The sequence below is a fragment of the Dipodomys spectabilis genome, unplaced genomic scaffold (assembly GCF_019054845.1).
Source record: "Dipodomys spectabilis isolate Male_0828 unplaced genomic scaffold, ASM1905484v1 ptg000051l, whole genome shotgun sequence".
Classification (NCBI taxonomy): domain Eukaryota; kingdom Metazoa; phylum Chordata; class Mammalia; order Rodentia; family Heteromyidae; genus Dipodomys; species Dipodomys spectabilis.
The window spans coordinates 5441743-5585921 of record NW_024870728.1 but is presented as its reverse complement, the minus strand read 5'-3'; the positions used below and the strand labels follow the sequence as shown (position 1 = coordinate 5585921).

Sequence of the window (144179 nt, the reverse complement as noted above, 5' to 3'; positions counted from 1 at the left end):
ACAAATGCTTGCTGCTATCCTGGGTGGCACAGACCAAGGTCCAGAAAGACGTGGGAAAACTGAATAGCCCTTAAGTCATGATTGAGAAAGAGGCACCTATTTTGAGCTTTTTCAAATTTCAGTTTGTCTTTTTGACCTTTCTGTTTGACATTAGTGTATACCTTGGTAGGGGTAAAGAGTCATAACCACACTCTATCTGTGAGGAAATTTTCCAGTGAAACAAATACATCTGGGCCTTATTGCATGCATGGGTGTTATTGCATACATGATCTTAAAGAAATATACTAGCAAACGTTGTCATTTTAAAAGTCGTGCTTCAACCATGGAGAGAAAGATCTAGAGCTGTCTCTTTGAAATTAGGGATTGTTCCCTGCTTGCTATCATGTCTCCAAATTATGTGCCTGGCACATAAATATTACCTCTATGATATCAGCTCACAGTTCTCAGAAGCATTTGATTCATGGTTATCTCCACCATAACTCTTCCTCCTACTGTTCAATCTTGTGAAGAAGAAAGTTCTGGCTTGGGTATCCTACAGTAAACAAGCAGCCCAGATGATCTAGTCACCATCAAGTTGTAGGCTCTGTCTTGTGTAACCTGGCATTGTGTTGGGGTCATAGGTTACATCAGCAACTGGCAGAAGGTTTTAGCAGTGGGGGTCGGGAGTACATGTGGAGGGGGAAGGGAAGAGAGTTCTATTAGAAATGCAGAGGTAAAACCTGCATAGGATAACCTATTGGAGAAAAGACCAAATCTCACAGGTTCATATAAGCCAAAACAAGTATTGCTTCGTGTTCTGCTCTCCTAGGTTAGCTCTGCTGCCAGATCAGCTGAGTACATGAGATAACTTAGCACAGTGCCAGGAAGTAACACTATAACACGACCCTCCCTTCTCCCCCCCCCCAACCCCCCATGGTTCAGTCTGTTTCCCCTTGCTGGGCCCGGGGACTTGAGAAATCCAAAAAGGCTGTACGCAGCTGGCAGGCACAATCCTGTTAGGGCCTCTGCTAACTTGGTTCTCATTCTCAGCTTCTCCTAAGAGAACTAGAGAGTACATTTTACATGGTGCAAAGCTGAAATTAGACATAGAAACTAGAGCTCAGATAATGTCACTGATACCGCAATATTTCAAAGTAGAGCTGAAACTATACTTTTTCAAAAGTATAACCCAGGCCGATGGGAGTCCACACCATAAAGAGGGCCTTACACAAGCCTCAGCATCACACATGAATCGATCAGTTCTCAATCAATATGTTCTTCTCATCCCTTCCTAAAGGCACCAAACAAGACCTTAGGCTCCCTTTGGGTTGGAGAGGCCCAGGGAATCTGATGGGAGGGAAGTCCTTTGAGAACTGAAAAGTGTAAGGCTATTTATCAACCATTATGGAAATAGTAGGTTAGATCACATGAATGACTGATATTTAACCATGAGGATCTTACCAAACACTTATTTCACAGGATCTCTCCTAACACCTCACTTTCAATAACTTGCTCACCCATATCAGGTCATACATCCCAAAGAAGAAACATAGATTTACGCCTCCTCGAAAATAGGCAAAGCCTTAGTCTTTAGTTATACGCATGGGGTACAAGTAGATACAATCTGGAAGGACTCGGGTTCACTTTATTCCTAGGCCACCATCTACTTTAGATCCTAAGTCAAAATTGTTAGGGCTGGGGTCTCAATCAGTGGCATGCCTTCTGCCCACATTCCATTCAGAATCATAATATTTATCAAGCATGCTCCAGAGTCCCGACAGAATTAACTCACCACATTCTCATATAACCACACAGGGTAGGTCCCATCATCACCCCTGTGTGCTTTATGAATGCCAAGACTGAGGCCAAGAAATATGTTCTTTTCCGAAGTCCCTGGGAAGCCGCAGCCGACGTTGACTCTGCGCTCGAGCTGTCTGTCTCCTGAGCCTATGCACTCGCGGGAGTCAGAGTTCTCCAGAGAAACTGAACTGAAAGGATACACATAGATTTCTCATGAAGGAGATTTCTCATGAAGGATTGGTTCATTGGATTGTGGAGGTGGAGAAGTCCCACAGTCTGTTGTTTGCCTCCTGGAGACTAGGAAAAATAGTGGCTTCCACCCAAGCCAAACCAGAGGAGTCAGTGGTTTAAGTCCTGTTCGAAGCCCAAAGACCACAGAGCAGAAGCACCAGTGTCTCAGGGCAGTGGAAGATGCATGTCCCAGCTCCAACAGAGACAAAAACTTTCCCCTCCTCCACCTTTTTATTATAATCCAAATCTGAACAAGACTGAATGACACCCATCCATACTGGGGAAGGCCCTCCTGACTCAATCTATAGATACAAATGTCAGTTTCTTCCAGAAACACCTCCACATATAGACCTAGAAATAATGTTTAAGCAGCTCTCTGGCCATAGCTTAATCGCAGTCCAGGCCACACATACAGTGAACCATCTCTGCATTTTAGCAACAACCTCCAGCTGCCTGGAAATCCAATGGGAAGTCAACATAGGAGGCAAACCACAAAGATGCTTGGAGAGCAACATGGAAGCTTTATTACCCATGAAAGCTGACTCAGCACATGGCTGAGTGCTGTCACAAAACATTGCAAGCATCCTTTCCTGACAGAGACAGATCAGTGCACATAATCGCTGGCCCTACAGGACCATTCAGTGCATGTGCTCTGGAGGGGATGGCCAAGAAGCGGGAGGGTCTTCATGATGCAGGCAGGCTAGATGGAATGCTGGGAAAGGCTGCACTGCGTCCCTGCCCAAAGTTACCAGTTACAGACTGTAAGAAGAAGTAAGGAAAGCCAGTCCAGGGATCATTGACAAGAAATCCCTTGAGAGAACTAACACGGCTGTGACATTGGACAGGAGGAAATTATTTCTTTATCATCACAAGCTGAACTCTGTAGCTGAAACTTCTCATTCAGTTATGAAAGGCACTGAGAATCTAGATTCCCATGAACAGGACTTGTGACTATCAGCAATAGAGCTCACGTGATCCCACGCTGCACACTGGAATACATCATTACTTCAAAATTATGGAAGTTCAGACCTGCTGACTCATCTTGTATTTATTTAGTGCAAGAAGAAATACAGATTAAAATAGGCTTTCTATAAAGAATGATAGGATGAAGAGAAATAATAGAAAATATAGAGAAACCCAGAACCAATGACTCCATCTGTAATCCTGTTAGCAAGCTGAGATTGAGAGAATCATGGTTTGAAAAAGCAGAAAAGTAAGCAAGACCCCTCTCAGCTAAGAGCCAGGCTAGGTATGGTGGCCTGTGCTTGTCTTCCTAGGTAGACTATTATCGCACTAGCTTCATGGTAGAGTGCTTGACTAATATGCACTAATATGCCCTGGATTTGATTTCTCAGTACCACATACATAGAAAAAGCTAGAACTGGAGCTGTGGCTCAAGTGGTAGAACACTAGCCTTGAGCAAAATAAGCTCAGGGACAGTGCACAGACCCTGGGTTCAAGCCCTGGAACTGGGGGGGAAAAATCATCATCAAAAAAGGGCTGGAGGCATGGATCAGTAGTAAAGTACCTAAGTTCAAACCACAGTACAATTTTAAAAGAAAAAGAAAAATTGGAAGAGGGAAATGAAGGAGGATGAAGAAGAGGAAAAGGAAGAAAGAAAGAAAGAAAGAAAGAAAGAAAGAAAGAAAGAAAGAAAGAAAGAAAGAAAGAAAGAAAGAAAGAAAGAAAGAAAGAAAGAAAGAAAGAAAGAAAGGAAGAAAGGAAGAAAGGAAGAAAGGAAGAAAGGAAGGAAGGAAGAAAGGAAGGAAGGAAGAAAGGAAGGAAGGAAGGAAGGAAAGAAGGAAGGAAGGAAGGAAGGAAGGAAAGAAAGAAAGAAAGAAAGATGAGATCTTGTGCTAACTTCTTCTTGGGCTCACCTCAGACCACCATCCTCCTACCCTGGCCTTCCAAGTAAGTAGCTGGGATTACAGTTATGCACCATCACTCCAAGCTTCACTAGATAGATAGATAGGTAGAGAGAGAGAGAGAGAGAGAGGATAGAGATAGATAGATAGATAGATAGATAGAGAGAGAGAGAGAGAGAGAGAGAGAGAGGATAGAGATAGATAGATAGATAGATAGATAGATAGATAGATAGATAGATAGATAGATAGATAGATAAATAGATAGATGATAGATAGATAGATAGATATGTTTTGCTCAGACTTGTCCTGAAAATATTGTAGAGCTTATTAAAACAATGTGCCTTGTAGTATCACTGTACTATGACTAGTTCTGGGGACTTCTAACTGCCCGTGATGTTCTGGATTTCCCGTCCAAGCTTAAGTGCAGCCACACGTGCAAGGCAAAGCCTCTTCCAGAAAAAGCTCAGAGGCAGCTGCTGCCGAAGGTGAGGATGATTCACCTCCAAGTGACAAAAAGGCAGTTGAAATTCTCCCTCTATTTTTGTTTCTTTTGAACGCTCTACCCCATGGTTTAACCTCTGTTTTCACTGTGTTTAATTCCGGTGCCCTGCATCTTGTATATACATTTTTTCTAATTTGGGGAGGGTAAGGGAAATAACAAAATGCTGAAATAAGGATACAGGTTGACCCATTGTAACAATGAGATGTACAAGACACTGTTGAAAGCAAACTTTACAACTTGGTAGGGGGAAGGGTGGAATTGGAGAGGTGGGGAGGGAAGGGATGGTAGGGGGAAAACAAAGGAGGAGGTAACAAGGCTCCATAGGAAATTCTTCCTCTAGACACTACGCTTCTGTTTGAACCACATGTTTATAGGAGGGAACGTCCTCCTTCATCCTTTGATTCCTGTGTCTTGTCTGTAGCTGGCCCAACTTGGGCAGCAGTCTTGGTAGAAAGGTACCATGGCCTTGCCCTGACTCTAAAGCACCAAGCAGAGTCTGTAGTGTCTTCCTGTTACACGATTTCCTATTGGACAAACAGGTAGTTGAGAAAAAGCGAGAGTGGAAAAAATATGAAACACGATTTGATGCTAAACTAGGCTGAAGTGTACACTTAGGGGTTACTGGTCTACTAGCTCTTTGGGGCCTGCCTCCCCTCTCTCTATCTCTATCTCTATCTCCTTCCTCTCCCTCTCTTCTCCCCTTTCCTCCCTCTCCCCTGTCTCCTCTCTTCCTTCTGTCTTTTCTCTCTCTTTTTCCATTTGAGTAAAGCCCAGATATTTGTTCCTAAGATGTTTCTCAATCATTATGACATCCAATTTACTTTGCTCATTTGTATAGCTATTTCGAAAGCCTTCTGAATTTGATTATCTCTCTCTCTCTCCTGAAACTCTGCTTTGAGGGAAAAAAATTATATGTCTATGTAAATGGATTTCCTTCCCTTTCTCTGCCAAACATAAGCAAGGAGTACGTGATCACTGGCAAGTGTGCTGTTGTACTAGAGTAACAGACACGCCGCCCGTGGGAACAGTCTTATCCAGGCACTCTGCAAGGAGCACTGTTTATCTACTCGGCCTCCTTAGAGGATCTGAATCTCCTATGAACTTATCGGTGGATTCCTCCTGGTGCAAATACACATGTGAAAAAAATATACCTGAACAAGATCTTTAACCTAAGAGTTTATAAAGCATTCTCAAAAAGTGGCAAAAATCCATACTATGAAATAAAAAAGTTGAGATTAATATAATTCTGTAACACACACACACACACACACACACACACACACACACACACACGAACAGCTGCCAGTACCACACACAGAAAACCAACTGCAAATGTAATCTTCTGGAGTTTCCACCTGTCCATTCTCACGAGAGAACTGGTCAAAATTAATAGCCAAGTGGGGCTTTTGCTCTCGTAGACTAAGTTCTGCCCAGTGGAGACCCATGTCTAGGAGTTGTAAATCTAGATGCACTGGTGGGCTGTTTCTCTGTAGCAGCACATTTACTAATAGTTGTAAATGATTCACTATCTGTAGCTGCTTTATGTGACTGTTCTAAGTACACAGTTTTCACCAGTCCCAGCACTACTGAAGCTGATTTCATTCAGTGCTTTCTGAGACACTGGCTGTTTACAGTTGCTGGTTGCGTTGCAAGGTACTTCATATATCAGCTTCTACACAGAACTATGGCTCTGCCTTCATGTATCAGCTTTGGTGAAGGGGCTGGGGTGTTTGGGGTGTTCTAACTCCCTGGTTGTATCTGGACTGAAAGAGGTATCCCAGACATGTCAAGTTCATGGGACCATTTGTTGGTCTGTTGGGTTGGCTGGTTGGTTTTGCAAGCTAGGCAAGTACACCAACCTCTGAGTTCTCTCTCCAGTCCTTATGTAAGTCCTGATAATCCCTGAGCAGCCCTTGAAATGTGTTCAAGTGGACAATGCTCAAAGCTTTAAATCCGAAGTCCTTTGTCCCTATAGGTTCATAGGCAAAACCAAGCATTCTTAACCATAAGCGCATGACACAGAGCCGATGAGCTATAGGTGTGCTGGATATAATTCATTACTGAAATTACAAATTGATTGACTTTATTAGTAAGTCAAAACCAGTTTCTGGCTATTCTCAAGTCAGAGACATCTGACCCCCGCCCCCTTTCCTTTTTGAGGGAGAAAGGTTGTGGGCATGTGTTCTGAAAATATAAGGTAGCCTGTGGCCTGGTTTGTCTGTCGCACCAGCTTCTAATTCTTGTGATGAAAGCAGTTGTTCCTGTCAATCTCTCCCATTGGGTGTTTTTCAATAAAAATCTGACTGTGGCCAGAAAGTATGTAGTGTTAAAGGTAAACAAAGCCAGATGCTAGAAGAGAGGGAAGGGCAGATTTAAATCAGCACTGTACTACTGCACTGAACTTAAGCTAGATTTGTGCACAGATAACTGGGTATTTTAAAGGAAGAGACAGAGCGCAAGTGGGGCTCATTACAGACAGGGAAGTGAAAAATTCCCCCAAGCAGGGGTTACTCCATGTAAAAGCCAGCTAGGTTGCTTCGCTGGCTCTTAGTAAAATTGGGCTCCTATGCTATCATCCTGGCTGGGAGGCAAGAATCCCAATTTCAGGTATTAACTGGAAATAGCAGTGGATGCTTCTGGCAGTCTTCAGTTTTGCCAGGTTTATGGGACAGGGTGGGGTGGGGGAGAGGGAGATGTCTAGAGTCATCCTAGGGTGTGGACTTGAACCATTGGAAACTTTGTGTTTGTGTCTTTTTGGTCCCAGGTGGGAGCCTATTTGAAGAAGAACTCTCAAGAGAACCTGGCTCGAGTTTGGTTAGGGAGAAAGTCTTAGTCTCACATAGCAATATCAAGTGGGGTAGAGCACTTGGAGAAAGTTGAAAATGCAGAAGCCATACTAATCAGGTTTGGAATCAATTCAGAAATATCCATTCCAAAGGCTCGCTAAAAATTGGCTGGTATCTGACCATGTCTGATCCACAAAAGCAATTTCATAGGCTTCCATTTATCTTGAATTAAAATAACCTGGAAAGTGACTGGCAAAAATCCCCCAATGCTACCACCAGAGGGGTATGCAGGGAAGGGAAGGAGGCAGCCTGTGATGGTTTTATTTTGTTTTGTTCCATTTTTAGCCAAGAAGACTGCAAACAATATATACAGTGCTATAAATACTCCCTTGTTTCAATCCATTTTGGGGATTGTGTATCCGGGACTAAGAGTGGAAACTCAACCTCAGCTTTGGATTTTTTATCACTTTACTGCATTCTCAGAATCTTAGCAAGTTTGTTCTAGGTCCTTGAGACCTAGAATGCTACAGTTGCAAAAAATTTCAATGGAATCATCTAACGTAGAGCAACCAATTATCCTTTTATGTGAATTTCTCTGATTGAGTTTCTCCATCAGTAACAGGGTACTATTATATACTAGGTAACCAGTAAAAAATAAAAAAAAAGTATCACTATAATCTGATGCCAAAATACAAAGAAAAAGATGATAGAAAGTGTGAACTAATTAGGAGAAGCATTCTATTCTTTTTAAAGTTTCTTTTTATTTTAATTTCTCATGCTAATCTTATTATCATTATTGCAAGGAAGGTATTAACCAAATACACATATAAGCTTTGTCACACTGGATACAAATGCAGAAAGTTGTATTTCCCTAATGTATTTGTCCATATTATGGAAACAGGTAATCGTCCATGCCAAGATCTTAACAAGCACTATCTTAAGACAAAGGTGTGATCATAAGGAGCTTAAATATGGGCAGCTTTGATCTTCCATGTTTAGTACTAAACAGCCTTTGAGCAGAAATTTCACCTCTTGTCTTTCAATTAAAATATTAAACGTACACATTGTAGAAATGACTTAAGCATTTAATCATGTGCACATCATTTAGAATCAGAGACTATGTTGGGAGATGTTCTGCCTGTTGGTACTTTCAAAGTATTCAATCTTTGATAAGAGAGAAACAAACATGTTAAATGGGGTGATCCTTGATTACTGACCCATAACCATACCTTATTTAGCAGCACAACAGAAACGATGTAGGTTACATTAGTTTGCTCAGGTTGTCACAACAAAAAACCACAGATGGAGTTGCATAAACAACATGAATTTATTCCACACATCACTGGAGGCTACAAGTCCAACATCAAGATTGAAAGCATATTTGGTTCGTGGTGAGGGCCATTTTCCTGGTTTCCCAACAACTGCCTTTTTGTTGTGTCCCAGAGAGAAAAGGAGGGACAGAAGGGGAAAGAGAGGTTGGAGAAGCAGAAGGAATGGAAGATGGGGCTATTATCTTTGTCTTCTTATAAAGTCTTTAATTCCATCATCATATCATGATACCAAAACTTCAAAATCTCCTCTAAACCTATTTATGTCCTAAAGACTCCTTCTCCAAACACCATCACACTGAAGGATAGTGTTTAAAAATAAATTTAAAAGCCAGGCACCCATGGCTCACACCCGTAATCCTAGCTACTCAGGAAGCTGAGATCTAAGAATTTCAGTTCAAAGCCAGCCCGAGCAGAAAAGTCCATGAGACTCTTATCTCCCTGTTAACCAGCAAAAAGCTGCATGTGGAGCTGTGGCTCAAGTGGTAGAGCATTAGTCTTGAGCAAAAAGAGCTCAGGGAAAGCACCAGATTTTAGTCCAGACCCCAAGACTGGTACAAAACAACAGCAACAAGAATTAATTTAGAGGCTAGATACAACTCAGTCTTTAACACAGGTAAATTAAAAATAAAAGCTCAACATTTTCAATCCATCTTAGAGAGAACATTTCTAGTCATCTTGTTGGTTATTTTGTTGCTGTTGTTTTTGTTTGTTGTCAGTTCAGGGGATGAATCTGGAACCTCTTCATGGTATGCAAGTATACAACAAACCATCGCTACATCTTCAGCTCTAGATACGTTAATCTAACAAATAATAGTGGTAACATTGATCAAAATGCATTGTATTATAAACTGACGCATTGACTTGAAGCCCCTTTGTACAACCACTTGAAAACAATCTTTTAAAAATTAACAAATAAGGGGTTGGAGGCAGGGCTCAGGTTGTAGAGTGCCAGCCAATGAGCCAAAGCAAGTGTCAGATACTGAGTTCCAGTTCCAGTCTCAAGCAAAAAAGAAAAGAAAGGAAGAAAGAGTGAAAGAGAGAAAGAAGGAAAGGATAACAAATAAAATAAAATATAGACATAGCCATTTTAAAACTAATATTCTGAAAATTCTGGACATCACAGGCTTCTTTATAAAACCATTGCTAGGTAGGCACTAAGAAATGTACATTATCTTTTTCTTGAAGTGTTTGTATTTTCTTTCTTTCTGCTTACTCTCTCCCAAATCCTTTAAAAAAAAAAAAAACAATTTGACATAGTATGTTAAAAATAGCCTTGTGCACTGTTCTTCCTTATAGAAATTACTGTCACACCCTACTTCCTAGGAAAATCTCATGTGAGTGTAGTAAGTGTGTTTGATCAAAGTTTCAGCTTGGATTATGCAACTTCTAGGAGGGGGACCATAGTTCTGATTACTTGTACATTCCTGTTCCTTCACCCTATGCCCTTTTGGAACTTATTTCTGCCCATACAGAATCTGAGTATGAAATGCTTCAGGTTACTATAGTTGGGCAGACTCTATTTTTAGTAGCAAACTGTTTCCCTGACATACATCCAGCTGCTCATTAACACAGAAAGCCTCCTCCTCTACAAAGCTGCAATTCTCCTCCCTTCCTTTTCAATGCCAATAGGCTTCCAAGGGAAAATACAAATACTGTTTATATTTAGTTTTCTATTCAGCTATGGCAAGCCTCTAGATCTAAAGGAAGTTATAAATAAACTGCAAAGGAAAATGCTGTCCTTTAATGAGTAGTTTAATACCATGCAGTACTGTCATATAAGGGAGCGAAAGGAGACTCTAGTCAGAGGTAAAATGGATTGAAATTTGACCTTCTGAAGAATTCGTCAATAGGTTTACATTATGTTTACATTGTACAGCTCTGACAAGCATGCTAACTGTTAACAGTGCTCTTTACATTTTTGTGGAGGGTTGGGGGCATGCCTCAAATGGAAGAGCACTTGCCTATGAAGTGTGATAGCTTGTGTTCCATCCCCACTACCACAAACCAAACAAAGACAAACAGACATATTACAAGTCAGATTATAGTAAAGACAGTTGCACATCCATGTTCATCACTGTACTATTGACAAGAGCCAAGTTCTGGAAACAAGCCAGATGCCCTACAATGGATGAGTGGATAAAAAAAAGTCACACACACAATACACACAAAATGGAATTGTACCCATCTACTAGACAGAATAATATTATACAATTTTACAAGGAACTGGATGGACCTAGGAAAAAAACTATACTAAGGGAAGAAACTCAGGCTCAGCGAGAGAAATGATGCATGTTTTCTCCCCTATGTGAAAGTTAGGTCCGAATTATGAACATATATGAAATGTGCAGGGTTGTATGCATATATACACAAACAAATTGGTTAAAAGATGATATACACACAGGAGAATTCCAGTGGTGCAACCCCTTTAAATAATCGAAGAACAGTTTAACAAAATGAATACCAGAAAGCTGAAAAATGTTTTATTGGATGGGGGGCGGGGGGGGGGGGTGGGTAGGAGAGGAGAAAGAGAGGAGGCAGACAAATGGAAAGAAGAAGGGTGAGCAAATACAGTCATTATATTCTCTATATATTACATGAAACTGTAACACAAGGTCAGGGATGAGATTGGAAAAGACAGGAGAGAACCACAGAAGAGCTGGCCTTGCTCAAGATGCACGGTGCTCATAATCTGACTCATTGAATTGAAACCTGTTTATATAACTACTTAATAAAAATACATAAGCAAACACATGCACGCATATACACACATATATAATACTGTAGAATGTAGAAGGACAGTAAAGGGGAGCAGGCACCCCAAAACACAGTGGGTTGTTTGAATAAATATGCCATCATGTTATATATTTACCCTTCCAGAACATTCTTCTCAAACCCATGGCACATCCTCCATGATGGGGTCTCGGTGAGAACTTGTCTGTTACCTCAACTGCTTCCTTTTCGCTAACGATGAGAGACAAAAAGAAGTCTTCTCGGCATTTGAAAGCCCTGGCTTGTTCAAACCTTGGCACCTGCCTCCCTGCCTCCATTTGTCTTGAGATCAATCCCATCTCACTCCTCGGCAGCAATCATTCATTTTCTGAGCTCTCTGGGCCTGGCACAGCAGGAACTCATCCAACTCTCAAGTTCAGCATTTCTTTTCATCCTTTTCCAAAGGCTCATCTTCACCACCGCCATGAGCAGCCCTGCCGTTTCTCAGCAGCTGGCTCAGCATAGTTCAGAGGATGTTACAACGAAAGGAGCAGAGCCTTTGACGGTCCTGAGGCTTCCCCTGTATCCTGATCCATTTCCTCTACTTTTACCTGACTGGAGGTGTAACTTGCTGAGCTATTTGGCCTCTAAGCTCTGGCTTGGTCATTGCAAGCATGTGTCAGGAAAATGGTATGAGATAATTAATGTAAATAATCTAGTAAGGTTCCATAGTAGGTAAGGAATACTCAGTAAGTAAGGACAGTCTTTATTCTGCCCCACCTCATCCTAAACCTTAATTCCTTCCATTTTTCTCTCTTTCAGCTTCTATGTGTTACTCATCCGTGCCCTGCCTCCTTCTCAGTCTTTCTCTTTCTCCCCTCTTTGCTCCACCCACAAACCAAAATATAGCTACTTAGTAATTCTAAGAGCAATGTTCTGCCCACAAACCACAAAACATCAACTTTGAAATGGAAATTTTTTCAGTGAAATATTGGACTAGGGTTAAGAAGTACAAGTAGTTTATGTATGCATGTATGTATGTATGTATGTGTGTGTATGTGTGTGTATATATGTATGTATGTATGTATATATTTTTGCTGGCTAAGCACAGAGGATTGAACTCTGGGCCTGGGCACTGTGCCTGAGTTCCTTTTGATCAAGGCTAGCACTCTACCACTTGAGCCACAGTGCAACTTTTGGCTTTTTCTGTGATTTAATTGGAGACAAGAGTTTCACAGACTTTCCTGCCTGGGCTGGCTTTGAACCATGATGCTCAGATCCTGGCTTCCTGAATAGCTAAGATTATAGGCCTGAGCCACCCGTGCTAGCCAAACATGTTTTTTAAATGCCCAGAATATTTTAAATACTCTCTTAGAATATCCCCAAATTCTCCCTCTATTTCTACATTTAATCTGATTTTCTTTGAACAGTCAACACTTAAAAACAAAACACTGCAACTGCAAATGGACTAAGGAAACCTGTTGGAATTTTTTCTAGGTGAAAAGGCTCATGGAATGCGATAAGTAAGATTGCTTGGGATACAGTACAAACATGTGTGGGGTTATAATAATGAAAATCTTCCCTTATGTGACTAATAATAAGCTTTATTAAATGTTTTTATGCTATTGTTAATACAGAATTGCTTGATTATTCTTAATTTGTAACTTTCATGTGTATTTTGGAAAGCAGTATTAGCTAATTAATTTCATTAGCTTTGAATGTGGGTTTTCATTACACCGAAGCATTTTCTAAATTTTTTAATTGGAAAATAAATAATATTTGAGCTCTATGATGGCAAAGGCTACCAAAGGTTTGCTTTGGAAGCATAAACATTTTCATTAAAGATCCTGCTCTAAATTCTAAGTAAAGTGGTTCACAGTCATTTGCGGAATGACTTGGCAGCAAGATAGAACCTGCCCTGATAAGAATTTTGTCATGCTTACCATCTCTCTTTCTGTCTCCCTTCTCTATCTGTCCCCTTTTTCTCCCCCTCCCCCCCCCACTTCCTCTCTCTCTTTCCTAAGATGTGGCTTGGAAGAGAATTAGTGTTCTGACACTGATCTAAGCACAAGAACACAGCATCCAGAAATGACAGACAAGAAGAAAGTAGCTGACAAGCTACATTACCACTTTTCATCAGAGCACATATTTAGCCTAGCAGTAATCATCAGTCCTTCTGTGGGGACACCTGTGATTTAGGATTATTTCTTTTCTTTCTTTTTTTTTCTTTTTTCTTTCCTTTCCTTTTCTGATCTTTTGTTTAACATAAGGCCTTATCACATTGAAGTAATAGGCCTTGTTTTTATGATCAGCATTAAAACTTAACGAGATGAACTAAAAAACCCATGGGTGAGGGAGGGCGTCAGGAGGGAAAAAAATGGGAGAAAAGAAGGGAAGAGGTAACACTGTTCAAAAAGACATGTACTTATTATCTGATTTATGTAACTGTAAACCCTCTCTACATCACCTTTACAATAAATTTTTTTTAAACTCCATGAGACAAAAAGAAATGGGAATCTCTGAAGTATTATATAATATATATATACATATATATATATATATATATATATATATATCCCTATCTCTGCAACTGCTTTTCTAGAACAGTGTTGTTTAATGTAAAAACCACCATTTGGATTATAATAAATAATCCATTTTTCAGTCCTATGGCTTGTGGCTAGCATATTCAGTAGAGTAAATAGAGTATTTTCTTCTTGGTAGGTAGAAAACTTTATTGAACAATGCTGCAGTGTGATATGGATTTTTTTTCATGGCAAAATAAGGCTGAAGCTGTGCACTATATGTCACAGGTCTACTTTTAGAGTGAGTTAGTGTGCTGGACCTCAATTCTAAAGAAGTCTTCTTCATCACATGACTTTCGAATGTCCTCGTATAGCAGAAGGAAGTCACTGCCTTACTCTTCAGACTTAGGACTGGTTGCTTCAGAAAGATGTCAAGTCATAGATTCAGACTTTTCTCTTTCACAATTCAGTAGGCAATAAGTGGCTGTCGGAGTCAACCTTTGTTCTAACCCTTGTTGTTAACAAGCAAATTGGGCAACAACAACCTAGTTACCATGTTCTCTGGGAATGCAACAGGGATTGTAAACATTGCAAAGATCCTATCCCAGTACTTGAAAGAAAGCTTTCCTAGCTTCCTGTATGGCATTTATGACACTTATAAAAATGGCTCTGGGCATTTCCAAGAATTTCTGTTCTTGGATTCCTTCCTCAGGAAAAGCAGATAAGAGAAAACTCTTTTCCCATAGTCATCTAGCTTTAAGCAAATAAATATTCTTCTGACATACCCTTGTATTTATTATTAAGACACTAATTTCTACCTTCTAAACTGCATCTATTTAATTTGGTATCTCAATAAGGTTTAATTAAATGTAGGCTGGGCTGCCTTCCACTTAACTCTGGCTATTAATTTTTTTTAAATGTTAAGATCAAAGTTCCTTCCTATAATTCCTTTAGATGCGTTGGGGAAAACACTGTTTATCTCTGTAAAGTTCAAATCTGCATTACTAAAAGTCAACCAAATCTGTTGTCTAACCGTGGAATCCTATAGAGCCGATTTGCTCAATCTTCAAATTCTATTCTCTACCCAGACTGCAATTTGGAAGTTGCTGAATGAATTCATAAGTACTACCATTTGCACTTTCACACCATGTTTAAAAGTTGCAGTATCAGATTTCACAGAACTGTGAAGAAATTGGCAACCACTTCAAAGCAATCCTGAAGTATCTATTACTTTATTAAGCAAGGATAATAATGAGCTACAAAGCAGCACCAACTAGCTGATGTTTTCCTGTTCTCCTGAAGTTTATTGCAAATAGCACAACCGCCATTTTCCTGCTTAAACATAAGTTAGTATGTCGCCTTTAAAATTATAGATCAGACAGCAGTCACAAATAAAGAGCTCAAATCACATAGCTAACTCACTTGCACTACTACAAATGTACACAGAAATAGCAACAGTCTACTGTAAAGTAATTTCTCTCTTGGTGCTTTGCCTGTAGCAGTATGCATTTTATTCTCCTACCCGCTCAAATCTGCCCCTTTCATATTGCTGCAGGTGTTGTGAGACCAAATTAGCCTAATGCAAGTCCTTACAGTAGTTCATTAGACACTTGGGTTCTTCCAATTAGTACTTGCCAACCCAACTAGAGATAGTATAAATACAAGTACTTTGTATTCAGTTCAAGAAAGATACAACCAGCTGGGTGCCAGTGGCTCACACCTGTAATCCTAGCTACTCAGGAGGCTGAGATCTGAGGATCCCAGTTCAAAGCCAGCCCAGGCAAGAAAGTCTATGAGACTCTTATCTCCAATTAAACACCAGAAAACTGGAAGTGGCACCCGTAACTTAAGTGGTAGAGCACTAGCACTGAGCTGAAGAGCTGAGGGACAGCACCCAGGCCCACAGTACAAGACCCATAACCGACAAAGAAAGAAAGAAAGAAAGATACAATCTAGTCTTCGATACAAGCCTAACTATACTAAGCAACAATTACAAATTTTGGATCAATTAAGTATAAATGTTGGTGAGATAGAATGCTGAGTTAGAGCAATATGAGTTCTAAGCCAGTAACTGTGGAACTCCACTATGGCTCACAGGCTGTAAGACTAGTGGACATTAAGTGCTAGGTGACGATTAAGCTGCCATTCCTGAAACTTGACCCCAGTCACTGGTAACAAGGCTTGTTCTGACCAAGTGATCCCCTGCACTTCGGATGTAGTTGTCAATGGCCAGTGAAACTTCATCCTTTCTGACAGTCCACACTTGGCTATACACGCAGAGGTTAGTAACTTTAAAGTCAGAGTTTTAAATATTATCCATTAGTTCTTTATCCTCTGTCAATCTTCAAGCTTGTCGAATGGAAATAATACATTCCAAATGTAAAAACTGATCATGATCATAATCCTCTCAGTGATTATAATTCTCCTACCAATGAAAATCCAACGGTGAAAGACTTGAAAAATGGTATCTACCCATTTACGAAGGAAAGTTTTGGAAATTACCTACAAATATAGCCAGTCATCTGAGTATTTGAGAGCTCAGGCATGAGCTCAAAATCTATTTAAGGAGTATGATTGGTGTGAGGAGCATAAGGGAACAGAAGAAATGGAATAGATAACCAGGGGTACCCATCCCTACTCACATGATAGAGTTACTGCCTGACTACGCCCTTTGATTAAGGTCAAAGCCAAAATTTAGCCAGGCACTGGTGGCTCACACCTGTAATCTCAAATACTCAGAAGCCTGAGTTCTGAGGATTGTGGTTCACAGATAGCTCATGCAGGAAAGTCAGTGAGACTTATCTTCAATTAATCAGCAAAAATCTGGAAGTCGAGTCCTGGCTTAAGCATGAAAGCTCAGGGAGAGAGTCCGGGCTCTGAGTTCAAGCCCCAGGACGAGCACACATAACACACAAAAGCCAAAGTTCAATATCTCCTCTACTTACCAATAAAGCTGATGTAATAACTACCAAAACTCAAATTGGGTATTACCAAAACTTAGAGTTGAAGAACTTCACTTACATTCTTCATCCTACATTGTTCTTAAATCATAGAACTTTACCCTCATAACTAACCTATTTGTGTTTCCAAAGAGGGAAATCTTGATAAATATAGACTCAGAGAAAGTATTTCCTGATGCAAAAGACCAGAAAAAGGAACTGAGAGAAAAGGAAAAGGCTTCCACAGTCACAATTGTGAAGAGTAACATATTAAGAAGTAGCACTGCCTGTTTTAACACAATCACTCATCAAAATACGCAATGGCTTTCCAAACCGTTACCTTGGAAGATGACCTTTGAAAATAAAACCTAACCTTGGAGTTGCCTTTAGCTCTAAAACATAAGCCCAGATGAATATCCAGACCATTGATATTTTTTCTTTTTTTATTAGCATAAATACTTTGTAGAAAGAAGTTTCATTGTGATATTTACTTACATACTTTGATCAAGTTCACTGCTTCTATATTGTTCTTTCTTGATCATTATGGAATTTCCATGTATATATAATGTTATATAATATTATTCATCTCCTTTTTCCCCCTCTCCTACTTGCTTGTCTTCCCACAACAGTCCTCCTCTTTTACAATTCTGTCCTATTTTTTTTTTTTAGGTCTACAGTCTGCTTATGAATAAAGACGTGATATTTGTCTTTCTGATTTGGAGTTATCTCTCACTTAGCATGATGATTTCCATTTTCCTGCAAACAAAATAATTTCATTTTTTGTTATGGCTGAGTATTACTCCATTGTATACATGTACCACATCTTCTTTATCTCATCATTAGTTGTTTGATACCTAGGCTGATCCCCTATCTTGGCTATTGTAAGTAACACTCTATAAAAGGAGGTATGCAGATAATCTTCTTGTATGTTGCCTGACATTCCTTTGGATAATTACCCCCAAGAGTGGCAGAGCAGAAACACAAGATAGTTCTACTCTAAGTTCCTGGAGGAATTTTCACACTGATTTCCATAATGGCAAGACTAATTTACACTCCTGCTACCAGCATGGGAGTGTTCCTTTTTGCCCAAAAGCCTCACCAGCATTTGTCATAGCTTTTTCTTCAGTGCTAGCTATGATGACTGTGATGACAGGAAATCGTATTGTAACGTTGATTTGCATTACCTTTAAGGCTGGAAAGTTTTACCATTTCTTCATGAATTGATTAGTCATCTGTGCTTCTACTTCTGAGAACTGTCTGCTCACCCATTTATAATAGGATTATTTGTTCTTTTGTTGCTGGGTTTTTTTCTTTAGCTCTTTGTATACTATGACTGTTAGTCCTTTATTTGTCAAATAGATGGTAAATATTCCCCCTCCCTCACCCCCTTTCTGAGGAGTGTCACTTGACTCTGAGAATCATTTCCTTTGATGTGCAGCAACTTTCTAATTTGATGCAGTGCCAATTATCAATTCTTGCTGTTATTGACTGGGGGTCCTACTTGTGAAGCGGTTACCTATGCCTACATCTCCCACTGTTTCCTTCCACGCTTTCATGGAGTGGTGTCCATGGGTTAGGTCTTAGATTAAGGCCTTTGGTCCACTTTGAGTTGACTTTAGTATGGGCCAGTCCACTCATTTAAAAACTGCATTGCAGCTGAGGCCTCATACAATATTGTCTGACTCCATCTGTAACTTCTTTAGCCAGTTTGACCCCAAACTACTGTTGCTTTGTCTCAAACAATAAAGAATATCAATAGCAAAGATGAGTCCCAAATGGTCATTTCAAAAGAGGTGGACAATATTGTTGGGAGTGGTTCCCAGCTCCTTCTGGGCATCTCCATGCTATAGCGGCATCTCTTCCAGTGCCGCAGGTTTGTACCGACATGGGGTGCTCTCAGCACTTCCTCTGCCTGATGAATTTCATCTCTTTCTTCTGCTCAAGATCAAATCCTGTATTTTCCAGAAACCTTTTCTGACCAGTCCAGCCTTACTCAACTCATTGCTAAGGTTGCTAAAATGTTTGTCACCTCCACCCCAGATTCAAATGTTGAAAATCTAACCAATATGATGGCACTAGGTATTGGAAGGTAGAGCTTTGGGGACATAATACAGATCATAAGGGGAGAAGTCTCATAAATGAGATCAATATCCTCATAAAGGGGACCCTAGCAAGCTCTCTATCCCTCTTAAAAAGTCCAGAAGGCATGATCGACTATCCAGAAAAAAATCTTCACCTAATCATGCTGGCACTATGATCTTGAACTTCTAGCCTCCAGACCTGTGTCAAGTAAATATCTATTACTTATAAGCCACTCAGCCTAGAACAATCCAAAGCGACCACAACAATGTTCATTCCCTTTTCCTACTTGACATATTAAGTCATGAGATACTGGTCTTCAAATCCTATATTATCTATCCTTTTTTGCATAGTTTCATATCTTGTTCCCCCTGTAAATTCTAAGATATTAGAAGATAAATATCTCCCTTGAACTTTTTTGTCCATATTATCCAACAATATACATACTAGGCATTAGCAAATATTAATATATTAATTGCAAGGTATTTCCTTTTCTCTTTAACTTTAATATTTTGCTGCTAGAATTTTTAGCCATATAAAAATGAAACTAAAATCTGTAGTCCACTAGATATATTTCCAATTTTGTGCATGATAAAAAGAAATACCCATCCACATTATGGTGATAAAACTTATTTTTACTTCCAGTCAACAAATACTTAATTGAGTAGCCTCTAAACAGTAGCCACTGTTTAAGAGACTAACAGTATGGCTAAGAATACAGTTAAGAATAGAGCTTACAGTTTTAGTGAGGGAAAGAGGCCAGAACTCAATTGTTCTTCGTAGTAACAAATATAAAGTAAACTACATACTACTCATATGGTGACTGGAACTAGAAAATAAGAAATAAAGCATGGAAGAGAATTTGGGGAGTATAAGGAACAGGGGTCCAGGCAAAGTATCTAACTTTTAAATAGGATGATGAGGATAGATCTCAGTAGAGAGTTGAAGCTTGAGAATCAGATAGCAAATCACATAATTATCCTAAGAGAACAGGATAGCAAATCATATGACACATGGAGAGCATTTGGGAGACTCAACGAATCAGAACTCCATATGACTAAGTGCACAAGCCCTTGGCATTTCAATGAATTTTCTTAGCCTAACAGTCCCTGTCTGCAACCCTCAAAGGGCTTCTATAGCCCCCGGTGCTGACTAACACCTAACTACTAATCACAGTATTACACAAATGCTTTATTCTATACATTCCTCCAGAGACTGCAAGTCGTTTGCAGCAGAGATTATCTCATCCATCAATATAAACCACATAGCATTTAACACATTTCTGAGCCAACAGTGAGAAATCAATAAATGTTTGTTGAAGACTGAATACATCTTCATTCAAGTAAAGAGTTCATCTCATCTAAATTTAAGACACAGTTTTGAGTAATTGGAGTCAAATGATGTTTGTATAAATACACTTAAGAACTAAATGTCTTATAAAAACTCAAGCAACGCTGGCTCTATCCCACCTCTTTTGGCACTTCTCTCTGGATAGTGGGGAACTCACCAAATATGGATTTAAAACAGAGTAGCACATTTGCTACTGCTCAATAAAGGAGGGACAACTAGTCCAAACAGAGATGGGGCAGGTTCCCAAAGGAAAGTTTTAAACCTATATGCAGAGAACTGATTTTGAGTTATTAACATAAGGAAGGGTAAAGGTCAAATCATCTATAGGTTCAAGGACAAATAAGGTGACTCCAGTCTTCTTGGAGCAACCATGGTAGCATAGAGATATGACTTCCTCGCTGATTTTTCAGTCAGGGGAAGGAATGATGAAAAATACCCATTTCTCCTAACACTGACCTATATACTGCATGAAAGAAAAATTCTCTTTCTTTTTTAAATTCATTCCCAGTTCTCCCTCATATGAGTAACAGCCTGTTATCCATGTCATTTGTCCAGAATAGCTGGAGAAAGAGGAACCATCCAGTGGCTTAAAGGCTCAAAGGATCCTGTTGTTGAGCTCACTGGCAACAAAGGCATAAGAAAGTTTCCTCCAATCAAGTAAAATCTATTGTAATTATAGTGTCTACAAAAGGCCCAACAGTCATTTGGTATCACTCATTCCCCAGTGGTGAGCATTCCATGTGTCTGTAAGAGCTTGGGGGGGGGGGGGTGTACACAGATCAAGGCCACATTTCCTTGGGCTGGCCCACTGCAATGAGGTCTTCCACTGGCTTCCAGCCAGAATGGATCCTGCTGTCTGGTCCTCTAGCTAATAACTGGCTGGGTCCAGTTGTTTTTCTTAACAGTAGGTAGCTCTCTGCCATCCCCAGAGGTGACAATGGTCCTATAAAAAAGCTGCTTACACCCTGTAAGCTCAGGCTCCATCTCCTTTCGCTGTGAATTCTCAGATTCATTTCATTTCCTCCTATGGTTGGACTCTTGGTCAGCTTGGGTCTGTAGACTGAGGAACTAGCCAGGTGGCTTTATCTCATTCCCTGTGTACTTCCTACTGCAGGTGCTACTTTCCAGGACTGTCCTTAGGGAGGGACTGTTGGCACTGAGGTCATGGGGTATCCGTTGCTGCCATCCCACATGTGTCCCTAGGCTACTGTTCATCAAGGAGGTGACAGGATCGATCATCCCACCATCCCAAAATAAACAGAAAGCAAACAAAATAAAGTGGATGTAACTCTAGTATCTGTGCAGCCATACAACCCTGTCATTCTTGAAGCCAAAGAACCATGTAGAAAGAATCAGCAATGTGTTTCTGGATGCTCTAGGCTCTAAGGGATAGACAGGGTATCAGAGGGAAAAGGATGTGCTGTACAGTTGAGTGGAAACAAGGTAGACATGGGCATAATCAAGTAAACTTATCATAAATAAAAAACTGAAAGGTAATCATGGCTGGTTCAAGAAAGCTGTTGAAATCTTGCAGTTGTCTATGAACATAAAGTTCTACAGTTACACTTTTAGGAAATAACCCTCAGAACAAATGATTTATAAATAGACCCCAAGTGGATCATAACCATTCTGTTCTTAGAAGGTTTCATTTGCACAAAGGAATGTCCTACATAAAAATGATATATTTTTCTATAATACATATTCATGTATTTATAGAAAAGTATTAGACAACACATCATAACCTAAGTAGAAATAGTCACTGAGTATTGAAATAGTTTTTTTTTGTTTCTACATTTATCACTATTTTAAAGTTATTTTCAAATTGTTTGAAGTCATAATTATGTAACAACAGCGTAGCCATTGCCGATGAATGATATATGCAACTAAACCACAAGTATCTGGAACTCTTGCTCTAAACATGTCTACTCTGTGTTTTTTTAGATAATAGCATTTTTATTTAAATACAGGTTCTCCATTCTACAAAGATCTGCACATTTCCTCACCTGGGGGCCAAAAATAGAGAGCCATAACCTGCCATGAACTCTTGCTTCTCAGGGATAAATGTGTTTAGGACTGATAAGTTAATGACTTGACAGATGAATATAAACTGTGTTTTGAGATATTACATAGTATCCATAAAATTGCTGCTATAATGCTATTTGTATACAAAGAAGATTGAGCATTTGTGAACATAATACACAGTCTCCCTCCAAATACGTATATATCCAATGAAGTGTAGCAACAATGCCAGCCAGTTACTAAACATTTTCTGAAACAGTCCTATCTCACCATTATAATGGTGAGAATGGAAATCTTAATCTAAACGTTCATTAATTCCTTTTATCCCTTCTAATGACTTTAACCAAAACGATATTTAGACAAGTACTTCCTTATCTCACATCCTTATTTTTGTTTCAGAATCCAAAGTCACCTCAAATATATTGTATACACAAATGCCATATATAAATAATAAATGACCATGGAGCAATATGCAAGTGTTCCTGGAATAACCTGAGCAGAAAGTCTTTTTTTGTTGTTGGTGGTGGTGGTTGTGGGGCTTGAACTCTGGGCCTGGGCACTGTCCCTCAGCTCTTCAGCTCAAGTCGAGCAGTCTACCTCTTGAGCCACAGCACCACTTCCAGTTTTCTGAGTAGTTTATTGGAGATAAGAGTCTCACGTACTTTCCTCCCCAGGCTGGCTTTGAACCGAGATCCTCAGATCTCAGCCTCCTGAGTAGCTAGGATTACAGACGAGAGCCACCAGCGTCTGGCTTTTATATTATTAATCCCAGATTATCAAATGGGCACAGTCACAACTAATTGTTGTGATGTCATTTGTCTGTGTATTTAAGTACACACACATTGAGCCAAGGATAGTGGCTCATACTTGTAATCCCAACACTGGGGAGACTGCGGGAGACAGACTGCTCCTAGGGGCAGCCTGGGATACATTGTGAATTCAATTCCAACCTGGGCTACTTAGGAACACACTGTTTCAAAAAAAAAAAAGTCGTAATTCAAAAACATGTTTAATGCCATTGCCAAATGATCACATTACTGAAAAATTAAAAGCCATATTATAAAACAGTGTTCTTAATGATCTCCAATTTAAAAAGTGTTATGCATTGTCAAATAACAACAGGTGGAGAGACACATGTCGGAAGGCCTAAACTTAGTATCTCTGACATTGTACGTGACAATCATTTCTATTTTAGGGTTGTTCTGCATCTATATATTCTTCACAACAAGCACGTAATAACATGCGGTGCTGTTATACTAAGAAACAAGCACAACAAATCAATTTGTCCAAAGAAAAACTGTACATCTGCCAATATAAGACAAAGAATACAGCAAGAGGAGGGAAATGGAGCCTGAATTCCAAGATCCTTTTCCCCTTGCCCAGTGTAGGGCAGGGTCACTCAGGGAATGGAATCTAAACCTACTTCCCGGAGAACACAACCCTCTTCCTACCAGCTGTCTTCTCTCAATCAAGGCTCTCCTAGCATCTGCTTTGAACACTGACCCCACAATGCCATGCTAAGCCTGCCTTGTTCACCTATCAGTCCATCTGGTCCTTGAGGCCGAACAACGCTGCTTTCCATTTAGCCTCCGACTTAAAGCAAAACCTGAACAGCCTCTTCTATTTCTTTCTTTTTCTTCCAAATCTTGTTCTGCAAATCTCTCGTTGAGAGGGCACAATAAGGAGTAACTGCACATTGTACAACCCTGGCAGCTGACGAACTTGCCATGGTAAATAGTCACGTGCCTTTCTTTCCTTGCTGTGGTTATTAGCATTGTACTGGAAGGTGAATTTTGGGTAGACATACCATTTAAATTTGTTATGCCTTGCTTACTAATCAAGAATTTGAGAGTTCTTTTGCTCTTTAAAGATATATTGACTGGGGCTGGGAAGGTGGCTCAGTGGTAGAGTGCTTGCCTTGCATGCATGAGGCCCTGGGTTTGATTCCTCGGCACCACATAAGCAGAAAAAGTTGGAAGTGGTGCTGTGGCTCAAGTGGTAGAGCACTAGCCTTGAGCTGAAGAGCTGAGGGTCAGCACCCAGGCCCAGAGTTCAGGCCCATGACTGGCAAAAAAAAAAAAAGATATATTGACTGACGCTGGGAAGGTGGCTCAGTGGTAGAATGCTTGCCTTGTATGCATGAGGCCCTGGCTTCGATTCCTCAGTGCCACATAAGCAGAAAAAGCTGGAGATGGTACTGTGGCTTAAGTGGTAGAGCGCTAGCCTTGAGCCGAAGAGCTGAGGGACAGCACCCGGGCCCAGAGTTCAGGCCCCACGACCCACCAAAAAAATAAAAGATATATTGACTGATTGTTTCCAAGTACTTCAGAATAAAATAGTCTAAAATAGTCTAAGGTAATATCCAGTTGAAGATATTACCTTAGCACCTGACTACTGGAATTACAGGCCTACACTGTTATGAAAAACACATGATTTTTGATGGCTGCATAGAAATGCTATCTTGGGAACATCCTCTGACATTAGAACCATACCCTTATTAGCATACTCATATTGCAACTAATTTTGATCTATGTAGAACATGTATGCATGTTCTCATGTATAAGACTTTTTAGCAAACCTCTCTTTTTTCTGTGGTAAGGTAGATGTATGACCTGTCATATTTCTCGGGCACTTGAAAACCTATGTCAAATTGCCTTCCAGGAAGTCTGCTAGTGTCCTAGCAGTCCATGGGACTACATCTACTTCCCAAGACATCACTAATAGGAAAATCACTGTAAAAGCACTCTGTAGCAAGTTGATGTCTAAATACCATGATCATATTGTGGTTTTAATGGCAATTCAAAATTATTGGCAAGAATAACCCTGACATTTATTCAGTTCCTGTGGTTTAATTTGCGAAGTTAAACTAAAATACAATTTTCTATTGTATGCATCCTCATTCATAAAATTGAACAAGGGATGGGCTGGGAAGGTGGCTCAGTGGTAGAGCGCTTGCCTTGCATGCCTGAGGTCCTGAGTTCAATTCCTCAGCACCACATAAGCAAAAAGCAAAAAGCCGAAAGTGGCTCAAGTGGTAGAGTGCTAGCCTTGAGCTGAAGAGCTGAGGGACAGCGCCCAGGCCCAGAGTTCAGGCCCCACGACTGGACCCAAAAAAAAAAAAATTGAACAAGGGAGCACACTTACTCCCACCCTCCCATTTTCTGCCATTTGCTTTTCCTCAGTGTCACCTTTCTATTAGCAAAACAGCAAACCAGTTGGCAAAAAGTGAGGAAGAGGACATCAAAGGGTTGGGAGAGGAGAAATGCAAGGACAAATGGAAAGTAACTTAGACGTCAACTTCTGTGTCCTTGAAAGAGAAAACTCAAGAAGAAGCAAGTGAATTCTTGCCAGAGAATATAGACACCTTGAAATGAAAAGAGGAACACAAATTCCAGAAATGAAGAGCACAGAATGCCTGGGAATTCCCAAGGCATCAGAACACCACATTCATTAGGAAACAGTCCCTCCTTCCCATATCTCTAAACCCTCAATGACGGGCTTCCTACAGCCTGGCCTTAGTTCTGTGGCACATATAATGAAAGAAACATTATTTAATATTTATTTTATACCACATTTTCTTGATCCGTTCATCTACTGAGAGGCATTTGGGTTGGTTGTATATCTTAGCTATGGTGAATAATACTGCAATAAACATAGTTGTGCTGGTAGCTTTAGTATGGTCTTGTTTGTGATCACTTGGGTAAATACCCAGAAGTGGGATTGCTGGGTCATAGGGGAGCTCTATGTGGAGTCTTTTGAGGAACCTCCATACTACTTTTCAAAGTGGTTGAACAAGTTTACACTCCCACCAACAATGCAGTAGGGTTCCCTTCTGTCCACATCCCCTCCAGCATCTGTTGTTATTAGAGTTCTTGATTATAGCCATTCTACCTGGGGTGAGGTGGAATCTTAGTGTTGTTTTGATTTGCATTTCTTTTGTGGCCAGAGAGGTTGAGCATTTCTTCATGTGTCTATTGGCCAACCTTCTTTCCTCTTCAGAGAAGTCTCCCTTTACGTCTTTATCCCACTTTTTAATGGGGTAGTTGTTTCTTTGAGGATTTGTTGTTGGGGATTTAATTTTTGAATTCTAAGTATATTTTAGATATGAGACCCTTGTCTGTTGTATGGCTAGTGAAGATCTTCTCCCAATCCGTGGGTTTTCTATTTGTAAAGAAATGGAAAGGCTTAGAAAAAATCATATTAAGTGAAGTAAGCCAGACCCAAAGAAACATAGGTCCCATTGTTTCCCTTATTTGCAATAATTAGTATACGTCTAGGATAATCTTAGCAGATGAGCAGAATCGCTCAATTGCTATGTACATAGGACCATATAAGATGATGCTAAGTGAAGTGAACTCCAAGACATGGATACAAGAGGTTTTTCTTTGTGTTGTTGTTTTTAATGTACTATGTGATCTTTTGTTTCTTTTATATGTTCTTCCCCCTATGGTATATCCTCTGTTGTCACTGTATTTGATTTTAGTGACCTGGTATTGTATATCTGTTTATTTGAATTAGCGAAGGGAAAGGGAACAACAGAATGGTGAGACAAAGGACAAAGAGGGAACCAATGCAGCAGCGATATACACAAGACAATGTGCTAGAAATGAGCTGTACAACGTTGGGGGGTGTCCTGGGGGAGGGAAAGTTGGAGAAAATTGAGGGAAGGGTAACAAGGTTGACAAGAAATGTACTCATTTCCTTGTTTATGTAACTGAAACCCCTCTGTACATCACCTTGAAAATAAAAAAATGAAAAAAATATTTATTTTACCATTTCTTTCTAAATGTTGTGTCCTGGATATTGTGTGATATTCTGTTTTATAACTCTCCAGACTTTTCCCACAGCATTGGTTCCTGCAACTGTCTCTGAAATGAGATAAATGATGGGCTCAAGACATTTCCTTCTGATGGCCAATAGACACATGAAGAAATGCTCAACCTCCCTAGCCATAAAAGAAATGCAAATCAAAACAACATTGAGATACCACCTCACCCCAGTTAGAATGGCAAAAATCAAGAACTCTAATAACAACAGATGCTGGAGGGGATGTGGACAGAAGGGAACCTTACTGCATTGTTGGTAGGAGTGTAAACTTGTTCAACCACTTTGGAAAGCAGTATGGAGGTTCCTCAAAAGACTTCACATAGAGCTCCCCTATGACCCAGCAATCCCACTTTTGGGCATTTACCCAAATGTTTACAAACAAGACCACACTAAAGCTACCAGCACAATTATGTTTATTGCAGCATTATTTACCATAGATAAGATATGGAACCAACCCAGATGCCCCTCAGTAGATGAATGGATCAAGAAAATGTGGTATATATACACAATGGAATTCTATGCCTCCATCAGAAAGAATGACATTGCCCCATTTGTGAGGAAATGGAAAGACTTGGAAAAAATTCTATTAAATGAAGTAAGCCAAGCCCAAAGAAACATAGGTCCCATGGTTTCCCTTATTTGCAATATCTAGTATATGTATGAGTCAAGCAGAAAAGGTCAGATAATGTGATGTTAGGAAAATGAACCCTTAGATATGTATTTAAATGTTTTTTTTTCTTTCATGCATTTGTTTCTAATGCATTTATAAGATTATTTCTTTGTTGCTTTGTATGTCCCTCCCCACAGTATAACCCCTGCTTTCACTATATTTGATGTCAGTATAATTTGTGGAGGAGAAGGGGAAAAACAAGTCGTTTAAGGATACAGGTGGACCCGTTGCAACAATGAGAAGTACAAGTTGTCATGTGGAAAACGAACTTTACAACTTTGGTTGGGGGGGGGCGGGGGAAGGCTGGGAAGGGATGTGAAGGGTAAACAAAGGAGGAGGCTGCAATACTTGATAAGAAATGTACTCATTATCTTGCCCATGTAATTGTAACCCCTCTGTACAGTATGTTCACAATAAAAATAAAATAAAAATAAAAAAAAGAAATGTTCTCATTACCTTGTTCATATGATTGTTACCCCTCTGTACAGTATTTTCACAATAAAAAACTTATTTTAAAAAAAAAGACATTTCCTTCTATACACAGATCTCTGGCACCACGTGGTTGGACCCATCAAGCCAATCTGTGTCCTAGGAGTTCCCATGTCTGGGCCTATTATTATGCTCAAACCCTCATGGATCGAGGGATTCCAGATGCCAGGCATGGTGCTGAGAACTTGATTCAGATGATTACATTCAGTCTCCCCAGCAACATCAGAAGTAGGGACCTACTGTTCTCAATGTACAGATAAGGAAATGAAGGATCTCACATGCTTTCTGATTTCCTGGGCATGACAGGGTCCAGATTCTCAGCCTCTCCCTCAAAGGAGCTTGGATTCTTAAATCTTTAGCTAATGTCTATACTTGACATCACCCGAAATTCATATCTATGCTGAACATTCCTTATCCAACATCATAAATGTTTTAAAATTCAAAACCTGCTGAACACTGACCAGATGCCTGAAGTGGAAAATACCACACTGTGAGACTTTTGTTTTCTGCTTAAGATTATTTTAAAATATTGTCTAAAATTGCCTGCAGTCCTTGTGCCTAATGTGTATACAAAGCATAATGAGTTTCACATTTAGGAAAATAAAATATCTTTTAGACCAAGAGGTCTCCTTATGCATATAGAAATATTACAAAATCCCCAATCTGGAACATTTCTAGTCTCAAAATTTTTAGATAAGGGCTACTTGGTCTTCCACTTACCACTCTCCCATTGATAGCATTCCTTTTCCTGGAGATCAAATCCTCAGGCAAATCCGAAGAAGGAGTTCACTAGTTGGTCCCATAAATGGACTCCAAATTGTAGAGAGAAAAACACATCCAAATGCAAGACTCTCGCCCAGGAACCTTTCCTGAGGATCCCAGGATGAGGCTTCCAGGTGGGGCTCCTGAGAGGCGATTCAGCTTGCATGGGTGAAGGAAGGCTAGAGAGAAGAGAAAGGAATCTCCTTACCTCTGCACAAACGTGGTCAAACATGGCCCCCACCAAAGACATCAGGCAGACTCAAGTTAAAAAAGTCTCGTAGCTGCTATGATGCAACTCTAGCCTGGTCCTCAACCTCTCCTTGGGCGTAAACTGGGCTTTTGGAAAATGAGATCCACCCTTGCAGCTTTCAAATCTTCCAACATATGGCACAGTGCTTATTCTCTGTGCCCTGAAGAAAGAATTACACCTGAACAGGAGCAGAGGTGCTAGGCGTGATGATGCTTCCTGTCCTTACAGATAACAGTTAGCTGAATAATGCCCCCACTGATAGCTAAGGATGTAATTGCTTGAACCTGTGGATGTTACCTAATATGACAAGAGACTGCAGATGTGATCTTAAGATTCTTCAAGGGGAAAGGTCATCAGGATTACCCAGGCAAGTCTTAAGTGCAAGCACCTGTGTCCTTGTATGAGCAAGGTAGAGGGATCTGACTGCAATAGTAGTGAGGACATGAAGTTGTTAAAATGCAAAGCTACTGGCTTTGCAGCTGAGGACATGTCCAAAGACGAGAAAGAGTCTAGAAGCTAGAAAGATCTTTTTTTTTCTTCCTATTGTTTCTGACATATTTATAATGTGCCATGTGACTTTTTGTTGCTTTGTATGTTCCTCCCCCACAATATAACCCCTATTTTCACTATATTTGATGTCGGTGCCTGCATCTTGTATATACGTTTTTCTAATTTGGGGAAGGGAAGGGAAAAAACAAAATGCTTAAGTAAGGATACAGGTAGACCCATTGTAACAATGAGATGTATAAAACACTATGTTGAAAACCAACTTTACAATTTCGGGGGTAGGGGGTAGTTGTGGAGGTGGGAGGGAAGGGATGGCAAGGGAAAAACAAAGAAGGAGGCAACAATGCTCAATGGGAAATGTACTCACTGCCTTGCTCATGTAACTGTAACCCCTCTGTACAGCATTTTTACAAAGAAAACGTACAAAAAAAAAGACAAGGGAAAAACAGATTCTTCACAGGGTGTTGGAGGAGACACAGCCCTAGTGACACTTCAATTTTGCAATTGAATACAGTCCGTCAGAACTGTTTAAAAATAAATAAACATATTGTTTTCAACCCAAAATTTGTTATAGCAGTCACAGGAATCTAATACACAGATATACCCACGAATGAATAATAGCAGGTAACATGTTTAATAACTAATTTTTCCATTTATTAGATAAGGAGCAAGCCTGATACTATCCGTTAACCCTGATATTTGTGACTAAATAACAAGCACATCCATTCTTCATTCGTTCAACTGGGCATGGGAAGGGTGAGTGCCACTGTAGTCACAGGCCACTGTCACTGCTGGAAACTCACTTTTCATTTCTTCGAACCCTTGGCTTGGAGCAAGTCAGTTCAAGGCAGGATCCACACATCCCAAAGATGACTTAGATCTGGTCTTCCTCAATGCATAATGAGACAAAAACTACGAATTCACCTCTCATTTTATTACGTTGGTCTCCAAACAGCTAGCCTGTCTACCTGCATCACCAACCCAAGTATGTGTGGGGAAGCTAACATGATAGTTTTTCAATTATGTCCACTTATCACAGGCAATATATAAAACTACTTGCACTCATTTTCAACAGAAGAGCAACAAAGCTGAAGAAATATAGGCTTTTCCTCTCTAACTCAACTCCAGTTGTTTGGGTCATGTTTATTTTGAGTAAGAGGCATGCAAAAATTGTTCAAGTCGTATGGTGAGTGATGGGCCACTTTGGATATTCTGGCAACCCTGGTTTGGTCCACGGCTACCCAGTCTTAGAATTAGGTGAGCTTGTCTCCTGACTCTCAGTATTATCTACAAAGTGAGGAGGCTGGATGTGCTTGGTGTGCATGCCCCTCAGAATCTTTTCACAGAATTCATTGGCTGCATTGTCAAAATACATAAACATCGTTGCTCAATGCATAACTTAGAAATAGTGCCTCAATTATCATGCATAAAGGTAATAAAAATTAGGTTTGCTTTTTATAAATAATCATGTGTAGAACAAACTTCCTTTTAAATTCTAAGTAGAGATTTTTTTCAGTGGTACAGGTGTTTGAACTAAGGGGCCAACATTTTCTAAGCAGGTAATCTACCACTGAGTCATGCCTCCAGCACCTTTTTGTGCTGGCTCCTTTTGAAAAAAAAATGTATTTTATTGTAAAGGTGATGTACAAAGAGAGGGATTACAGTTACATAGGTAAGGAAATGAGTACATTTCTTTTCTAACAGTGTACCTCCTCCCTCACTTTCTCCCACTTCCCCTCCCCCAGATTCCTCTCCCTCCCAAGTTGTAAGGTTCATTTCCAACAGAGTGTCTAGTGAGTATCACAGTTGCATTGGTTCACCCTTTATCCCATCCTTGCTGTGATTCCCCTTCCCTTCCCCAAATCAGACATGTGCTGGCTCTTTTTGAAATAGCACCTCACTCCCTGCTTGCACACATGCCTGGACTGTGATCCGCCTGTTTGAGGCTTCCTGTTGGTGGCTGGAATGACAGGTACAAACCACCACACCCAACCTCTTTCCCTTGAGATCTCAAGAAGATTTCCACAAGGACTGGCCTAGAACCACCATCTTTTCAGCCCCTTAGGTAGCTAAGCCTGGTGCCACCGTCCAACTTGAGATAACTATTCCTTGAAGGGACTATTTCAACAGAACAATAAAAATAATGCTAGCTGGTCCTATAACTGTCCACATTTGCCATAGGCTTATGATAACTTAACCAAATGGTTAACTGAGGACAGTGGGAACCTATATGCACTGTGTTGGATCCCTTGTTGAACTTTAATGAATCATATAAACTTTTAGAAGTTATCACAACCTATATTTGTCTTTCTTTACAGATTTCCTGTGATATGCATAAAATCTTTAAGATTAAGACACCCTGCAGAAAGTGCTGATCATTACCTGTTAAAGGAAGTAATTTATGCAGTTGCGTAGATGTCATAGGTGAGAACGTACTTGTCGGTGAATATTTTCTACAATCCTCAACCTGCTAAGAAAATGCATTGGCAGGAAATTGAGCTGCTAACATTGTGTGATTCCCTTTGCAAAGACGTCCACTTTCTCTTTTCTCCTTGAAGAGGAATGTGTTTTAGTTGCTGGAAGGCAGAGTGGAGGATTGGAAAGACCTCTCCCAGGAATCATGAGGATCAGAGCGATTCTGTGGGTTGGTACAAGGCTCAGCTTCCTTCCTCCTTCCTTGGAAGATTCTTTTCTCCCTGGATTCTACCCCCTCCCCCCCCTTCCCTTTCTTATGGCTGCTGTAAATTAACTGCCAGGAATTGCACATTTCAACATCTCCTGAAGAGATTCCTGTCTTCACTCAGCATGGCCAAGGGCTCCATAAAATTGGTTCACCAACAACCAACTAACTGTGAGGTTCTGAGCTAGCTGCTTCCTCACCCTATGCTTGGGATGAGATATTTTAACATGAGAACCTGTGAGATCCCCAGTTTCTCTTCCCTCATTGGCCTTCCTGATGTCCTTCTGGCCTTAGCAAGAAATGTCACAAATATTTTAAGCACTGTAAAATAGCTACTCAATTTTTAAAATTAAAACATTTGCATAGATGTTATAAATCATCCTTAGGTATTGGAAGTGATCCTTGTCTCTCTTAGGCATTAAATCATTTCTTTTATTTGACTTACTGGGGTATTTTTTTACTTAAAAGTATTATGAGTGATGTTTTTAAGGCAGTGCAAAACATTTAAATGCATTGGAGTTCTTTAACTAAAAACTAATTTTTCTAAGGAAAAATATTCACAAGTAAACATGTTATTCTCATGGATATAACTGGCATTAGGTATAAGTTAACAAAAATATTTTCACTCAAAATTGTCCTTGGTGAAGTTTAGGTGAATGACTAAGAGAAATAACCTTGCTGTGTTCCTGTTTTTTTCTTAAGTGAAGTCTTGGGTAAAATGAACTGTCAAGGAATAGAAGTGTTGGTAGGCTGCCATCAGAACTTATTGCTCTTTGAGATTCATGAAAGCACAGAGAGAAATTTTTAACTCAGCAGGTGTGAAGAGAAAGAGAAAGGAAATAATACTCAACAACTCTGTGATGGGAAAGCTGAAAAACAACGAAGATTGTGTGTTGAGTACTAGGCTCCCTATTTGTATAGATCCATTTCCTGATTGTTCCACTGTTGTAAACTTGAGCCAGTGAACTTCTGTAGGCCTCACTTTCTTCCTCTGTAAAATAGATTTTGTGAAAACATTTCCTAGGATTGTTGCAAAGATTACATGAGTTACTACAGGTTGAGTAAGCACCTTGCTCAATTCTTTGATGATAAAGACCAATAAATGTCAGCTTCATTATTTGTTAGTATTCTTCCAAAGTCCACAATGCTTGCAAAGGGTTTTCAAATTACTGAAAATCCATTGCTTACTGGAGTCAAATTTCTATTCTCTGGAGTTTTCAATGCAAACTGAGTTATGTTTTGATTCTGAAATATCCCCCAACGCTCATATATTTAACTAGAGAGGCTGGGTGGGGAATGGAGGAGATGGAGGAGTAGAAGGGGTGATGCTGATCAAGATGCATTGTACTCGCAATCTGGCATGTTGAATTGGAACACCTGTGTACGACTATTTAAACATAATACAATATTTTAAAAATATTAACAGAGGCCTAGTTGTCAGGTAACGGGGTTATCTGGGAGTGTTTGGATCATGAGGGTTCTGACTTAATTAATTGACCCACTGAAAGAGCTATAATTTGATAGAACTCTTGGGAGGTAGTAGAGGCTTAGTCGGTAGGGTCCAGTCAGAGGAGGTGACTTTGAAGAACTCTCTTGTCCGCAGCTCCTGTTCCTCTGTCTGCTCGTTGGCTACCAAGTGGTGACCAGCTTTCTTCTGCCAAGTTTGTCTCCTACCATGTTTCAGCCTTGTCACCAGCCATAGTAGTTGTGTACTTAACTTTAGAATAAGACTCCAAGCAAAGCAGATCAATATGGTTACCATTGTGGTCTTTGATCATAAATTCTAAGGATCTAATCCTACAATTCGGTTGAAAGAGACTGGAAAACTCCTAGTGTAGCTAATCCAGAATGAGGAAGAACTATTCAATAAGGGGACCAAATGAGTCTAAAATGAGAGCTATGCATGATAGAGCATCGGTAGGAAAAGGTAAAATCCCTGGATCTAGCCTGACTCTGGGAGCAGATGAAACACACTCTTTGACTTCTCTATGTTTCAGTTTTCTCCAAGTTTTTTATTTCCTCAAGTGATCGTTAATATCTATTTCAGATAATAAAACATCCTCTGAATAGTCCAAAACACATTCTTTGAAGTCTCTGTTTCATTTTTCTCATTTGGCAAATGGCAATTTTTATTTCCTCAAGTGATTGTTAATATCTATTTCAGATAAAACATCCTCTGAGGAAGTGGTGCCATGGATCAAGTGGTAAAACACTCACCTGAGCTGAAGAGCGCAGACAGCGCCCAAGCCCAGAGTTCAAGCCCCAAAACTGACAAAAAAAATCCTCTGACAACCACTCCAAAATGGTTCTAAATATTCACATATTTTCAGTTTAACACAACACTGTACCAGAAAGTAACACGTGAGAGATTATCACTTACAGTGACAATACGTATAATGAAATTAGCACAGAATTTTTAACCTCTCTTTTAAGTTCTTTCTTTTTCCTCAATAGGTAATATATTCATGCAATTCAAACTAAAAGACGTTCAAAATGTACCTTGTAAAAAGCTTTTCTTTGTCCATTCAGGTCCAGTTCTCCCCAGTCTATATCCAACACTCCATGACTTGATTTTATTACAATCCCTGTACATATTGTATACAAATTTATATATGTAAGCCAACACTGTTGTTCCCGATATAAAAAAAACCGCACCTAAAGTTTACTTATGTTACTTACAGTGAATCTGAATACAAAGTATTTTTTAACTTAAAGAATTCTAAATTCTAGAGTACTACTTTTTCCAGAATGGATTGATTCACATGCTTATTTTTAAAAATCATTCGTGTTTTCAGATTAATGTTAATTAATCATATTACTTTCAAGTGATAAAATATCTTCAAAGTATAACTCTTCTGTTGCATAATTTTAAAAGTCAACCATATTAAGATCTAATCTACATAAAATAAAAGATAGCCTTAAGTAACCAAACCACAGTCAAGATAACACACTCCTGAAATGTTTGTTATACTGCTTTCAGATTTTTCCAATGTTTCACTAAGGTAACTAATTGTTCATTATTATTGTATAATTATTTTGCCATGCCAGAAATGTGGAGTTTTTTTGTTTTTTTTGTTTTGTTTTTGCTTTTGCTTTTGTTTTGTTGGTCCTGGGGCTTGAACTCTAGGCCTAGGCACTGTCCCTGAGCTCTTCAGCTCAAGGCTAGCGCTCTACCACTTGAGTCACAGTGCCACTTCTGTTTTTTTGTTGGTTTATTGGAAATAAAAGTCTCACGGACTTTCCTGCCCAGTCTGGCTTTGAACTGGGATCCTCAGATCTCAGCCTCCTGAGTAGCTAGGATTACAGGTGTGAGCCACCAGTGAATGGCTCCAGAAACTTATTAGTCAATCATATGGAATATATTCTGTAGTATATGTTCTTTTCTTGTTAATATGATGTGTTTGAGATTCATCCATGTTTTTGCATGTATCAATAGTTTAAACCTCTTTAAGTTTATTATTCCATTATTAGACAGTCCATATGAATATACCATTACTGGGGAATGGTGTTATTTCATTATCGAGGCATGTCATGGCTTGGCTTTCCACCTACTGATAGATATTTGATTTGTTTCTAATATAAATGAATCTTCTGTGGATGTTTAAGTACAGGTATTCATGTTGTCCTACAAATTTGGAACTATAGAATTTTCATATATGTATTTACTATTTTTATTTTAATTTAATATTACATACTTCCCAAATCTATCAGTTTTTAGCTGTTTGAAATTTATTTTCTAAGGTAATACAAGTACTTTCTGATATTTCTAGTTTCTATCAATTCTAAGATCACTTTTTAAAAGTTTTTAGAAAATTGTCCAGCACAACCAAATCCTAACATTTATTTTTGTGGAATTATGTGGTCTACTTCCCTGATAGTCTTTTAAGGACCTCTATTATTTTGTGTTTGTTTTCCTATTATTGGTTTTCATTTTGTATATCTCTTTTTATACTTACTTTGGTTAGCTGATAGATTTGGTTTGTTTTGTTTTATTTTTTTGGAAGCAAAACTGTCTATGTTTTGTTGTGATGATTTTCTACTCTTTGTTTTTCTTTCCTTAATTGACATGTACTTTGTTTTCTGCTTTTCCCCTGCTTTCCTTTGCTTTGTTTTCTTCTCTTTGTCAATTAATTTGGATTTTTTTCTTACATATTATAAGTAGTATTTATATAGCTTTACTACACAGATTCCAATTTGCAATGTTTTCGTTTTCATTTTTTTAAACATTCTACACCCTTAGTATCATTATCCTCTTTGACTCAAAAATTACACTTTTATGAAATGTTTCATAAAACCACTTCTAGTGAGTAGTAGTTTTGGTTGGTGTGTGTTTCTAGTTTTTTCACTCACGACTATGAATGGCTTTTTCATAGATTCTATAGATGTTTTGTTTCAACTCAGTTTCTTTGAGTTGTAACATTTGGTATCATTTCCTGTATCCTCTGGACACTTGAGGAAGAATATGTAGCCTTGCCTTCAAGAGATAGAGCTCCGCACCAAGGTCTCATAGTATCTGCACAGTGTGAGTTCTAGGACCCCCATAGATTTCAAAATCTCTGAATGTTCAAGACCCTTAAACAGAATGGCATAGTGTTTCCATGTAATCCGCACACTTTATCTACACACATCCTTCCAAAATGTGCAATCCTAGTGCAATGAACATGTTAAGTAAATAGTTGTCAGAGTATATTGTTTAGTGAATAATGATAAGAATGTCTGCATCTGTTTAATACAGATGCATGTACCACAGGGGATGTATACTACATATGAACAAAGGGAAAAGTGAACAATCCTCAAATGACAATACTCAAAAGAGTGCAGGGGAGGGGCTGGGAAGGTGGCTCAATGGTAGAGCGCTTGCCTTGCATGCCTGAGGCCCTGGGGTCGATTCCTCAGCACCACATAAGCAAAAAAGAAAAAAGCCGGAAGTGGCGCTGTGGCTCAAATGGTAGAGCGCTGGCCTTGAGCTGAAGAGCTGAGGGACAGCGCCCAGGCCCAGAGTTCAGGCCCCACGACTGGACCCAAAAAAAGAGTTCAGGGGAGAGACTGAGGATCTGTGAGGCGACCAGAGGCTGGAGCAGAGTTTGTCTATCCATCATTTCATTCATGTACATTAGACACTGTGTCCAGCATGTGAAAAAGGCAAGTTTGACTGGAAGTTTTTCCCTCATATTTCCAATCAGTGATTGTCTAAATAGGAAGAGTATAGTAGTTAAGATCTGATATGTTTTAAATAATATTTTATAAACTTGATCTGTTACAGACTAAAAGAACACATAAACCCCTCCTAGAATATTTACAGTCTACGTTTTATATTACTGGATTTTTTTAATACATGCTGACCCTGTGATCTTTGGCATGTGTATTGTCCAAGCTGTTACATCCTCATTCACAACTGCACCCTCCCCAAGGCTAAGCCATGGTACAGTTATCAAGGCAACCAATAGATCAAAATGACCACAATCTGATTGCCTGCCCATACACCTTTCCTCACTCACCCAGGTTTCAGTTTGTTTACAATATTTATCATTATGCTTTAAAATACTTTTGGCTTTGCCAATTGATTTACCAGCTCTAAATTATCTATTCTATCACTTTGCCTAAGAAATCAAAAAAGTAGCATAGTTAAACTTCACCCATTACTTTAGACGGTACTATCACTTCCCTTCATCATGCTTTGCGACACTCCTGTGTGGATCTGTAACATTGCTTTTCATCTAAACGGACTCTCGCTCATGCCTGGCAGCCTTTTTGCTGTGTTTGATATCAAATTCCCAGCCCTCCTCCGCAGGACTTAGAGAGACCTTTGTCCCTGTCCTCCGAGAACCACTGCATAGCGCTTCCGAACTAAAATGAATATGGCCAATCTGGAGCCTTGAGACTCCGGCCTTTGGAGCCTTTGGGCTGGAAGCAGATGGTAGTTGCTTGGGAGGACAGGAATGCCCAGCCTCCTAGAAAGGACTCAGCCTGACAGCAGCAGAGCCAAGCAGAAGCACTGCCAGCAAGCACACAGGATGTGCCCCCAAAGACTCAACAGAATCAGGCAGAGCCTGTACAGGGGACAGAAGTCTGACTCGAGTCTGTGGGACCCTGAACCACGAAGACATGTGTTTACATAATCACGTGGTAAAGATGACTCCCAGGCCAGATACAGGGAACATTTAGACTATAACTGAAGCTAGAATTTGACTAGATGGTGACACATTTTTTTTGGTTGATGAAAGATGAATTTTGTTTGAATAGAAATGTGGGACTATCAGACTGTGTGTGTGTGTGTGTGTGTGTGTGTGTGTGTGTGTGTGTGTGTGTTTCTGACTCTAAGGAAAAGTGTACTTTTGTCCTTAAGAATTAAAATTAGCTGGGCAATTGTGGCTCACGCCTATAATCTTAACTATCCAGGACTTCTGAGGATCATGATTTGAAGCCAGCCCAGTCAGGAAAGTCCACAAGACTCTTATCTTCACTGAACTATTCAGAAAAAGCCAGAAATAACACTGTGTTTCAAGTTGTACAGCACAAGTCTTGTGCAAAAATAAAGCTCAGAGTTCATGCTCCAGGACTACCACCAAAAAAAAAAAAAAAAAAAAAAAGGAATGAAAGGTAGAACTAGGAAAAAAATAAAAGAAACTACCTGGTTTCACAACTACTACTTTTGCTCTGAAAAGAATTTGAACTCATCTGTTCTTTTTTTTTTTAGTTTAATTTTATTTTGTTGTAAAGGTTATGTACAGAGGAGGTAAAGTTACATAAGTCAGATAATGAGTACATTTCTTGTCAGACATTGTTACCCACTTCATTTTTCTCCTACTGTCCTTCTTCCCCCTCCAGTCCCCCCTCCCCCAAGTTGTAAAGTTCATTTCCAACCTAGTGTCTTGTGAGTATCACTGTTGCATGGCTTCACCCTTGGTCCTGGTTTCATAATTTTTGTTATTCCCCTTTCCTTCCCCAAATCTGGTAAACTTATATCCAAGATTCAGGGTACCAGAATCAAAAACAGTGATTACCAGGGATAAACCAAAGGTGGGAGTGGAAAAAAAAAAAAAAGAACTTGATACAGTACATTAAAACTTTCTTGCCTTTCTAACCATCTACAGAATTTGTTCACAAACACACACCCAAGACACACACACACACACACACACACACACACACACACACACCAGGGTAGCATTCAGGTATATTCTCTCAACATACACATACTGTGGTGTTTCTAGTTCCACTTCCAATGCTCAAATCCTTCCTTCCTCCTAGCACAGCCTAGAAAAAAGTCATCTTGTTGCTCACCCTTTCCTGCTGCCCTGGCCCAGAAGTTCCTTCGTTCTCCTTTGAACTCCCATGGTGCTTTCTCTATGTTTCCCATGCAGCTTATCTCCTTCTGTCTGTTGTTTATGTGACTCAACACCATGAAAAAAGGGAAAAAAACACTGCTGGCTTTAAATGCAGACCCGTCTGAGGATGAAGCCCAGGTCCCTCCTTCACCAAGTGGGTGGCCTTGGGAAAAACACCGGCTTCCAGAAAACTCCACTTGCTGTCTCAGTGAAATGTAAAATTATATTTTCTCTATCATGATAATTGTGAGAATTGGCAATAGTCGATATAAAACACAGTGCTTGGAAAAAATCAGAAAGTAAAAACCTCAAAATCTTTGTTCTTAGCATCATCCTTGATGATATTTCTGTGATTTCTTACGTCCTCTACTAAAGTATTTCTTTGTGCCTTCAACAGAGCTTCACTGAGGACCAGCTGCAGATCAGGCCAGGGGAACTATATGGAAACAAAGACAGATTTTTGCAGGATAAATGCTGAAAGTGAAGACGCAAACAAATGAAGATGGACCTAACTTCCAAGGAAGACAGAACTGTGAAGAAAGGGAAAGGTGACCTGCGGCGAAGGGTGTGGGAGGCTGGGGAGGTTTAGGGAAACGTCTCTGGGGAAGAGCATTTGGGCTGAGAGCAGAGGAGAGGAAGCTGTGAGGAATCTCTGAAGCCGGGGCCTTCTGCTGAGCAGGCTCCAGCTGGGTTGGTGCTATTCCCAGCAGACCTCTATGAGGGCCGGCTTCACTGGGCATACTCCATGTCATTCTATCTGTCATCGTGTCTACCTCCCAAAGAGATGTCACTCAGCAGCCATCCCAATGATTTTGTGACAGGGGGAAATAAAGTAAAGAAGACAGCAATGAGGGAAGAAAAGGAAGACAAGCCGGAAGGAAAGGGAAGAACAGAGGCACGGAGGGAATACCATAGCAAGACATCCAGACAGACCGGTCTGATGGTTTTCCCATTGTCAGGGACTTAATCCATATTGAGGCCAGCCATGGTGAGCAGGAGGTTTTCCCTTTTGCTGTAAACATGTGGTGTCCCACTGTCTCTTTCCTCCCCTGGCCCCATTTTTGGGGGGGGCGGGGATGGAGGGCTGGGGAGCAAGGAGGTCGTATAGAAGAATAACTCATCACTGCCTCTGGTACTTGTCACGGTCAGTTCCATGTCCCAGGCCGCAGATAACAACTGTCAGATGGTCTCACTGTGAAGCAAAAAGCTTCTCTAAAAACCAGGAGGCAGGCCAAGCTCTGGAGCAGCTGCAGCCTGGATGAAACACACGAGCCTGAAAAGCATTAGAAGTCCGTGTGCCACTGAATGAACGAAGCACCTCCAGAAAATGTAAGGGGTTAACTCCAGACACACGGTGTTCCTGACACCTTTACATAACTAGTAGGAAAATCCTCACACATCCTTGGTAAGAGGAGAGAAACAAAGTTGGTGTTCCCATAGGAAACCCCCAAATAACACCTTGGAAGGCTGGCCTAGTACAAAAATGGTGGGAAAGAGAAACCTAAGGAGGTAGAAGGTAAGGAGCAAGATGAGAGGGGCAGCGGACGGGCCTGTGAGACACAGCCAGCCTCAGGGACTCCAACTCCTGCCTTCCATAGGCCCTTCCCTTTATAGCATACGATTATTAACATGGGGCTTGGCAGGGTTTCTCTGGACACCTTCCTTCCAGTGGTTCAAAACCACGATGGTAGAACGAGAGCCTAAACCACAGTTCATTCTTAAATATTTTATAATAAAAATGTTGCTCTTCAGTCTGAAACTAATTTGAACTCAAGCCAAATGATGCAGAGGAGATTTGCTAATGGACCAACCTCTTCGAAAGAGTGCTGGAAAGCAGGGAGATGGTGGCTCACACTTGTAATCCTAGTCAATCAGGAGGCTGAGATCTGAGGATCACGGATCAAAGCCAGCCCAGGGCAGGAAAGTTCTGTGACATTCTTCTCCAATAAACCACTGAGAAACCCGAGGGGGAGCTATGGCTCAACGTGGTAGAGTGCTTGCCTTTAGAAAAAAAAGCTCAGTGACAGTGCCCGGGCTCTGAGTTCAGGCCTCAGGACTGACAATTAAAAAGAAAAGAAAAGAAAAGTGTTAGAACTTCAGAAAGAAGCAGTAGCGTTTAGATGAGCAAGAAGTGTGAGAGTGAGACCCAGGGACCATATATGCCTCCAACTTAAAGGTTACTAAGTCTGGCTTGGATGAGCATTTCTAGCTGCAACACCTGTCTCGAGGAGGTAATGTGGTAGTTGGAATGAAAAGCAGGAGCTGGCTTGTTTGTTATGCTTGACATCCAGTTTCCTCCTGGGGCCAGTTTCGTGCTCAGAAAGTTTCATGAGTACATTTCTGAGAAGCAGTGCCATGAATCTCAAGATCCCATCTACGGCTTCATTTCAAACTTTCCTTGAGTACACAATGTTTCTACCCGAAAGGCAGGGCTGAGGACTTCAAACAAAGAATCATTCCTCCTATTAAGGTCTTTTAGACTTCACAGTTAGAAAAGGTAGAGCGAACTGTAGGGTAGGAAGCAAGAGACTATGCTCAATCCTTGTAAGGGTGCTTAGAATTCAGTTCAAATCTGATGACGATGTCATACTGCTACCAGGTGGGGTGAAGCACTATTCCAAATGTTTTGCACCTGGTGGCAGGGCCAAATGCTAATCGAATTCTGCACAGTAAGTGTTATATCCCCTTCTACGGATGGCTAAACGGTTGCTCCAAGAAATTAAGCAATTTTCCCATGGTCTCATCTACTTCATGGAATTTCCAAGTTGGCCTACGACAGTCTAATTCCAATGCCAAAACTCTGTTCTAGAATAAAAGCTCTCTTTTTATTTTAATCTTTTAAAATTGTATTTAAGTAGCTATACACAGGGGTTTCAATTCAATGCATCAATCCAGGTGTACAATACATCTTTATCAATGTTACTCCTTCTATCATTCAAAATGTAGTTCTCTTTAACCAATCAACCCTCCCAGAGCAGAGGTGGGGGAAATAGATACTTGGCAGATTTCAATTTCATGGTCATCTGTGGTCAAGATCTTTTTCTTGTCCCAACATTTTTAGAGCCCTTGCACTTAATGGCCATCTTCTCACTTGAAATACAGTTTTTTTTCTTAGAAATTTTTTCCCCCAAATTTCTTGTAATCTCCAAAAAGATGTATTTTGGCTGAGGGTTTTATTGTATCATGAAGCCCATCTCTGTGGCTGGGATAGGAGAAGTAAAACACCCAATAGGCATTAGTAAAACAAGTAGGAGCTGTTCCTCAGCCAGAAGGAAATTCATCAATTCCTTCCCTGCTTTATCCTGCTTTAGTTCTTCCACTGCTAATGTAAGTAAGCAAGGTTCATCTCCAAGGAGATCAGAGCCAGGTGTCCTTGTACCTGTGGAAAACACACTCACCTCCCGAAGATGACTTCGGAGGTGTCAGAAGAGGGGTACGGACCCAGGTTGGGCTGGGGACTATCACCCCAATGGGGAATTCCACCCTACGCAATCGATGGTGGTACCAAGTGCAACTTCACTGAATTTATGCAGAAGTAAAATTGGTCAGAAAATCTAGAAGCCATTTTCATTTAGCAGATAGGCACATTTGATGTCATTTTCAAAGAAAAGTTATCTTTGTAATTACATACCTGGAAACAGAGAGCCCATCACCCTCACTTTCAAACCTCCTCATACCTATAAAGTGCTTAAATGTGGCCTGATTCAATCACTAAAACACTGGCACCTACCACATTCAGTTCCTTTTAACTAAAATGTATTTTCTTTCTTCTGGGCTAGGGTTCTCTTATGTATGCAAATGCTGTGGGAGCTAATGCATTACTTCATTATACTTCTGGGTGGAAAATAGCTTATCAGCTGTGTCTTCTCTGTTCCAGAAAGATCGAGTCCCGCGGAGGTCTTGGCAAGAAGGAAAACCCACCCTCCACCAATCTGTAGCATTAAAGGGGGGGAAAAAACTAGAATGGACTTTGCTGACCTATTTTTCCCTAGCTTTGGCCAGTCATTTATTCCATAAAATCTGCTAGGGAATATTAAAAATCATAATGTTGGATTATTGTAAGCAATCATCTCTTTGTAGTCACAGAACTTGTAGTGAATCCACTGGAATTCCTCTTTCCCAGGGGGGAATAAAACTGCACACAGCTACACCCATGAAAGGCAGTGCCTTTGATTTGGTGTGGGGAAGGGGGCTGGTATTGGCAAATTTCTGAGCCCAGGTTAAGATCAGATAACACTCATCTCTTATAAACATGGGGTGGAGGACCAGGGGAAAAAAAACTGCTTTGCTGAATCACACGGTGAGTTCACAGCAAGGCAGAGATGAAAGCTGAAGTTTTCGCACGGTCGTGCAAAGAAATATTTCCCATCCGATTCCCATCTGCCACACATTTCTGCAAAGAAAAATAGGAGAGTCACTCCACTCAGGAAGGAGTTTGTTTAGCTCAGCCAAACTGATTTTGTTTTTCAACAGATGAAGCAAACCAGATTTGGACTTTTGTTTTTTTCTTCCACATGTGGGGCATGGGATCCTGCTGACTTAGAAGAGTTAGTGTGTGGTGGGAATAAAAAGAGGATGTAAAATTCAATGAAGATTTTGAATTTAAACCAGAAACATAATACTGGTGTTTTTTTTAAAATGACTGTTTTAGATAAGCCATTAACATTTTTCCCCTTGAATTGTGTATGTTTATCACTATGGAGAGCCGGGCGCCGGTGGCTCACGCCTGTAATCCTAGCTACTCAGGAGGCTGAGATCTGAGGATCATGGTTCAAAGCCAGGCCAGGCAAGAAAGTCTGTGAGACTCTTATCTCCAATAAACCACCAGAAAACTGGAAGTGGTGCTGTGGCTTAAGTGGTAGAGAGCTCGCCTTGAGTTGAAGAGTTGAGGGACAGTGTCCAGGACCAGAGTTCAAGCCCCACAACTGACACACACACACACAAAAAAAATCACTATGGGTGGTGTGGGGTCACAGGGGATAGGGTGAGGGGTTTGTACGGATGGGTTGAGTGAGTTCTGTTGGGTTTTCTATGAAGAACAGGCACAAAACTACATTTAGCTCAGATGGGGTCTTGGGAGGGGAACCCCTTCATTAAGAATTGAGCTTTCATTAGAAAGAATAATATGTCATTTGCAAGGAAATGGATGGACCTAGGACAAATCATATTAAGGGAGGTAAGCCAAGCTCAGAGAGACAAATGGTGTGTGTTTTCTCTGATATGAAGAAGTTAGGTCCAAAATACACTGGGATATGATCAATTATGCAGGATTCTAGACATTCATGCACAGTGAGACCAAAAGAGAGTACTCTTAGGGGAGAAACACAAAGGCCCAATGCTTATATGGCTCTCTATATTTATATAAATATAAATATATACGTATATCAAAACAAACTCCAAGATATGGAAATGAGATCACTTTTTTGTTGTTGTTGTTGATGTTTCTGTTTTCTTTTCTTTACACATTGTTTATTCATACGTATATCTTTGGAAGCGGGGAAGGGGGGCACAGAACTCCAGGGTTAAAGATTGAAAAAGTGCAGTGGAGCTCACTGGATACTATGATGAGGGAGGAAGGGACTGGGATAGAGTGAGGGACGGGAAGACACTGTACCAAAAGGAGATTTACCCGTCACCTGACTCATGTAATTGTAATTCCTCTGTACGTCTCCTTTCTAAAATCAATAAATTTTAGAAGCAGAATTGAGCATTAACTAGATTGAGCTAGATGCCCTTGAAAGTACTAGAAAGGAAAGTTGGATCTGATGGCGAGAGGCTGAGAAGAGGTAAAAGGCTATGCCTAGAGTATTGAAACAGCCATGGAAGAAATTCCACATGTCATGAATGTGTACCAGGATTTCAAAGGATTGGGATTTTGTTTCATTCCCCATGTCTTTCAATGATTAAGGGAGCTGTTCTGGAATTCTGCTAACCATCTGGGTAACCTTCTACACCTTGGTCTGTTTAGTCGGCAAAATGGCATCCTGGTATGCATAAACCTTTGAGATGAAGGGAGATCCCATAACCCGGTCCATGACCAGGGACAGGCTCATAGCAAATGCTCAAATAAACGTGAGCTGGGGATGGTCTTGGATTGTCACTATATCTGGTCCAAAAAAGACCTCTAAACTCATAAGTGAGAATGACAACAGATTCCATCCAGCATTAAAATCCTATGATTTTGTAGAGTGCTTTTCTAGTCTTTGGGTGTGTTGCCCGACTGCTTGGCTCTGCTCATTCCAGCCTTTGGAAACTTTGTTAGCATCTTCTTTCAGTGAGGTACCTGTCTTCCCTTCTCCACCTAGCTGGACCCCCAGGTTGACTTCAACAAATCTCCAGGATATGATTTCATACACTGCAAACTGGGTCCAGGAGAGTACCCAAAAACTGGCTGGAAGGGGACCTTGAAACTGTCATGGAATTCATTTTAATACCCATGATATCAATATGAATTTAAAGAAGTAGAAAAGGAATCCAGTTTCCTTATCTAGAAAACGAGTCTAGATAAGTCAAAATCCGAGAGCATTTCTAGAACTAATAAGGCAACTTCAAAGAGCAGGGATTTCATTATATGGCAAATCTCACGCTGAGAATATAACTACTCCTGGTGATATTGAGGGTGTGATGCGTGAATACTGAGATCTGATGATGAACATACTAAGGAAGTACCTTTTATTTTGCCTAATGACTCCAATTAGAGCAATAGTTTTTTTTTAAGTCCAGTATTTTATCTTTGTCTTCCTGGACAGAATCAGTGCTCCTGGCATGCATCCATTTTATGCACTGTATTAACTGCTAGTTAGAAAAAGAGAATGAAAAATAAGAAACCCTGTTCATTGTCCCTAGTCTTTATTGAAGTCCTGGTATCCAAGACCCTCCAACCTACTTTCAACTTCCTTTGGATAGTCTCTCTTTCCTTCCATCCCTTCCTCCCTCCCTCTCTCTCTCTCTCTCTCCCTCTCTCACTCTCTCTCTCTCTCTCTTTCTCTCTTAAAATAAATTCTATTTGGAAAAAACCCTCCTTAACTTACTTCTCTTCTTTTGTCTGTTTTTGTTTTTGAACTTAGAAAAATCAAAGTACTGATTTAAAAAAAAAATCCTCCAAGCTCTGCTTATTCCAGTTCTGCTTGCCAAATTGTAAAATAGCATTTAAGTGTTTGTAGATAAAACTTGTTTTAAAGGAGTTCTTTTGGCTCTTCAACAATCAACTGCATGGAGATTAATAAATGATCATGAACTCTATCCAACAGTGATATAATCGTGGCAACAGAGATTCAGTATCTGCCACAACAGCACTGTATTGATTGCTAGTTAGAAAAGGAAAGGAACAAAATAAATGCCTGTTCACTGACCCTAGACTTTATTGAAGTCCTGCTATTCTAGCAGGTCCTGGAGAATTGAAAGAGCTCATAGCAAGGTACTTTGCCTGAGCCCAATTATCTGTCTGAAAAATATCTATGGCAGATGCCACCAAACATTTTTGAGGCAATATATATTTTATATTTTAGGGCACATATATTCCACTGAAATCTTATTTATTGAAAAAAAATAAAAGGCTACAATTTCACTTGGCCTGACACTATAGGTTGCCAAACTCAATTTGTAGATTTATACATCATGGTACAGTTAGATTATGAGGATTCCTCATCTAACCCATTTTAAATTTTTGTAATACTTTAATGTTTTTCATATAAATGTGATTGTGAAAGTAAATATAAACACTGTAAAAAAATTTAAAATGACTCAAAATGCTACCAGATGCACATCATTGAGGGATATAGACTTCTATTTTCATTTGTGTGTGTATTATATGGCCTTGTACTGCTATATGAAAAATAAATGCAAATATAATTATGTATATACGAAATTTAGCTAATGTCTTTTTTTTTTGCTATTTCTTTACAAATGTCCACCAATCTTAATGATTGATGCTCAATAACCAGTTTGGTTTTCATAAGCAGTAGAAACTCTACCTCTACCAATTCTTCACTCAGTTACAATTTGGGGACTTTGATCCTACAGATTTGGAGCTTTGGAGGAGAGGAAGCAAATCATGGATTACCTATTGAACTCTAATAACATATTCCACCAAAGTTAGGGTACAGGTTACCCTGGATGTAAATATGTTAGAAACCATTTTTTTAAAATTATTTCCTGTGGTTTTGTCAATGTATTTGTAAACTCTTCAGAAGTTCGGTCGTCGTGTGCTTGGACCAAGCTCTGAAAAGCATGGTGTCTATCAGAGAGGAGACCTGTATTGTGAGCTGCCAGCACTCACTCGCCAGCTGAGAATCCATTTTCTACACCAGGTGGTACCCAGGCATCTGCCTCACCAGGGGTTCTGCCCTTGTTGGCCATCTTGGCCATGTGTCTACTCATCAATACCCTTAACAAAGCATTCATAACTTCAATGTACAAGGGCTTCTTGGAGAGATATGTCAAAATCTAATGCCTCAATACACAAGCTGTTTGGATTTCATGTGGCTTTTACCTTTAACCTACTGTCATTATGTGTTCCTATGATAAATCTGGGCATGTCTATTCTGTTGCTGAAAAGGTATACTAAGTAAAACACAGAGAAGCCAGAAACTGTTCTTGACATGACTGAACTGGACACGCAGATAGAGAATGGAAATAAATGGAACAAGATCTTACTATCTTGAAGGGTGGAAATTACAAGCTGGACGGAGCCTTACCTGCAGCGTTAGGTGAGATCATGTTTGCTCAGCAAATTTATAGCATAAGGCAGCTGGAATCAGTGATTTTTGTTTATTTGTGATGCTAGGAGTGGATCCTAGGGCTTTTTGCAGGCTGGACCAGTGCTCAACCAGTGACCTACACATCTGGCCCATCAGTGTCTTTAATGTATAGGGCATATATTTCTTTAAGTACTTTGAAACCAGAGACTTGCAATGGTGTTGATGGGAACAGAAGCCCTCCTCATTAAGAGCCTGGGGTGAGAAGCCATTCTACCCCTCATAACCTGTAACCAGACAGACTCCTGGTATACATGTAGGTAGCTGGAAGGATAACACAAGAAAATTAATGTTGACCCTGATAGCTAGCCTACAACAAATGCAGAACTAATGTTGACAGTGTATATAATCGCAGCATTGAGGTAATTACAAATTCTCCTTGGCTATTAATTCTCAAAGGTCTTTTATGTGTGTTTTACTTGTGATAGCTCATTTCTATGTGTATGTAGAGGTAATAAGACAATTATGCTATAAATTACCCGATTCATTCATTCCAACTAGACTTCCCCTTAAATTAATACTAATTAGTGATGTTCACATGTAATTTCAATAGGGGACAGAGTAATGTTTGCTCTGCAGTGCCATAAGGAGGGAAGAATCAGTGATAGTTTGTCTGTTTTTAAATGGAAATCGAAGGAGGTGATATAAACCGAAGATCAAGTAGTGATTTCAAGCATTTATTAAATCATGTTGCATGCTGCTTCTAGACAATGAAAATATCAATTACATTGCCAGGCAAAAAGAAGCTACCTCTAGCCTGTGTACCAAATAAGGATAGAAAAGGCAGTCTTGTTGCTCTCTGTGGTGGAGCATCATGCTCATATAAAAATAAATTGTGAATCTGTTTCCAAAATATTCAGTAACAGGAGTTGTTCTTAATACAAAATAGGATAAACCATTTGTCTTTGCTCAAGTTGTGAAAACAAGAAAGCTCAGGAAGCAGGCAGAGAGGCGTGCTGCTTCTACATTGGCAATGTGGTGTGGTAAATGATGTACAAATCTCTAGGTGGTACTACCCTTTCTACTGGTGATACAAGCCAAAATCTCTAGGTTTCCCCAAACTTGCCTACCAGAAGAGTCACTTGCTGAAAAAATACATATTGCTAGGTTGTTTATCAGACAAGTTTGGACAATGATTCCCAGCAGTGGTTTTCATGTCTGACCTCATGCTGGAATCAACCCAGGGGCCTCAAAATCAATGTTAACAACTGATGTCCAGTCTCCACCCCCAGGACAATTAAAGCAGCATCTCCAGAGTTGTCCTGGTGATTGATGTGTTTGAAAACTGCCTAAATGATGCTAACAATAATGATGGTAAGGAATATCCTATCTCTGCCCTCATACTTGGTGTTATCAGCTGGCCAGAATTAGTAGCACTGACCTCCTCTGGGAACTGGTTAGAAACAGGCTCTCAGGCCTAATCTCTGTGTTTCAACCTAGGAAATGTGTTAACAATACGGTCTTCTGCAGGTCAATGCAACACCAATCTCTCCACCAACGACAGAATTTCTTATTTTTGTTTTTACTTTCTGTTTCCTTCTCTCTTTATACCATTGTCATGAAAGACAGCTGAAAATATTTTCAGGGGTCTTTTTCCTTATACACTTAACCATGAGTAGAGGGAAAGATGGACAGGCAGAGGTAAATCTTTGTTTCATAATCACTTATGAAAGAACAATAAACATTGTACATTGTTCTTACCCATCCCAGTACCCAGTTTCTGGTTCACATCTTGTAATTAAAGAAATTAAGGGTCACAAACATCCATTTAGACAGTTTTCTTTAATTAACGATGAAGACACTACAATTCTAAGTACCAGTCAGAATCAGGAAAGTTAAAATCAAAAACAAGCATAACACTATAAGAAAACTTGGAAAAGTGAAACACTTCTAAATAAAAAACATCAACCTGGCCTGGTACCCATTACATATATACATAATACATATGTTATACACATATATACAGTAAATGTTTTGGTAGCAATACAGACCATGCATTGGTCTTTTGTACACAGATGAAGTAGCACCATGGGCAGCACCACCATCTTAAGATGATAAACCAAACGGCACACACAATAAATGAAAATATATATGGAGATCATTTGGCCCACCCTGTAGCCAAAGAGGTGTAAGGAAAATACTTTATAAGAAAAATTGTTCTGGGAACTACATTCTTAGGCCAATGACAAAGTTCTAAAAAGGAGAAAAAAAAACAGCATTAAAAATGTCCACACAAATACAAACATCCTTTCCTGTCTAGTGAAATTGTCCTATGATATGGCATATAATGTTTTACACTGGGGAAATGAGCAAAAGTAAAGAGAGATTTGAATACTAGATCAGTGGCAAAAAGACTATCACACCGATCTCTTGGTGACATATATCATGAATGCCAAGTCATCAACAAGCTAGGAAAGGAAGACAATTCTCCATCTGTCACACGTTTCTACTCACACTGCCTAATTGTAAGCTCTTTATTAATGGTAAACTCCTATGAGTAGAGCCAAACACTTCTAACATCATTCAACCTCTCCTAGCATCAAATTTCATGCTCTAATTATAAGCAGTGAGAGATACCCACATACCTGCTGGCCCACACTTAGGAGACACCGACTTAAAGAACTATGGGAGGACCTTGGCATTAGAAATGACCAAAGGTACCAGTGTCTAACCTTTCATAGTCTAGCACAACCACAGAAAGGTTGTGTGGTTCTTCATCACTACCCTCAGTCTGAATGGAGGTCTAGCTTTTTGTATCAACAAGGCTGTGCTTCCTTGCATTCCCAGAAAGGCATGCTTCTATGTTTTCCACACTCCATATATATGTATAAGACATCACTTCTTCCTCACAGTCACCTTGTCTTGAGAACTCTAAAACTCCTGTCTACTCACTGCAAATGAAGCCATTTCTTATTTGATTTCCACTCATTCTCCTTCAAATGCCTTTCCAGAGGTCCCTGTCTCCCTGGTGAAGGTGCGAATTCCAGTGTGTGGTTTGAGAACCTCCTTGACTGAGACTCTCCTTGTGTGCTGATCTAACCTACAGAATTCTGCCAAAGCAATGTAAGTCAAATAGAAAGGATCACTGTAACCCACAGTCATGGCTCTTACTGTCTGTGGATGGGGTGCCTCCTCCCCATCTTTCAACCTGTAGTAAATGAGTTCCCAGCTACACGGTATATTGCCTACAGGATGTGACATTAGATAAAGCAGATGCTCGGTACCGTAGAATATTGTTCCTTACAGTACAGAAACATAGTTACTTAATTATTTGTCACACATTTAAAAGATGGGTAGAAGATAAAAGCCAGGGAAAGAAAGGTTAAAAAATCTCTACTCTGGCTAGATGATTTTGAGTAGACCCATTTGTACAGTTACAGATTATTCAAGGGAGTCCCTGACCTTTGAAAGTCAGCAAAAACTAGCCACAAATCTAACATCAGTACTGATTTGTCATTATTGATTCAAGTGGTTGATCATTAATGGGTTCTCCTCATCCCCAGCTGGTTCATTTTTCCCAAAATGAAGACATCAAAGCCAGGAAGCATTTTTTTAAAAAACAAAGGAGAACTTTAAAATTCCACTTAAGTCTCTCAGAACACTGTGAAAGGTTGGGTTCATGAAGAAAAAGCCACTAACTTCTAGGTTAACTAGAGGCCACTAGAAGCTCCATGGATGTAAGCCCTTGCCTGACCTACAAATACTCAGAAATGCATAAAAGCCAACTTTCTTCAAAAGGAACTGAACACAAGAACTTAGCAGCTGATGTGCTTAAAGTAAACCCTTCAAGTAGCCAGAGCTTGGGCTTTGGCTTGAGTACCAGTAACTTCCAGTTTTAAGTCAGTAAAGTTTGATATTGTCATTAAACCCAGCTCAGGTACTTCTAGAGCAGCTTAAATATGAATTTCCACCTTCGTGCTATTTGACTCAACAAAAAAAGTCAGAGACCAAGAGATGGATTTTCCAGTCTGTTCATTTCTTTCCTCACCCAAAATACGTTGATAATCCCACATTCAGAGGTATCTTGGTAAGATGTATTCAAAGTCTAGTTTCCTTAAAAAAAAATTACAACTAGAAAGAAAAAGAAAACTGCCTTGCTTTCTTCTTACTCAAACAAGAGAACAAATTAGAATGTTTGAAAAATGAAAAGAGATTTAGACTATGAAATTCTCTTTTTTTTTAACCCAAGTGTAAGAAACAACTTTCATAGCAGATTTTTTTCAAATTGGTGGGGTTCTCCACAAATAGGGAATGATGGAATTCAGCAGGTTTTCTTGGAAACAATGGATTCTTATGACTATAGACCTATTTATCTTAGAAACTGATGAGCATGCAAATGATTAAGACCAGCAACAATGAACATTGTACAACAGTCTGTGAGGTACATGCCATCTGGTTCAATGAGCAGTAACACAGGCCTCAGCAGTGTGTCCATTCATCTCCACTCACTTCTGAGTAGAGCAGAGGTCCCCAACCAGCAATGAGGCAGCAGCTCCTTCCCTGCAGCCCCACCCAGGGAGCTCAACTCTTCCCAGAAATAAAATATTGCTCCTTCTACAAGCAGGGCTGGCAATGTCTGCTATACCGCTCACACTGGCTCAGAGGGAACCTGATATTTGCATTCATTCACTTAACCTTTAGGAGGTTTCCTGGCAGAATGATTGAACATTCTACAGGTTAATAACGTGAAGCTGTGTTCATGGCCATTTTGGTTCCACAAGGGAAAATTCCAAGGTGCCTACACTTTGCAAACAAGAAGAGGAATAACACTTGCACTGCTGGCTACATCTCCCAATAGGGGATCATCATGCTCTCCTGTGCTCTCTGCACATTGGTGGTTTTAGTAACTCATCACAAATAGGCCCAGCACTCATCAGGGCAAATGAACCACTTACATTTAGTCAAATCATGTAACACTGGAAGTTGTCAGGACATAAGAGATGAGGGTCTTAAGGAAAGTGACATGTAGCCCTGGCCATGATTTAAAGAAAAAAAAAAAAAATCTGGGATTTTAATTTCTGGTTAGCAAGAGATTGCTTCTCTTAACATCCTTCTCAAGACAATGAAGGAAATGAAATACCATAACATGTACACAGAAAAAAAAATAAGAGATGGAGCAGGAAGCTTACAGAATGGTGGTAGATGGGGAGGAAAAGAAATCAACGGTATGTAATGTATTGTGAATAGAAAGACATTCCCAGAATTTACAAACACCTACATTGTTCATTCCAAAGAGAGCTTTGTATGTAAAGGGACCATCCATGTCTCTCTTCTGTACAGTATATATAATGAATGGAAGACTGTCATTTCCTTTTCTTATAATTCTGCTTCCATTCAACTACTGATTTTAAACTGACACTTGAAAATACCCCAGTAGAATATATCCTTCTTCAGTTTAGTTAACATGATCTATTGTCTTACAGGAAAAAAAAATACAAAATTAAGATTAATTCTTATAAAGAACTCAGCTCAACATCAAGTTTATATTACAGGAGATAGTATCAGCAAATAGAACTATACAATTGAGAAGCGTCTATGGCACTATGATTCTTAGTATATTACTTTTCTGAATTACAGTCTTAAAACAAGGGTCAGACCCTCTTCTATGCTTTTCTGATTTGTTCTAAGCATTTGCTCCACTCTTCTTTACAACAGAACATTGTATACCTCAATCCCACATCCAAAAAAGAAGGAAAAAAAAAAAAAACCAACAGATGTGCTATAAGAGAAGTTACATTTTCATTAAAAAAAAATTAGACATGTAAATCAAAACCTATGTTAAATATCCAATACTTTCTCCACTCAACGTGAACAGTTCTGTATGAAATAATTTACAATGGTGTTTTATGGAGCAGTTTCAGCAGCAGATAAAATTGATCTCGTAACTGCAATGAGAGTTTAACTCATTCCCCCACAGCATTGCAGTGGGCATGTCAGCTCATCGTGGCCAGCTAAGTTCATAAGGTTTAAGATGAAGTTGATGCAGACTCATTGTTCCGGTATCACAGTGCTTTTGTTGTTGCTTTTGTTGGTGATGGTGGTTTTCGTTGTGTGTGTGTTTCTGGGTTTTTTTGCTCGGCACAATATAGAATGTGCAGTTCTGTCCATGAACTCCTGAGGATTATAGAAAGTAAACAAACTGAAATGGATGCATCGTACCATCTACGGAGAGGAAGAGGTGAGGTCCTGGTTGTGAATCATGAAATAGTTAAGAGTCCGGGTACCCATGAGTTAAAGCAGGATTTGCTGAGGTTGTTTAGGTCTTCATTCTGGAAAGGGGGAAGAGAAGGGAAATTGTCACATGCAATCACAATTTGGGAATTCTCCTTTTAAAGAAAGGAGAATAATAATCAGATAGGCTGGAATCGACAAGTTGTATGGATCTAAATAAAATCAGCAAACCGTTTTAACTTGCTTTTTCTTTTCTTTCAAAATGCTGAGTCTAAAGGAATCACAAACTAAAAGTAGTCAATAATAAACCAGTAAACAAATCATTGCGACCTAGACATTTCAGAGGTTTGGCAACAAATAAATATGACATTCTTCGGGGTTATGATTGAATCAAATATGTACATTATAGTTACTGTGTAAAACAACTATAAAATATAATAAACAGATTACAGTCAACCTGGGCTCAATCTTTCGGTTAAAAATCAACTGCAGGTTTTAGTATTTGAAGTTATAGAGCTTAAGCTTACAAAATCTGAAATCTATTTTGTGTGTGTGGTGTGTGTGTGTGTGCATGTGTGTGTGTGTGTGTGTGTGTGTGTGTGTGCGCGCGCGCGCACGCGTGTAGCATGTTGAGGTACTGGTGCTTGAACTCATGGCCTCAAACTCTACCTTGAGCCTGGAGCTCTACCATTTGAGCTACACCTTGACTTCCAACTGTTTGCTGATTAGTTGGAGATGAATCTCTCAGACTTTCTGCCTGGGTTGGTTTTGAGCCTGCTGTGCAGCTAAGATTATAGGTGTGATCTACCAGTGCCCAGCTAAAATCAACTTTTGATGTGACATTGTTTGTCATCAGAAGTTAGATGTAAAAGGAATCCCAAAGAAAAGAGACTAGTGAGTCATTAAATAATAAAGCAAAGCAATTCAGATTTAGATCTAATAGAAGCAAGTTATCTAAACAAAAGTACAGCATTTCTCCTTTAACTCAGGAAGACAGAACTGAAAAGGCATTATCCACAATTCTCCTTCAGAGAGGAGACCCTTTTCCAACCTCAAAAACCATCTTTTGCTTTTAAGGATTACATTAGCTAGTTCTTCAGTGGTCCCAATTTTTCATGCACTCAAAAGTGAATCTACGTGGGGCTGGGAAGGTGGCTCAGTGGTAGAGTGCTCACCTTGCATGCATGAAGCCCTGGGTTCAATTCCTCAGCACCATATATACTGAAAAAGCTGGAAGTGGTGCTGTGGCGCAAGAGGTAGAGTGCTAGCCTTGAGTAAAAGCAGCTCAGGGACAGTGCCCAGGCCCTGAGTTCCAGCCCCAGGACTGGCAAAAAAAAAAAAAGTGAATCTATGCCTAGCAGAATTTATAGAGTACACTGAGCAGCACAGAGTAGATCATCATAAATACTTGTTGAATGGATGCATTAAGTACAGAGAGTTCAAAGTTAATCCGGCTATAAGCTTTGCCTTCAAGCAAGCCTAGAAAGGCAAGCAAAGTCCATAAACAGAACGCAAAGCAGACAGATGAATTTACTGACAGATGCCAGGGGGAAAGCTATTCTTCTAACTAAAAATATTAGGAAAGCCCCTTGCTGACACAGGTGGCTAGAATGGGAAGACAAGGAATCATTAGCGAATGTAGAATAAAGATTCTATTATTCCACAAAGCAGGTACACCACAAACAGATGATGGGAACACAGCACATTTCCATTGAAGACAGGGTAAAAATAAGGCCTGAGGGATGAGACTGGCCAAGCAAGGAGATTCATAGGACTTCAGGAATACAGAGGAGCACGAGGAGTTAAGTCTACAGATCCAGGTTTAGTAAATGGTGAGAAACCTTAGCTGATAGGCCAGAGGTCTTGAATTACAGGGACTTTAAGGAAATGTTTTCAAATATGATCAACATGTACATAAGATACAAGGATAGCGTATTTTCTAAGATTCACAAACATAAGTGTTGACCAGCACTCCCTCCCTCCCTCTCTCTATTTTTCTGTCTCTCTGCCTGTCTCTCTTTTGCCTCTGTCTCTTCCTCTCCTCTCCTGCCTCCTTCCTCTTTTTCTCCCTTAGTCCTTCCTTGTCTTCTCTCTCTTCTCTTTCTCTTTTGCTCCTTTTATCCTCCTCTCCTCCATTTTTTTTTAGCGTCTCCTTATGTACCCCAGGGTATTCAGGAAGTTGTGACCCTCCTGCCTCCGTCTCCCCAGTTTGGAGTTATACCTGTATGTTGTCACCAAATGTGGCCTTTCTCTCTTGAAGGGCTTTGATGATGATTCGGAACCATTAGCTTTCACTATTTACACGATGACTTTCAAGGAAGTCCTAGTTTATCAAATATGACTCTGGTTTTATGAAAGCTCTATTTTTAAAAAAAATCTTGCTGGGCATTGGTGGCTCAGGCCTGTAATCCTAGCTACTCAGGAGACTAAGATCTGAGGACTGCACTTCAAAGCCAGCCCAGGTAGGAAAGTCTGTGAGACTCTTATCTTCAATAAAATACCAAAAGAAGCTACAAGTGGAGCTCTGGCTCAAGTGGTAGAGTGCTAGCCTTGAGCAGAAGAAGCTCAGAGATAGTACACAGGCCCTGAGTTTGAGCTGAAGAAGTGGCACACACTCAAAAAATTAACTCTGCTTCTAAAGGATACATTAAAAACAGAAAGAAAAGGAAAGAAAAAAACCCACAAGCATAAAGAATTACTAATAAATACTTACTATGGAGGTGAATGTGAACACATATGAGAGACAGAGAGAGAGAGGGAGGGGGGAGGGAGAGACAGAGAGAGAGAGAGAGAAAGAGAGAGAGAGAAGTGCATTCTAGGCTTGTCCCTTTAATTGCCAGAGAAATAGTGAAACATTTCTTTCCTGTCATCTCAAAGAATGCAAGGCAAACCAAGGCAAACCCTTCTTTCCAACAAACAGCCCAGAACAGGAGTCCCACAACTCTGATTTCCTTCCAAGTTTTCTTTAACTCCTATCAGAACATTCTTACTCTAGGAGCAGTATATACCTGAATATAGCTTCCTAGGTCTGGGACTTAAATTAAGGCAGGAATGCCAATGGGATTAAAGGATTTGTGGCAGAGAATTGCCATACACACAATGGAGAAAATGCAAAGGACAGGCAGTACGTTTTTCCTCCCATATCTTGCTCTTGGCCAGAGGGCTGGAGTGAACAGTTTAGGACAAGAACAGTCGGAACAGTCCGCACCAGGTTTTTATCATCACACGTGCCAACCTGTGTAGATGCACCAGGCAGAGACTGGGGGCTCTACGGGGGAGCCAAAAATATGGGCTCACTAGGCACTAAAATCTATTGCTTTGCTTGTAATTGTCCATAAGAATGTGAAAAACACAAAGAGTGAAAGGCCATATCACCTCTATCAACTCACCACATGCCTTCCTGCTAAAGTCTTAGTATACAACTTCTGTGGGTGTGTGCCAGTATTGAGTCTTGAACTTAGGATCGCTTGCTTAGCTTTTTCACCCATTGCTGGCACTTTACCACCGGGCTCTTTTTCAATCTTAAGGATTTTTCTGCCCAGGCTGGCTTTGAACTTCAATCCTCAGATCTGAATCTCCTGAGAAGCTAGGTTTATTATAGGCACTCCCTTTAAAAGCTCTTTATCAAAAATCCAAATAAAAACCCACCTCAGCCATAAATGCTACTAACTGTCAGCATAGACTTAGGTGTCTGTGGAAAATGAGTAGGGACAATGGTGGTAGGAGAGGTAAGAACTGCAGAAGGTTACTAACAACAGAAGCCCAGGAAAATGTACAGAGAAAAGTCGGAAGTTCACACCAGTCTGCCTTTATACACTGGTGTACACCAAATCTAGCTATGCAGCAAGGATACAGATGGATCGTTTTTAACACGCATGCCTGGTTGAGGGCTGTCTTTCCCAGTGGCCACCTTGAGGGCTGCATGCTTAGTCCACTCATGCAGCCATTGTTCCCAGCATTTCTGGAATGCCTTCTCAAATTCCTGTTTCTTTCTTGCAACTGGATTCTCAGCCTTGAGTGTATTCTTTTCAATGGTCTCTATAGCAGCCAGTCTTAGCCCTTGAAGGGCTCATTTGATCTTTGGAAACAGCCTGAAAAGCTTTCAGAACCAAATATGGCAAATAAAGAGGCTGATTAAACAGGACTATGGTTGCCGGTGAGGTCTTCCCTAAAAACAAAGAGCCTCCACGTTTTGGAATGTTGTGGGTTTAAAAAAAAATTATTTTTAAGTAGCTGCACAAAGGGGTTAGCTTTCAACAAAGCAGGATATGAATATAATAAACCTTGAGCAATGTCATCTCCTTCAAGCCCCCAAAACAGCTTTTCACAAGTGTTCTTATGACGAGATGGTTGGAAAGGAAATCTAATAACTTGATAGACAAACTCTGCCACACACTTTCTGAAGAACTGCTGTGTGCCTTCCCATAGCCCTGTCTCTACATGCTTTTCCAATCGAGACAAGCTGAGCTTGACTAAAGCCACGCACGTAAGACTGACTAAGATCTATATTCAGATATTTTGTAATAGAAGAAGATATTTGAAAGAGGATTAAAGAAGCAATAGCCCTTTGGGACCCTGCACTCACGCACCTCAATAAATATCTGTGAGTGACAAAGACAAATGCAATGAATGATAAAGTACAGCAATAAGCACCAGAAAAAGATGGCCGACATTTAATGCCCATTCCACGTACTTTATATTCAACATCCTTAGTTACCAGACACCAATTACATGCAGCAAATATGGCAACACTGCTTTAATACAAAAAGTAATTTTAAAAAACTCATCAGTACTATGGAAAAACTGGAAACGAAAACCCAAACATTTCTTTAAGAGGAAATACTGTGCAAATACCAACTGGTGATATTCTGCCAAAGCCTTATCACTGGGGAACCACTTCCGAACCCACAAATACCATGTACCTGTCACAAGACTTAGTAGCAGGAAATTGCATTTTCACTAAATTTCATCACCACTCCAGATCTCCTGGCTCCTTCTGTGTGTATCTTCCTGTCAGATAAAATCTACCTGATCCAGTTGCCAGTAATGAAAAATGTAATTTTTAAAGCATTATCAAATAAGTCAACACTTGAGCAGTGCTACTTGAGACCTATGGATTATTACAATATTGCATCCAGAAGAATTTACATCTGGACTCGACCCACTGAAACTAGGTCTGCTAGAGCTGGAAAATAAATAAGGCTTTTGCATTCTTTTACTTTGTCTCAGCCGACTGGTCCATTTCGACTATGGAAGCTGAAAGCAGCTCAGGGTGAAGATCTAATTGCAATGGAAGGTTCTATACAGTGTCAGCAGGACATTTTTTAGTCAAAACTATTGACAAGTGTTTTCTGCTGGTATCTACAAGTGTTTTGAAACTTCTGGCTAATTTGTTGAGTCAAGTGCAACGAAGCAATAACTATCTGATCAGGGCACTGCGAGAAGTTTCTGCACTTACTAGAGGATGAGAGGGAAATACTGTAGGTGGCTTGGCTGTCAGAATTCCTCCTGCTTTTAAAAAAATGACTACTGCAATCACTTTTCTTCAATAAAGAGCATTGTGTGAAATCTTACATTGTAGATTTCACTAGAAAAATTCATATAAATTAAACCCCTCCACTTAAAGGAATGTGTCAAAACAACATATTTCTCTTTCATTTAACATAAATAGCTGTGTTGTTATTTTTCAAAAAAATATCCTGAGTATAATATGGAAAATGGATAAAATACAGGAAAATGTAAAGAAGGGAAAAACGTCGTGATTCCTAGACCTCAAGGATACTCCCTATTCTGTAATGTTCCTATTTCATTATATACTGGGAACATCCGACTTTTACAATTCTTCATTTAATGTCTTCTTTCTTTCTTTCTTTCTTTTTTAAGTGAAGAGCTAGTACCAGGGCTTAAACTCAAGTTCTTGCACGATTCTTTGGCTTTCTTGCTCACAGATGGCACTCTACCACTTGACCACACCTAGAGCCTGTCTTTTTGCTGGTGAATTTCAGGAGTCTCATCAAATTCTCTGCTCGTGCTGGCTTTGAACTGCGATCCTCTGGATTTTAGTCTCCTGAGTAAGCTAGGATTACAGGCATGAAGCCAGTGCCATACTTGTCTTAAGAGGAGCGGAAAATAACTTCAAATCACTCCTAGATCTTTCTTATTCTCAAAAATCTGTGTTGAGAAGCTATGTGAAATGATAACCCATTTTTAAGCCTTTCTAGTAAGTTCTTTCCCCATTTTTTCAACTCACTATATATAGTTGGAAAGTAAGGAACATCTCTGACTTTTTGGCTTTGGTTTCTAAAAGCCTAAATCCTTAAAGGTGATGGCACACACAGGAAGAACCAAGGGGGAAGAAGGATTCCTCAGAGAAAGAAGATCCTCTTGACTGGAAAGGGAGAAGGGAGAGACAGAGCACCATGAAGGCCAGAGGTGGCTGGAGGGGTAGTTCTGTGCCTTGTAAGACATGGGCAGGCAGCAGCCCCTCCCTCGATTCCATCTCCTCAGGTCTGTTAAGTTCTCACTTTACGCACTTTTACATCCAACTGCATACCATCACCACCACCATGATTCGTGACTTTAGGACCTCACTGACGCTGCTGCGGTTAACTGGTGGTATCACTAATGTAATTTGTGTGTGTGTGTGTGTGTGTGTGTGTGTGTATGTATGTGTGCAAGTACTGGAGCTAGAACTCAGAGCCTCATGTTCGTGCTTAGTTGTTATGCACATGGCTGATGCTCTATCACGTAAACCTCCATCCAGCCTTTCTGCTGGTTAATTGAAAAGAGAATCTCATGCACTTTTCTGCCCGGGCTAGCTTTGAACTGTGATCCTCAGACCTCAACTCCCAAACAGCTGAGATTACAGGGATGAGCACCAGCACCCAGCTGCATCACTAATTGAAAAATCACACCTGACCACATCTCCTAGAATGTTGGCACACGAACAGAGCACCTGACAAGATATTGCAAAATTATTGGGGTTTTTTTTGTTGCTGTTGTTTGCAAAATTGCTAAATGAATCTAATAAACTGATTTCAACACAAAGATTTACCACACTCTATTGCCTTCACAGTTCTCCTAGTGGGTGAGTATATTTCTATGTTAACATTTGCATTACAAAATTAAACTAATTTTAAGTAAAATAATAAGAAAATTAAAATAAAATTTAAAAAAACCACAGCTGTATTTGATAGCCTGTCAAATCCTTATTACAGGAGTTTTGTGGTTGGCGGCCCGGGTGAAATGACAAGCCGAGCTCCATCAGCTGTGCTCACCATGGCACCCATCCACTTGAAAAAGTCAAATCCAGAGAGCTTCCAAAGTGTGGGACACATGAGAGTCTTTTTCACTCTTTACAAGGGTCAGTTGGAAGAGTGGTGGCAAGCCTCAAGCTTCGCACAAGGAGAAGGAGGTGATGGGAAAACTCTCGGTGTCAAAGCCCTCTAGACCGTCACCACCAAAATAAATAAAGAAAACCCAACGAAGACTAACCTAGCGTGAGTAAGTCAGGATAGATGCTACTTGCTGTTGAGAGTTGAAAGCCTTTTCAGTTAAAGAAGAGTAAAACCACTTCTTTTAAGACAGGCCAGGATTGCACTGGAAAGACTTGGTTTCATCGTCTTAAACAGCTAAGGTTAACCAACCAGCCAAAGCCAGAGCTTAAATAATACTCTTGCCTGGCATATGTCACATGGGAGACGGAGAGGGCTGGTGAAAATAACAAGGTTGCTGGCCAGGCCTTCTTGGATCTGGGTTGCCAAGGAAAGAAAGCCAGGCAGAGCTGCCAACATGTGAGGGGCCAACATTGCCCCAGCTCTCCTTTTGTTCCAATCAAAGACCTTCTGGCAAGACTAGTGACTTCAGGAGACCACCAAGGAAGAAAGGCATACGTATTATTAAAAGGAAGAAGGAGCGGGAATGACCAAGGTGGCAGCCATCAGGCCTGTCAACTCCTGCTGTGGCTTACCAGAGCTAACGCTGTCAGCACTGTGCACTCCTCCTTGCCCAGCTAGATAAGGTAGAAGGAGGTTCTAGAATCATTTCTACACGGGAAGATGAAATTAAAATGACAATAACATGGAATTCTCAAAGAATATTCTCAATGAAGAGTATTCTGTGGCAGCTGAGCCCTGGTAGTTCACGCTTGTGGCACTGAGATCTGAGGAGCCTGGTTCGAATCCAGCCTGGGCAGAAAAGTCCAGGAGACTCTGATCTCTGATTAACTAGCAAAAAGCCAGAAGTGGAGGTGTATGTCAGCTGGTAGAGCATCAGTCTTGAACGAAGAAGCCAAGAAACCTTGAGGCTCTGAGTTCAAGCCCCAGTACTGGCACAATACACACAAAGAATTCTGTTGATATTTAAGGAATGCTCAATAAGCATCCAAAAAAATGAAACAAAAAAAAATATCCACTTGAGTTATTCTCCATTCTTTTAATGAACAGGAGCATGCCGACAAAGCAGATGAGACTAATGGCAGAAAAGCGTTCTCATTCTCTTCCTGGAGAAAACATAAAGTATCTTCAAGGTGTCTTTCACCAATGTGATATGTGACCAACTTAAAAAGCAGGACTTAGAAAAAGACTCCCTCCTCCCCTTCGCCCCGTGTGTGTCAGGTCTAGCCATGGGTGCTGTGTGCCAGGAAGTCATCCGTACTCAGGAGAGCTATTTCTGCACTACAGAAATCACATTCCAGTTCTGGGCTTTTATACTGTACTATCATGTCAGTTTTAGGGGTTTTGGTTTTGTTTACTTTGTAATGCAGGTTTTATAAGTCTGGCTTTGATACAAACCAAAAGACTTACAATTACATCATAACTGGACTTACAATGTGGTATACAGGGTAAAAAGGTGTTTGCAAAACTATTTCTGTAATTAGATGAAAGGAAATCAGGCACCCCGTATGGCCACTGCCTTTAGTTCTTGTCTATACCACTAAATAGACTTCTCATTCCCCGCCCTCTCCCTGCTCTTACAAAGCAAGGGCCTGATTGTGCACTTCGGTGATTGTCCAGTTAGCTACCCAATTGTTGGCTCAGCCGTCATCCTTTTTATCTATAAGGGCCTACAAACAGAGCATGTTCAGAGACAGCGCTGGATGTACACGGGGCTGAGGTAGGACCCATTAACGCCACTGACATCATTTTTGGCAGCTGGAGAAATGGGAAAACCTGTGTTTAATCTATTTCCTACTCACCACAAGCTTTAGCCAGAGTCCCCGATAATATGGTTGTGGCTGACTTTATGGAAGAATTTGGTAATGCAAGAAACATCTACTGAACTGAACAAGCCTTTTTGAAAGGAACCAAGTGGTATTTTTGCCATGTGGTCCTGATTGCCCTCCTTCCCTTTGTTTTTTGTTTTTCTGTTTTTGTTTTTGTTAGGCCTACAAGAACACTTCCCCTCCCAACCAATCATACCTTGGAAAGCCAAGCTCAAGCTCAGGAGACTTTCCCGTGACAATCTCACTAACATCTAGAGGAGGATGTACTGGACTCAATGCATCTAGAAGAGCTGCTTGTCATAAAGCAGTCATGTGTGTCACCTTTGAACTGTCACCACTGGAGTGACCAGCATCTTGTATTCAACTTTGAGTCCCAAAATGTAATGTAGGAAATTCATCCCCAAGAAATGTTATTTTGAGAATGAAGATAGACCTGTCACAATGGTTACTGTGCTTTTAAAGAATGATAATTTTGTTTAACTGAAAGTTTGAAGGGAAAGAGTTGGTTCTCTCTCCCTCTTTCCTTTTCTTTCCCTTTCTCCCCTTCTCTGTCCTTCTCTCTCTCCCTCCTTCCCTCTCCCCTTCAACCCCCCCTCCCTCCCCCACCCAGTCCTGGGAGCTGTCCCCTGAGCTTCTTTTGTTCAAGGAGAGCACTCTACCACTTGAGCCACAGTGCCACTCCCATTTTTTTTTTTGAGTAGTTTATTGGAGGTAAAAGTCTCACAGAGTTTTCTGCCTAAGCTGGCTTTGAACTGAGATCCTCAGATGTTAGCCTCCTGAGTAGTCAGGATTACAGGTGTGAGCCACCAACGACCAGTTTCTACGGCCTTTTCTCTATGACTTTAGGTAAGCTGCTCATCATCATTTTCCATGTTTTCTACTGTGTCAAAGGATAGCATACCCATTGCCTGGGGTCAAAGTGAAATTAAAGGAAACAGATAATACACAGAAAGTACTTTTCACTTGGATTAAGGCATATAGCAAGCTCCTAGTCAGTAGTCATTTTTGTATCTAATGTTATGAAAGACTAGAAACTCTGAGTTCTTATATCTTCTTCTGCTACCTGGGGCGGGGTGAGGGGGAGTGAGAGGGGGAACACCAGGCAAAAACACCCTGTGAGAACAAATCCATAGACAGAGCTGCAGCCAAGGGCTGGAGGGAAGCCAGAGCCAGAACTAGAATGTGCCTTGAGAAAAGGGAGTGGCTTGGGGAGGTGTCAGCACAAAACAAAAAGAGACAGGTAGTATCGGTGAATTGAACAAGATGCCCTGTGAAATGACTATACAAAGACTGGCCTACCTGTCGAGGGAAGAGAAGAGTAAGTTAAATATTAAGACAGTGGCACTCACACATCCTGGCGAAACTTTTAAACTAATGCTAGCTACAGAATCACCACTAGCAGACCACTTCTCTTGCTTGAGGAATTAGAAGCTAGAAGCTCTCTGCCCTTTCAAAGTCTACCTTATAGTACCACAGAAAAGGATGGACAAAGAAATCACATGAAGGAGTTGCAATGGATGTTCAGTGAGGTTCTTCTAATGCAGGCTTGAAAACATATTTATAATTGGTGGTATGGAAGGGATGGGAGGAATTGGGTGGCTTTTGTTTCCAAATTCCGCACCACCCCCCCCATCTCTGATCTAAAGGGAACGGAACAGGAGGGCAATCCCACAAGTCAGTGCTGCTTGAGCGACTTGAAAAACCGAAATTGCTGCCAGATGCAGGTCTAATCGTTGGCAGCTGGAAAAGAGGGGGGAAAAATCAGAAAGCAAGATAATCTGAAGTAATTTATAAAGCATACCTTGCTTTGAGGCACACAATGGTGTAGACTTCTGACTGACTGCAGACATTTCTTTATTGTCTCAAATAAAAAGGCAACATTGTCCCAGCTGACAAAGAAGACTGGCCTTTCACCCATTGACCCCAAAGCTCCCGGTGTGTTTGCTTTCATCTTTCAAGTCTTACTTCCGCAAGGTTCCAGCTCTTCTTAATTTTCTCCATTCTCTGACATTTTAGCCTGTCTCTCTCTCTCTCTCTTTTTTTTTTTAAGGTAAATGCACTTTGCTTAGAAGTTCCTTAACAACTAAACTTCAACATGTTACTACCAAGCTGAGCTGGCTGCCTGACTGAACCAAACGCTTCCCTGGGGACAGGTGTGTCTCAATTCTTAATTAGGAGGTGGTGACACCTCACAATGAAGGCACCTTGGTTAAGAAATATTTATCAGCATCTGTGATGGACTGGATGGTACTCCCAACGTGACAGCATTAGGAAGTGAGACTTTGGGAGGGGTAAGTAAATAGGTTATGAGGGTGAGACTAAGAATGGTTCCTATGTAGGGCACGCAGAGTTTGCCTTCTGTGGTCTAACATAAGAATATAAATGCAGAACGCTCACCAGCACCTTGACCTTAGACTTTCCAGCCTCCAGAATTGTGAGAAACACCAATGTGCCTTATTTCCTTGCTCACTCTTCTTAGGGGCAGCAGCTACAAGTCAGTCGGTGACTCTGAGAGGACCTCAGTCCCAAGCAGGGATATCCTCACACCCCCTGGAATCATCTGCACTTTTCCTCAAGCGAGTCCATGAAGCCAACTTCCCACTCATTGTAGATGCCTTCTTCTAGTCTAGGTATTTCACTAAATCTCTGAACTAGTGGTTCCCAATATGAGTGAACAGGGACAATTTTGTCCTGCAAGGGGATACTTGGCAATGTGGGGAAAAACTTTTTCGTTGTCCCCACTGGGATGGAATAGTTTATGAGAAGTACTATGAGGTTTTCATGGGAAATGGTCCTAAATAAGTAAGCATTCTGCAACACATAGCAGTGGACTGCAACCAATCATCTAGTTGCAAAATGTCAGGAGTGCTAAGGCTGAGAAATCTGGAGGCGGAGGAAGCACCTCAACTCAGCTGGTCCATTGCTCCTGAAGTTCACAGAAGCTCTAACAAGAGCATAAGGCCAAGAGACATCGGTGTCTCTGGAGCCTTCTTGTATTTCTGTGGCTACCACTGATAGACCATTTCAGAGTCCCAGTGGGTCCCTCCCTATCGGAGAACCTTCCAGATGCAATACAAGGCTTTGCCTGCAAGGAAGAGGATGCATAAGTCACAGAGTGTTGGGGAGATGAGCAGGATGTGACACTGATACACGTGTCCTAACCATGAAACACAGATGGATCCCACGAGAAAACACACTTATCACTCCTGGAACTGTGTCCTCTCCGTCTTCATCAGTACATGCGGACCACTCCTGGACAACACGCAGTACCTCCTTTCGCCTCCACAGTTTAATAAAATGGGGGAGATACTTGGTCCTCAAAACTCAGGACGATAACTAAAGACGGGCAAAGGGACCAAGCAGATGCTTCACTTCTGTTACCTGTGACTGTTCGACATGTGATTTGTCCTCAGATGTTTAGACATGAAAACAAAAGTAAGGATTAGGTTCCCATTATTCCAGAATGAGTTGACTTAAAAACAGAAAAAATCTACTAACCTTGCTCTTTAGAAGGCTACAGGTAAATCAGAATGTTCTTTTCTAGAGATTCCCCCCTTCCCACTTTTAAGAAACAAAGACTTAACTTGAAAGATGATCAGTTATTTACCAGAAAAAAAAATTCCACTGCTAAAATAATAGATTGCGATGCAAGTTCCAGTCTCTGTTTCTCGGTAGGAAATGTTTGCCTAGGAAGACACCTTTCAGGCTGTTTTCTCTAAATTTAACCTTAAAGAAAAATAACATATTGGGGCTGGGTGGGTTATGTAGGGGACATAAATCACTACTAGTGAGAGGACTCAGACAGTGTTCAAGATTCAAAATTAGGCAGTTAACAAAAACGGAAAACAACCAATCAAACAAACTGATTTCCAGGTATTTTCAGAAACCTAGTTAGTAATAGTAAGAACAGATTCTGCTTAAATATAGATACAGTTGCTGGTCTCAGGGTACATCAGGAAAACAATAGCTTCTATTCTTTCCAGATTGTAGCCTGAAATGCTGACAAAATGCCTTCGGAATGAGTAAACCCCCCAATTCTGCTTTGCCATCAAATATAAACAGGCTATAATCAACAGTCCCATTAAGGACTCTGCCTAAATCTGCTCAAAAATCACCTGAAGTGTTACGGTAAAGCCATGTCACCAAAGAGCCAGGACGGTGGTACACACCTGTCACGCCAGCACTTGGGAAGCCGCAGGAGGACTGGAAATTTGAAACCAGTCTGGGCCACACAGCAAGACTTCATCTCAAACAAGCTGGGTGTAAGTGGTACATGCCTATAAACCCACCAACATGAAACTGGTCCCTTACAAAAGTACAAGATCCTATCTGAAAAAAAAGAAAAAGAAGAACTGCAACTAAAAGGCCTGTAACCTAGCTACTAAGGAGGCTGAGATCTGAGGATCCCAGTTCAAAGCCAGTCCCAGGGAAGGAAGGTCTGTGAGACCCTCATCTCCAATTAACCACAAGAAAACTAGAAGTGGCGCTGTGTTTCAAGTGGTAGAGCACTAGCCTTAAGCTGAAGAGCTGAGGGACAGCACCCAGGTCCAGAGTTCAAGGCCCACAACTGACAAAAATAAATAATAAATAAAGGCCTTGTGACGTGGCTCACCTGGCAGGACAACTGACCAGCAACAGCAAGGGCCTGGATTCATACCCAACCCCCCCACCCACCAACAGCAAGGGCCTGGATTCATACCCACCCCCCCACACCCCCACCAACAGCAAGGGCCTAGATTCATACCCACCCCCCCCCCCACCAACAGCAAGGGCCTGGATTCATACCCAACCGCCCACCCCCACCAACAGCAAGGGCCTGGATTCATACCCAACACCCCCACCCCACCAACAGCAAGGGCCTGGATTTACACCCAACACCCCCACCCCACCAACAGCAAGGGCCTGGATTCATACCCAACCCCCCCACCCCCACCAACAGCAAGGGCCTGGATTCATACCCAACACCCCCACCCCACCAACAGCAAGGGCCTGGATTCATACCCAACCCCCCCACCCACCAACAGCAAGGGCCTGGATTCATACCCAACCCCCCCACCCCACCAACAGCAAGGGCCTGGATTCATACCCAACACCCCCACCCCACCAACAGCAAGGGCCTGGATTCATACCCAACACCCCCACCCCACCAACAGCAAGGGCCTGGATTCATACCCAACCCCCCCACCCCACCAACAGCAAGGGCCTGGATTCATACCCAACACCCCCACCCCACCAACAGCAAGGGCCTGGATTCATACCCAACCCCCCCACCCCACCAACAGCAAGGGCCTGGATTCATACCCAACACCCCCACCCCACCAACAGCAAGGGCCTGGATTCATACCCAACACCCCCACCCCACCAACAGCAAGGGCCTGGATTCATACCCAACACCCCCACCCCACCAACAGCAAGGGCCTGGATTCATACCCAACCCCCCTACCCACCAACAGCAAGGGCCTGGATTCATACCCAACCCCCCCACCCACCAACAGCAAGGGCCTGGATTCATACACAACCCCCCCCCCTCAACAGCAAGGGCCTGGATTCATACCCAACCCCCCCACCCACCAACAGCAAGGGCCTGGATTCATACCCAACACCCCCACCCCACCAACAGCAAGGGCCTGGATTCATACCCAACACCCCCACCCCACCAACAGCAAGGGCCTGGATTCATACCCAACACCCCCACCCCACCAACAGCAAGGGCCTGGATTTATACCCAACCCCCCCACCCCCACCAACAGCAAGGGCCTGGATTCATACCCAACACCCCCACCCCACCAACAGCAAGGGCCTGGATTCATACCCAACCCCCCTACCCACCAACAGCAAGGGCCTGGATTCATACTCAACCCCCCCACCCACCAACAGCAAGGGCCTGGATTCATACCCAACACCCCCACCCCACCAACAGCAAGGGCCTGGATTCATACCCAACACCCCCACCCCACCAACAGCAAGGGCCTGGATTCATACCCAACCCCCCCACCCCACCAACAGCAAGGGCCTGGATTCATACCCAACACCCCCACCCCACCAACAGCAAGGGCCTGGATTCATACCCAACACCCCCACCCCACCAACAGCAAGGGCCTGGATTCATACCCAACACCCCCACCCCACCAACAGCAAGGGCCTGGATTCATACCCAACCCCCCTACCCACCAACAGCAAGGGCCTGGATTCATACCCAACCCCCCCACCCACCAACAGCAAGGGCCTGGATTCATACCCAACACCCCCACCCCACCAACAGCAAGGGCCTGGATTCATACCCAACCCCCCTACCCACCAACAGCAAGGGCCTGGATTCATACACAACCCCCCCACCCACCAACAGCAAGGGCCTGGATTCATACACAACCCCCCCCCCCCTCAACAGCAAGGGCCTGGATTCATACCCAACCCCCCCACCCACCAACAGCAAGGGCCTGGATTCATACACAACCCCCCCCCCACCAACAGCAAGGGCCTGGATTCATACCCAACACCCCCACCCCACCAACAGCAAGGGCCTGGATTCATACCCAACACCCCCACACCCCCACCAACAGCAAGGGCCTGGATTCATACCCAACACCCCCACCCCCACCAACAGCAAGGGCCTGGATTCATACCCAACCCCCCACCTGCACCAACAGCAAGGGCCTGGATTCATACCCAACCCCCCCTCAACAGCAAGGGCCTGGATTCATACCCAACACCCCCACCCCCACCCCCACCAACAGCAAGGGCCTGGATTCATACCCTCCCCACCCCCACCAACAGCAAGGGCCTGGATTCATACCCCCCCCCCCACCTGCACCAACAGCAAGGGCCTGGATTCATACCCAACCCCCCCTCAACAGCAAGGGCCTGGATTCATACCCAACCCCCCCCTCAACAGCAAGGGCCTGGATTCATACCCAACCCCCCCTCAACAGCAAGGGCCTGGATTCATACCCAACACCCCCACCCCCACCCCCACCAACAGCAAGGGCCTGGATTCATACCCAACCTCCCCCCCCACCAACAGCAAGGGCCTGGATTCATACCCAACCCCCCCACCCACCAACAGCAAGGGCCTGGATTCATACCCAACCCCCCCCCCCCACCAACAGCAAGGGCCTGGATTCATACCCCCCCCCCCCCACTCCACCAACAGCAAGGGCCTGGATTCATACCCAACCTCCCCCACCCCTACCAACAGCAAGGGCCTGGATTCATACCCAACACCCCCACCCACCAACAGCAAGGGCCTGGATTCATACCCAACACCCCCACCCCACCAACAGCAAGGGCCTGGATTCATACCCAACACCCCCACCCCACCAACAGCAAGGGCCTGGATTCATACCCAACACCCCCACCCCCACCCCACCAACAGCAAGGGCCTGGATTCATACCCAACCCCCCCCCCCCCACCAACAGCAAGGGCCTGGATTCATACCCAACCCCCCCCCCCACCAACAGCAAGGGCCTGGATTCATACCCAACCCCCCCCCCCCACCAACAGCAAGGGCCTGGATTCATACCCCCCCCCCACTCCACCAACAGCAAGGGCCTGGATTCATACCCAACCCCCCCCACCCCCACCAACAGCAAGGGCCTGGATTCATACCCAACACCCCCACCCACCAACAGCAAGGGCCTGGATTCATACCCAACACCCCTACCCCACCAACAGCAAGGGCCTGGATTCATACCCAACACCCCCACCCCACCAACAGCAAGGGCCTGGATTCATACCCAACCCTCCCCCACCAACAGCAAGGGCCTGGATTCATACACAACACCCCCACCCACCAACAGCAAGGGCCTGGATTCATACCCAACACCCCCACCCCACCAACAGCAAGGGCCTGGATTCATACCCAACCCTCCCCCACCAACAGCAAGGGCCTGGATTCATACACAACACCCCCCCCACCCCACCAACAGCAAGGGCCTGGATTCATACCCAACCACCCCACCCCACCCCCACACAAAATTCAGTCCAAAATTCAGAAAATAAAGCAATTTTGATATCAATGATATTTTTTTTTTTCAAATTCCACTTGTATTCCTCTTTCTCCTTAAATATTTTAGTTAACCACTTCTGGGCTGGGGGTGGGTTGGTGGAAGGGATGGTAAACAAACCCCACTCACAAATACACAGGGCAATTTAGTTTCTATCCACATTATAGCTGACATTGGTTACATGTTCAGCTATGTTAAAGGTGCTTTTCTTTTGAAAAAGGAGCGGTACTGGGGGCTGAACTACCATTTGAGTCCCTCTGGAATACTTTTGTTTTCAGAGAGATCTCTATCATCTTTCTGGGTCCAGCCTCAGGCTGTAATCCCATCCCTCTATTCCTGCCTCCCCCAAAGTTAGGAGGCGCCACCACGCCCAACTTCGCTAAAAGTCTAAATATATTACATTTCACTTACTCCTCCTGCAAATACTAAGATGGTATTACCACTCCTGTTTCTAAAACAAGGAAACTGGGGTTTAGAAAAGATGTATAAAAACTTGAGCACCAGTGGCTCATGCCTCTAATCCTAGCTACTCAGGAGGCTGAGATCTGAGGATGGTGGTTCAAAGCCAGCCCAGGCAGGAAAGTCTATGAGACTCTTATCTCCAATAAACCACCAGAAAACTGGAAGTGGAGCTGTGGCTCAAGTGGTAGAGTGCTTGCCTTGAGCTGAAGAGCTCAAGATTCAGAGTTCAAGCCTCATGACTGACCAAAAAAAAAAAAGTGTAAAGCTGGGCACTGGTGGCTCATGGCTCACACCTGTAATTCTAGCTACTCAGGAGGCTGAGATTTGAGCATAATGATTTGAAGACAGCCAAGGTAGGAAAATCCTAAATATTCTTTTTTTTTTTTTTGGGGGGGGGGGGGTCTGGTTGTGGGGCCTGAACTCTGGGCCTGGGCGCTGTCCCTCAACTCTTCAGCTCAAGGCTAGCGCTCTACCACTTGAGCCACAGCGCCTCTTCCGGCTTTTTTCTTTTTGCTTATGTGGTGCTGAGGAATCGAACCCAGGGCCTCAGGCATGCAAGGCAAGCGCTCTACCACTGAACCACCTTCCCAGCCCCTAAATATTCTTATCTCCAATTAGTTACCAAAAAAGCTGGAAGTAGAGCTGTGGCTCAAGTGGTATAGAGTGTTAGCCTTGAGGAAAAAGTGTCCAAGCACAGAGCCTAGGCCCTGAGTTCAAGCCCTAGAACCAATGCACACGCTTGCATACACATACACACACACACACACACACACACACACACACACGCGCGCGGGCACATGCACACACTCACACACAAATGGATAACTATAGTCCTCATTATCTAGAAGTATTATACACATCAATAGATTTGTTCACATGAAACTCCCTCATATAACTAATTGATGTCAATAAAAAAAATTTTTAAAAAATCAAAGCTCTCACAGCTAGCAACTGTGGCTTTTAACCACAAATTTATGGACAATGCTATAAAAAGCAGGAATGGAAATATCGTGAAACCTTTCATCAAAATAAGAGTCCACTGCAATAGACAGGGTTATTTTTATGAAAGGAAACCAAGGGTAAGGTTTGTGTTTAGGAAGGGTAATGAGAAATTACATGCTGAAACGCCATGCTGATCAATCTAAACGAAAGCCGCTACAACAACATTCCACAGACCAGGCACCTGGATATCAGAAATACCTTCCCTTCTGGGACAAGAGTGTGCAAAAGAGATTGCCATCACCAAAGCACACTTTTATCCTTCATTGTGTGTCCTGGGAGAGCACTAAAACTGTAATCTCTCATTTCTGGATGAGTCTAGACAGTGGTGGACACAAGCAACTGGGTGTGACTAACAAAGCCCAGTAAAGCAGCACAAACAGAGCCAAAGGTAAGCTGGAGGCCTAGCACTTATTGGCACTATAAAACAGAATCCCTTTCTAAGGCAAGGGCCCTCGCTCTCCCCCCCCCCCCTCACCCCACCCCCACCCCTACTGCTGCTTCTGCTACAGGGCCTGGTAGATGTGAGGATATTTTTATCCATTCCTTTCCTTTCCCTTCAGTCTTTTGGGCCTTTACTTAGAAAGCCAAAGTAAAAACCAGAAGAACTATACTTATAAAATCATAAGCTATACACTATAATAGGTACATTTAAAAAAAAAAGTCTTTTGACATTAGAAGCCACGAAAGAAGATTAAAAAGTAAACCATAAACAGTTGTATCTCCCCTCCCAACTATATTTACATTCTTAGACATCCCCTTCTGAAAAATATTCCCGATGCAGATCAAAACATGCTGTCCTTGGAGAAGGGGAAAACAATGACGTGAGCTTTAAAATATTACACAGTTGACATATAAACAGAGCTAAGCCTTTGCACACTGTAGTTGGCAACCACAGAACTAAATGGCTCCAGTGGAGACCTACAATTAAGTGTGTTAATTATCTCCATCTACAGAAAAGTCAAAGATCCCTATGTCCCTTTTAAAATGGCATCTTGCTGGAGTGTGTTCCAGAGCACAAGATAAAACAGGTTGAAGCTATTAAATAACCCAAAAAGAACCTTTTCAAGTTGAATCTACATGCTTTAGGCCTAAATGAGACTAGGTACAATTCTCCACATCCTTCCCCTCTCCAACTTCTTCTTTTTCCCTGGATACCTTGTCTCTTTCCATTACTCTTCCAGTGAACATGACTGAGCTCATTACTGACACTCAGGCTTAAAAAACTGGGTGGCCCCGTCCCATCCCAATAATCCATGTTTTATTTGTTCTTGCCTTCAAGCATCAAAACAGCAATCCAATAAAAACCTTCCTTTAAGAGCATGGCTCGGCCTCCCAGAGTCCAGGACTTCAGTGACAGAAGAGCAGGAAGGGTCACATATTTGGAATTTTAGGTGGTCACATATTCAAGAGATCCACAGTTGGTCAACAAGTATTCAAAGCACAATATTCATTCACAGGCTTCATGCATTTTTTTTCCCATTTGTCCATCTGAAGGGAAAAACGTCAACCCAGATAAGGTGTAAGGTTTTGTGCTTTGGTTTTCTTTTTGTTTGTTCATTTGTTTGAGTTTGTTTTGTTTGTCTGCAAAGGTGAAGATAGAACCCAGGGCTTGAGCATGCGGGGCAAGCATTCTACCTCTGAGCTATACTCAGTTCTTGGTGAAGGTTTAAACACAGCATAATATGAGCCAACTTCCACCAGACGCATCAAATTAACAACAGCAGTAAGAGAGCTAAATAAGTTCAGGCTGATCAAAGATTTGGCCTCTCTGGACTGTCATTAGGAAAGCATTTATCTTAAGGCCGTGTGCGTGAGGCACCAGCCAAGGTGAATCACCAACTTCACTTACTAAGAAAAGTTCTGATGTTAAAATCTGATATCACTGACTTCACGGGATCACCACTGAAAGTGGTGAAGCATCCTTTGTGAGTGAATCACAGCTCTCAAAAGTCTCCGAGGATTAGATATAAACACAAGCCCTGCAATGACAAGTCTGGCTCCACATCCAGAGAAGAGGCGCACCCAAGATTTAATGAGGAAAGATCAAAGCAAACAACCTACATTTCCTTTAGGATATGAGTAGGGAAGATAGAAGATGCTTTTCAAATCAGTTGAGTCAACCACAGTATGCTCGCTGATGCAGTGAAAGTAGCTAAGAAGCCAAGAAGCCAGACTTGGTGTTTCAATCCACAAGTGGAACAGAATTGTCTTCTCTAAACTAGGACAGATTGGCTGAAATATGGTAGATTCGATGGAGAATGCAAATGGTGTAATTCCTTAGAAAGGCAAAGTCAAAGTTCAGCAAAACGAAACTAGGAAGCAGGTACTCCAAAGGGGTAGGACAGTATCAAAGAGAAAGGGGTAGATAAATGAGGAGAGGGCAGAATGCAGACACAAATCCTGTGTATACCCTACAAAATTAAGACGTATGAGGGAAGGGGCAGGTGGAGAAGGGAGGCGTGAGAATGTTGAAAGAGTGAGAATATTGATCCCGATATACCGGATCCATAAACTGCTTTGTTAAATGGCAACTCCTTTGTACAACTACTTAAAGTTAATAAAAATTAATGACTTTTTAAAAATAAAATGAAACAGGATAATTCCTGACGAAAGGAGTAGCACCGATCAAGATGCACTGTACTCAAGGATAATTTTTTAAAACTTAAAGTCTCTGGGGCAACACACATAAATAAATAGATATAAAATATGGATGATTCCTATCCTGACCAGGCCACTTAAGAATGTCGATGGCCAAAGAGAAGTCTGAATATTTGTGTCCTTGCTTTCAAAAATGAAGGACATTTGTAAAAAATAACAAGTATATTCCACATTCCATACAGTACAGCAATGAATGGGCTACAACAATGACTCCCAATCATATATTTGGCAATACTTCCAACATGTAGAATGGGAAGCTTTCACAACCAGAGGACAGCTGGGGCCATGGAGTATGGACTTTCCTGGAATCGGATCCCAGTGTGCAGTAAGCCAGTAGTTCCACAACACAATCCACAGAACATGAGCTCCAGGAGACATGGTTCTGTGGCCAGCAACACTTGGAAAATATCTCTCCCCTGATATTTGCCATCTGAGCATTTTGTATTTCCAAAGCTTATGGTCTTATAAGTTTATTAAACTTACAATACACAGTTGTTGGGTTTGTGGGTGTTTTTTGTTGTTGTTGTTATTTGTCAGTTGTGGGACTTGAACTCAGGGCCTAGGCATTGTCCCTGAACTCTTTTGCTCAAGGCTAGAGCTCTACCACTTTGTACCACAGTGTCACTTCCAGTTTTCTGGTGGTTATTTGGACATAAGAGCCTCAACTTTCCTGCCTTGGCAGAATCCTCAGATCTCAGCCTTCTGAGTAGTTAGGATGAGAGAGGTAAGCTACCAGCACCCAGCTGTAATTTTTATTTTGTACTAAGTATTCTAACATCCTTTGAAAGGGAAAATCTGCATTAGAAACTCCTCTCCCAAAGAATTCTGATAAAATCTTAGATTAAGAATCTATAGACATAAGCAAAAGAAAAGTGTTTCAGGATAGCAGAGTTGGTATCAATTAACTAGACAGAAAAGCTAAGCTTTATTTGAAAACTGGAAAAAAAACCACTTGTGTTTATTTTATATTCTCAAATTCCTTACATGATTCATTGGCAAAAAAATTTAAATATCAATAAATTATAATTTGGCATAATACTATGTGTGAAAAGGGGTTTATTGCTGCTCTGAGCTTGAAAAATCAATGAAAATAAGAGAGAAAAGAAAATGTAAATTAAAAATGGAAAGATTCCTTCCTAGACCCAATCTCAATTCACAAACCTTCTTCCTATTTTGAACTAAGGCACACACACACACACACACACACACACACACACACACACACACACACACACACACACACACACACAGCTGTTTTATTTTTATTTTCATGGTATTAGTGGATGGATGTCATACAAATGAAATGATTTTATTACTGTGTAAATAATTTTAAAGAATATTTGAAGAAGTAGAGGCCAATTTAAAAATATTTTATATCACTAGAAGACCAACTCTACCATTAACCTACCACCATGATTGAATGTATAATGAATACTTATAAAATCATAAACAAAGTCCAAATACCTTTTAATTAAACTATTAGGCAGAATATTATATTACAATTTAGTCTAAATATTGGCTTTCTTAGTTCACAATTTTCTATGGTAGGAACATATAAAATCTGAATGTCTAATTATGAATACTTAGGCTTAGAAATTTCACGCTTATTAAGGGATTAGACTCTGATATAACATGGAAATAATTATGACAAAACTTACTTTGATTTCTCCAGAATTTCCAAGAGACTGTGATGATACATAATACTTTCTAAGATACCTTTATGTGTTTAAATTATATACTGCCACTGAAGTAGAAATAAAACAGGAAGTTTAAAAAAAAAAAAAAAAAGGTTGTATCAAGAAAACCAGAAGTGAAGCTGTGGTAGTTTTGAGCAAAAAAAGCTCAAGGACAGAGCCTAGGCCCTGAATTCAAACCCTATGACTGAGAAAAAAAAAAGTATCAGGGAAAGCTGATATTAAATTAAAATTAGGCACAATTAGTCAATTTGAGATTCTTAAAATATCTCAAAGTGGAAGTCTGAGGACCTACAAATAAAATACTAGGGCTATCTTTGAAGAGCTTTTGTAAAAACTTCTAGCAAAGAAGCTCATTGTACATTGCAAATTATTTTATCCAGTAACTGTGGATAAGATAGGCTGTGCAATGATATATTCTCTTCTATTCTCTTCTATTTGTGACATACAGATGTCAAAGAAGTATCATCAAAATCATGCTCTACTCTCTAAACTGCTTGTGTGTGGTAGTGGTGGGGTAAAAGGTGGTGGAGAATTGGCTCAGAGCTACAACGAAAATCACCACTAGCACATCGTTTTCAGCAGGCACCCACGTGTTTTTGAAAGACAGTTCCAAACGCTTACTTATATAACTTATGAGATACAGTTGCCAGGTTTATGCAATGCCATGTAGGTAAATGGGGGGGGGGGGGGGGGGAGGAATCATTTTTACAAAGTAAAGCAATTTGTTGAGAGAAAATTTTTGACCAAGGGTGGTAGCAAATATAGTATTTGCATTTCACCAAGGGACAAATAAGTACTGAGTGTTGGAACCTAAAGTTTTAAGGATTTTGAGTCGGCTAGGACAAGCTGTGGAGGAGCCACAGCAGCTGGTTAAATGTCATGAACCATGAAATACTGAACAGCTGCAGAAACATGTCACACTCTAAACTCTGTAGCACTTCCTATAACATGGCACTTGAGCTATGCCAGGAAATGTATTTCTCCACTAAGCTGAATGAAGACCAGAGAGCCCAGAAGAGCTTCAACAATCAAAGCAGAAATATATTTTCAAATGTAATATTAAGTGAATGAAAAAAAACAAAGTTTTTAAAAACCCATGGAAAAGCAAATAAAAACTTATAGCATACATTGCAAAACATGACACTTCTTTTACAGTAAATCTGAGAATCAAGACACAGTAAAAATACAAATATGCAATAAATAACAGAGCAATGAAAACACACTGAAGTACTCTGTTTCCTAGTTCTCCACTAGAACACACATACATATAGGCCTGGTCGGCAAAGAATAAGCTCACTCTCCAAACAAGTCTTTGAATTCATGGGCACCAATTGTATTTTGCTTGTATGATACCTATGACAAGACTAAAAACTAATATCAAAACCAAGATTCCACCCATGGCTTTACTGAAAATCTATTTCAATAAAAGCACAAGGGAAACTAAAAATTCCTTTCTACTTCTTCAGAGAGTTGAAAATATCCAGTTAATTTATCTAAAAAGTCAATAGATGAAGATCTCATAGACAGCAAATTTAGAGGATGTCCAGTCCATACTTCCCTACAAATTTTTATAGTCATTCTTTCCCGCTTCCCCTTCTCAGATTAATCTGCTGTGTCCCCACTAGTAAACCTCTAAAAATCTAACCTGGCAGTTTCACTTGTGTCCACCTGGAATGATTCCATGTCAGAGGAAAATCCTCACTACTCTACCCCCAGCCCCCACTGAAGAACACAGCTGGTAGAAATTGGAGCATGGATGAGGGGCAAACATTTATATAGATGCATGCACAACATTAAAATATGTAATCCTTCCAGCACCCTCTTCCAACTCTTCCTTGGATAATGCTAGGGAGAATATAAAGTTGTTTTTTTCTTTCATTGAATTCTGAACTATCCTCAGACATGACATAATTCCTTGTGGAAAAGATATCACAAGAACAAAGCTTGAAATCTTGCCATTGAAGCTGTCTGAAGTCCAAGGTGCTGTCTTTCCCCAGCACTGGAAGCTTTAGAATCAAATGTGCATAACTCTAAAACCAATGCACAAAAAGATCACTGGGAAACCCAACCCAACAAACTCCGTCCTCCTCAGAGCTGGGACTCACAGAGGTGCATTTCTAGCAGAGATTTTGGAATTGATGAGGTGTTTTGTTTTGTTTTGTTTTCCACATCGCTTCTCTGAAAACCAATACTTCTGGATTGCATTTCTGGCGAAAGACATGAAGCTATACGGAGTAGACATCAAGTTGGGTTCTATATCAAGCTGCACTACCTCAGTAGCTCTGGGCAGGAATGGAACCAGATAGATAATTCCAGTAATTACCTATTGGTTTTAATGAGTAAATCAGACCAATAAACCCTGCAGATAACTTAACAACAACACAGTCACTTGGGAATGCCCTTTGGCATTACATTTGGCTACTGTTGTAAATGAAGTTTGACCCTACGACTACAGATGGGTGATGTTTTCACCTTTGTATAACTACACATAGATCTGTGCTATATATGGCCTGGGTGATTACAGATCTTTCTAAGTCCTTCTAAACCAATTTCCAAGATCTTGCCTCCCTGATACTTCCCTACATAATTTGTCTCAGACACTTTCTCTGCTCCAGTGGCAACCTTTCTTTCTTTCTTATTATCAAACCTTAAACTGCATAAAGGCTGACGGAAATTTCAAAGAACATTTCTTCTTCCCTAAAAGAATGGTGTCTGATTCAAGCTTTATATTTGAAAATAATTAGTTTTGTAGATGACCCTGTAAGCTAGAAGTTCCCAATTCATCGGCTAACTTAAGCAACAACAACAACAAAAAATTATAAATCTTGACATTTAAATGACTGTTCTATGAAATCATGAATAACAGAAGCTGCCAGTGGCAAAACTTTCCATCATAAAGGGAAATTAAAGTCACTCGTTATTTTGAGTAAAGACCCTGGTTACTGACTCTCACAAACCCTTTATTCTGATTACCAGAAAGGCAAATAAGAATGCTTTGTAAAAGGGTGAATAATACAAAGGGCTGAGCTGCTGCAGCCCTACCTCAACCTCTCCTTGTTTGTTACAGAGTACTCTAATTACAAATTACAAGGCAAAGTTCACTCTGTTCCAACAATCAGCCATCATTATTTCCAAAAATTTACTCGTAAATGTGGCTTGATTTGTGAAACTTTTTGCAACCTGGCTCTTCACCAATTTAAGTGGCTCTGTTAGCTTTCTGTCACTATCACCGAGTACCATAGTCAAGAAGCTGATAAAGAGGAAAGGTTGATTTGTGTCTCACAGTTCCACAGGCCTCAATCCAGAGTTAGTTAGTTCTGTGGCTTTTGGGCCTGTTGCCAGATTGCACATCACTGAGTGAATGAATGTGAAAGGGAGCTGCTTAGCTCATGGTAACCAGGAAGAAAACTGACAAGAGTCTGGAAAATCCTAATTTCCCTTTCAAGAGCATGCCACAATAACCTAACTTCCTTCCACTAGACCCCACCTCCTAAGGTTCCATCTCTTCCCAATAATGCCGTAAGCTAGAAGTCAATCTCATAAAGCAATAAATATGCCATATCACCATTCAGGTGTAACATCATTGTTCATAAATTCTTTATACATATTTTATTGTACTGACAATTCAAGATACACAACTCATGACTCCTGAGGTACTGCTATCTAAAATAGTGCTACCTCACATAAGAAAGACTCAGAAAAGAGATCAGTGCATGCTGATGAAAGTTTTTAAAATAATTTTTAAAACACAAGAAAAAGAAGAAAAAAGATAGCAAACCACAAGTGTGACATGTTTTATCTAACACAAGTCAGATCAGAAACATCTGCATAATTAACTGTATGTAATATGAGTTTTAACTAGTAGAGGGGTTGGCAAACTCTTACTGTTTAGGGTCATATTATAAATATTTCTGGCTTTGTGAGCTGTGTAAGATCTCTGTTGCAACAACTCAACTCTATCATTGTAACTCAAAAGCAGCCACAGACAACATATGAAAAAATGGGTGTTCCAATAAATTTCTACAGAAACAGGTGGCAGCTGGATTTGACCCATAAGCTTGAGTTTGCCAGACTTGAATACAGTGACTACATATTTTGTTGTGAGTCAAGAATTAGAACTGAATAGAGGCTTCAAAAAAAACAGCACAAAATCAGATCAAAGAAACAACTCTACAAATATTAAACGCCTTTTAGTGAAAGTAAATACAATCACTAAAAATGATCTACCAAAGCACAAGTAGGCATTAGTCATTCTTACAAGGTAAAATATGGTGACCACCCAGAAAAGAAAACTAACCCCAGATTGTTCCATGTCATTACTGTCCTTGAAATGCATTTGTTATTATAAACAACACAATTATTTTCTTACTGACAAGAGACAAAGAAGAGAAATCAGGCAACACTTTCAGAGGTAAGAAGAGAAAATGCCAAGTGGTAGGAGGACAGGAATGATTGAAGATGCTTTTGGCTTTAGATAGCGAGAGGTCTTCCTAGTTTTTAGTCACCACTCCATAAACATTTCCCATACTATCCTATTTTTGGTTCCTTTTTATTCAAATTGCTACATTTTTGGGGTTTTTCTTTTTATACCATGTTGTGGTTTCTGCAGTCCTAAAATTATATAAGAATCTGAAAGTCCTGCATTAAAGCTCTTTCACAAAGGCTACTGTCCACATTTATGACAAAAATATTACAAACAAAACCCACACAAAATCCATGCATGCCACATCTCAGATCCCAGTGGTTATCCTCTTTGAATGCCAACATGAAAATGAAATGAGCCATCTAGAGAGCTTGAATTTCAAGGGGATCTTTAAAAAGATGCCATCTGCTTTCTAAAGCAAAACAGAAGCTGAAATCATCTTCTCCTTTTCTAGTCCCAGCAACCTAAAATGTTCTTAGACTGCCAGACCTTTCAGCTTCCAGTGGACAAGGTACCAACATTTTTGTGGTCTTTCCTGGTTGCTATGATACTGGTCAAATTCTATTGCATCTGGAATGATTTACTCTCCCCAGCATAATTCCAAACAAACGTTAAACACCATCAAACAAAGGATTCTAAATAAACTCTCCATTCATAAAAACTTTGCATCAAATTTCTTTATAAAAAAAATTCTTTATGTAGCTCTGGAGATCGAATCTCAGGCTTCAAACATGCTAAGCAACGCTCTCTGGTCACAAAACCACTTACCGACCCTCACATTTCTCTTAGCAATACTGCAGCTCCTCTTTTCTTCTCTGGAATTATCCAGAATGAATATCAAGGTTTTAACAGATCCTACTTAGCATGAAAATCTTTGGGCTGCTCAGTAATCTAAGCTTCAAAACTCATCTGTGTCAGTGTTTTATGGCAAATGAACCTTAAATCCTAATAAAAATAAAAATCCCCAGCTAGAGCACCTCACACCAAATAATGAAATATAGAGCATAGCTTAAACCTTGCTAGCCCCCAACCCAACCACCATTTCAATGCAGCCTGGAAATTTGCTTTATGATTTTTTTCTCTCATCCTCCATCTTCTAAATAATATTTGACTTTTCTTTTACTGCCCTAAAAGTGTGTTCCTTTAGCAACACAAAATAACTGCTAAAAAAAAAATCAGACAAGCAGATTTACAAATATAACTTTGATGTTGTCATGAAAGGCATCTATACTCCTAAAATGTCACTGATCTCAAGGAAAAAAGGAGAGCAAATGAAGGAAGGCAAGGTTACCAATTCTGGAAGAGGGAATTAGGCAGATCACAACAGTGGGAAACTCAAGTATCACCTTTGTGGTGTAGGTGAATCCTATCCTGTTAGGATCTGCCCCTTGTTTCTCACCCATCAAGATCGAACACTAGCTGGCTGTCCTATAAGACTGTATTCCATAGACATGATTGATTAACTGCTACCTGAGGACATAATAGGACACAAGCATATTTAAATGGTAGGTCCAGAAATGTTATCAATACTCTACTTAGAAGGAACTCTGCCCAACTTTTTTGCTAATTCCCCCTCTCAGAATCCAGTGCATCTGCTTACAGTTCCACTTCCTCCCATCTCAGTTATACTCCACTACCTCTCAGAACCTCACACTATGCATTTACTACCTCATATTCCTTATCTAGGAAACTAATCTCTTGATACTTACATCCCTCAGGAAACAGTCGTGTTGGAATGGAAAGTAGACATCAGATTAATGATTTTCAATTTTTAGTAACTAGCAAGTAGCATACAGGTGACAAATGGCTCAGACAAGAGAATGTTCTCTAGGCAGCTTTCTCCAGACAGGTCCAGATCCAAGTATCAAGACCAGGAGATTTTTTTTTTTTAAATTAGGGCCCTAAGAGAAACAGTCAACTTTTGAGGGTTTTCTAAAAGTTTGCTAATATCACTCTGTCCCAGTGAGTTCTCTAGAACAACACCATGAACATCGATGGTCTTCCTTAGATTCCCCAAAGTGAAAAATCCACAAAGCTTTGCCACCTGCCTACTCAACAACAGGCTTCATAGCTTTGGAGCAATGATAACCACCAAGATCTACTATACAAAGGGCAGAAGGAAGATGAGGCTTTTCCACTCCAAAAACCTTGGAGAACCAGCTGTCCAGAGCTGTTCAAAACAAGAATGATCACAAAATGAACACCTATGAGCAAATGATATCATCGAAACCACTAGTAAAAGTGAAATTATATTACTTTTCACCTTCCACTACAAGAATACACATTTCACGGGGACACAAATCTTCCACTCTGGCAAAGCCACCAGAGAATTCCTGTTCTTCAAACAATATATCTGAGAAAATAGTAAAAGTCTCAAGAAGTATCTGTGGAATGAATTAATAATCTTAAACTCATTGTGCTGATTTCAAATACATTTGAAAGAATGGAATATTAAATAAGCAAGTTTTCCTTGGCACGGTGATAATAAACCAAACCTACAAGTCTAGCTTAGATATTTACATGATAGATACTGTAAAGCTTCTTGATAAAACTCAAGCACTCTTTTGTATTTACTGACTTCAAAATCCATTTAGGCTGGGTGCTGGTGATGACTCCTAGTTATTCAGGAGGCTAAGATATGAGGATCAAAAAACAGCCTAGGCACGCTTATCTCCAATTAACCAGAGAAAACAAAACAAAACAGAAGTCACTCAAGTGGTAGAGTGCCAGCTTTGAGCAAAAAAGCTAAGGGATAGCACCCAAGGTCTGAGTTCAAGCTCCAGTACCAGTACACATGTACACATGCATGTGCGTGCCCGTGTGCATACACACACACACACACACACACACCTGAAACCAGAACTGGCTGTTACAAAAACAATTTGAATGCCCTGGTAGTTTACTGAAATCCTGGTTCTGCCCCTAAAGTTAATCAAAATTGACTGTGGGAGGATAACTATATTCAGTGTATTTCAAAATTGTTTTATGCAAGTAAAGTTACAAGTTGAACTTAGAAGCTAAGAGTGAAATTCTCTTAATTCAACATGGCTAATATTACCAAGTCACTCTGGAACCACAAATTTCCTCTCCTAATACAGAAGACACATGAAGATGGCAATTCTCTAAGCAAAGTCTCAAGAGTTAGCTGGTGGGACAATGAAATGAAAGACCACTGAGGCCACCAGTTCTTTCCCTTCCACGGACGGTCATTAGTAATAAGAGCATATAGACATGAAAGTTCAAAAGAATGGTGACCACAAAGAAAAATGAGGATCTAACAAGAATGACTAAAGAATCTTGTAGCTGCAACTCACCTGAAGAAGCTGAAAATAAGCTGGGCACTGGTGGCTCATGCCTGTAATCCTAGCTACTCGAGAGGCTGAAATCTGAGGATCACAGTTCAAACCCAGCCCAGACATTAAAGTCTGTGAGACTCTTATCGCCAATAAACCACCAAAAAACCGGAAGTGGTGCTGTGGCTCAAGTGGTAGAGCGCTAGTCTTGAGCTGAAGAGCTGAGGGACAGCACCCAGGCCCAGAGTTCAAGTCCCATGACGGACAAAACCCCATCCCACCCCCAGAAGAAGCTGAAAACAATGCAGGCCTCCAACATCCTATGGCTCCACAAAGCCAGTCCTGGGCTTGTACTTCCAGCCAGCAAGTCTACAGATGGAAAGATGTAAGTGACAATTCTAGGCTTCCCAGGACTTTCAAAGGAAACTTAGAAACAACTTATACTTGAAAAGCATCTACTTATCAACCTATCAGTATAATGTCAAAGGAGTTTAACAAAGCTATCCTTTTAATGGACCAGGGCAGATCATAGAAAGGGACTTGTCTGCACATTTCCCCCAACAACTGTTGGATCTAGGATTCTAGAAAAACAGGTACATGTATTAAGAGTGAGTCATAACCTGCTGGAATGGAGTCTTCCTGCTTTTCTGAATGAACCTTGGCCATTCATTGATCACTACATTCATCTTAGTTAAAAACCCTTCAACCTTTGACTGCCTGCAAGATATGGCCTGTAAAGTCATAGAAGGTAACAACTCTGTTTCCCTTTTTGATAAGCAATAAAGGTGTTGAGACATCCCCTCCTCTCCCCAAAGGGAAATAGGAGGTTAAAAAAGAACACTAATAACCATCATACAAGTGATAAGTGCATTTTTAAAGCTTTATGACTAGGACTAATTCATAGAGATAGGCAGTAAATAATCAGTGTTATTCTTTAACAAGAAGCCTGAAGTAGCAGGAGAGGATTTAACCAGTTCTTGTTCTCCAACGATGCTTTTCCCTGGGACAAGTAAGCTTTAGATTCTGTGACCACGCGTGAAGAGCAGATCTAGTTTGTTTACTAAGTGGCTGACCTATCTATTCACCTGTCCCTTTACCTGTCCCTTAACGATGCCACCTCTTGCCCGGTCCAGCACACAACATGGGAGCTCTCCCTCAAAGAGAGCTGAGACTCAAGCTACTTATCAACAAGAACTGCGTAGAAAGAAAATATTCAGCGTCACCAAGTAATATTTTGTTTGTGTGCTGGTACTGGGGCTTGAACTCAGGGCCTACTTATTATCCTTTAGCTTTTTTGCTCCAGGCTGGATCTCTACCACTTGAGTTACAGATCCACTTCTTTTTTGTCGGTCATAGGGCTTGAACTCTGTGCCTGGGTGCTGTCCCTCAGCAATTCAGCTCAAGGCAATCATTCTACCACTTGAGCCACAGCGCCACTTCCGGTTTTCTGGTGGTTAATTGGAGATAAAAATCTCATAAACTTTTCTGCCTGGGCTGGCTTTGAACCACTATTTCAGATCTCAGCCTCCTGTACTCAGGAGGTGTGAGAGAGCCATCAGCAACCAGCCAGATCCACTTCTCTTTGGTGGTTAGTTGGACATGAGTCTCTTGGACTTTCCCTGAATGAGATAGCTTTGAACCTTGATCCTCAGATCTCAGCTTCCTGAATAGCTAGGCTTACAAATGTGAGCAACCAATCCCTAGGTAACCCAGCAATACTTTCATTTTCCATATTAAACACATAATTAAATCTATAAGAGCTATAACTTTTTTATATTTTTATTGTGAAAATACCATACAGAGGGGTTACAATTACATGGGCAAGATAATGAGTACATTTCTTATCAAGCATTAACTTATAAGTATAAGCCTCTTTTAAGATATAATGTTTCAGGCTTTAATAATAATTTATACTTAGCTCTGTAAAATAAGTTAGTCGCCATGTAGAACCTCCTTTTTTTCTATGCCAGGCTAATGAATGCAAGCCACTTTCCAAGAATTTAATGGTGTAACACATTTGTGCTCCTATCTGAACTACAGAATAAATGTGAGGGCATCTTTTCAAACCATCGATCATGACACATTCTTCCAGCCAAGAAATCCAGAAAGCTGACTGATTCTGAAAAATACTTTCAATAAGGAAAGAACCACAAACCCAAAATACCTTTGTGTTCTAAGGGTAAAAGGGGAGTTGGTGAGACATAATTCAAACCACCATAAACCCAAGTCTCAAAAGAATATCCATTGTTTATAATTGTGCTTTCATATATACATTCCTTTGATCCTCCAAAAAAACACACTCTAAGATGGACTGGGGAAATATGTTCACCTCTAGTTTTATGAATCAAAACATCTAGTCAAAGAACGACAGGTCTCTGAAGGTGGCAAAAAAAAAAAAGGCATAAAATTCTTATCTCCTTTTTCCTTGCCTATCTATGCGGATTCAGTTCTATCATTCAATTTTAACTTATAAAAACCATGCTAGCCTTGCACTACAATATACATGGAATCAGTCCTATCTGTGCATAGCTGAATGAATGAACAGGGGCTTATTTTTGCATTCAAGTTTTCACTTAGCCAACCAAGTCCAATGAGTACTAAAAAACACATGAGATCTTCTCAAGTCAAGAAAATTTACGGGGACTGGGAAGGTGGCTCAGTGGTAGTGGTAGAGTGCTTGCCTTGCATGCATGAGGCCCTGGGTTCCATTCCTCAGCACCACAAAAGCAGAAAAAGCTGGAAGTGCACTATGGCTCAAGTGGAAGAGTGCTAGCCTTGAGCTGAAGAGCTGAGGGACAGGCCCCAGGCCCAGAGTTCAAGCCCCATGACTGATTAAAAAAAAAGACAGAACAAAAATTTATGCTAGTAAATTTTCCCTGCTCTTTATCCATCTACTGTAAAGAAAAATTCTAATCTTCTTATAAAAGATGATTACAGGAAAAGAAATCTTGGGATCAGGAAAGCAGAACTGAAACTTTAAGCTTATCGTACTGATAAGCTTACTTACAACAGGAAGTAATCAGTTAACCACTGCTTCCTGCTGTAAGTATTTTTATCTGGAAGACACCAAAGTTTTTTCACCACAGAACCTTACATTTAGGATGCCTCCCAAAATAGCACCTCTCATCTACAGCTGCCAGCTGAATTTGCTTCATAAATAGCCCAGCTTATGTACTCTGGAGAATTGGCAACACTCTAAATGTAAATATAGCCCAGTAATACCAATGCCTCCTAGACTTTGGTGACACAAGGGAATGTGTAAAATGAGGCAGTCACAGAAATGGCTTCATAAGCGTCTGCAGCTGATGACCTCTGGGACTCTATGTGGAGTTTCTGGAAACTTTGAAGTAAAGATTATTAGCAGATACATATTCCTATTTTTAGTATGTGGTTCACAAAGGTACATAAGGTTTGTTTCAGGTCAGTTAATATTTAAACAGTTTTAGGAACAACTGTCATTGCACCAAGATTCATTTTGGTGAAAATGAATGTTTTCTCGGCTCTCTGTAGCAACAAGTCACATGGAGAACTCTCTCTTTCTCTCTCTCTCTCTCCCTGTATGTATGTCTCTCTGCCACTCTGTTTCTATTTCACACAGGCACAAACACACACACACTTAAACACACATATAAGAGATGTCTTACCATAATTTGTATGATCTACTATGTCAAGAATTTTATTGCTAGAATTACTAACAAGCTTACACAATTTCAGAGAGAAAAGAAGAGAGACTGAGACAGAGATAGATAGACAGATAGGCAGACAGACAGACAGACAGATAGACAGATAGATAGATAGATAGATAGATAGATAGATAGATAGATAGATAGATAGATAGATAGATAAATTACTATCTGTTTTTTAAATGGTGAATGGAATGGCACTACCGAGAGCATAAATGTCTTGGGGTTTTTATCGTTTTCTTTTGTGTGCATTTATGACTCCCCCCCATCCACAGTTCTGAAGGAATTTTGCCTGGATTCCCTAAGGATCACAGAGGCTCAAAAATGGTACAAATATCTATAATGTTTGGCTCTCCTTGACCAAATAAATTCTGATATGGAAGAGAATAAAATGGAGAGAACATAAGCAAGTAGAAGTCAATCTCTAACAGTATGCTGGTCTGGTCTGAATTACTCAACTACAGAATGTTGGACATTCTGGGAAGGAAAAAGATGAGGAAAACTTTGTAGGTTTTTGGAATCAACCACAAAATTGAAGGCTTAAGAAATAAGAATGCTGGGAACAACTTAAGAATGATTAATATAAAGGGAAAACTGAGAGCAGACTTCACAAAGATCTTCAAACACACATAAAAGAAAATATAAAAGGCCAGTGGGTTTTATATGTACACACATTCAAGAGTAGTAATCAGTAATAAAATAAAAGACTTATCAAGCCACAAAAAAATGCAGTACAAATCTTAAGTGCATATTGCTAAAGAACACAACTTGGTAAAGAGACACATGAGAATGTTTCCAAATTATATAGAAACAATCAACAGATCAGTGATTGCCAAAGGTAGAAAATACAAAAGAATGCATATATGTATACATTACCTATATGCATATCATATATACACATCTGGATTATGTATGTAGATGTATTATAAAATATAAGATATATTCCATGTATGTATATATACATACACATACATATGTACTGATAACTACTCTTTTTTTGGTGGAGGCTAAGAAACTGAAGCCTTGAGAATGATATGCAAATGTCATACCCATTTAGTCATATCCTATCTCTTGTTTTGTATTTTCCTTTTGAGATAGGATCTTGCTAGCTTTGTTCCATTGGCTCTCCATCCTCCTGCCTCTGCCTGCCCAGTAGCTGGTATTACAGGCATGCACTTTTGAAGTCTGGGTTGCATCCAATGACTTCCTTCCAGAAGGAACTTTACTGTGGAAAAACCTGCCTGATGTGCCGGCATCCAGGTGATCAGGGTCAACACCAACACTAATGATTCATGTTGGTCACTCGCATCCTTGATGTGATGAGATGAAATGGCACTTCACCCTTGTGATCTGTGTCCCCAAAGTGCATTGCGCCAGGCTAATTATGAGAAAAGACGTCACCAAACGGCAAGTCGGGACATTCTACAAAATATCTCACCAGTACTCTCAATTTTCAAAATCAGAGAACCCTACGGAGACCTGAAGACTAAATGCAATGTGGTGAGGGTGCACCAAGAGTAAAAGCAAACAAACAAAATCAGGAGAGGCAACATTGAAGGAATCTGAATATAGCATAAATAAGTTAACAAGAATATGTCAAACTGGTTCATTAATTGTGAAGAGGAGAGAAAATCTGTACCACCCTTACAATAATATGGTACAAAGCCGGGCGCTGGTGACTCATGCCTATAATCCTAGCTACTCAGGAGGCTGAGAGCTAAGGTTTGCAGTTCAAAGCCAGCCGGGGCAGGCAAGTCTGTGAGACTCTTATCTCCAATTAACCACCAGAAAACTGGAAGTGGCGCTGTGGCTCAAGTGGTAGAGCACTCACCTTGATCTAAAGAGCTGAGGGACAACGTTCAGGCCCAGCCCCATGACCAACAACAAAAAAAAATGTTTTAAAATACTGTACCCTTTTTAAATGAATGATATCAAGTTAAAATAAGTGATAAAAAAAAGTTTAGCCAACTCTAAGTATTTGTATGATCTGCTTTCTAAATGGTTATCAAACATTTTCTTAAATTGGAGAATATAAAATATAATGTATCAAACATTAAACTTTTATTAAACTTTAAATTGTAGGTTATTTAAGGAATTATTGCTTTTCACAGAAAAGTTGAAGGAATGTACATTTTTGCCCCTAAAGAAACTGATCTGTAATTCAGTAGCAGCAAATGAATATATGTTATGCTTTATATTTGAAATCCAGAATATCATTCTGTTAATTATCATTTCCTGAACAATTATGAAGTATTTACAAATAATTTCTTCTTAGAAGTTCTATTTAAATTCATTTCTAGCCTTACTTCCCTTTGTAGAAAACTGACAAATAGTAGCACCAACATATCATGAGTTCCCATCTTATCTTCTACATATTTACAACTGTTCACCAGGTTTTATTTTTTAAATTTATTTTAGGACCTAAAATAGCATATCTTTACTTTGTACATTTACAGCTTCTGGTAAAAATACAATACAGACTTGAATTCTTCCAGATGTTAGGAGCCATCAATTTTTGCCACTACCGAAAAACCAAGACGGCATGCAATGCCTTCACATGAGAATGGAGTTAAGTTAGCTAAGAAAGAATTTCCCACCATAAAAGCTGTTATCCACTATAAAAGTAACCTCCAAATTGCAGGATTTCCTCTAGTGATGTATGGCTTTAACAAGAATATACTTGAAGATCTGTACTTGCAAAATACACAGTCATGTCAAAATAAGAGCTTCTTATATAAGAGCAGTTTCAAGATATTAGTCTTTTCCTACCAAACATTTGTACTAGAAAGACACAGAGAGAAAAGCAAACTGCTTTTCTCACAGAATTTTTAAACAAAGTTTTCAAAAAGAACAATTGGTATATACATATTACTAAGTTTTGCTTACAGTTGCAAAAAGGAAACTTGTGTTAGTAAAATCACTAGCTTGAATACTGCAACATAAACTATGGTTCATGACACTACACACACAAAGACACAGATACAGACACACACACACACACACACACACACACACACACACACACGAGCCAATACACACTGGTGGACTCCTAACAGTATCACACAACCCTAACACCCTTTTCTCATAGCCAGCTGTTGCAGATTTTCCCCCTAAGCCAATACCTCTCAGGCAGATACATATCAACTTCAGTTCTCACTTCCTTTTACTGCCATGCTTTATTACACCGGGAAAATATGACTGTTTTCTTTGAGAACTACCAGATAAACTTAATCAAATCTGAGGAACCAGAAGCACAAGCAGCAACAAGGAAGTACTTATGCACAGACAAAAGGAGGTTTTCTAAGGATATCAAGTATACAACTTTCCATTCATTCATTCAGTATCTAGATGCAACAGGTAGTGTTTACCAGATGCCAGACTCATTCTACCATCCATTCAAACTTCAACAACCATGTTCACAGAGACAGTAACAGCCTAACTGAGCACCAAATCTACACTTGAAAGACTATACATGTCAAAGGACCAATAAAACTGAGTCCCTACTATTATATATGAGTATATTCATATTACAGAACTCAGGTAGTTGAGGAATTTTATATTAAAAAATTTAATACTTTGTCCAGGTACTGGTGGCTCATGCCTGTAATCCTAGCTACTCAGGAGGCTGAGATCTGAGGATCGAAATTCAAAGCCAGGCAGGCAGGAAAGTCCATGAGACTCTTATCTCCAATTAGCTACCAGAAAACAGGAAGTGGCGCTGTGGCTCAAGTGGTAAGTCCATGAGACTCTTATCTCCAATTAGCTACCAGAAAACAGGAAGTGGCGCTGTGGCTCAAGTGGTAGAGTGCTAGCCTTGAGCTGAAGAGCTGAGGGACAGCGCCCAGGCCCAGAGTTCAAGCCCCATAACTGACAAAAAGAAAAAAAGAAAAGAAAAATGTAATATTTTGTAGCTATATGTAAAGTTGCTTGGATTCTAGGTTTTATCTCAATGTTTGATATGTTAAATCATACATACATATATATATATTATTGGAAACATATATATATTTCCAGTCATGGGGCTTGAAGTCACACATGGGTGTTGTCCCTGAGCTTTTCTCTAAAGCTACCACTCTACCACATTGATCCACAGGGCCACTTGCTGTTTTCTGGGAGTTATTGCAGATTAGAGTCTCAAGGACTTTCCTGCCCCAGCTGGCTTTGAACCAGGATCCTCCCATCTAGCCTCCTGGGTAGCTAAGATTATAGGCATGAACCACTGATGTCCAGCTGTCAAATCATATTTTAGAAGAATCGCTATAATCGCTCACAACTAGTTTCGAGTATGCATTCTATTATTTTGACATCAAAATAGCCCTTTTCAAGCACATGTTGAAATGAATGTTTGGAAACTGAGGGACTCAATGTCCTGGGGCAGGGTCAACATGGCAGCAGAGTACCACACTGGCCAAATGGTCTCACTTAAATTTAATTCCTTTTCAGAGGTCTTTGCCATAAATCTTAGTAAAGGGGCTTATTAACAACAGGAGAGAAATAGAAGAAGAGGGACATGTTAGGAGAAGGCATTATGGATTAGCAACTTAGTAACTGTCCTCTACCTTAAAACAGAGGTAAGTCTCATATGTTAGTTTTCAAATAATTTTCTCATTGCTTTTGATATCTTAAACCTCAGTGAAAATGCTATGTGCTGACCTAGATCAGTAAGCTACAATTAACATCAGAAGAACTATATTAATAGAACAAAAGTTGATGAGCTACTGTTGGAAGCAGAGAAGTAAATCCTGTCAAAACAATGCAAAGTTTCTGTCAGTCTTCCAACGACTGGTCTGGAGGGAACAGAGGAAGTCTTCAAGACTTTAATATACACTGCAATTTCAGATACAGGAATGGCAACAGTGTAATTTCTTTCACCCAAGTTTTTCTATCCATACCTAGGATCACAGGATTCTTTTACTTTTGCCTACCATTAGATACATCTGAATTTAATTTTTAAAACATTGGATGAATGAAATGGTTGCGGATACTCAAAATACATCCACTTTGGAGACTTTCTTAAAGTCTTTCTTAAAGACTTTCTTAAAGTCTTTGAGATTCAAAGGTTCCTCCCCAAACTGCTACATAACATTGGATGAATGAAATGGTTGAGGGTACTCAAAATACATCCACTTTGGAGACTTTCTTAAAGTCTTTCTTAAAGACTTTCTTAAAGTCTTTGAGATTCAAAGGTTCCTCCCCAAACTGCTACATAAGGCCTGTATTCTCAAATAGCTCAAAATTTTCAGCTAGGAAAACAAAATGCATGTAACCAAAGCAAGGACAGATTGTCATCATCATACTTGGAGAAGAGGACTTTCTGAAAGAAAAAGCAGGGATATGTATACTTGAACCAAGCAAATGAAATAGTTAGGTATTTTTCTGATCATCTAAATAAACTTACATTTAGTAAACATAATGTTGATTGTGCTGACAAGTCTTTGGAATTTGAGAATTCCTCAGAACAAAAACATCTTCCTAACCTCCTTCTGTCACTATTCTTTTTTTTCTATAATGTGCTCCATGACACTAAAAGAAAAGAAAAAAAAAAATCCTGAAGATTCCTGATCTATGGAATGACAGCAAATCCTATCAATAGGAGTAGAAAGGGAGCAAAATGGGACTCTTTTCTGAGAGATGAGACACATTAATTCGAAATCCACCTAAAAGGAGCCAGTGAATTAGATCGAATTGGGTGGCATGGGTTTTTGTTGTGTCCTTGATAATGCAAAGACGCTTTCCAAGAGCCATCTAATGCAGCGTGGTGGGAAGCAGGCTTTGAAGACACAATGACATTCCTCCAGCAAGTCTCAGGCTGCAGGCTAAAAGCACCAGCCATTCATTTTTCCCATTTTGAGACACATTCTTCACCCAGTTCAAAGGCCCGAGAAACAACAAGCCTGCACACTTTGAGACGGTCGTCCCTTGTAGGGACTTGTGAAGGACCAAATGCTAAAGCTGCAAACTATTTTTAAAGCTTAGTTTTAGGAATGTAATCTTTTTATTGGACTGTAGTAGTTTCCTCCCCACCCCTAGTCCTCAACACATTCATATTGTTTCTCTGCCTCTGTCTGTCTGTCTGTCTGTCTGTCTGTCTGTCTGTCTGTCTCTCTCTCTCTCTCTCTCTCATACACACACACACACACACACACACACACACTTCAGGCAAAAGGGAAAATTTGATTATACTCTCAGGATTGTATCTCAGGATTCTCAACCCATGTAGTATTTTCAGAAATTATTTTCATTACCCACTCTTTTAAAACTGGAATATTTATATTCCTTAATGTAACCAAGGGGAATAGAATCAGCTTTGAAAGGAAGTCATTGTTGAGCTGTGGTTCAAAGAGTGCGCTGGAATTGGGAAGGGGGGTAGATGGGCAAGTGAGGGAGGGACAGGAGGGCTGGGTAGATGGTTGCTGCTAAGATCACCATATAAATACCACCATGCACAACTAACTCCACATAAAACTTTAGGGCCTCCACCTCCTCCCGCCACCACAATGCATTTTATACAGCATCCCATTTTGTTCTGTTGTATAACCTCAAGAGGATTTAAGGCATTAGCAATTCTGGTAAAAAAAAAAAAAAAAGAAAGAAAGAAAAATGTAAATAGCAGCTGAGAGGAGAGTTGGGCAAGTACTCATTTTGAGTGAGGTATTGCAAACCAGGTGTGTTTGCTTCTCATTCATCAGCAACTCTCAGTTACCAATGTCTGCAATCAAGTGGGGCAAGTTATTCCACACCATTGAAAAGTCTCAGACTCCCTGATTCTCCTCACAGTCAGTTATTATCTATCCTAGTTTGTGATGGAGTAGGTAGGGAGCAGCAATCATTAGTGAAGGGTCATTGGGAAGATGCCCACTGGCTCTGGGTCCCCTTCCAGTACCCTAACTACTCTCTAGTCCTCTGTAATCTACCTGAGGGTTATCAGAAAGTGTAACCGTCTCTTCTACTTCAGAAGGAATCTCTGACAGATAGCCATCATCTTTGCACCAACTACTAATAGCACCAGACGCTAAGACAACAGCCTCCTCTATTAGAAACTGAAGCAGTCCTCTTTTTACGACTTTCTGTGAGAGGACCTTTCAGCCTGCATTCATCCAATAGGAGGCATGTTCAAGGGCGATGACCAACTCTTGGAAAGATACCATCCAAAATCTCACCCACGGAACATGAAACGTAACAATATCTGGCTCTTCTTCACAAACTTGAATGCTAGGGGCTGGGAAGGTGGCTCAGTGGTAGAGTACTTGCCTTGCATGCCTGAGGCCCTGGGTTCGATTCCTCAGCACCACATAAGCAAAAAGAAAAAAAGCCGGAAGTGGCGGTGTGGCTCAAGTGGTAGAGTGCTAGCCTTGAGCTGAAGAGCTCAGGGACAGCGCCCAGGCCCAGAGTTCAGGCCCCATGACTGGATCCCCCCCCAAAAAAAAAACAACAAAACTTGAATGCTATAACTGTATCATCTACTCTACTATCTTCTCAAATTGCTTTCTACCCCTGCATTTAAAAGTAATTCCTACTAGTCTCTTCCTAACACCTTGATTTTGTCTCTTTTATAGTAACATATTTATTTACTTGTTTTTTCTTTGCATTCTACGAAATGTCAAGGACATGCCTATTTCAGTCTCCACAGCCTAACTCACTGAAGGAACTCAGTAAAGACTTATGTAAGAGAATACAATTGTTCATGTTTTCAAAAGGAAAATAAAGATGAGAGAACTCTATTCTAATATGACAAATATTTCCACCCCAAAGTAGGACCAAATATTATAATATCCAAGAATAATTCTATTCTAAATGTTCAACATGTAACTGATAAGTGTGTTAATGAAGACAAAAAGAATGACATTTAGAAATGTACTTACATACTGCATGCAGTAAGTCACAAAAGCTTAGCTTATGCCCCTTGAAATGGGGCATCGTGCCTTGTGCCTTAGCTAACAGGGTAATAGCAAATGTGATGGAAACAGAGGTTTAAAGGTATTTATTTGCTCATTGTTTCACCGGTCTTACTGGAAATGCACTCAATACCATGTGAAACCATGGCTAACCTGTAAGGACTATAGAGCCCAGGCATTAGCAAGTGCCATGGGACAGCTAGCACCATCCCCTAGACAGATGAGTAAGGGCAGCCAGCCTCTACCTCCAGCCTCCAGCCAGTACAGTGAGACCAGCCCCAAGAGCTGCCCAGCAAAACCCAGTCCAAATGACCAGCCCACAGATCTATGATCTAAGAAATGACCAGTGTTTTAAAACACTTAGGACTGGGGTGTTTTTACATTTCCAAAGTGAAATGATACAAATACCAAAGAAACTAGACAGCTCCATATACAAGATTCCTTTTAAAAGGTTTCTTCATGTTGAGGGATTTCATTTCTCCTCACTTCGTGATTAGAAGAATACTGATGCTATTGCTATGAGTCTAAAAGCAAAAAGAAGAAGATCAAACTGTGTTTATAAAGATATAAATTTTATCTTGAAGAATATTCCTGAAAGTTCCCATTTTGTCCAGAAGCAGACTCCTTCTCTTTATAGCCTCCCTTAAGATCAGAGGAAAAGAGGCGGGTACAGGTCATGCATGTGTTTTGACCACTAGGGAAGTTTCATCTCTGGTTCAAATTAGAAATTATCCCACTACTCCCTTTGAAGAAAGGATAGATTCTCTAAATTCCAAAGTTAATAACTTTGGAGATAATGAGCAGGGAAAGATCACTCAAGTATAGGAATTTCTTGAAGTATTTGTATGCAATCTTTTGTTTAAAACAAACCCCTCCCAGAATTTGAAATGGTAAAAGACAAATTCCAATAAATACTATACTGTAAGTCATTTGAACTCTCAAAAATATATGCCTTTGATATCTAGAAAGTCTTCAAAAAGGGTCTTCAAAAGGACCCAAATCTTTATATTTAATCCTACTACATTCCTACATCATATTAAGAGTGAGTTATTCATTCAGTCAAAGAGGTAGGGAGGTACTTGAATACTGCCAGGCAAGTGAACAGAAGAAAATAAAATGATATTTAAAAAATGTTTGTGTTAGAAAACCTAAGATGCTTTTGCCTACTTTACTTGCAAAGATACTTCAATCTTGCAAAAGCAGATTATTTCTTTTTTTTTTTTAATTTAATTTAATTTTATTTGTGAACATACTGTACAGAGGAGTTACAGTTACATGGGCAGGATAATGCGTACATTTCTTACCAAGCATTGCAGCCTCCTCCTTTGTTTACCCTTCACATCCCTTCCCAGCCTCCCCCCCCCTAATCCCAATCCTTCTCCTCCCCCCCCCACCAACGTTGTAAAGCTCGTTCACCTCCTTTACTAGGCTATATCTTTTTTAATCTAGGGATTCACCAGAAGGTATGGAAAGTAAGGAATGCTTTTCTTTTTCCTTTTTAGTAAAAAAGAGCATCTGTTACATGGAGTAAATTGCCTTCTGTGTTCCTTTCGTGTCAGAATTTGAAATCTGAGCCTATACTTCCACCAATGTCTTTGGGCAGTTGGGAATTTAACCAGCTTTCTGTTATTAAGCTTTAAAATGTACAGGCAAGTCAGCACCAGTGGCTACTACATAATCCTAGATCCTCAGGAGGCTGAGGTCTGAGGATTACAGTACAAAGGCAGTCTAGACACACAAATCTGTGAGACTTGTATCTCTAATTAACCAGAATAAAGCTGGATATGGAGGCATGATTCAAGTGGTGGGACACCATTTATGAGCAAAAAAAGACAAGGGGAGCTCCAGACCCTGAGTTCACGCCCAAGTACACACACACACACACACACACACACACACACACACACACTGTTCAGGCAATGCAATTTTTGAAAAATAAACAAAGTCAGCAAGGAAGATGGTCTCTGCAAACAGAAGATGAGGTGCATGGGTGAGAGGGAGCTTTATTTTTCACTCTATACCTTTAAAAAGACTTGAAACTTAGTGTATCCATGTATCACCTACATTTTTCAGTAGTGTGAATAAACCCAGAAAGGTACTATAAAACTTAGTAGTATAAAAAAATATGCTTTGTTCACATTTCTCAAAGAAAATGTTGTAAGCTTCAAAACAAGTATGACCACATGTCATTGAAACCAAGTAAGAAAACGAGCAAACAATGGCAAAATCTCAGATTATCTAGCCAGCCTGAAGCAAGCATAGTTAAAAGGGCTACGCCAATCCCACTGAAAATAAAATTCCTACCCAAAGAGGAAAAAAGTCCCTTACCAATAAAACTAAGGCAGAAAGAAAAGCTAAAATTTCTTTTGTAAGTTCCACCTTTCCTAACACCAATCAATCCATAACAAGTGCTATGTATTTAATGATGGGACCTTTCCTGCCTCTTTCACTTGCATACAATACAACAGTACTTTTCTATTGCTGTCTTCTTGCCAGTATTATGTTTGCTGGCTTCTTGTCAGAAGATGGCCATTCTTCCAAAGGAGGAGTGAGTTTCAACAGCCTTGTCAGATGTTTGGTGGTAGATGTTGTCAGGCAAGAAATATGGTTAGAATGGATTTAAAGTCTAAAGGTTTTAGGTAGGATGGTATGTCTGTCCTATATATGTTGATTTTCAGGAATCTTGATTTTTTTTTACCCAACCACTTGCGCCATAAGATGTCCGTCTGGTAACTACATTTACAATTTTTCCCTTAGTCTTATTCTTTCTTTTTTTCTCTATCTCTACTGTCACCTACCTACCCTCATCCTCTTTCAACAAATCATGTACAATCCAGATCATAATAGTTCGCAGTCATGGGAACTGAGGAAAAAACAGAAGAAAGGAAGACCAAGTAGGCTGGGGCCTGTTAGGCCAAAGATGGATAATTTATGTTAGAGTTGGGAAACGAGAAGTTCTAAGACTACACCAGGGATGTTTCACAAAATTATGACTTACTGTGAAAAATATAATTTAATTACAATACTATATATATATATATGAATAATGAATAATAATGTTTCTATGATCATGTCAGCAACAAAGCTGTCAAGTTCTCAAGATTAAGTGATATCGTTCAGCAATTGATGTCAAAGAGAACCAGAGAATTCCCTTCGAAGTATTTTATTTTGTAAAAAAAAGCAAAGGAGGGGTGGGGGTCGGGGAAGTATTTATGTAACGTGGTTTTAAAAAAAAATACATGGGATGGTCTATAGGAAAACAGTGACTATGCCTGAGCTTATTCAATAAAGAATTCAAGGTAGGGTAATAAAACCACATAATCTCTCACTTTAAGAAAAACACATCTAAAATTGTAGACTGATCCAAATATCTACTTTCCTGACATTAGGAGTGAAAAAAAAAACAAGACGGACTGAAAAGGGAAGACACCAACATGTCGTTTTAAAAACCCTATTATTCAATGATCACTGACTCATTGAAAAAGCACAAATGACATTTATCCAACCAAATTTATTTTAACAAGTAGATTACAGCAGACCCTGCAGCAAGAATATTATTAAAATGGAAAATGTCCTTTTACCATAGATGACAATGCCTTCTACTTGTATCCAATCCATCTTCCCCTTTTTCTGTGAATTAAGATCAGGAAAGATACCACCATTTCCATAATGTGAAACAAGAATAGAAGCAAATAGATGATACTGACTAGACTATAATTTGAAAAACCTTACAATTGCTTTTTAAACTATTTCGTGGAAAGTGTACTATAATCATAACATACTAACATTAAAACATAATTTTACTGAGTTAAAGCTCGATGTGATTATACCCACTAAACATGTTTCAATAATAACATTTTAAAGAGTTTTTAAAGTCAGCCTACAGATTCAGAAGGCAATGAAATAACAATTCAAACACATAATTACAAATGTGAAAGGGTACTATTATTTCCAAAGCCAAAAATAAAAAATATTAGTATAAGAAAAAGTTTCAGAATCTTACAGAGAAACTGACTTGAACACAATTTCACAAGAAGCTATTTTCCTTGAATACAATTTCCAATAACGCTCTAACATGAGGAAATAATTGAGGAAATGGCTTTAAAACAAAACAAAACAGAACCTTGAAGTGTTCCATTATACTAAATTACCAATTCATTAAAATAAAAGGAGCCATTTGCATACTCTTCAGCTAAGAAACAGAATATAGTTGGAGGATGGATAAAAGCAGAAGTGACCAGAGTTCTGAATGATGAAGTTTACAGACCATTCATTCTAAGTATGCTGTGAAAACAATTGTAGGAACTTCTGAACATATATAACCAAGATGATACTGGGTCAGTCAAACAGAAAACCTATAGCTCAACTAGCTAATCCAAAATCCTAAAGTGTACACACACACACACACACACACATACACACACACACAGTAGATAATACAAATTTTGCTAACAAGAGAAGTATTGAGCTGTTTCACTCACCTAGCCAAGAAAAATAAAGCAACAACAACAACAAAAATAGTGGAAGACTTTGCATAGTTCCCCACTGGCTTCTCAGATTTCTTTTCTACCCACTTAAGAGACTGTCTCACAGGAGAATTCTGGTGGCATAAAACCATACACAGACTCCCCATAAGTGAATCCCAAAAGAGTAAGCATGTTTTAGTTCTAGCTGGGCCTTCCCTAGGAGGTAAGATGCTGCTTGGGACAGCTGACCTTGGGGAAGAGGAAGCAGCAAGAGGCTTGCTTTCCCCCATATGTTTTGTTTATTTATTTATTTTTAAATGGGACGGGGAGAAAATAAAAGCCAGTCTAGAGATAGTTTAACATTTTTAGAGTGATACAATTAAGAGGATTTAAGTCTGTTGAAACTAGAAAATACCCTCCTCCAAATAAGAAAGGTTAAATCAGGCCTAAAACAGACTGTATCTTCTATCCAGTCCTCCACCTGTCCATAAAGAATGTCTGATGTAAGGGGTAGAAAAAGAGAGAACAGGCTATTCCAATATACTTTATTATGGGCCCAGTCCATAGATGACCTCTTCAGAAAGAATCCTCATTATAACTGACCTATTAAAGAGTATCAGTCATTTGCTCCAAAACATTCCTATGTTTAGAGCTGCAAAGGAGGTTAAAATGATGTAGAACAAAATTCTCAGTTACTGGTAAAGAAATAGGTTCAGGGAAATTTACTGATTTTTCTCAAGGTCACCCCACTAGTAAAGGACACAAGCTCTGTTAGAACCTCAGTTCTCACTCCCAGGAGCTGCTTTTCCATTGCATCACCATTCAAGATAGTACAACACTATTTTCCAGGAATTCTGATAAACTAAAAGAGAAAAAAATAAGTTGTATGCCCTTTCGGAACCCAATTCTCTTCGTGCAAGGCAATATTGAAGACATTTTTTTATTTAGAGGGCATTCAGATACATGATTATGAGATTTGGGAATGTTTATGGATGTATTTTTGAACAGAAAAAGATACTTGAACAACAGTACAAAGTAATAAGACTGTTAGATTTCCAGAGAATGCTAGAATGAGATGTCTAGGGATGTCACTCAGTTACAGAGCACTAGCCTAGCACAAGCAAAGCCCTTGGTTTAATTCCCCCAAGTCTTTAGAAAATAAAAGAAAAAAAAATCAAAACATTCTGGAACAACAGAGAAACTAGCTCTCACTGCCAGGAAGCATTGTTCCGGGTCCTGGGGGAGGAAGGGGGAGGGGGCAGTAATGAGAGTAATAGAGAGATGCTGGCTAATGAAGACCCTTATTTGAGGGGTCAGGGGAGCAGAAAATACTTGAAGCATTTCTTGATTTTACGAAGAACAAATCTGAATACCTTCCTATGCCACATACGATTTTTCTCGTTCGGTTTTCTTATGTGCCAGAAGCAATGCAAACCCAGCAAGCTAGCTTTACAAAATCAAGTTGCCCTCGTGGGAGGTCACAGGTCAAAAGCAAATCTGAATTTTGAGAATCAAACCGAGCAGCATTTCCTTCAAATCTTCAATTCTGGGGAAGGGGCACACTGAGCACCTCCAGATCTGCTACATTTTGCCAACTAGAGGTGTCCAAGCCAGTCTACAGCGTCAGACAGAGTTCAAGGCCGGCCGGTTCTCTCCCCCCCCCCCCGCCCCCCTCCCGCCCCCGGGTGACCCCCAGACCGCGCCAGCCGGGGCGCCCGGAGCCCACCCCTGCGCCCGCCCCTCGCGCTGCCCCGGGCTCCAGCTCACAGACCCCAGGCGGGAAGGCCAGGGAACGCGGCTTCGTAGTAAACCATAGTAAAGAGAGGACGGAAACAAAATGGGGCGCGTCACATGGTCACAGCCGCATTTTTCTCAATTAAAAATAAGAGGAAGCGCGCGTTTCCGGGCCTCGCTCTGCCAGCGCCGCGGCCGTTCTCATTCTTGCCATTCGGGTGCCGGCGCGCCTCATCCCGGTGGGTGGGGAGGCCCGCCGGGTGCGGGAGGCCCGGGGCGCCAGGGGGGATCTGGGGAGCGGGAAGGATTCGGGTCAACAGCGAGGGTGGTGCCAGGAGAGGCGCTCGGGAGTGGGGGGTGGAGGCACGTGGCCCGGGGATGCGGCCCTGAGCCCCGCCCTCCCCGCCATTCCTCATGCTGATTGGCTCTGGCAGGGGCCAATCAACAAGACCGCCCCGCCCGCCCAGAGCCAGTGGCCACACAGCCGTCCCGGAGAGGGGGGAGCGCTCTTTTGACACTGCCAACCACGTGGCCTGGGAAGGGGCCCGGTTGCCCCCAACAACCGACCTCAGACCGGCAGGCAGGGGCGGGAGACCGGAGGGCGGCCTCTCGGCTAGCCTCACCCCCACCCCTAGCAAGAGGGGGTAGGAGGAGGGAGGAGCAGCCAAGAGCCAAATAAAGAGGGAGGAATGCAGGAAGCGGAGGTGACCCTGGCAAAAGGGAAAGTGCCAGGGGCAAAGCCAGATAAAAAGGCCACCAGGCAGAGGAGAGAGTGGCGTGGGAGGGGGGAGGGGGAAGGGGGCATGATGCTAGAGGTAGGGAATACTTGAACTCAGGCAGGGAGAGGGCAAAATCATTTTAAGGGGGTCATAACAAAAGAATGACAAAAACCAAAATAACTGAACCCCAAAGGGCTGGCTGGGGTCTGCATCTTTGTGAAGCCAGTTCTTGTGTGCTCAGCCTCTGTGACAAATCCAGAAGTAGATGCTGACTAAAAGTAGCTGGGCTGCTATCCTAAGTTTAAGGGTTCTTTTTGGCCTTCTTCATGGGCTCAATGGAGCCTCTGCAGAGAACAGGCCACAAGTTCCACCCTGTGAAATTCTGAAAAGGGGGAGGAGGGAGAAGCAATGCGGGGATGGTGGGGAACAAAGGGAAGAAATGGCAGAAAAGCAGTAGCACAAAAATAATAAGTAGGGCAGAAGTTGTAGAACACACCAGACATGGGAAAGAGAAACAGAAAAGGATCTCGTAAGTCCTGCCTGAGCACCTGAGTGGAATGTTTTACAAATGCTCTTTTGGTAGACAGTTGAAAATAAGCAGGGATGCTTCAAAAGGGGGCCAGAAAGAAAGAGCAGACACCTCTCACCGTGCTTCAGGTATTACTTGAGAAATGCGAATGGCAAAGATAGCAATTGGGAGGAAGCCAGGCAAAGAACTACAAACTCCTGCCCTCACCCTGAGCAGGTCTGATGTCTGTTTCTTAAGATTGACTATGCAATAACATCTTTAAATGCAACAGGACAAAGTCAAGAAAGGAGAATTGAGGATGCAGATATACTAGATTGCATTTAGTGCCCACTTAAATCACAGATGCTTTACATCTTACAAATACATATTTTAGAATATATTGCTGGCACAGCTCTGTCAAAATGTGGCCTATTATCTACTCCTGGATTAAGAGTATGATTCTATGATTTTTTTTTGTAGAATATATTTAATCTAAGAAAGTCAAGAGTAGAAGATTGGGGATTTAACTTTTTATGTTTTGTTTTTCAGTGTGTCCTCTATTTGAGGAGGGTTTTTCTTTTTTCTTTTAAATCTCTTTTTAAAATGTGCCATTGGTCATCTGCCTTGTTTGTTCAGACCAAACACACTTATTGTACTCTATAAAAAGAAACCTATACAAACTAAGAAAACAAGTGAGAAAAGCTTAATGTGTATCTTTTTTGTATCTCCTTTAAAGCCAAAATTTTAACTCTGCTACATTTCTTTACTTTGAATTGACTTTGTAAATGAAGCAGTTAACAAATGTTTACAGTGTCCCAGGGATTGCAACTTCCAAAAACATTTGAAATAATCAAAAATTGCATGTTACAGTATATACAATCACATCTGTTTTTAAGCAAATAGTGAAAATAAATGTTGCAATAAATACTGATCAAAGATATGCTTATTATAATAGATCACCAAAATTCTTAGTGTTAGTCTTCAGGTACTTTTTTCTGGTTTTTACAAAACAGAAAATGATGGAGTGCTGAACACAGAATCAAAGAGACAATGGCCACATGATACACATATGTAGTGTGTGTTATTATTTCCTATGGATAGAAACTCAAGGCTACATCTAATGAATGGGCACCTATTAAGAAGTACAAATGCTCTTAAAGGCTCCTCTATGAAGAATACATAAAATCCCCAAGGTAGTCAGTTTGTGAGAATAAAGTGTTTCCAAATGTTTCAAACTCCTCATTGCCAGCTCATCACATTATTTGATGACTACACGCCTCTCTTCTACCCACAATGATGACCACCAGAAAACAGGCTCACAGAACACAGAATGAGGGGCAGGCTCATTTCCTATTACAACTGTTTTCCATTTTTCATATAGCCACAGCCACAGACAGAAGACCTGAAGTCAACTTTTCAGTATTCCTGAGGCATCTACTCTTGAACTTAAAGGAAAACAAACCTGCTAAAAGTGAAGAGTACAATTTCACCCACACAATCAATGCAAACCAAAGCAAAGCAACCTCCTTTCTGGGATTCATTGTCATTTTACAGAAGAGATACAGTAGCTCCCAAGTGATAGATCTGTGGTATCTTAGTTCAAGAAAATACAACTACAACTCAGACACAGTGGGATGAACTTCCACAACTCTTAACTCTTAATGGGCCCCAGGTGCACACAGTTTATTGCTTATCTTTTAAAGAAAGGCTGCCATACCTGAGATGGTACGATGTTTCACAAATCTCGGTACAAGAATAAGAAAACGTCACGTGTAATGACTTTCTTCAGAGATCAGAGAGCAACTACCATTTTTCTCTAAATTCCACAACAAAACAAAACAACCACACAAAAAAACCTTTTACTCCTGAATCTTTTTGCTGCTGGTTATGTTGCCTTGGTATTGTGAAATCACAGAACAAAAATGCACAGCGCATACTCGATAAGATCAGCCTTCAGAGCTCTGAGAAAAGGATCTGAAGAGTTTAGTCCCCTGTAACAACAAATATTCTTGGAACACTGTCCCTTCTAGGGGCTGACCTAAAGAGAAGGGTCAAAAGTAAACTTCAATACCAAATCGAAAGTTCAGATCGACAAACTTTAGAATTGGTATCAGAATATATAAATATATATGTATATATGTGTGTGTGTGTGTGTGTATATATACACACACACACGATTTATAAATGCTACAGTTAAGTAGTTCACTGGGGACACCCCCTCCTGTGCTTCTTCCCTATGCGTTTCTCTGACTGGCTGGCTGGTGCTTTGGTGGGGTGAGCATCTACAGGCTCCCACCCACCTTCCCCTCTTGCAAGCACCTCCTCCCCAAGGACCCAGTGGAAAGGAGTTGGGAAGGGGGCAGAGTCAAAGCACAGAATTGCAACACAAGGTTAAAAGCAGTTCCTCTTCTGACTGACACCATGAAAACGCACCTGCTGTGACGCTACTGCCGGTCCTCTGGCTGCTTCTGGAAGCTGATGCTGGCATAGGTGCTTAAATCCTCACTGGAGCGGCTGGCAGAGCGGCTCTCACCGCTGCCCACGGGCTGATGGGGGTTTGGGGGTGCGGGAGGCTGCTGCTGTGGGGGGCGCTCCGGAGGGCGCTGTTTGAAGTCCTTGACCAAATCCAGGTCTATGTAGTTAAGACCATTCTCCACACCCCCGGCGGCCCCGCACCCTTGGGCAGTCTCCTTGGGGCCTCCCCCTAGCTCCCCAGGTCTCAGCCACACATTCTCAAAGGAGGCAGAGCTGTGGCGCTTGACCTCCTCGCTGCTGCTGCTGCTGCTGCTGCCCCCCACTGCGGCCCCCGCTGCAAAGGGCACCGTGTTGCCCGCCCGGGTGGCAGCGGGTGTGGAGGAGAAGGTCTCCGAGCTATGCCTCCTCCGGCATCCTTGTGGATCTGCCCGGATCACTTTGGCACTCTGGCTGCGGTTGGGACTGAGATTCACCCTGGTAAAGGCGCTGATGGCCCCGGGTCCCTGTGGAGGCCCCAGCAGGGAAGCCCGCCCAGGCAGCTCGGCTGCTCCTTCAGGCTCACTGGGAGAGGCGGCCACGGCTGCGGAGGAAGAGGGAGCAGCGGCCGTGGCCCGGGGCAGGCTCGCGTCCTCTACTGTAGCAAGGCCGGTCCTCATGTCAGCGTAGCTGACGGGGGCAACTGGGGAGGTGTCCACGTAGCTCTGGCTGGAACAACGCATCTGCATGGTCATGTAATCGCCGCGGCTGCTGGGCACGGCCCGGGTAGGCCTGCACACGCTAGCAGCCCCCGGAGGGGCAGGCCCAGCGACCTTGGCCACCTCAACCACACCACTCTCCTGCCAGGCTGCCCTCCGGCCTGGCCCCAGGTCCATGTTCATGTACTCTTCAGTGCCAGTCTCCTCTTCTCTGGGAGCTGGCTGAAGCTGGGATGGGCACCGGACAGAAAGGCCGGAGCTGTGTGGAGCCCTGGGGCCAGAGAAGTAGCCAGGCTGCTCACTTCCAAATTCAATATTCACATATTCCCCTGGGCTCTTGGGCTCTGGAGGCTGCTGCTGCTGCTGCTGCTGCTGCTGCTGGGGCTGCAGCGGCTGTTCACGAGCCCGCGGTAAGGTGCTGGCCTTGGGGTGCCCCAGGGAGAGCCTGGTGGGTCTGGCCAGGCGGCTGTGGGTCTGCGCGGCGGTGTCCACCTTTCGTGGTAGATGCGGCTGCAGGACAGGATGGTGGGGATGGGGGAGGCCGGGCTCGGGCCGAGGCCCACAGTAACCCCCACCGAGGCTGTCGCTGCTGGTGGACGACGAAGAATCTTCTGCCGTGGTGGCATAGAGAAGGCGGCCGGAGCTGGAGGAGAGGCGGAGGTGCTGGGGGCGGGCACCCTCCTCCGGCTCCCCGGGGCGCTGGGTGTGCTTGAAGGACCTTGGCAATGAGTAGTAGGACAGAACGGGCTTGTCCTCGGGGCCGTAGTAGCCGTCGGAGGGGCTGCTGGTGTTGGAGTCGCCCACGGGGGACATATTCATGTAGTCCCCGGTGCAAGGCAAGAGTTTGCCACCGCTGCTGCTGCTGTCGGCAGGGGGCTTGGGGTGCGCCAGGGCGTGGGGGTGGTGACCCCCGACCCCATTCGTCCACAGCTTCCCGCTGACCCCGCCGCCCCCGCCGCCGCCGCCCCCACCGATGTCGGGCGAGCAGCTGCCGCTGGGGGACATCATCATGTAGCCGTTGGGGTCCACGCGCTGAGGATGGCGTCTGACGGGGTTGATGATCTGCTGGGGGGCAGACACGCTCTTGGGGCTCATGGGCATGTAGTCCCCGGTGCCCTTGCGGCCGGTGGGCAGCGGGGCCACCCCCGGGGACATGGGCATGTAGCCGTCGTCCGTGTGGAGGGCGGCGTGGTGGTCGGGCCGGGGGTGCTGGTGGGGTTGGTGGCTCCCACGGCGCTCCAAGGGGTGCAGCTCCAGCCCTTCTTCGGGGTACGAGTGGGTGGGCACGAAGGCCGAGTGGCGGTAGCCGGGCAGCCGGCCTCCACTGCCCCCTCCTGGCGGGTAGGCGGGCATCATCTCCGTGTACTCCTCCGTGGACGACTGCGAGGGGGTCTTCTGGTGGGAAATGGTGGGGGACGTGCCGGCCGAGTGGGTTCTCTTCCGGAACCGATTGTCCAGATCCGCAGCCCCGACGGCGGCGGCCTCGTCCACGGCCAGGGCCGGGCTGGTGCCCAGGCCCGCGGCTCCCGGCAGGTAGCGGTGGCCATTGCCCCCGCGCGACAGCACGTAGTGGCCGTTGGGAGCGGCCAGCGTGGAGACCCCCTTGCCACCCATGCAGATGTAGTTGCTCAGCTCCTCCTCGCCCCGGGCCGGTGGGGTGTGACCCAGGGAATCGGGGGTGACGCTGCGGAACGAACTGCGGAAGTCGCAAGGGCTCGAGCCGTACTCGTCGGAAGAGATGAAGCCGCCATCGCTCGGGGAGCCGGACACGGAAGCGCTGGATCGCCGTGGGAAGAGACAGTCCGAGGTGGAGCCGTGGCCGCTGGTGCTACTGGACGACAGGCTCACGGGGCTGGTGGCCGACGGGGAGCACCGAGAGGGCATGGGGATGGACCGGCTGTGGTTGAGCGGGGGGTGCAGCCGGGAGCTGCCCCGATGGCGGTGCGCGTGGGTCCGGTTGATGCTGGGACTCACGGGGCTGCCGTCCACCGAGGCCGGGCGGGACATGGTGCCTTCTCCGTCGCTGGAGGCGCGCACGCGGAAGGAGCCCGGCTTCCCGCCCACCATGCTGGCCGGGGAGGTGGCGGTGATGCTCTCGGTGCGCGAGCGGCGCGTCAGCCCCACCTGGCTGGGCGGGGGGTTGTTGAGGTGGTGTCGGCGCAGGGGGACGCTGATGGGGTTGGAGCAGTTGGAGGACGACTGGCTCTTGCTGCGGGGCCGGAACTCGTCGCTCATGGCCCGCATGGCCTCCAGGATGGTCTCGTGCATGTTCTGGGCCACCACCGAGTCATCCACCTGCATCCAGAACTCGCCGGGCCCCGTCACGGCCGAACGGCCCACCTCGATGAAGAAGAAGTTCTCCGAGTGGCCGCAGCGGCGGATGTTCATCAGCTGGAGCACCACGGCGGCGGCCTCCGAGTTGAGCTTCACGAAGCTGATGGTCTTGCTGGTCAGGCAGAGGCGGTAGATGCCGATCAGGTTCTTTGTCTGCCCCAGGCCCTTGGGTTTCAGGATCACCTGCCAGACCTCCTTGAAGGCGGGTCCCGGGGGCGTCTCTCCGAAGCTCAGATCCTCCCCGGCTTCCCCCACGCCCGAGCTGCCGCTGCAGCTGCCCCCGGCCCCGGAGCCCGCGCTCCCGTCGTGGTGGTGACCCTTGGCCCGGGTGTGCAACAGCAGGAGCGCCTGATACCAGCTGTCTTGCTCGGCCTCGCTATCTGCCGCAATGGCAAAGTGCTCGTCTCGGGTGTAGAGAGCCACCAGGTGCTTGTTTTTGGAGTCGGCCCGCTTGTTGATGTTAAAGCAGCTCTCGAGGGGGATCGAGCGTTTGGGGGCGCTCGACTTGTGCCGCCACTTCTTCTCGTTCTCGTAGTACTCCAGGCGCGCCGGGCCCCCGGCCTCGCTGGCCGCCCGCAGCACGAAGAAACGCTTGTGCATGCTCTTGGGTTTGCGCAGGTACCCCACCTTGCGCACGTCCGAGAAGCCATCGGCCTCCGGAGGGCTCGCCATGCTGCGGCCGCCGCCGCCGCCGCCGCCGCCGGGCGGGGGCACCACAGGCCGGCGCCGAAAAACAACCGAGCGGTGGGGGGGCGGTGGCTCCCGGCTGCGGCCCCGCACATGCACCCGGGGCTGGAGGCGGCAGAAAGTCCCGGCTGCGAAATCCACACTGGGAAGCGGAGGGCGGCCGGGGGTGGGAGGTGGGAAGGAGGCTGAAGGAGATCGCAGTGGCTGCGCCAAAGGGAAAAGAGCGAGCGAGCGAGCGAGCGAGAGCCCGCCGGAGTTTTAAGGCGTTTCGTGCCCCGGGGAAGGGTGGAGGGGTGGAGGCAGCCAAAATGGTCTCCCCCTCCAAAAAAAAAAAAAAAATCCAAGTCTCGTCTCAGCCACTGCAGCCAAGGAAGGAGCAAAGCCGCATCTGGTGTGGCTGCCCCGCTCAAGTCCCGCGCGCGGGGAACGGCGGCGGCCCGGGGTCGGGGGCTCCAGGCGCGCGCGCGCCTTCTCTCTCCCGAGTTCCCCTCTGGAAGAGGCGATTCCCGAGGCAAATTAAATATCCTTGGGCAGGGGGAGGCGGGCTGCCAAGTCCCAACGTTGCACGGGGTTCTCCCTCCTCCCCCTTCTCCTCCTCCTCCTCCGTCTCCTCCCACCCCACGCGGCTCCCCCCCCTCCACACACACACACACACACACACACACACACACACACACACACACCGCCGCCGCCGCCGCCGCCGCCACCAGCCGCCCAAATACCAGCTCAATCGCGGAGACCGCGGCGCTGCGGCTGCTGCTGCGGCTGCCGTCGCCGCCCGCGGACGCGTCCTCTGCAGCCCGCACCGGGGCCCATCGCGGCGGGCGGGGAAAGTGGCTTTTCCACGCCAACGGCTACGGAGCCGCCGGGGAGGCTAGGGACAGCAGTGCGGAGGGACCGGAGGCTCATCCCTGCCCCTGGCTCCGGTGGGCAGGGAGGGAGGGTAGGGGTGCGGGAGGGAGGGAAGGACGGGGGGGGGGAGATTTGGGAAGGATCGCCAGTTCCCCGAGAGGCTCTGCCTCTGCAGTTACTTCTCCCCTCCCTCCTCCTCCACCTCCTCCTTCTCCTCCTCCTCCTCCTGCGCGGAGTTGCCGAGCCCCAACCAAAACAAGCGGCGGCGGCGGCGGCGGCGGCGTCTGGCTCCGCGCGCCCGCCGGCCCCCTCCGACCGCGCCGCCGTCTCACTCAGTCCCGGGAAGCAAAACACGTGATGGAGCCTCAGCCTTCGGCAGCCCGGCCGCCGCCGCCGCCGGGAGGCTCCCGCCCGGGTCTCCACATTCCGGGCCGAGCCCGCCCCTCTCCGCGCCCCCCCCCCCTCCACCACCCCCGGCGGTGCCGCAGCGGCGCCCGCGCCCGGCCTCGGCGCAGCAGCGCGCGCGGGCAGCGCCCCTGCGCGGCGGGCCGTCCCGGTGCAGCGATCCCGGCCCGCGCCACCCAGGGCGCCCCCCTCCCACCTCCCCGGCCCGCAGGAATCCCCTGCGGCGGGCGGACGGGCGGGGGCGGGGGGGAAGCGACGCAGGGAGGGGGGATGTTTGGGTGGCTACCCGAAAGCACGAGGGGAGTCTGGGAAAACGGGAGGGGGGCGAGCTCGGGAAGACGCAGGAGTGAGGGTGGGGGGCGGCGGGGGGAGCACTGCGGCTGTGGAGCCCCGAATGCGAAGGCCCGGGAGGAGGGAGGGGGCGCGGGGGCGGGGCTGGCTCCCACGGAACAGGTAGGAAGGAAGACCCACCCCTCGGGAGGGGGCTTTTTTGCCCCGGGCTCAGGAAATAGGAAAGCTTGACTTGGGTTTCAGGGTCCGAGGACACGGAGAGGCGATCGAAATGTTCGGAAGGTTTTTCTAAGGGACTTGGGAGCCATCCCTTCGCCTTGGACCCCCCCCCAACCCACGGGTTTGCGCCTTAGTGGTTCCACGCCAAGGGCAGTGGGGGGGGGGGTGTTATGGTCACTATGGACGGGGAGGGGCGGAGGGGGGTGTGGGGGTGTGGGAGGCCGGGATCACTGGAGGCAAATGTCTCACAGCCGGCCCTGGGAGCATTGAGCTTGCAGATCCTTCGGGAAGAACATATCACCAATAAGGTTTCCAAAAGAGCCCGGACTCACATCTATGGGTGAAGAATGGGGAGTGGGAGGGGGGGGGAGGAGTGGAATAAAAAGTGCCCCCTTATCCAATGCCCAAAGCCATTGGTGAATGTCAAAAAATAAAACTGTTCAAAAGACCCCCTGGGAGTTCCTGAGGCCAAAACCCTACCGTGCAAATATGGCTTGAGATGTTTGTGTCACACACTACTCCCACACCCAAGGACGATTTTAACCTTGACCGCGAGGGAGGACGCTGCCCGCGCCCCGGCTCCGGAGCAGGGGTCTTCTCGCAGGGCACACCAGCAGCCTGCTGCGCGGACTCGCTTTCCCTAGTGGCACCATCCTCACGAGCAAATGCTCCCCCAAACTTGGCTTGTTCTTTTCTTTTTGGGGTGACCTGTAAGCAGGCCGTTTGCCCCTGGCTTGCCCAGCTGACCCTGAAGACTTACAAAGATGACGTGGGTCTCGCTGTGCAATGCTATCTTATTTTTCCCACTCTAGTCCCTGGCTCTTTGCAGGGTTTCTGCCTTCCTTTTGAAAAGCGGAGAGCCTCCTGGGGTCCCCGCTCTCCCGCACTGCAGGAAAACGCGGGGAGACGCCGCAGCAGCACTCGGCGCCGGGCGTGCTCACCGGCCAGGACCTGCCGCCTGGGCCACCGCACTGCTCACCCCGGCCTAAGGCGGCCGAGGGGGCGGGCGAGGTTCCCGGAGCAGCCTGCTGATTGGTGGAGAGGCTTGTCTTTCAAGCCTTCCACTGCAGCGGCGGTGGGGGCGGGGGAGAGAGAGTGAGGGTACTAAGGTAGGTTGCAAAGCGTAAGAAAACAGAAGAAAAAGAACCGCAGGCGCCATGCAGCTGCTTGGGTAACGGGAATTGGGGGTATCCCGGGTCTGCAGAGCGGCTTTCTCCCGCACGAAACCCTGGGAGCCTCCGGTTTCTCCTTCCTGTCACCTTCCTGTGATCTGCAGAGGTGCAGCCTCTTGTAGACCTGGTGAATTTAGGATTATTCAAGTACACATGTGGACTGGAAAGCCCTCCCTTCTTTTCCTCTGACAGCCTGGTGATGCGGGCGCACGTGCCCACTACAGCCAGGCTATAAATAGCAGATCATTTGGAAATGTAACCAGGCTGCATTTACAAGGATGGAAATTCAGAGAGTATCCAATGCTTTAAGCTTCTCCCCCACCCCACCCAGAGGGCATGCAGAATAGAAATGGCCAGAAGTTAGGGCAGAGGTGTAACTGAGTGACAGATCTTACTCAGCCCCAGAAAAGGAAGATAATAAAGGAGCTGTTTAACTAGTAACAATGTAATCTAGGTCAGGCCAAAGGGCTTTTTACAGGTTTGTTGTTTAGCCCCTAGGGACAAGGGCAGGGAACAGATTTTTCACCTTCTGTAGAAGAACTGTTCTAATTCATAGACTTTCACTTCTTTTTTTCTTTTTGTCAGTCCTGAGGCTTGAACTCCTGGCCTGGGCACTGTCCTTGAGGGTCTTTTGCTCAAGACTAGTGCTCTACCCCTTGGAGCTACAACACCACTTTCGGTTTCTGAGTGGCTAATTGGAGATAAGAGTTTGCGGACTTCCCTGGAGCTTGGATTACAGGCGAGAGCCACTCACTTTTTAAATGACCTATTTCCAACCTCTTACCCCCTCTTCAAAACACACACACACACACACACAAGACCAAAACAAACAAAAAAAAGCAAAACCCAACCCCAAACTAAATAATGGTAATGGTAAACATTTTTTTTCCTGAAAGGGACAACTAGGCAATAACCTAATGTACAAATACTTTGCATTTAGTCTTCATGGGGGGCAGGAGGGGGGTAGGACTGATTGAACATATAAAAGTAATCTGTTGAGCTTTTTAATGTTTTCTCTCACAGTGGTAAGAGATTTTTGCTTTAAAAACACAATTTGTGTGGATAATTTGTGGAAGAATATTGTAGCTGAGGGTGTCAGTCAGTAGTAGACTGTTTGCTTAGCATGCCTATGACCCTAAACAAAACCAAACAAAAATTTAATGTGAAATTAAAAAAAAAAGAAATTACCTATTAAAGCACTAGTGGACATTTTTATAATTGCATCAATGTCAATGGGGGAGAAATGTTGATAACCATGTTAATTTATGATCAAAAAGTAATATGTTAACCATTTCAAAAAATTAATGTGACTTATCTTGTTCACAGCAATAGATTTCATATGGAAGGCAATCACTAATCAGGGTGTCCTAGTTATTAATGTTTTACTACCCACATAGCTAGTATTTATTATAATTATAGTAAATTCACTTGTTACATTTCACTAGTAATAGCTTGAGCTAACTATAAAATGCAAATTCGCACTGGGTTCATACAGTCTACAGAGCAGAATGAGATGCTTCGTGGAATCTGACTGGAGTGATGTTGAGCAGACACATGTATTATCCTGTCACCGTATGCCAAATTAGTCTTCTGGTATACTCTAATGAAATACACTGTAGGAAAATTTACTCATAACTGAAAATTCACAGCAACAGAAGAGCAACCCATTACCTAAATATGTTGCTCAATGCTGCCACCTATAGGGCAGTTAGAGCCGTCTGTGCAGTAAGGAGGTAAAGTGCGTTTTGAAAGGCGGTTGCAACGATTCACTAAAGTCACTGCCAGGAGTTACATTGATATAATGAACACCGCTATGATTGCAAGAGTTAGAACTGTACTGCCTCTGCTCAGTGCTGCACAACTGTAATACAAGCACTGCAGCAAGAGGCTCCCAAGGAGTTCAAGGTCAAGCCTGAAATTCATAGTGAGTTCCAGCCTAGTTGAGGCTGTGAGACCCAGTTTCACTGGTATACTCTGGGACAATATATCTACAATTGGATTTAAAATGGAAATGATCACCTATATATCACAGGATCAGGAAAATCATGCAAAAATAGTAAATTATTAATATATCCCTGAAGCATACTGAGAATCATTTGAAAATAATAATATCAATACAGGCATTATCTTTAATACTAATGTGGGACAACTAAAAAAGTTGTTTAAGTCTTACCATTCAGGATTATTTTTAGCAATTTAGAACAATACTTGAAGGGAAATCAAATTTTGTGGACTTTTCTTCAGGTAAGGTCTATTTTTTTTTTTTTTTTTGAACTCTGGGCCTGGGTGCTGTCCTTCAGCTCTTTAGCTCAAGGCTAGTGCTCTACCACTTGAGCCACAGCACCACCTCAGGTTTTCTGAGTGCTTTATTGGAGATAAGAGTCTCACAGACTTTTCCTGCTAGGGCTGGCTTAGAACTGTGATCCTTAGTTCTCAGCCTCCTGAGTAGCTAGGATTACAGGTGTGAGCCACCGGCGCCCAGCTAATTTTATGTCAATATATCTTAATAGTAATGAATATTTGAATTCCAACTCTAGAAGACAATATGAAAGATATAACATGGCTCCTTGCAGCTTTGATGAGGTTACAAAGTAAATGATATCTTTACTATGTGGTAAATACCCCATAAATGTAGAGCTAATGGATCAAGTAACTAAATTCTTTTTTATTTTTGTGCAGGAGAGAACCTTAAGCTTATACTATAGGCCTAGGCATATACTGTGATACATGATTGGCAGATTTTTTTTTTTGGTCCCATTCAGGTTTTCTGGAATATCTGCTGTGTGTTAGGAAGTTGGCTAGGCACTGAGGATTCAGATATCTGCGAGATTTCAGTGACGCGGGAGGTACGTGAACACGATAGAAGAACACAAAGATCACTGGAAAAGGAAGTGCAGGGTGAATGAGATCACACAACCATCATTATCTTTTGACTTAAAAGTCATCAGACACAGGCATCAAAATGCAGAGTCTGGAAAATGTTTCTCCCATGAATACTCTGACTTTCTTAAGTACTTAATTTTTGCCATTGTTTTTCATTAAAAATATGGACTAGAAGAAACAAAAGTGATCCAAAAAAACACACTTAGTCTGAGATTGGCTAGGTTAGTTAGGACTCCATAGACCTAAGGAGGTACAGGACAGTCAGAGACCGGTATTCAACACAGGCCCAGCCGGTATGGTTCTGCTAGGTGCACCCATCACCTTTCAACAGCAAAGGTTTTTGTTTGTTTGGCCAGTGCTGAACTTGAACTCAGCTCAGCTTTCTTCCTCACCATTGGCTCTCTACTACCTGAACCATGCTGCCAACCTAAGCAGCCCAATTCTAAGGACTGATGATTAAGTGGAAGGTATAATAATATGGCCTTGTGAAATATAAGCAGGATGTCTACTTTTCAGTATTATCTACATTGAAACAGCAATTCAAAAATTGTCCCAAACAGGAATTATTGTACTGGAAACTTCTTTTTTCAATCACAGGTAACAAATATCTTTGAGAAGTGTGAAGAGTTAATTCCAAAGCACAATTTAAAAAAAAAAGTCAATTTCTAACTGACCCCAAGTCCTTCTGTACTATAATCTCTTACACAAGGATAAGTCTTTAGCAGCCACATTTTAAGCAGATTACACTGGAGTTTAAGAATTATTGGTGTAAGCACCGCACTCACACAAAGATACTCTGGAATCTGGTGAATGCAGACTGAAGCATTAAACAAGGTTGTCACCTTGGGCTGTTCATTACCACTGGGTGGAGCCAGTAATGACCCAAGCTTAGGAGAGTTTCAGGGCAGCATGGAGAAAAACCGATTACTGGCAATCAGCTGGTAAAATGAATGTCCACAAGTCATCCTGGTTTGACCATCGATCCTAGGTAAGTTGGGGAAAATAAATGCTCTGAAAACCAACAGGATTCCAGAAAGATAGTGATGGTCTCAACAGTCTCCCAAGTATTTCCTGGTTTCATGGTACAAATTAGTATGAAATAAAGAGATGGGCACAGTTGGGCAATGGTGGCTCATGTATGTAATCCTACCTACTGAGGAGGCTGCAATCTGAGGGTCAAAGTTTGAAGCCAGCCCAGGGAGGAAAGTCCATTGGACTCATCTCCAATTAACCACCAAAGAGCCAGACGTGGAGTTGTGAGTTGAGCGGTAGCACTAGCTTTGAGACAGTACCCTGCCCCTGAGTTCAAGCCTCAGTACCAAAAGTATAAACTTCATGCACCTACTTATTTTTTCCATTTCAAGAACTCTACTTGATGGATGTTTTTGTAGAGGTAAGTCCACAAATGACTCATGTCTAAAAGTCTTAATAATTTTTTTATTTCCTTAATTATTAACTATTTTTGTTCTTTTTTATTGTGAAAATACTGTATAGTTTTGTTCATTTTTCTTTCATGGTTTTCTTTGCTGAGCTTTGGGGGAAGGGTGGTTATTGCTAATTTGTTATCCCAAATAATATCACTCAACCTTTTAGTCATTTATTCTAGAGGAAGAATTTCAGGCTATCTCTTAAAGTCAAAGGGCCAAGGGTTTTATCTCAATAAGCACATGCTTTAGCAAGTTTTGAAAACTTTGCAGATCTCTTAAGTCTGTCATGTTCTGCTCTTAAATTTGTCTTTTTGGTTTTGTATAACCAATATAGAAAATTTAACCAATACTTGCCTTTTTTTAACTTGTGGTTTTTTTTGGGGGGGGGGGTTGTTGTTTGTTTTTGTTATTTTTAGTCATGGGGCTTGAACTCAGGACCTGATCACTGTACCTGAGTTCTTTTTGCTCAAGGCTAGCTAACACTCTACTACAGTGAGCCACAGAGCTACTTCGGTTTTCTGATGGATCGTTGGAGATAAGGGTTTCATGGACTTTCCTTCCAGGGCTGGCTCTGAATCATGATTCTCAGATCTCAGCCTCCTGACTATCTAGGATTACAGGTGTGAGCCACCAACACCCAGCACTTGTGTCATTTTAATGTGAACATCAGTGCAATGAATGTCCCTTACTGTCTATTATGTAGGCCGGATCCATAGGTGATGATAGTCTAGGGTACCATCACCAGTGAAATATGCACATCACTATTCCTCAGCTGGAAAGCAAATAATCCATCTCTTTATTTCCTCTTCTTTATTTCCTCTCCGAGAAACTAGTTTCTCGGGCCTCAGTATGATGGTATCCACCTGAAATTCCAGCGATGTAGGAGGCATCTGTAGGAGTCTGGCAAGCTGAGGCTGACTGGGGCAAAAATGAGATATTCTATCTAACAAATAGCTAAGGCAAAAACAGGCCTGAAGACATGGCTCAGGGGGTAGAATGCCTGCCTACCAAGTTCAAGGCCCTAAGTTCAAATCCCAGTACCAACAAGAAGACACTTGACTTGATAAATCTGTAATCACCTAGCTATGTGTGGCTTTGTCCACTGTGACTGCACACAGGACTGGCTCACTCCCATCCCACCACAGTGGCCTGGGGAGTTGTTACAATCAAAGCTCTCCCCATCCCACCCACACCCTACTTCCAGATCCTCTGTAGGTCAGTATCCATTTGCAGGCTTCCTTATTCCCACTTCCAGGAGTTTTGTGGATGCAAAGATTTGCAAACACACTGGTTGGCCTGCCTTTAAAACTACATATTATAATTGAGGATTTAATAAAGCATGTTGGCTAGACTCCAGCAGTCACTACAAGTCTGATCAATTGTATCACCTTGCACATTCTAATGCAACAACTAGACCTACCGGGAGGACGGGAGTTCACTTAAAAACACTGTGTATCAAGTTGTGAACACACACACACACACACACACACACACACATACACACATGCACACACATAAAGCTGAAATATATCTTACTCCTGCAATGCATTCAAATCTTTTTCTTTCTCCTTTCAATCCCATACTTTTTCATTATTTCTTTAACATCCATCAAACTAATTTTCCCACACACTATTTCATGGCATGCAGCTTGAAAATAATGCTCTTTGTGTATATTTCTTAAGTCAAAAGCAAAATAATGATCATCTCTACATCCTTGGATGGATCACCCATAAGATACCTAAGGAATGAAAATGCTTCCAGTGGATTCTAGTTCATTTATGTGAGTTTTGGTACCAATCAAGAATTATTTTTCTACTTCCTGACTTTGGTAAACTAGCCAGTCTGTTGTCTACTAAGCAATTACATCTGAAGCACTCACAATTTTCCATGTACTTTTTAGAATGAAAATCTAAAAATAAGTGGAAGACAAATTAAGAACATAGAATGAAATGCACTACTATTTTTAAATAGACATTTGTTATGCCTTTCCTATACTATTCTATTCTAATACTGAGCAAATGTCATTTCATTTGCTATGTGTGAAGTATTTGTGTGAAGTGTTTGGGAAAAAGAGGTAAAATAGATTGTGTAAATGCATTTCTTCTATAAATTCATGCTTTGTTTTTTACATCAGTTTGAAACTGAAACTAAAGGAAAAAAGGGTTCTCTTATAAAAAGGGTGAACTATTAAGATGAAATATTTGTTAGTGGTTTAAATGATTAGTTTTTATTAATAACATTAGTTTCACTAAAACTAGTTATTTTATCTGCCAACCACAAATGTGTCTGCGTTTTAGGAAATTAAAATTTTCCCATTCATTCATTCACTAAATATTTTATTGAGCATTTACTATGTGCAAATTCTGACTCTAATATTTCATACATGATCAGAAGGCAGACTGGTTCTTACCTTCCTAGCCCCTCCATCCTAGTAAGTAAGGAAAGACCAATGATAAGAAGAATAAATGTTTTAAGTGACTAGGATGTCTTCAGTGTTATAAAGTGGCAAGTGCTACAGAAGAAAAGGAAATTTCAGTCACAAGAAGAGTCCTAGAAAAGAGTTGCTGTTACAAGGAGGTTGTCAAGGGAAGCCTCCTCCAACACAGGAACACTGAGCAGAGACTTGAGGAATAGAAGTTAACTGGGCAGCTTGGGAACAGTTTAAAGGGTTCCGTGTATCTGGGAGCTGGCAGCTCATGCTTGTAATTCTAGCTACTAAGAAGTTTGAGCTCTAAGGATTGAGGTTGGAAGTCAGCCCAGGCAAAGAAAAAGTCTGTGAGATACTTATCTCCAGTGATCCACCAAAAAAAAGTCAGATGTGGAGTAGGAGCTGAGGAAGCAGGGAATGGAGGTGATGGTAGCAAGAAAGGAACTTAGACAGGTAACAGCGAGTGAATCCAAAACAGATCAGGTAGGCCTTTATAAAGACCTAGGTTTTCACCCCAGATGAAATGGGAAATGCTTGGGCTGGGAAGGTGGCTCAGTGGTAGAGCGCTTGCCTTGCATGCATGAGGCCCTGGGTTCGATTCCTCAGCACCACATAAGCAGAAAAAGCTGGAAGTGGAGCTGTGGCTCAAGTGGTAGAGTGCTTAGCCTTGAGCTGAAGAGCTGAGGGACAGCGCCTAGGCCCAGAGTTCAGGCCCCACGACCAGACCTCCCCCCCCAAAAAAAGAAATGGGAAATGCCTAGAAGGCATTCACTATGAATAGACATTTGTTGGGAGTAGACTATTGACAGTAATGGATCGATGAAGATGACAGAAGCAGGTACACCTATTAAAAGGCTATTTCAGATCATAATGTAGCTCAGAGGCAAAGTGCTGGTCTAGTTAAGTACAATGTTCTGGGTTCTATCCCGAGAACTTCCTCAGAGTGTGTGTGTGTGTGTGTGTGTGTGTGTGCATACAGCCAAAAAGAAAAAAAAAGGTCTCAGCTGAATATGTCCCACTCATGCTTCTAGGTAGGACTTAGAGAAACAAGAATAAGAAGAATCCCGGATTTGGAGAGACAAATTAGAAGAATTCTAAGATAGAGCAAATTCTAAGATGAGGAAGCAGGAATGTGGCAGGAATTTTCTGCAGCTGGGATGAAACTGGCTTAAGAAAAGTCTAGCTGTTTGTAAAGGAGTGTAGCAAAATAGCCTCTTTCACAACAATGAGAATATAAATTCAGCCTCTTGCAAAGGAGTTATGCATATATAAATTTACCCAGAAATTCCACTGTAAGAGATTAAATTCTACAGTAATTAGTATATAAGGATATTCATTGAAGTATTATTTTAGGTCAGGTGAGGTGGTACATGCTTGTCATCCTCTCTACTCAGCAAACAGAAGCTGGAAGGATCAACGTTTAAAGCTACCAAATGAGAAAGTTTTCAAGACCCCATTTCACCTTTTTTTGTTTTGGGTCCGGTCGTGCGGCCTGAACTCTGGGCCTGGGCACTGTCCCTCAGCTCTTCAGCTCAAGGCTAGCGCTCTACCACTTGAGCCACAGCGCCACTTCCGGCTTTTTTTTTCCTTTTTGCTTATGTGGTGCTGAGGAATCGAACCCAGGGCCTCATGCATGCAAGGCAAGCGCTCTACCACTGAGCCACCTTCCCAGCCCCCACCCCCATTTCACCTTTAAAGCCAGGTATGGTAGTTCACACCCAACCCAGCTCCATAAGAAATGAACAGAAGATTGTGATCCAGTAGGGTGAAGCATAAATTTGAGACCATATTTAAAAATATAATGAAAGCAAACAGGGCGGAGGATGCGGCTCTGTTGAGCACCTGCCTAGCAAGAGCAATGCCCTAAGTTGCATCCCAGGTACTGAAAAACAAAAAGTTACTTTGTCATTGAAAATTATGTGTGTGTGTGTGTGTGTGTGTGTGTGTGTGTGTGTGTGTGTGAATACAGATCTTAAGTAAGTAGCTTGTGCTACATGAACTTTTAGAAATACAACATAGCCATTGAAATCCATTAAAATTCAGGAAAATCTATCAGTGTCCACATGAAATAGTCCAAATGGGAAGAAAAGCAAAGAGCAGAATGGTATCATAAAGACTCAAACTTAACATTTTTAAAATAAGAACATGGCTCTTTTTACAGACGGAGATATTCTAGCAAGGCAAACAAGAAATCTTAGAAAATGATTTTCTCTGGGAAGGAAACTCATTTTGTTTTTCATGTTTCCTTACATTGCTTGCTTGGTTTCTCTAAAACCACATTTGTGGATTATTATTTAAGTTAAACTACAATAGCTAAGAATGATTAATGCATAGAAAAAATTTGGAGGTTTCTGGGGGATTGATATTGAGGTTGGACTCGGATACGTACTCTACCACTTGAGCCTTTTTGCTTTGGTTATTTTGCAAATACCATCTTACATGTTCGCCCAGGGATGGCCTTGAACTGTTCTACCCATTTGCCTCCTGCAAAGTTGGGCCATAGGTACATTCCACTCACCACAACTGGCTGTTTATGACAATAGTTGTCAACCAGTATAATAAGCTGTAATTAAAGTAAAAAAGGAACAGGAAAACCTTAAAGCTACATTACTTGCTTAGAAATTTCTAAGTAGGCACTGTCTTACGTCCTCTCCTTATATTATCTCCTTCAACTCTCAAAACCACCCTCTGAGAGACATTCCCAAATTTCCAAGCAGGCACAATAAAGAATGATGTTTCCAAACCCTAGCTCCAAATTTAACCATTTCCTCTTTTCTATTCCTGAGTAAGAACATTTCTGGAATCCTGCTGAGGAGGGATTTCTGTGATACACAAGCTATCATTCACATCCCATAAAGGATTGTCCTCAGAATGCCTCATAAAACAAGTCACTAAATAAACAACAACACATCGGTACCTGGTGCTTAGATGTGGGGTGTTGGTTTTCTCCAACCGACTAACAGGTAAATGCCACTTCACAAATTTCCCTAGACGGGGAAACACTTGTTTTTCTCATCAATACTGGACGTCCTTGAATGTGGACAAGAACAGTTGATAGGGTATGTGGGTGTGTGTGCGCGCGTGCGCGTGTGCACGTGTGCACATGCATTAGCACTGGGGCTTAAACTCTAGGATTTGTACTCTTGCCTAGCTTTTATGCCCAAGTCTGATGTTCTGACACTTGAGGTATATACCTCCACTTCCAGCTTCATATGGATAACTGGAGAAAAGAGTCTTACTGATTTGTCTTCCTCCATTAGCCTCAAACCAAAATGTTCAGATCTTAGCCTACTGAGTGGCTAGGATTACAGGTGTGATCTACGATAGATCACTTTTGTAGCTTTGGAGGATGGATCAGAGAACAGGAAATTGTGGCAGAGGTCCTGTTGACATGGAAATGTGTTGGCTATATCTACCTAGTGTCCACTTTTCCTGTATTTTGCTGTGTACCCTGATGCTGCATTAGTCATTTTGTAGAATTATAAATATAGATGATTTATCTAATTAGTGTGACTCCAATATCACTAAGATGGTAATAATAGTATCTTATTGAATTATGGTGAGCTCTTAAGCAGATCACACTTGCATTGTGAGGTTTCAGTAAAAACCAGCCACTCTCATCCATATGCTGTGCATGGCATCAGTTGCTCGTCCCCTTTCCTATATGTCTTCATTCCAAAGAACAAAATTTTGTCCTTGAAGAGACAAGTGGTCAACAGTTTTGTCTTCCTTTAGCTATTTTAACTTTTCTTCAATATGACCATATGTGCTTTATCGTCACTCATTCTCAGAGAGTGTAGGATTTGTATGATCTGGTACCTGCTGTTGGTAGGTAAGCCAGACAATGTGTGCTTAAGAAGGAGTCTGAAGAACACATTCTGGACATTGTAGGAGTAGGATTGAATGAGAAAGTCAAGAAACACAGACATTCCATGTGGATTGGAAAAACAGGAACATGAAGCTGTCTATGGAAGAGAAAGGGCACAAGCACATACTAACCACCATGGTGGCCCTTATAAGAAGTGGCAACTACATGCTTTGGGAGGGGAAGAAGAGTGTCTTCAGTGCATCTACCAGCACACTAGATATACAGCAGGCTTCAGGACTCACTTGAAGAATTGACTATTATTACATGGTCTTGCAAGCCTTCATAGATGACTCAATGAAGGTCAAACCATGGGGGTTGATTTTGTTAATAATGAGGATCCTGATCAGCAGGGGGAATAGTTCTGGTAAATAGAATAAAATGGAAACTGTGGGTAGAGGTAGGTTACATAGGAGTCTGTTTTAATAAGCCCAATGGAATTGCGACGATTCCTGTCAGATTTAGAGTGGTGGAAATACAAAGGAAGGAGCAGGTGTAGAAACAAGTGCAGAGGAGACAAACAGCTGTGAAATCAGTTTGAGTATCTGGAACAATGGTAGAGGAAAAGGAAAAGATGACTGGGATTTTAATACTGAACAATTGGTAGACTAGTGAGTGATATAATCACCTCCCACACACACACAACTCAGAAACTTTATTATTGGTTAAAACACTAATCACAATTCAGTATGTTTGTGCCAGTGTCCTGTTTTCCCCAAGTCCAGAAAGGGGTTTCAGGTGTTTGAAATTGTTACAATGCACACAGGATGACTGTATTAGAGAGAAAGCCCCAGGGCCACAGACTCAGCAAGTAGCAAACATTGCAGCAATTGAGAAACTGAGAGAGTCAACCCTAATCCCTGCTGTCCCCTGGGAAGAGGGCAGTGCCGAGCAATTATGCTTTGAAGGCAGTAACCTACGGAAGCTCCATAGGCCAGGAGGTGGTTTGACCTGCTGTCTGGGCACACAACAATGATTTTCCACACTGCTTTGAGACCATAGTGGATAACCATCCCATTTCCTAACTTAATTATGTTTTCTTCTCATATTCTTTATTCATGAACTATAATTCTTGGTAGCTCTGAGAGCATTTGTCATCTTAATGTAGTTTCCTGCATGAAATCAGGGCTTGGGTGCTGACCCTGAGCTTTTTTACTCACAGCTGGCTCTCTACACTTAAGCCATACTTCCACTTCTGTCTTTTTGGTGGTTAATTAGAGACAAGATTCTCATAGATTGTCCTGCTCAATCTGGCTTCCAACTGTGTTCCCCATATCTCAGCCTCCTGAGTAGCTAGGATTACAGGTGTGAGCCACTGGCACCCAGTTTAAAATGGTATTTCATCCTAAACAGCTTCTTAGACTCTGCCTTCTAGAATTCTATTTCTCAACTAATTTGAGGATTCTTTTTAAAAATAAGAATGGGCATTCTAGATAATACAGTCTTACATTTCATCCAAGCTTTTAAAATGCCTTGAATATTTTAGATCTTAATTCCTCTGGGAAAGGTAGAATTCCTTTGGATTTTTTAAATTGTATTGATTGAATCATATCAAGATTGATTGATTCATAGTAGACCATGAATTTTAGCTACATGAAACAAAAATGAAGTTTAGAACTTGGGACTTCTACTTCATTAATCTTAGCTTAAAAACTACTTCTGGTAAGTATATACTTTGGGAGGCAAAAAGGTTATTTGAAGAGTTATGACTGTATTTATTCCTAAGCAAAATTAAAGATTTTATTCTAGTTCTTCACCAAATGGGAGACTAAATTTTCTAAGTGTATCTCAACGTACATTTAAGATTCTGGCTACCAAAGCTTCATTTTTTTTCAATCTCTCTTTAAAGTATATCTATGGATCCTTCAAACATTCAACTAAAGGTCACCATTTTTTTCAGGGGAAAAGTAGAAAGCAAAAAAGGTCATTTATAGCTCAAAGGGTTTTGTTGTGTTTTGTTTAATGAGTATACCCCTGTTCGGTTCCTGGTTTGTGACTAGATGCTGACTGTTCAGGTGGGGTTGCTTTTGTTAAAGCATCTGGCTTCAGCTAGATGCTGGATTTAATAATATTCTGCTGACTTGCAGGCCACCAAGCCTGTGATTAGGGATCATCACATCTGGCACTGGATTTGATGTCAGGAGCTGACCTTCTTTTCACCTTCTTCCCCATAGACTTCTCAGCTCAGTATTTCTAAGGATATTATCCAGGGCCATCTTGCTGACTTAGACCAGGTAGTGACAAATTGAACGTTACTTCACCTCTGCTCAGATTAATTCAAGACCCATCACTGTGCCCAGAAACCCAATAGGATATGTAAATAATCTGAACTGCAAAAACTCGTTGCATCCATTAGAGGTATGTGGAAATGACAACAACAAAAGAAGACAAGCTGTGCAAGAAATTATCAGTTCATCTGCTGGAGAGAATTACCTCAGAGGTCATAAATTGCTTTTGTCTGAAGATGTATGCAGTGGCTAAAGAAATAGCCCGTTACAATCTAGGCTTAGAGATGAAAAAAAAAACAAAAACAAAAACTCTGAAGCTATGCTCCTAATGCAAGAGTCTGTTGTTGACAAGGTATGAACACAGCTAGAAAGCCAGGTCTAATACTTTTTCTGACCTCAATGTATTTGAAGGACAATTTGCACTCTAGCATATTTTTCACTCAAGCAAAATAGCAATTTACATTACAATTGTGGTTTCCCCTAGATATATTAAAATGTATAGTTTTTTTGAATATGTCAGTCCAGTGGCATTTTCTCTAGCAAATGTTGTCAGTAACTAAAATCATGTGACATATTATCTCTACCCACTGCCTGATGATATTTTGGTCTTGTGTATAACAGGTTTACTCACTGAGTTTAAGAGCAAGCAAGGTCAGGAGTTATATTATTTGCTATGGATTCATTTGATCATTGGCCTCCAATAACTTTCTGAAAGCTAAATTTTAGTTCAGTTATTGGCTTAACAAAAATGCCTGGTGGGTTAAAGTAAATGATTGTTCTAGTTCAGTCACAGACAGTTGATCTGGTAAGCTGAGCTGACAGTGTTCCAATTAATGCATTATAACAGTCAATCAAAAATTACTTACTGGGCCCTGATCAGGTACATTGCACTGAGCCCCAATAGGGTGCCAAGAGGAAATAACCCACCAAGGCACAGCTACATGAATACATAAACTGGAATCATAAACTAGAAGCTAATGAGGTATACAAATGTGTCATAAAGTATCAACCTGTAACTATGTAATTGCATGGCCCAGATGCACAGTTATGCTAGGGATCACCTAACGAAGCAGGGATCTGATGAATCCAAAACTTACCCTTCTTTAAATTGGAACTCTCTCTTCCTGGGAAAATAGGGAAGACAGAGAATTAAAGCTGGCAGTGTAATGATCAGATAGCCTAAATATTCTCAATGGGAGAAACTCCATAAATGCATTAGGATCACATGAGGATTGGAGTCCCTTAAGACTTCAAAAATGTTAAGGTAGTATGCACCTATTAAACAAGTACTTCAGTTAATCTGAGGTAGGTAATGTATACTTAACAGATAGAAAAATATACTTTATGGTTTTATATAGACCTCTAAATCTTTCTCACTTGTTTTGGCAAAATATAGTAAGTACATTTTTAAGATTAGAGGTATAAAACTCCAGAATGATTAGTTTATTTTTAGGTGTTATTTTTCTTGTTATTCATTTTGTTTCCTTAAATCACAGGTTGAAAACTGGCAGTTGAATGAATGTGTGTGTGTGTGTATTTGATTCAAATAGTATTTTAAATTACTTATCAATATTAGAAGATGATCAAAATATTAAATTCTAGCTCCTTCTTAAAAATAATAATTTGAGACATCATGTTAAGGAAAATAAACTTGTCAGAAGAAATAAGGAGCTCATGGTCTCTCTCATATGTGCAAACTAAAAAAAGTTGACACAAAAATAACCAAGCCATAACTAAGAATTTTAGGGGTGCAGGTACAGGGACACAGTAGAGGAAGGTTGATGGATATGATCATGCATATGATATGCATTTATGGAGTTATCACACTAACCTCATCAATACATATAATTAATGTTAATAAATAATAATAATAATAAATCAGATTATTTCAGAGCTTTAGCCCCAATTTCTTTATTTTTATTATTTTGTTGTTGTTGGTTGTGTGGCTTAAACTCGGGGCCTGGGTGCCGTCCCTCAGCTGTTTTGCTCAAGACAAGCTCTCTACCACTTTGAGCCACAGCACCACTTCTGTTTTTCTGGTAGTAAATTGGAGATAAGAGTCTCAAGGACTTTTCTGCCTGGGCTCACTTGAAGCTGCGATCCTCAGATCTCCGCCTCTTGAGTATCTAGGATTATAGGAGTGAGCCACCAGCATCCACCTTTTAGCTCCAATTTCTGCATGGCTTCAATCAATTAAAATAAAAAAGCAGCTGGCCCTTTCAGTGGCCAATTTGCCATAATCCTATGACTTGGAATCATCTCCCTGACACCATGGCCAAATGTAGGTTCCATTTGTCACCACAATGCTTTAGATGCTTTTTTTCCCATCCAGCCCACTTGACTCATTTATATCACCTGCCCAGATTCTCTAGGCACTTGAGCGTATGACCCCTGTCTTAAGAGTACTTCAAAACCAATTGCTTTTGAACAGCATTTGATGATGAAGACAGATATTCCACATTCAAATGTGTTCTCCTGCGTTCCCCTGGGACACCCTTGCTATGCTCCTTGGCAGAATCTGGACTAATTCATTTAAACAATGCCCATTAATCAAAAGAAGGTCCAATCAAATTCAAGTCTTTGAAGAAGCTACATGATTTACCACGTCTAATTGATGTGCATATTTTATTTTATGAGTATTTTTCATAGCATAAAGAAAGATACTGCTTACAGAGATTAGTGTTTTACAAAGAAAAAAAGGTTGTAATATTTTACTGAAAGAAAATAACTGTAAACCCATTTTTTTCTCTTCTTTTTTTTGGGGGGGGGTCCGGTCGTGGGGCCTGAACTCTGGGCCAGGGCGCTGTCCCTCAGCTCTTCAGCTCAAGGCTAGCGCTCTACCACATGAGCCACAGCGCCACTTCCATTTTTTTTCTTTTCTTTTTTTTTCTTTTGTGGTGCTGAGGAATCGAACCCAGGGCCTCATGCATGCAAGGCAAGCGCTCTACCACTGAGCCACTTTCCCAGCCCTATAAACCCATTTTTAAAAATTCATCTTTGGTAATTGTGATATGTACATGTAGGTTCATCAGTTGTATCAAAAGTGCTGCCATAGTACTGTTAATAATAGGAATGCCTGGTTAAAAGAGGGTGTAGGGAGCCCATGTGAAATCTCCGAATAACCTTCTAAATGTTTTGGTTCTAAAAATAGTCTTCGCTGGGCATGGGTGGCTCATGCCTTTAATTCTAGCTAGTCTGGATGCTGAGGTCTGAGGATTAGAGTACAAAGCTAGCCCAGGCAGGAAATCTACAGGAGTCTTATTTCCAACTAACTGGAAGTGGAGCTGTGGCTCAAGTGGTAGGGTGTCAGCCTTGCACAAAAAAGATCAGAGATAGTGCCCAAGTCCTGAGTTCAAGCCCCAGAACTGGCACCAGAAAAAATAAAATAAAGTCTTAAAATTTGCACTTTAAACTAATATCATATACTTAATAACCCAAGAATATTCAATAGTCCTGTTTATCCATTTCATTAAAATATCAGATATTATTTCTCAGTAGGGCCTTGACAACTGAACATGTCATTTTTCCAGAAGATCAAGTATAACTTATCCCTGTCAAATAAGCCTTTCCCTCCTCATTATTTTTACTTTTTGTATACAGTACAAATAAGTCTCAAAAAAAATCCAAGGTAAACAATCTGTAAATGAAATGTTAACTTGAGGTTTACATTTGAAAACAGAATCTTACGGTGTTATTGTTTTCTCCCACAATTCAGCTCTCCTTTTTAGTTGGGGAAAGCTGAAGATCAGTGGATTTAAACTTGGATTTCAAGTCTATCACATTTTCACTCTGTGGACTTGAATTAGTCATTTTGTTTCTTACCTTCCCTGAATCTGGCCTGAGTGTTGTCCCTGAGCTCCTTTTGCTCAAGGCCAGACCTCTACCACTTGAACCACAGTGCCACTTTTGATTTTTTCTGTGATTAGCTGGAGATAAGAGGCTCACAGACTTTCCTTCCTGGACTGGCTTCGAACCATGATCCTCAGATCTCAGCCTCCTGAGTAGCTAGGATTACAGGCTTGAGCCACCCATGCCTGGCTAAGAGACTTTTTTTAAAAAAGGCAGTTTCCTGAAAGTGAGCAGGTGTGTTAAAGAATAATGTGGAAGAAATAGAGTTGTACAGTCTGGAGGCATGTCTTAAGTAGCAGAGCACCAACCAAGTGAGCATGAGGTGCTGAGTTCAAATTTCAATAATAATTAAGTGCTAGTGGCTCACATCTAACTTCTCAGGAGACTGAAATCTAAGAATCACAATACAAAGTCAGCCCAGGGGAGGAAAGTCTATGAGACTCTTATCTACACTAAACTACCAAAAGAGCTGGAAACAGAGCTGTGGCTTATGTGGTAGAGTGCTAGTCTTGAATAAAAGAAGCTCAGGGACAGATCTCAGGCCCTAAGTTCAAGCCGCAGAACTGGCAAAAAAAAAAAAAAAAAAAAAAAATCCAGTACTGACAAAACAAAGCAAAAGAGAAACAGAAAGGAAGAAATGGGGATATCACTGGTCCAGAAGGCAAGCAGACAGCATCTCTGTCCTGCATCATCTTTTCTGTATTTTATTTAGACTTTGCATACCCTATCTTTAATATCTTCAACATTAAAGCTCTGGCTTTTCCTTGTCAAAGTTGAAAGTTTAATATGATGATGGCAAAGTTGATATTTTAGTTTATATTTTTGAGGCCTTACTATATGCCAGCGGCTGAACTGTAAATATGCCTTACTTCAATTAATCCTGAAAGAAATGCAGATAAATAAACAATGGCCCCATTTCAGGGGTTGTTCAGATGGCCAAGTTCCAAAGCAAAGGGTGGGACAGATGCTTGACTTCATGTGATTTTAAGTTGTCTATAAATGCAAAAATGGTTAGTACTGGTTTCACATGCCTGCTCTGGGCCTGGGCGCTGTCCCTCAGCAATTCAGCTCATGGCTAGCGCTCTACCACTTGAACTACAGCACCACTTCTGGCTTTTTCTGCTTATGTGGTGCTAAGGAATCGAATCCAGGGCCTCATGCGTGCAAGGCAAGTACTCTACCATTGAGCCACCTTCCCAGCCCCAGTTTCATACATTTTTAAGCAGTGAATTAATCTTTTCCATGGAATAACAATTTATTGCTTGCTTGTTTGTTTTACAGTTCTTGGCTTTGCTTAGAGGATTTTTTTTCTTCCCCATATTTTTTTCATTTAAACTGTTACCCTAAGTTGTTTCATTTATAGTAGCACCAGTGTTCTTATACTAAAAGCCTGAGGAAGCTTTCTTGCCAAACTTCCTCTATTTGAGGACAGAGGAGAAGGGTCCCATATATGATGCTCGGCTCTCATCAGACACCAAAGCTGTTGGAACCTTGACTATCCAGCCTCCTGAAACATGAGCAAATTTCTGGTGCCTATAAATGAGTCTAAGGTATTTTGTTACAGCAACCTAGGTGGACTAAGACAAGGTCAATTAATATTTTGCTTTTCAAAATTCTAGCCCTACTTAATATTTGAATGACAGCCTCTGTTCCTTCAGCACCGAGAATGGGAACCTGTGGATTGTGGCTTGCACTAGATTTACCCTGGAGATTTAAAATTTTTAGCTTTGGCAGCACTGGGGTTTGACCTCAAGGCTACGTACCTGCAAAGCAGTTGCTCTACCACTTGAGCTACTTCTCCATCTGTCCTACATTTTAAACATGTTACATTTTAACTGTGAAAGGAAGACTCTTTTGAAGGGATTTTAATTACTAGTAAACAGACAGTTGTTTGTGGGGATGGCAACAAGGTCACTTTCAAAGACCACAGAGAGAGAGGAAAGCTAAGAGGCCAAACCCCTGAGTCATGTACCACTAACGTCACCACAGCCTCACTCCACACTGGCTAATGCAAGTTCCCTGTTACACAGTTTTTTTTTTTTTCTTAGTAAGAACATTTATAGCTCTTCCTTTTCTAAGAATTCATTATCTAAACTAGTATTCAACCAGCACACATTTAGTATTCACAAAACATCCTGCCAGATTTTAGGAGAAGTGATTTGGGAATTGGAATGAAATTATTCATTGTAGTCATGGAAGCATCAGGATTTCAGTTGATATAAAAACAGAACTGACAGTTATACACGTAAAATATTTTTTAAAGAGTGATTATTAAAATAAAGTGCTTATTTAAGATTTATTATTTGAAAGAAATAGGAACTCTCAAATGATATTCTACTATTACCCTACAAACAGTAAGAACAATGTGACATCTGTAAACCCAATTTAATTTTTAGATAATGATCTTAACGAGTGAAACAAGATTAAGGAAGACTGATCCTACACACTCAAAAGGAAAAGAAATTGCTTCTTCAAATAGAAAATGGAAAAAACCAAAAGAAACATATTATTCAAAATAATTCTGAAGTAGATGGTGAATAGTTTATATTTTGTGTAGTTTATATAATTAATTAACCAGTGAAAATAGTATAAACATGCACATGAATATAAACAAAATTAGCTCTTGTATGGATGATGATACATCTGATTTTATCCAGAGGAGATTATTTAGTGTTGAGAAAAAGATATAATCTATTTGAACTATTCACCTTTCAGCAGCCTAGGTATACTGGCTTCCACAAGCTACTTATGACTGTCCCATTTTAAAAATGGAGATTCAAGAGTGTTTGTGTGTCTCATGTGGTAGAGTATCTGCCTAGTAAGCACGAAGTGTTGAATTTAAACTACAATAATAACAATAATTATAAGATAATAAACTGTTGAGTTGTGTTTCAAGTATTTTGATTAAAAAATAAAACAAATCTCTGTGTATCTTAATTAGGTACTAGAATTCATCCTGGTGGGAATAGTGAGATTTAACTATGTTTTTTTGTTTTGTTTTGCCTTGCTTTTTTATTTTGTTTTTTTTTTTGTCAGCTGTGGGGCTTGAACTCTGGGCCTAAGTGCTGTCCTTGAGCTCTTCAGCTCAAGGCTAGTGCTTTATGACTTGAGCCACAGTGCCACTTCCGGTTTTCTGGTGGTTTATTGGAGATAAGAGTCTCAGGGAGTTTCCTGCCCCAGCTGGCTTTGAAATGTGGTCCTCAGATCTCAGCCTCCCGAGTTGCTAGGATTACAGGCTTGAGCCATTGGTGCCTGGCTATGGTATGTTAAAGGAATGAATCTTAAAGCCTGCTGCAATGACACTGAGTTATAAGAAAGGAAAATCTAAATCTAAAGTTAACAAGAAAGTCTGGGGTTGTGTTAAAGCTCAGACTCCTGAGTTATGCAAGCCAAGACTGCCCCATCCCTAGCTAGGAAGTTTGGAAGCCTAGCAAAGAATCAGGAAGCTGGCACTCTTCTGTTGTATGGTAGCTCAGTCTCTAGAAACAGAGAAGCCTTATTTTGAGAGGTCAAATTGGAAGTCTTTATTGGAAAGCGGGTGATTGCAGGTGGACCCTTGTCACAAAGACCTGCAGCCCTATGAATACACTTAACACTGTCAGAAAACTGAGAGCAGGAGACGAAAGAAAGAGCAGAAAACCAACAAACCAGATCAACTCCAATGGAGAGCTGAAGTGAGACACCTTGTTGACCAGAGGAGAGCCAGGAGACAGAAGATATGGAAACATGAGGCATGGCCCCAAGGCGCCTGAGCTGATCAGGCCTAAATAGTATTAGGGGCAGGGACAGGGTCACAAGAAACTCAGAACTCCTAAGTCCAAGGTACAGTACCGACAGGTCCAGTAACCTATTGTCCAAACTGCCTCTAGGAATTCAGGCATACCCCATCACCTAGGAGGTGGGAATTGACCTCCCTCCACCATGGAGACAAGATGAAGCTAGTGGAACCAATTTCCTATCCACTATGTGGCCAAGATGGCGCTGGCTAGACCCAATATCCTCATTTCACTGCCATTGAAGCACTGCCATTTTTGGTTCTGAGGTGTCTGTGATCACAACTCCCTCCAGAATTGAAATGCCAAGAGATGGTCTTTGATGGACAGATTTCACATTGTAGTCTTAATTTCTGTTGGTGCTTAGCAAGGAGAAGCAGCTTACTTGCCTTTTAAAGTGGGAGGAGACCACTCCTTAGGAAAAAAAACATAGGCAATGTTTGAGGAGAAAAATGAAGTCTTGCTAGTTTAATGCTTCAGTATAGGAAACAAAGCAATCTGTTCACATTTTGATTAGAAATTAAGAGAATGGTTGATAAACACACAGGAGGTTAAGTGAGAAACCTTTAGTATATTAAAATATCTTCAGAGTCACATGAATTATTTTATTCTCCTCAGCTCCATTAGATTAATTGGAAGTTGATTAGTGGAAATTGATGTGCAATTATAATAATAATGCCCATAATTAACCATGTTAGGTCTTCTTGCAGATACATTATTCTACTTGTAGTTTTGGTTATACCTTATTACTGATAAGCCTCTTTCCATTGGCTGTAGAATGAACTTCAGTCCTATGGGGAGACATCAAGAAGGTGTTGTCTTGAAATAGGGACACTGGATCTAACTGGCACCATCTTATCTTCATGGTGGAGGAAGAGAAAGGCCTAAATTCCTAGAGATGGGGCAGGGACTTGGACAGTAGGTTACTGGACCTGCCAATCTTTGGTCAGGAACTCTCAAAGCTCCCTGTAACCCTGCCTCCTGAGCTGACCCCATTTAGGCGCAGACCAACTCTGTGCCACTATGCCATGCTCTGTGTGCTGTGTCTCCGCTGTCTCCTGGCTCTCCTCCAGTCTACATGGCATCCCACTTTGGCTCTCCATTGGGGTTCACCTGGTTTGTATTGTTTATCTGCTCTTTCTGTCCTTTCTGGCTCTCATAGCTCAGTTTTCTAACAGTGTTCAGTATATTTGCAGGCCTTTGTGACTCCTGTCCACCTGCAGTCACTAGCCTTCCTGTAAAGATTGCCAACTCCATTGCTAAATGACTCCATGTTCTTGACCATATATATGGTAGATATATGTACGTAACGGGGGGAAGCCAGGAGGAGGAACAGAATAAGTGGGAAACGGAACAACATACAACAAAGGGGCCCATCAGCTATGCTGGACAGAGAAGAAAAAGAACTAAGCAACCCAAAGACAATGATGAGAAGGGAGGAATGAGAAGGAAAGAGGGAACAGACTACACTAAGCCAAAGGAAAGAAATGTCATCATCACCTGATGTGGAAGAAATAATTTGTATTGTCAAAGCTTCTGAGCTTTAGGGCTGGGAAGGTAGCTCAGTGGTAGAGTACTTGCCATGCATTCATGAGGCCCTGGGTTCGACTGCTCAGCATCAGATAAACAGAAAAAGCTGGAAGTGGCGCTGTGGTTCAAGTGGTAGAGCACTAGCCTGGAGCTGAAGAGCTGAGGGACAGCGCCCAGGCCCAGAGTTCAGGCCCCAAGACCAAAAAAAAAAAAAAAAAGAATTCACAAACTTTATAGACCATGATAATGACAATTTGCCTTGTGAAGGTTAAAATGTGTTTGTGACTTTAACTGTGTCACTATTTCATAATACTGTGAAATATGTGAAATTTATGTAATCACCTAATCTCATTTTTTTTAAAAGTGAGAGAAGGGATGGGTTAGGAACAATGGGTAAGAATGCTATCAGACACTTTGTACTCATATACTGTTTTGTAGAATGGGAATTTCTTTGTACAACTACTTAAAGATAATAATATTAAAAATATGTAAAAAAAAGATTCCTGATTTTACCTTTCAAAATTTGGCTTCTCTTTTTCATGATGGAGTTACAACAGTCTATGAAGAAATAGGCCCTCACAATATTTGCTGGTGCATTGATTGTGAAACTCTCAGCCTCCACAAGTGTAAGGAGAAAATTACAGTGTTTTTTGTTTTGTTTTTTGTTTTTTAAATAAATCACTCAATTTATGGTGGACTAAAACAGATTAATATGTTATTACATAGTCTGTTAATAATTGTGTTTAAATATATGGTGTTTCATACTGATTTTTAATGCTTGCCTTTATAAAATATAATCAATCATATATATGTGTATATATATATATATATATAGGTTTGTCTTGATAGTTGAAAAACTATCAAGACAACTATCAAATATCAACTAGATTTAGAAAAACTTGGTGCTCATGAGGCATGTACATCTGTTGCTTTTTCTTGTAACATTTTGTAAAATGTTTATCTCTTTTTGTGTAGGAAGATTTTAAAGTTTTTTTTTGTTTGTTTTTTGTAGTGGGGCTTGAACTCAAGGCGTGGGTACTCTCCTTGAGCTTTTGAGCTCAAGATGAGTGCTCTACAACTTTGAGCCACAGTGCCACTTTTGGTTTGTTTGGTGGTTAATTAGAGATAAGAGTCTCACAGTCTTTCCTGTCCTGGCTGGCTTTGAACTGTGATCCTCAGAGCTCTGCCTCCTGATTAGCTAGGATTAGAGGTATGTGCTACTGGAGCCCACCAATTTCTTTATTCTTCACAGATCTATTATATATTGCATTGTGTCACCCAAAAAGATAAGTTAAAGTCCTAATCTTCAGTAAGTTAGAATGTTATTATTTGTAAATACAGTCATTGCTGATGTCGAGGTGATGTAAAGATGAAGTCATACCGATATAGGATAGGCTCTTAACCTATATCATTGGTGTCCTCAGAGGAATAGGAGACAGTTGGAGGAAACAAGTGATGCCAGTGCTAGACAATGAAGTGTTGCAGAAGCCAAGGAAGGCTCAGGATTACTACAAAGAAATAAGGAAGAATTCTCCCTCCAGGTTTCAGAGGGAGGCTGGTCCCGCTAACACTTTGATCAAGTCTCCAGAACCATGAGAAAATAAGTATCTGTTGTTTTAAGGCACACAATTTGTGGTATTTACAGCAATCTAAAATAACAAGTTTTTTGGATTTTGATTTATTGAGCCAGTTTTGGAAATTTGTCTAATTCATTGTCTAATTTCTTAGCTTAATGCTATTTTTATGAGTCTTATAATCCTTTTTTTTGCTAGACTGTAAGCTTTAGTTTTTTTCTTTTTTTTGGGTCCAGTCGTGGGGCCTGAACTCTGGGCCTGGGCGCTGTCCCTCAGCTCTTCAGCTCAAGGCTAGCGCTCTACCACTTGAGCCACAGCGCCACTTCCAGCTTTCTTCTTTTTATGTGGTGCTGAGGAATCGAACCCAGGGCCTTGAGCATGCAAGGCAAGCCCTCTACCACTGAGCCACCTTCTCAGCCCAAGAGTTAGTTTTTTGTTTTTTTTTTTTTTAACATTTATTAGTAATACATAGTTGTCTTTCAATTAAATCTTTCTTTTTTATTATTATGAAAATAACGTACAGAGGAGTTACAATTACATGGACAAGATAATAAGTACATTTCTTATCAAGCATTGTTGCCTCCTCCTTTGTTTCCCCTTCCCATCCCTTCCCATCTTCCCTCCGCCCCCCCCCCCCATATCCCTCCCCCTGCCAAAGTTGTAGCATGATGGCAAATACCTGTAATCCTAGCAATTGTGAGGCTGAGGCAGGAGGATTGAGAATTGGAGGCCAGTTGGGAATATATTGAAGTAGCCTGTCTTATAATCCTTTTAATTGTTCAGTAGGTAGTAGTTTTGGTCATATATATTTATGCTCATTTTTCTCCTTCCTTCCTTCCTTTCTTCCTTCCTTCCTTTTTTCCTTCCTTCCTTCCTTCTTTCCTTCCTTCCTTCCTTCCTTCCTTCTTCCATTCCTTCCTTTCTTCCTTCCTTTCATTTTCCCTCCCTCCCTTCCTTTCCTTCTTTTCTTTCAGGAGCTATATCCCTAAGACCCTTGAAGGAATGCAACTTTCCTTCAAGAATTTAGGGGTCAGGATACTGGTTGACCCATTGTAACAATGAAATGTACAAGATCCTATGTTGAAAACAAACTTTACAACTTCAGGGGGTGGGGAGGGAGGAGTTGGGGAGGTGGGGAGGGAAGGGATGGTAGGGGAAAAACAAAGGAGGAGGTAACAATGCTCCATAGGAAATGGACTCATTACCTTATTCATGCAACTTAACCCCTCTGGTACAGTATCTTTACAATAAAAAATATATACTAAAAAAAATTTAGGGCTCTACTGTTGGGTGCATCTACATTTATAATTCTGATGCATAAATTATCTTCTCATTGAGAAATATATTTTCCTCTACAATAATTCTTGTTTTCAATTCTACTTTGTCTGATATTTGTACAGCCAATGCAAATTGCTTATACTCCATTACTGTTGGATATTGTTAATATTATCATCATATGATGCTTTTTATACATTGTTTGGGTTCTGAACTTATATTTTGGAATGACTTTGCAAGTTTTTATATAAGAAAGCTGTAAATTCCTTTTTATTAAAAAAAAGATACAAGATACGTTTTATAGGTGAGCATGATTAAAGAAGTGGGGTAGGTGTGATCCAGCACAGCTGGCAGAAGCCCTCATGAATGCAGAGCTCACCATTTATCCAGAGAACCACCATTCGGGATGTATTTGACTCCATAACCATCATGGAGGAGGCACTTCTCAACTACCATTTCTTCAAACACATCTGCATTAAACTTGGATCTGTTGATGACCAGGGAACTTGAACTTGGCCCTGCATAAGGCTTCAATCACGTGCCATGTGCTCTGTAGCCTGCTGTGGATGGACACGGACCCTGACCTCGGTGCCCCGGGGCTTCCCTCACATACCTGGCTGGAGTCTGTCAGCACTAGCACAGGACAACATCTTGTGGATGCGGTGGAAAGGATGCAGTCGCCCCCCAAATATGAAAGCCATCTTTGCCCCAACTTTTTACCTTGTACGTGCTGGCAGAAATCGGGCAGCCTCCAGGGCTTCAGAGGAGAGCTGCTTGTATTCATCTGACACCAAGTGTCCTCAAAGGTGGAACTCATCCACTTTTGCTTTCTTCTGCCCCAGGTCAAAGGTGTGGATGTTGGTATTGGGGACACCTCCAAAAAAGAGAGACTTGGAGCATGGCTTGTTCTTACTGGTTACATGGGGAAGGGGTTTAACCCATGGCAACACCAGAATCTTCAGTGGTGTGTGGGAGGAACAGAGGAAGGCTGTAAATTCTGTCACCCATATTTTTGGTACAATTTGCGGTATAATAATAAACATTTCATTTATCAAAAGCAATCAGAGATAAAAACCAATTTCTTCTCTTTGAGAGATAATGTAGTTGTACTTTTTTTTCTGCATAGTATCTGTTGTCTCTTGTTCTTGCACCTTCAGCTGGATCTCAAAAGCTAGTAATACTTACCTACCTTCCTGCCCCTTCTCATTCAGGACTTGTGAATAGTGCAGAGGTTGTTAATGTAACTTCACTATTTCAATGCAAGCACCACAATTTAGAAACAATAGTTTAATCCAGGTGGCTTAATTCCTGGGATTCTTGCTTCTCCTTCAAGTTTTAAAGTTTAAATAATTACTTTAGACCACTAAGTTTGTATCACCTTATTATGTGCAGTGTGCAGAATGCTATCTTTTCTCCTGATAAAAATATTTCTTTTGGTATGAGATCAGGGTTCAAACTCAGGGCTTCCCACTCTTGCTTGGCTTTCTTGCTCACTGCTGGCATTCCATCACTTGAGCCACATATCTAGTTCCATTTAAATATTTTAAGCAGTTAGGACTGTTTATTTTACTAGATATTGTAGCAATTATATACCTTTTAGGTTGTATGTCTTCTAGCATTGATTATTTTTGTTTTCGTAAGCCTGGTTTAGTGTACTGATTCTACTGACTGGCCCATATTAATTGTTAAGATATGAAGTTATGCTTCCAATAATGGAAATAAAAAAATTTACTTATCTCAGTAGAAACTGCAAAAAATGTCTACCCTGCTCAACAAATTATATCATGCAGGATAAAAGGTAATTTAAAAGATTTATTTCTATTCTCTTAAATGTCTAAGAAAAATTTCACTTAAAGTATTTGAAATGAAATATAATTACCTATGTATATTCATAATCCCTATGTATAATTATGTTTTAATGAGATAACTGTATTGAGACTTCTGGATTTGTGGCTCTCGTAAAATCACCTCTATATTTGATGTATTATGATAAGGACAAGAAAAATGATGCAATTATAAAAAGGTGTAGGGGGTGATAGAAGAGATAGGATTAGTATTAATTGAATGGATGACTATGACCATGGATCAGAAGGATAAATGGGGATCCCTTCCTTTTGAGGAATTACTTTTGTTTTGTTCATAGGAAATATATTTTTAAATAGGCAATTACTTTTGTCCCTAGTCATCTGATTTTCTGCTTCCAGGAATGCAGTTTGTCATTGTCAGTTGGTTTTCTGAACAAAATGTGTGTGTGTGTGTGTGTTTCTCAGATGCCTGTAATCCTAGCTATTTAGGAGGCTGAGATCTGAGAATGTGTTTGAAGCCAGCTTTGGGGGAAGGGGACAGCATGAAAGTCCCTAGAATCTTATCTCCAATTACCCACTAAAAAGTTGTAAGTGGAGCTGGCTTAAGTGGTAGAGCACTGGCCTTGCACAAAAAAGCTCAGGGACAACACCCAGATTCTGAGTTCAAGCCCCAGAATTGGTGCACATACACACATACAACTTTTATATAAAAGGATGACTCAGAAGATTCAAGTGTTATAGGGGCATTCAATCATGAAAAACAGAGAAGCCACATTTTGAGAAGTCAAATTGGGAGTCATTAGTAGAAAACCAGCGACTATAGGTAGACTTCTGTTCCAAAGATCTGCAGCCTCTTGAATACACTTAACTCAGAAAACCGAGCCATGACAGTAGTAAAACAAAGAAAGAGCAGAGAAAGAATACCAACAAACCAGATCAACTCCAATGGAGAGCTAATGTGGGATCCCTTGTTGACCGGAGGAGAGCCAGGAGACAAGAGGCATGACATAATAGAGCCTGAGCTGGTTGGGCCTAAATAGGGTCAGGGTCAGGGGACAGTAACCTGTTGTTCAAGTCCCCACACCTGCCTCTAGGAATTCAGGGACATCCATTACCTGGGGGAGTGGGGTGGGGGGAACTTCACCTTCCTCCACCATGTGGCCAAGATGTGCTGGTTAGACCCAGTACCCTCATTTCACAAGGAACACATTCCTACCATTTGCTAAGAATCTTGTCATGAAGTCCTACACACACACACACACACACACACACACTTATATGAAAAAATGACTTAGAAGTTTCAAGGAACATATTCCCACCATTTGCTAAGAATTTGGTCATTTGTAAGCCTTGTACACAGACATACACCTGCACGTGCATGCACACACACACATACACACACACACACACACAAAACCATCTCCTAAAATCAGCCAAAAGTTCACTTAAAGTCCAAAATAAGGTAGGTTAATTTTGGGCAGTACTGAAGTTTGAATGAAGGACCTTGAGCTTTCTAGGCAGGCATTCAACCAAGGGACCCTCACTCCCACTTATCCCAACCCCACCCCCCCTAAAATCAATCTTAGGTGAGTCCTTACAACAATAGAAGGCTAGAAGATAAAACTCATCTATTAGGGCAGTTTTTAATAGGCTACCAAGTACATCGGCTACAACTCTTCAGTAAATGAAAAGCAGTTATAAACTACCTGCGCTGAGATTCCTCCTTGGAACAAAATAGATCCTCTAGTTACTAAATGTTTACGCTGCAGTGTTTCCCACACCATATGAAGTGACTACAACACGACGACGTTTAGCTTAATCTGAAATAACGACCATAAATTTTATCCCAAACAACAACAAATAAAATCAAAACCCAAAGTGCATCGGATGACATGTCAATCAATAAAACCAAACTCCTGCAGGCCTTTCTTTGAAAGGGCAGGGCCTGGGAGCCAAGCTTTGGGAGGTGAAGTGGCCTGGGCCCGGCTCTGGTTCTGCTGGCCTACTTCCTCCCTTTGAGGTAAGCTGCTCCTGGCCAGCAGAGGTAGGAGTGACAGTCCTCCTGTCCACTCCCCTGCTAGCCTCTGATTCCATGCTGCAGCTCACAAGCCCGTGGCCCCCAAGGGCAGGTTGTACACATCTTGGGCCTGGCGCAAACCGTGTCTGGGGCCCGCTTGCAGGGATCACAGCACGGCAACCCACCACTGAGCATGCGCCGCTGCTTGGTTGACACAACTGAGCATGCGCATCTGGCCCCCGCCGCCGTATCCCTAGGCTGCCCTCGCATAAACTGGAACATCCGGGTTCAGCTTCGGTGCGAGATGACGCACGTACGCACGCGCGCTCGAAGACGTGGAGACGCAGGCGAGCCCCGGAGAGCGTGAGTTTCCGCGTCGGTTTGGCTCGGCTCGCTTGGTTGCTTCAGTGCGGCGGCGTCTCCCGCCTTTTCCGGGGCTGCTGGGGCGGGCGGCGGGGCGGGGGTGGCGGGGCGGGGCCGCGGTGGGCGCCCCCTCTCCGAGGGGCGGTGCGGCGTGGGCTGGAGGCGCCGCCTGCGGGACCTGGGCCCCTGGGCGGGAAGGGGGCTGTGGGGGGAGGGGGAGGGGGTCAGGAGGGCGCGGCCTGGCGGCGCGGTCGCGAGTTCGGGTCCCTGTCGCCCCAGGCGGCGCTTGGGGCGTCCTGGGCGGGCCGGGGCCGGAGGGCGGCGTGCACCTGCACCCGGCGGGGTCGGGAAGCGGACGGCGAGGAACGTTCCTGTGTGGAAACGGTGCTGACCTCAGTAGAGGGAACTAGGGGGTCCCCGGCCCCGCAGGGCCAAGGAGACCCGACGCCCCGGGACCGACGCCCCGGGGACCCGACGCACGGGGCACGTACGGGGCATAAGCGGCGGCGGAGGCTCGGCGCTTCCTCGCAGGGAGTTGTGTCTTGGGGTCGCTTTCTGCGCAGGCGTGGCACTCAGGCCTCGGTTTCCAGTTCTCCGGAGGGGCTGAAAACCAAACAAAAAGGTTTGAGCGCCGGGCGCAGGTGGCTCACGCCGGTAATCCTAGCTATTCAGGAGGTCCAGATCTCTTGTTCCAGGTTCGAAACCAGCCCTTCGGCAGTCGATCCATGAGACTCAGTAACTAGCCACCGAAAAGCCCCGATGGCTCAAGTGGTGGAGAGCCAGCCTCGAGTGAAAAAGCTCAGGGCGTGAGGTTCATGCCCCAGCACTGCACACAGAAAAGGTTAACATCCCTGGCCTTTGTCTCATTTCACCTACCTTAAAAAAAAAATCTCCTCGGGTGATTTCTAATTAACATTGAAGATTCTTAAATTGCCATTGGCCTGACCCGGGTTGGGGGAGAGCAGTCATCTTTCCACGTTGTCAGTGTCAGTATCACCTGAGCTCTTGCTAGAAACACATTTCCAGGTTCTACCCCAGACCTACTGAACTAGAAGTTATTTTACCAAGCCTTCCTCCAGTTTACTCGAGTGTGTCTGGGTTAGACTTCAAGAATACTGTCATGGACACAAGAAGATCCATTGTGGAGTCACAGATAATGGAATTTGAGTTGAGGTGAAGTCCTTCCCAGATATAGAACCATGGACAAATCACTTAGATACTACTTCATGGGTCCGTAGGGATCTCAAGTAAAAACAAGAAAACTATTTAATACCAACATACACAAAACACTCCCCGGGTGAGATGGTATTAAATAATGTCTTTGAGCTGCATGACAGCTCCTAGGTTGTGCTGAAAGCCTACTTTGTTGAGTTAAATGTGTATTATAGTTCATAGATAGCTATTGTGGCCACTATTTAGAATACATTTTATCTTTTTACTTCTGGATTCTATTGTTAATAGAATCTTTTTTTTAGGGGGGAGGTTGGGTCATGGGGCCTGAACTCGGCCTGGGCATTGTCCCTCAGCTCTTCAGCTCAAGGCTAGCGCTCTACCACTTGAGCCACAGCACCACTTCCGGCTTTTTTCTTTTTGCTTATGTGTTGCTGAGGAATCGAACCTAGGGCCTCATGCATGCAAGGCAAGCGCTCTACCACTGAGCCACCTTCCCAGCCCTGTTAATAGAATCTTCTAAATTGTCAAGGTTGTTGGATG

General features: G+C 41.9%; 2 protein-coding genes and 1 pseudogene across 2 annotated transcripts in view; 1 reads left to right on the top strand and 2 right to left on the bottom strand.

The window, feature by feature from the left end:
- Positions 1-50144: 50144 nt before the first annotated feature.
- Irs1 (insulin receptor substrate 1) lies at positions 50145-110495 on the bottom strand. The gene is made up of 2 exons (XM_042679211.1): positions 106753-110495; positions 50145-54650 (listed from the first exon to the last, which is right to left on the bottom strand). The coding sequence occupies exon 1, from the start codon at positions 110493-110495 to the stop codon at positions 106764-106766; it is 3732 nt and encodes a 1243-aa protein (XP_042535145.1). The 3' UTR covers positions 50145-54650; positions 106753-106763.
- Positions 110496-138641: 28146 nt separating this feature from the next.
- Positions 138642-142385, bottom strand: LOC122107550 (annotated as a pseudogene).
- Positions 142386-144179, top strand: part of Rhbdd1 (rhomboid domain containing 1) — a 139740-nt gene continuing 137946 nt past the window's right edge. Inside the window, exon 1 of the mRNA XM_042679355.1 lies at positions 142386-142466. The gene's annotated coding sequence lies outside the window, so the exon portion shown is untranslated. The remainder of the gene's footprint in view (positions 142467-144179) is intronic.

Coding starts and splice junctions, on each gene's coding strand:
- Irs1 (XM_042679211.1), bottom strand. CDS start 110,495: ATGGCGAGCCCTCCGGAGGCCGATGGCTTCTCGGACGTGCGCAAGGTG.